Source organism: Parasteatoda tepidariorum, chromosome 1 (assembly GCF_982258835.1).
Source record: "Parasteatoda tepidariorum strain Cologne lab strain chromosome 1, Ptep-v5.0, whole genome shotgun sequence".
Lineage (NCBI taxonomy): Eukaryota > Metazoa > Arthropoda > Arachnida > Araneae > Theridiidae > Parasteatoda > Parasteatoda tepidariorum.
The window spans coordinates 128,959,830-129,104,008 of NC_141755.1; the positions used below are offsets into that span (position 1 = coordinate 128,959,830).

The 144,179-nt window shown below is 29.7% G+C and overlaps 1 protein-coding gene across 27 annotated transcripts; it reads right to left on the reverse strand.

The window, feature by feature from the left end:
* Positions 1-5,985: 5,985 nt before the first annotated feature.
* On the reverse strand, positions 5,986-83,410 carry LOC147816934 (disheveled-associated activator of morphogenesis 2-like). Of its 27 annotated transcripts, none has more exons than XR_015429546.1 (14): positions 82,472-82,618; positions 81,381-81,480; positions 73,443-73,578; positions 70,602-70,680; positions 63,496-63,557; positions 59,256-59,442; positions 54,567-54,684; positions 47,093-47,215; positions 44,718-44,812; positions 43,052-43,185; positions 39,743-39,857; positions 32,011-32,154; positions 17,105-17,204; positions 5,986-16,367 (listed from the first exon to the last, which is right to left on the reverse strand). XR_015429546.1 is itself a non-coding variant. In XM_087152642.1 (11 exons), exons 9-11 carry the CDS (start codon positions 44,747-44,749, stop codon positions 39,844-39,846), a joined length of 180 nt encoding a protein of 59 aa, XP_087008768.1. In that variant the 5' UTR covers positions 44,750-44,812; positions 47,093-47,215; positions 54,567-54,684; positions 59,256-59,442; positions 63,496-63,557; positions 70,602-70,680; positions 73,443-73,578; positions 81,381-81,480; positions 82,472-82,618; the 3' UTR covers positions 38,142-39,843. The 27 variants fall into 27 exon arrangements, 2 of the variants coding, with proteins under 2 accessions (XP_087008768.1, XP_087008745.1); XR_015429548.1 differs by having other exon boundaries at positions 47,086-47,215; XR_015429527.1 differs by having other exon boundaries at positions 43,030-43,185; positions 54,277-54,684.
* Between the last annotated feature and the right edge of the window lie 60,769 nt (positions 83,411-144,179).

The following is a 144,179-nucleotide window of genomic DNA, read 5'->3' on the forward strand; positions in this document are numbered from 1 at the left end:
GGAATAAAAAATAAAGTCCATGGAACAAACGCTTCACCGTTACAAATTTTGAACATTTTATGCCAGTGATATAAACGAAAAAGAGCTAGATCTATAATTAGAACATTTCAAGCATGATTTGGCCTAGAAGAATAAGTTAGATGAATTTGGAATCGATGCATAAAATAGTAAAAAACAACAATCTCGAAGACACTTTTCCATACATTGACGTTTGTCATATTTTTTTCAAGCGTGACATTGGACAATTGTCATTCATGATAGCTAGATGCAGTGGCGCACGCTCATTCTCCATACTAAACTTGATAAAAAATGAACTAAAAAATGACTTAAGAAAGAATTAATCAACATGAGCATTGAACATGATGTGCTGGAAATTGATTTCAGCAATGTGATAGAAGTCTTCACCTCTCAAAACGCGTGAAAGTATTGCTACCTTAAACTTTTGATGAAAATAATGTAATTAAAGCTTTTATAATAATGTATCAATGTTTTACTTTCTTAAAATAAAAATTATTCAAAAGTAAAATTTTTTCTTTGAAATTACTCATAAAGCGCCCCCTAATGAAGGCAGGCCGAGGGCCCCCAAAACGGCTCTGCTTTTTGTATTATTCATTTTCATTTAAAAAAGTTTAATATATTACCTTAACGCTAGTTTCGTGTACAAAATGAATAAATAATGAAAATGTGACCGCGCTTACACTTTATTGTTCTCATTTATCTGCTATATAACTAACGTTTTTCTGGAAAGTATGCATAGCGCTTTCGAAAGACGGAGCTCCAAAACTAGCACAGCAGTGCGTTGTAGTTCTGGGAGGTAATGTCCCAATAGTTTCGTCAAGAGAGCTGTCCAAAGTTTAGAACAATTAATGTTAATTTTACTTTTTGTGTATTTCACCATATCTCGAAAACTTACAAAAAGAATTTGAAACATTTTTGCTCTCAGTTATAAAATTCGTTTATCCAAAAGAAAATTCTATGCAAAATATAGCTTATAGTAAATGCTAATTATTTTATTTAATAATAGTCGAAAAATTGAACTGCAACGTAGAAATTTTTTTCAAAATTTAACTTTTCACTAATTGACCGATTTCACTGAAATTTTGCTATTTAAAATTGCAGTCTTTAAAATGATGTAAAAAAATTATTTACTATACAATTCAAAAATTTTAAGACTTATATTAAATAAAAAACCAATGATCATTTACTAAAAGATATATTTTGAGTGGAATTAAATTTAAATAAACGAATTTTACAACTGTGAACAAAAATCTTTCAATCCGTTTAAAAAGTGCTAAAAAAAAAAAATATTAACATGAAGGAATCCAAAGTTTGGAATTCTCTTCTGTCCAAACTATTGGAACCATACTTCCAGAGTTCCGGCTGCCCCCAATATCTTGGGGGTCAGACATCTACATCACTAAAAAAAAAAGTTGGTTTACTCTGAGAAAGTGCATTTTTGTGTCTGATTTCGTAAAATATTGTTACTGTAAGACTGTCTTTTTTGTGTTAAAGGGGCATTTATATTCTATTCCTTTACTATTTGATTGAAAGCGGCCAAATACTGTCTTTGAAGATTCTTGACCTCATTTCAAATCAACTGAAATAGAGTTAAACCGTTTAATGCTCATTACATGAATTATTTGCGCTTGCTTATCCATTACTGCTACTTTATAACCTGAATTAATAGTGCTTTGTTTCTTTAATAAAGTTGAAAACTGCATTTTTTTTCTTAGAATAAATCAATTATATTTTAAATGGGAATAAAAAGTACATTGAATGCTTAATTTCTGGATCATTTTTATCAGTATTAATGTACTTACGTGTGTACTCAATAAAAGTTAATTTAAAAAAAGGAGCTGTTTTTGTAAATTGTTTTCAAAAATGCTGCAAATCAAGTTTCTTTTCTTTTTTGCCTACTACGGAAGATAACACAACTTTTTTTTTATTATAATTAATTTAAAACAGAAAGTAAGATTTGTATACTATTGAATTTGTAATTTTTGTTGAGAAGAATGCATGTAGATAATTGGCATTTTATGTTTAAATTTCATATTGGGACACAATCAAAGTCACTAATCCTAACCACTTTCAAGAATTGATTTGAAATAAATACTGTACTAAAATTTGGATATATGTCATATTTTATTGTGTTAATAAATAAATACAATTAATTCAAATATGGTGTTTTATGTTTTTTAAAGTGTTGACTACGCTGTAATTGGTCTTGTACCTGGAAGGTTCTGGGTTCGAATCCCGCTTAGTGCATAGATGTAATCTATCTGTCCTTTTAAGGGTGACGTTGATCCACCTTAATGGGACCCACAAAACAGAAATAAACATTAGTGCCTGTCACGTGCCATATGTTGCCAAAAGTGGTGGGCATTGAAATAATATTTCTGAAAAATATTAATCTTTGGAATGTCTTGCACATCATACAAAGTCATCTTAAAGACTAACAGTTAAAATTGAGTCAGCAACTTTTAAAAAATAAATCTTTCTTGTGTTTCAAATTTTATAAATTAGAATGTCTTTAAAGATTAACAGAGTGTTGTATTTTAAGTTTATACGATTGTATAATATTTTTATGCTCAATTGACTGAATTAAATGGTAAATTTTATATTATGCCTTTTGAGCTAACAGTATGTCTTTGTAAATCTGCTCTGGCTCTTTCTTTTAGTATCTTGATTTTTTTTTATGTGTCACGTTGATGCATTCCTTTATATATATATATAACGTCGTTGCCGAGAGGAAGGATAAAAACAGGTCTTAGGCAGGGAAAGAGGGCACAATATTTAATTTTTAGAGAGAGAACAATCATCAAAGTGACACAAAATCCTTGCGTTCTTCGATAAAAGTTAGTTTCCCAAAACTGCGGCTTTTCTTCAAGTCAAGTGCTAGCTTCTATTGTTCAATACTTATCAGTGTTTCAATCAAATGACTTCTACTAACGTACTATTGGACATATTTTCTAAATTTAAGAAGTTTTTAATTAAATACAGTAGCATTAAATTCTAAATTGAAATTTATTTAAACTGAAATAGTTGAAATAGTAGTAAGCTTGTATATAAAGTGAATTAAGTACCTTGGATAGATATTCCATAAAATAGCAGCTTTCCCTTAAATTATGTATCTTCATGTTATGTATCTTCCTAATTATGTATCTTCAAGAAATGATAAATAAATGAGATACATTTTCTTTTGATAATTTTTATTTTTGCCTTTTTATTTATTTTTTAGTGGTAAGTAAGAGTACAGCATATGTAAAAAGTATAAAATAGGTTTTATTGTTGTGTTATTCTAGGTCCTGTTCCTGTTTTATTCTAAGACGTACTTATAGAAACTAATGTTGGCTGGAAACTTGAAATAAATTGTCACAATTATTTTTACTGATAAATGAATTGTAGTGGTATCATCAATGAAGAATTTTCTACCCCAGATAAAAGTTGGATAAAAATAAAAATTATTATTATAATATCTGGTTATTGTAACTAAAATTGTCCGCAATATAAAGAAATGTCTACCTTTTTAAAATGTTTGACTAATGAGCAGGATTGTTGATTTTTCAAATTCTTATGAAAAAAAGTCAGCTTTTATATAACTTATTTTTGTTTTGTTAAGACATATCTCTTAAAAAATGCATCGAAGGAAAATTATTCAACAATCAAAGAATATTTTCTAATTAAGGATTAAGCTTTTACTTGAATATATCAGGATGCAATGAGAATTGTGTATTACAGAATACACTCAATATGTTGAAAACCTTGTTGTGTCAAAAAAATATTTTTCTCCTTGACATTATACATCCACCAAATGCTAATTTGAATTCCTATGTTGAAGAGTTTCTTCTCAGAACATTATGTTTAATTCATTTTTAAATAAAAAATTATTTCTATATAATGCATAATTATTTTTGTCTCACTTTTAAAAATAAAATTATTGTTGTGTTTAAAATTATATGTAAATGTACATTTCTGAAGCATTGATGTTAATTCAATAGAAGGGAATATATACATTCTGTGTAATTTTTGAATCACTTTGTATTTTAGAGTAAATAAAAAAGCATTAAACACCTATCAAAATTGAAAATAATTTATGATTTGTTAGTGTTTCTTAAATACTGTTGAGAAATACATAAAGCTGAAGATTAAAGTAATTTGTTAAAAATGGTTTAGAATTACATACTCGCTCGTGTAAACATGAATAAATATTTCTTAATAATTCATGTTTAAATAAACAATATCCTTAATCAAAACCATTTTCAACACGTGTGTGATTTAAGTTCTCCAGCGAAGTCCGTCTTCCAAAGATAGGAAAGTAATCGCTATATTTTTTAAAATGTAGTAACGTAGTAAAGTGGTTGTAGTTAACTATATTTATAATAAAGTAGTTGTAATTAAGTACAAAAATTTAGTTTTTTGCACATCTGTATATGCATATATACTATACGTATATGCATTATGCATACATATTACTTGCTACAAATTTATAATTAGACTATTGTAATCTGCTTCTGTTTTGTGATTTCAATTGAAAATACAGTTTTCTAAATTTAAACCTGTTATTCTTAAAATCTGTTTTGATAAAACAAAGATTATTTTTTATATAAGCATTTAAATATTTGATGAAAAACACTTGGTATATAAATGTAACGAAATCTATGTTTTTGCATCGCAGTTTTTTTGTGCCAAGATATCACTTTTGAAGTGACAATTAATATACATAAAAAATTGGGGAGTGTGGTAATGAATTGGCCACTAATAATATATGAAAAAGTATTTTTATTTACATGAAATAAATTTAAATGCTACCGATAAGTGGAGTTACTTGCTCTGTCGAACACATCAAATGTGAAAAATTTGTGACTTCTTTTTTTTTCTGCAAACAAAATACTACCTAAAAATATCTGTTATTTAATGACAACAAGAAAACCTTTTGTAGACTAACTTTAAATGTGTCAATGTTTGAATTTAAATGATCTTCACAATTCTGAATACATGTACAAAAAGTATACGTTCGACTGAATGGACCTCCTTTGCCCTGATTATGAAGATTATTTTCCCAATTTTGCTTGCTTTTTTTTTCCTATTAAGAATTGTTTTTTTTTTTTTTTTTTGATGTACGAAACTATTAAAATGGCTGTTAAAGATTTTAGATTAAATGGCAGTACAAAAGGCATAATTTATATTCATTTCTAAAGAAAAATGTTGCCGGATGATAAATTCTTCAGAATATTAGTTTATTAGAAATTGATTACTTGAAATTTAATTAAAATAAGTTTTTGTTTCAGATGGACAGGGTTCTTAAGTCAAAGACAAACCAAGGATATAAATTTTAACAGATGCAAAATTAATTTTGATAAATCATTATCTGTTATATTTAGTCAATAAAAGAAGTTGATACTTACTTTTTAATAGAATTTCATGTGACCCATTCATAATTATCAATGGCACATTCAACCTCATGTGTTGGAATTGAATGGGCTAAATTTCTATTTTTTGTTTATCTATCATTCACAGTAAGCATTTTCTAATCCAATTTTTATAAATTTTTCAGGTAACCAAATACATAAAATAAACATAAAATTTTGAGCTAAAGAAATCAAATCGAAAATATTACAAAACTAACTGAAAATTGACTCATTTATGAACACTGTCTCCTATGAGGGATTTCCTGGTTTATGAAAAACAAAAGCGACTTTGTTTTGTTGAAAGTAAATTATTTAATTTGTTACATGCTTCCATCGTGAAAACCAGCACAAATATATACTAATTAGTCCTCACACTACAGGCTCCAGAAAAAGGTGTAATGCAAATGTTTTAAGATTTATAAATTCATTTTTTCAGAAATTTGGAAATTCTCTCTACATCATTTTCCTTAAAATGTATAAATAAATATTTCACATAAACTAATTTATGTGAACACTCATTAGACTTAATATGCATTGAACAAAATTAAAGACACAGTTTAAAAAAAAGCCCAAATAGTGTTTTGTTATTTATAAGTATTTATTTCATGAAAGATAAGAGATACATTAGGTAACATACTAAGTAAGCTGAACAAAATAAACGAATCATAAATTTTCAGCTTTTTTCAAAATGAGAAAACAAATTGTGCAGCATGGAGTACAGCTTAATTCCAGAAATTATTTAAATACTTCTTTTATATGTGCACTACAGGTCAATACTCTCAATTCAAGTCCTGCATACTCGCTCATCGTGGCGGGGTGGTGCCACTGGGAAGAATGGGAGAAGTACGTCGGGAGTTTAATCTCCTGGTAGGGCCACCCTAGGCGTGAAGGCCATTCCACTATGCCCAGCTAAAGTATGCAGGTGAAGGAGATGAGTCAGCCTTCTGCCTTTTGGTGCTCCGGTCTTCATTGATCACATCTTCCACATCTATGACTTCGGAAAACTTTTCAGAGTCTCTGGAGTCATGGACTTGGTTTAGCTCCGCTAACCGTGTGGGCCAGCAACAACAACAACACTCTCAATTAGACTTCGTGTTCTGTCAATTATCGTCCTTGAATATTTTTTATGGTGCAAAAAAATTTACTACATGTCAAGTTTTGTTTCAGTTTTTCTCATTTTAACATGATTTTTAACATTATATATTTACAATAAAATTTAAATCATAAAATGAAAGTAAATTAATTTTTATATCTTGAATTGAGCTATCAATGCTTTCAAGAATTAATTTTCTGGTGGAATGCCAATCCCAACATAAATTGTGATACAGTTGAATAATGGTGGAAATTTAATGATACGTCATGTCATGGCATGATATTGCAGAATTACACATTTTGAAAGTTGGTTCTTGAGAAAGTTTTGAGTAATTTACATTCGTCAATAAACATATAATACAGGGTTAAAGAATACATAGAATCACTCAAATAAAATAAGGCAAAGTATGCAAAATTCCTAATTAATTAATTTCATTTATGTAGAAGTATGGTGACTGAAGGTAAGAAATGCTAAAATAAAAAAAAAGGAATCAGGGATTATAAATAGGTTACAAATAAAACAAATTTAAAATACATGAAACTTAAAATATGATCTTAGAAAATAAATATTTTACTGCTAGTTAAGTAGGTTTGTAAAATAAAAGTAATATTTGAAAAAAATAATAAAATTCACATTCTCTGACATAAAATTGAATTAATTTTCTTATGGAAAATCAAACTAGAATAAACTTGATTGTGAAAGATTAGCCAAGGGTCCCAATCCTTGTTTCCGAAACACACGTGGCAGTGCCTTTCCATCGGGAAATGTATGGAATTAGGTAGCCGGACGCTCTTTCACTGTGTTCCATATAATTTTTGCTAAAAATAAATGAAGTCTTTTTATAAAAAAACATACTCTCTTAAAAAAAAAGGAACGAAACCACTCAATTTAAGGAAAAATTTAGAATTAAAACCTTTCACTCCATTAAAAGAAGGCATAAAATCAAACAAATATTAAAATATTCGCGAACTTGTTTCGTTGAAGAATTAAAGTTTACTAATAAAAAATCTTCTTAAAAAAAACAACTAAGTCACACAAAAAATTATTAAAAATGTCTCAAATAAATAAATAAAAAGCTAAATTTTTAAAATTTCTTAATATCACTCATGATAACAAATTCTCTCACTATAGAATATTTAAAAAAAAAAATTTAAGAAAAAATAATTCAAGCATCTCTCATAAAAAGAAATGCTTTTTTAAAATATAAATAAATAAAAACAATATTCTCTGGGTAGAAAATTTTTCTTTAAAAAATTAAATTCAAGAGCCTTAAACATAGGACAAGATATACTTTAATTGCTTAAACCTTTCTTGCTTATTTAGTAAATGGTATACTTTAGTTACTAACATGCAAGCCATGAAAAAATACACTATTGAAGAAAAATAAAAGTTTAAATCTGTAAACTAATAATAACCTAGTTCCAGAACTAAGATTTATTTAAAATCAATTTAACAGAATGCACGGATAAAAAACAGAGATTGAAGTTTGAAGAAAATATTTAATAATTAATTGAGATACATAAAAAATTAAATACAATGTGTGACAAGAAAAAAATGCTATTGAAATAAAGTAATGAAAAAATAGTTAAACAAAACCAATAAGCTAAATATAAATTTTATCTTTTGTTCTAATACTTTTATTCAATTTCAAAATTTAAATGAGCATAAATACAGAATGATAAAGCATTACTTAATATGGTAAGACAATTTATACTACTAATTGGCAAATGAAAATTAAATGTATTTGACTGAATTATAAATGACTAAGTAAATTATCACCTTACATGAAAAAAAAAAGACATTTTGTTGTTAATATCTTTACAATTCATAAGCTTGTTATGGTCAATAATGAAGTAATTGAAGTGGTGAATAATAAAATAAATAAAGATATAGTAAACATGACTTTATGGCTAATTTTTCCAAGTCAATAAATAAAATAAAATCAGCATATAAACAGATGTAGAAAAATGATTAGTTTAAAATTAATGATAATTCACAGCATAAATTAGTCACCACCTTTTTCGCCTCATGGCAGCGAAGGAATTTTGTAAGAGTCTCCCACAAATTTAATGGATGAGTAATTTCTATCGCTGCTAAGTTCTTAATGTTTTCTTAATGGAATCAAATAAAAAATGATGATAAATTGGAATAATTCAAAAAACAATGAAAATACCTCATCTGGTTAGCAAAATTTATCTATTTGAATTTGAGCCAGAGCGTCAAATGAAAGCCTAAGTGCACTGCTTTTGGATGGTGAGTTTTTTACAAATGAATAAACCATAAACTAAAGCAATAATTCACCACTCACCTATAGAAACACAAAAGACTATTATTAAAAGACTTTATCTATTTAAATCTATTTATCACTTTATATGTTGCACAAAAATTGGTAATATTAGAGGCTATCCCTTTTTATAGGATACACCAGAATTATCCCTCGGATAACTCAGCAACGTAAAAATCTATCAAAATGTGCAATATTATGTAATAACTGAATCAGATCCTCAACAATCAGGCTTATACTATTTTATGTGCAGATTTCAAAATATAATTTTCTCTCATTATCAAAATTTGTAGCTTGTAAAAATAATTAAAGGCATTCTCTGTGCAAACGGCTAAGAGACAATCTCTGTGCATAAATTTTTTTCAAAAAAAGTACACTAAAAATTTATTAATTGATAAACAACTTGAAAGCTTTTTTCTATAACTTCAACAGAAATTATTAGAAAATAAACATTTAAATGGGCAGGTATTAAAAGGTATTTATTTAAAAAAATAATTTTAAAATAATTTAAAAAATTTATTAATATACCCAGCTCAAAAAAAAAAAAAAAGAAGAGATACCTTTAAAAATTTAGCAAGTTGAAAATAATCTTAACAAAGTAAATATTTGAAATAGAAATCAAAATTAAACCTATAAACAAATAATTTTACCAGTGCGTAATTACTATTTAAACAGTGAAATAATTCTTTTCAAAATGGAATATGAATAAAAAGCCAGTGTTTTAAGGGATGGCGGCTTACTTTTACAAAATGAAGGCATTTATAGGGTACAGAGCGGGCAGGCCGTCTTTTTAAAAATTCTTAGGGAGAACAGTAGATACACATTTTGATATTGTGCCTTTCAAAATGATTAAAATGTTGAACTGGATAACAATTTTGAAATAAAGTTTATTTGGTTTAAAGATTTAGACATTACTGCAGCACCACTTTTGATAGCTTTTGTAGTAAATAACGAAAACCCAATAATTGAATTTTTATAATAGTTTTACTAATAAAAACTAAATAATAAGTGGGATACACAGTTATTACCACCCTGAATATACATTATTAATATCTTTGTCAAAAATGATTTTAAAAAGAATTATGCATATTAGAGTGTCGTCAATTAATATTTAAAAGAAGAAACAAAAAGTTATCAGGATATGATGGATCACTATTTAAGACAATTGGACTAAAAAATATGGGGCAAAAACATTCTGATATTTTTGTTTCACTTTCTCTGATTTTTCTTTGATACTCAAACAGGTTATATATTTTTAATATATATTTACCTGTCAATGATTAGTTAATTTCAATCAAATTTTTTCCTTTTTGTGTAGTTTAAATAATTTAAATTTTTTTTTGTTGTTGCAATTAATAATTTGAATATTAATTTTATTGCCTTAAATTGCAAATTTTTCTTCACTTCTGACAAGGATTCAAAAATTATATATTAAGATCAGCGATCTCTCTGTATTGTCAATATATTATATGCATGGGTAATAATTGATAGAGAAAACAATAGTTAGTATATATTATACTTGGTCATTAGTGAATAAATTTAAGAATATTTAAATTGCCTTAAGCAAATAATTACTTAGCCCACATCGTAAGAGTTTCAGAATGTTTTCTAGTAATCTAAAAAAACAAGTTAATATTAAAAAGTTTGAACCCTAATGAGTAACAACATGATCAATATACAAAATCAATATTCAATACATTTCATACATAATTTTACACAATCAATATACATACATAATCAATATACAACACATTTTAAATACTAAATAAAATTACGAATTTGCGTATAATAAATTTAAAAATAATTCACACTTTAACTTAAAAAATAATAAGTTTAAAACAAATAAAGACTATATACTGTTGAATGATAATCAGCTGAAATTCAAATTTTTGTATCTATTCTATAAGTTTAAAAAAAATAAAGGAAAAAAAAAAACAGCTCTATACAATTGAATGTGAATTAGCTAAAATTCAAATTTTTGCACCTATACTAAAATATTTTACAAGCAGCAAAACTATTGTTGTCCCTATTTTTTTTTTCGTACTTTGTACAGTGAGTAGTGCAATACAAAAGAAATATAATTGTAGTGATTCCTGACAACTACTTTTAATGTAAGTTTAGTAAAGAAATAAGGTTACTTTAATTTTTCTTTAATTCTTAAACAATGTAAGGAATAATACGTTTAAAAAAATTAAAGACTATATACAGTTGAATGTAAATAAGCTAAAATTCAAATTTTTGCACCTATACTAAAATATTTTACAAGTAGCAAAACTACTGTAGTCCCTATTTTTTTCGTAGTTTGTACAGTGAGTACTGCAATACAAAAGAAATTAAATTGTAGTTATTCCTGACAACCACTTTTAACGTTAGTTTAGTAAAGAATTAAGGCTTAAATGCAACTAAGTTATCGTATCAGATTGGTACAAATGTTCGCCGGTCTGTTAATGGATGCAAAGAAAATTCTCCTAAAGTGAAGCGTTAATAAAAATTTCCTTTGATACTGTAGAGCAGCAAATTTCTTTTTATAATCTAGTCATTAGATAAAATGACTAATATTTTAACCAGCCATTAAGAATGGTAGCTAATTTATCACTTCGGCTTGATATACACTCATGGAAAACTAAGAGAATATTTGATGTTATTTCAATGGGAGGAAACATATGTGCTCTGTACTTCTATTTCTTAGAGGAAATAAAAGACCAGTAAATGCTTAATAAAATCGCTAATATTTTATAGATTTTCAAATTGAATATTTGCTGTCAAGAAAGACATAAAAAATTAAAGAATGGTGAAAAGAACAAATGAGTAAAAAATTTTTGGTATGAAACTGGCTCATATAAAAGAATTTCTCATGCTAAAATAAGTCAATTTTTTATTCAAAATAATTTTAAACACAGGTGTTATCTAAGTTCTCCAACAAAGCTTATCTCCTAAAAGTAGTCACTCCATTTCAAAAGTGGTTTGTAGTCACTACTGTAGTCATCTTTCTGATAAACGTTTTTATCAGTAAAAGAATAAAGTTTTAAACTTCAAAATTAATATATTCGTCACAAACTTGAATTTTATACAATGATATTAAAAATATGGAATAAATCCCTGCATAGGTAATCAAGGAACTGAAAACAAATTCGTTAATTTTTTTTGCTTGCAAGATTCTCTCAATTTTATGAATTGAGAGATTTTATAATTTTTATTAGAAACTGATTTAGAGATGTTTTATAAAGGAGTCTCTCATAGATTTCTCCCATTTGCTTGTTTGCTTTCTAAAAATAAAATAAAGATGAAAAATAAACTGCAGATGCTAATAAATTTTTCTCATCAACACATAAAAGATTATATACATTGAAAATACTTACATATTCCTTTTTTAATACACTTTATAAGCCGTTAGAACATAAAAAAATTAAAAAATGTGAGATCGTGGCAATAACTGAAAGAAGATAGATAATATCGTGAATATGGATGCATCAAAAAGGGGCTAATTAAATTTACGTTTTGAGATTCATGCATTGTAATAAATAATATGGTTTTAAAAAATATCATGATTTTAGAAAATATATACGGAAATCAATAATGATATCAGTGGAAAAATTTATTGAGAAAACGATAGATTAATGTATCAAATAGTGAATACTTAAGTTTGAGATTTGAATATCCCGTATTATATATCAGAATTTTCAAAAATCAATCAACAGCAATAACTGCCAAAAAAGCCTTATCTAAACGCCACGTGGATTTTACGTAAATTGAGCGAGTCAAAAAATGATTATTCAATGTTGTGCATCACAATTATATGACTCTAATGTTGTGCATCGTAGTTATATCGAAATTTTAAAAACCATGAGAAAATTAATTAAACTGACTGTAAAAGAAAGGAAAAAAAGATTGTAACACAGCTTTACAATGGAGTCAAGAGTGTTAAAAAGTGACTTCTCCTACAAATCTGCATAAAAAGAGCTTCATGTAACAATATGCTTAGTTTTCCTTATGGATTTTAATTAAATTTTTTTTCTGTTACTTCTTTTCTTAGGGCTTTACTTCATTTCTATAAACATAAGCACTACCAATAGAACTGAATTTCTGGAACTCTGTCGATTTCGAAGGTCAGTGTGGGTCTTCTACGTAAATACCTTAAAACTACCACCCTTGACCAATACTATTCTTTACTTACTCAGATTGCTCCGCTCACTTCATGGGGTACCATTCTAAACAAAAGGAAGAAAATATTAATGAAAGAGTCAATATATTAATGAAGGAAGGACATGATTTCTTCCCCTCGCCCTCTCACACACGTCCCTTCATGTATGCCCAACCCTCGATACACGGTCTCATTCTAGGTGATACAAAAACGATATTTTGTTTCAAATATTTTGACAAGACAGAAAAATTATTCCTTTTAACTTAAGGGATACTAAAAATTAAGGACTTTTAAAAACCTTGAACCAAAACTAAGTATTTTTAAAGACTGTGGGAAACCTATTGAACTATTAAAAATTGTACTTTGGTTTAATGCTTCTTAATCAAAACAAACTGTTCTTAATTAAAGAAATGTTTTAATAATTTTGAATGTAAACTAACACTAATTATTATTTTTTTAACAAAGTTATTTCTGGACGATCCTTCAGTTAACCATTTTCAAATATTGTTACAAACTCCTTGATTCTTCTGCTTTTGAACATTAAAAATAGAAAATATGAAGAAAAAAAATTGAGCTAAATTATTTTTATTTAAATGTAATATTTCATTATGAGGATGCCATACTGCAGAAGAAAATGTTCATTGCAAATTACTTTTCTCCTTCAGTACTTATTCAAAATTTAAGCGAAATAAAAAGTTCAGGCAAACCAAAAGTTTGTATTTCATTATGAGGATGCCATACCGAATGCTCAAAATATTACAATGCAAACAAATTATTAGAAGAAAACTGCTCCGTTGTATAATCCCAAGTTATCATCTCATAACTTATTTTATTTGTATATTTTTAATTTTTCTGCTCAGTAATTGAATATTTAAGGCTTATTCTATGTTTATCTGAACTCACTTTTTCTACACTTTATGTAATGTAGGAGAAAGAGAATTTCTGCACTTCTGATTTCTTGTTTGCATCGCCGTGCCATTGCTAGCTTGAGCAATTAGCTTTAGGACAGATTTCATTGGATTTTTATGAAACAGTTGAGGTTTCAGAGTACTAAATTGTTTGTACCTGTACTCTAGGCCAGGAGGTTGGCCAATAGGCTCAGGAGGTGCGACAAACACAGTTCTATCGCTCACCTGAGATTTGTCAATTTCTAAAAACTTCACGTCACTAGCAAAGGAGTCTATTTTCTCTGTACATTCATCAAAGAATGCTAAGCTTGCAAACTTGTCAGAAACAAACTAATGTTCCTCAATAAATTGAATTAACATTTGAGTCGTTATTACCATGGAAAAAAATCTGCCATAAACTTTGTTCTGACTTCTTAAAAAACCTAAAAGACAGGAACCATCAGACTTAATATAAGTAGTCAAACTTACATATGGTGACCCAGTTTCAAATATAACAATTACGTAAAATGTCCTTTTTTCTCCTCTATCACTGATCCGCAGAATAAAAACAAAAAATGAAGACATTCATTTAGCATAAATTTGCATGGTACCCACTTTCACACTGTGGTTTGCTGTTTTCAGAGAGTAAAGTAAGATAAAAATGGCAAGCTAAAAGTAAGAATTCAGGCCAATTATTAGAAAACTACACTCCTCTTTGTAAAAAATCAACCCTACAAATTTTTAAGACATTTCAAACTCCCTGTTAAATGACACTAAGTGGTTTTATATTAAACCAGATGTTAAATATGTTTTAATTCTGAAACTGATTAGCTGCTATACTACTAAGAAAGGTTTATTTAATTCTAAAAAAGTTTTCCTTGAATATTATCACAGGATTAATTAGCTTCAAAAATTAGAATGATTGTTAAATATATAAGTCAGCAATATATATATTTTTTTTAAAAATTTGCATATTTTTGCTTTAAGAAAAATACTTGTGAAGCATTTTACCAAACCTCAGTATTTTTCACCAAAAAACACATTAAAATAAAATAAAGGAAATTTCAGCAACAGCACTGAAAAAAAAAGTCCTATCTTGATGAAATCAAAGTAGACCTGATACATGCATAAACACATTTTTGCCCTTTTGAAAAGAAAATATACAGTAAAATTTCTAAATTTAAACAGTCAAAACTCACGTTTTATAATAAAATATTTCAATGGAAAGAACTATTCATTACTATTGTGTGTCCTGGTGAAAAGTAAACTTTTCAAATTCCAAAAATTTTACAAAAATCATGGGGTTTGACTTATACATTGGTATAGTTCATTCAACAGGAGTTGACACTGCCTCCATCACGCGGTTTTCCAGCGATACTATTTTGCTATATTTTGGGGAAAAGGATGTTAACAAACCTGAAGAAGGTTGCTATTTGGTAATCGAATGAGAAAAATATTTATTTCGCAATCTTTATGTGTATTTTTTTAACATTAAATAATTCATAAATTTGATGATATTTCTCTCTTTTGAGTGAAAAGATAGTCCCTTTTGAGACATTTTGTTGGGAAAACAGCAGTTTTTAAATTTAAAATATATATTCAATTAGCCAGAGTAATGAAAGGTATAATAGCGGATGATAAAGAGAAGTAAGTGAGTGAAAAAGAATTCACTGTTTGCGTTTGGCACGCATTAAGGGTTGTCTCATTTTTAACAGCGAAACTGTTTCTCCCATCCTGCGCTAAAATTAACTCTGCGCCCGAGTAGGTGGAGCCAAATGCCAACTCTTGGTGAACTAACTATAGTAAAGTTGGGCATTCGTTGAATGTGAAATATTCATGCATTATAAACTATAAGATTTGTATGAATAACTCAGTATCAATTTACTCCTCGCAAAAACTATTTTTACTATGTAATATAAAATTAATTCTGAATTTTCTCTCATATTTTCTTTACATATATTGGTTTTTTTTAAAAAAATTCCTTAAAATACATTCTGAAAAATTAAGATTAAGAAAAGTTAATATATTTCAAAAAATATAACACAATGGAAACTTTTAAGACATACCATAAAGCTACAAATTTAAAGATTTCAGATCATCTGTCAGATTCAGTAACATTAACAGTGTCTTTATTCGGATCTCACATTTATAACTTCATCTGCTGAGTGTCACAGAAAATAATTTTAACCCCCATCCAAAGAATTTGTATTTCCACACTTTTAAAAAGACTTCACAATAACAATTGAATTTATATTTTGGAGATGGTCTCAAAAATCATCTTTACTTAAGGGTAAACGTATCAGATTCAGAGAGATTTAACAATTTTATTTATTTATTTTCTAATTTTAGAAATTTTCATACTTGGTTTACATAAATATTGACTTATACATCTGACATACCAGAAATTTGATATGTAGTAATCAAAAATTGGGTTGACTTTAATCACAAGATATACGATAATTCATCATTAAGATTCATTAAGATTATTCATAATAAACAGTAGAGTAAACTGAATTTAAAAAAAAAAAACAATAGAAGTCACATATCCAGTAACCTGTTTTAAAAGAAGGAATAGAAATTAGACAGTATAATTTTAATTTAAAACACTTAAAAAATTTTTTGTTTATATAGGGTATTTACGACATTTTAGATTTTCAATTCATGGGTTTCCGTAACTAATTCCAAGAATTTTTCATGACTTAAAATAGTTATTATTTTCTCCAAAAAAAAAAAAAAATTAAAAAAGCATTATAATAACATTAATTGAAATGATGACCACCATGAAATATGATTCAATAGAGGATACGACACCAACCAACCAATTGAAATGATAGATAAAACCAAAACTGTTATACTTTGCATCTTCATATTTATAGATTTTAAATTTAAAAAACAGAGTAATGAAAGAGTTAAAGCAATAAAATAGCTGAAAAATACAGAAATGCAAATAATTTTTTCTTTTTTTCTGCAGAATTATATTCCATAGATACTTTTATTGTTTATTCGAAATGAAATAAATACTTCTGATTTTTCTGTTCTCATTTCAAAATAAAAACAATTTGCCAATGACTGACTTGCTTCAGCTGGAATTTCAAAATGATAAAACAAAAAATTCTGAAATCACAGAAGTTTAAAAGATAATTCGCTCTTTAAATGATGTTTTTTCTTTCATTTTTTGAAAGATTATTTAAGATAATTTTACTAAAACTTATGACAACAAATTTGCGAGTGGATTTTAAATAATAAGCTAAATTTAGAGTAAATTATAAAGAAAAAGAGTAATATATTTACCTAAAATGAGAAATTCGGTTTTCAAGAAGTATTCTTAATTGTACCTCAATATTGGCAAAAATATCTCTTTTCAACAGTCACAGTTCCAATACCGTCTGGCCTTAGGTAGAAAATAATTTTAACTTTTTTAGTCTATTATTTTCGTAAAACACATATAATATTACAATAAAATTAATATACTAAATTATTTATAATATACATAAACTTGTTCGTAGCATTAATACAATCTTTATAATAAGCTATGAAGTTTATTTAAAAATGTTTTTAACTTACACTTTACACATTAACTTTACATTTCAATCAAAAAAAATTTTTTTAAAAATATTGTTTCTAATAAATTTTTATCAAGCATCATTCACATAAAGTAAATGATACATAAAAAAAATTGGATTATTAGAAATGATTAAAACAAGAATACAGTTTGAATAAATAAAAGTTTTAGATCTTTAATATGTAATATAGGCATTCATGTCACACTGCTTCATACAATTTAAGCTTTTTAAAATAATTTAGGTATGTTTTGACATTATTTTAGACACTGAACAAACCATCCAAATGTAATGCATAAGTAGAAAAATTGACTTTTATAATATAAAAATGTTTTTCATTTTTATGTAAAGTTTTGAATGATAATGCAAATTTTAAATTAAATTGAAAATTGCACTAATATGAATGTAAATTATTTATCTTTCTTGAGATGATTTTCCATTTTTACCACTGATTTCTAAATCAGTTTTCAATATTTAATAAATAAGAACAATAAAACTTAGTTGCAAAAAAGAAGTTTAATTAGTTGAACCACTTTTCAAAGGAACTTAGTTAAACTTATTACAAAAAATTCGCCTTACTGTAAGTTACAACGCAATTGTTTTCTACCACTAACTTATAACTTATTTAAAACATTTTATTTAAAACTCAGTAACTTTAAAAGCCATAATCCTTGAAAAAATTAATATGAAAGTTGCGGATATTTCAGTTCATTATTTGTTTTTAGCTAAATATAATCCATGAAATAACTTTATTTAGCTTAAAAATAATTTTGTATTTGTGGAAAAAAAATTCACTTTAGACAAAATTAACATTTAATTTTTTTATTATTGAATTTTTAAAAAAAAGTTTTTACAAAAGTGGTTAAAAAAAACATAGCAGGATCTTCAACAACTTATTATATGCAACTATTCTAATAAACCAACATTTTGTCTACATTTTTTAAATACTCTAAGCAGATCCATGCTTTAATATCAAACAAATATAATTTCATTTAAGTTAATTTCATTATGTAAAAATTATCATAAGATTAAGAAAATAAATAATCCCAGTAAGCACACACCTCACGGCAAACGTAAGCTGGCATTTTCGGAACGTCAACGGCAAAAGGCAAACACAATGGGGTCCGTTACCTTTGGTTTAGAGGCATTATCGGAGGCGGCGGTATAACTCGTCACTTATATAGGCCCGGAAAATAAAATTGCTGTTTGGCCGTTTGCATTTAATTGGTTACAGGACCTTCATATGTATACCATAAACTAATTGTAAGGTTGCAATGAATTATTTTATTAATAATGAATAAGTGTAGAGTTGGTAAAAAAATTGGTCATTAACTCGAAAAGATGAAGAAAGAAAATAAATAAATAAAAAAATAAGCGACAAATAAAATACTAAGCATATTTTATCGATTTTGTTTTTCTCCTATCTTTTAGCATAAAGAGGCGGAGATATAATTCGTCACTTATACAGGCCCGAAAACTAAAAGTGTCATTTGGCCTTCTACTATTAATTGGTTACAAGACCTTCATTGTATGCCATTATTAATTTCAAGTAACAATGAATAGATTGATTAATAATGAGAAAGTGTAGAGTTGGTATAAAATTTTTTTATTAACTCGAAAATTTGAAAAAAGATAGAAGAATAAAATCCATAAAATATTTAGCATATTACGATTTAAAAAATGCACTTTCATTATTCTTTAAAATTTGCAGAAATTTTACATAAAACATTAAAAAGTTAGCATTTTATTAATTTGCTATAACCTAAATATGAATTCTGCAATTGCTTATTAAATATTTTTAAAAAGTAATTCGATTAAAAATTCGATTTGAAATTAAATATTTTAAAATTTTTAAATAAATATTTATAAGAATTTTTTATTCTAAAAAGCATTTCTCGAAGTATAATATTTAAATTCGTTTATATTCTTTGTTTTGAAGTAAATATTTTTGATGAAATTTAATACTATTTCTCTTAAAAATAAAATTATTATAACTTATAACTAGAACAATTCTTAAATTTATTGAAAAATGTTTTTATTTTAATTGCTTATTATAAAATGTTTAATTTGTTGCATTAAGCACATATTTTAAAATAAAGACTTTTCTTTTATTAGATAAAAGATATATTTATTTTTAATGTTACATGATTCCTAAAAATATATTATTTTAATAATAGATGGTAAAAACATGTAGTTAAAAAAATTTCATATAATAGCAGGAAAAAGCTAAAGGTCCGTTCTTGTTTGTGTTACGGTATTTTAGGAAGAAGCCTGAAATGAGCTACTATAACTATTTATAACTATATACATATATAATTACCTTTCTTTAAGCCTTCTTTAAAAGTAAAATTAATATGCAATTTAGAAATGATGAAGACATTCAGAAATAATGAATATATTTACAGATAAACAGAAAAAGTACTTTAAATTGCTGAAATCCTCCTTTTAATCATACATTTTTTTCTTTGAAAGTAACGATTTTTTATGAAATATACTTTTTTATTTTATTAATTTGCAAACTTTAATTACAATTTAAGTATTATGTTATAATAAATGTTAAAATAGGACATTTTTAATTTATATAAATTGTTTTCATCTATTTAAATGTTCAATATTTAATGTTTATTTTAACTTAAAATCTCAGTTTAATTACTTACTTTTTAAAAACAGGATTCAAAAAGGGTTTTAAGAGTTTTGCATAAATAGTGTTTAAATTTTTTGAATTTTTAGAACAAACTCTAGTATAATAAACTCAATAATATTTTTTTCAAAAAATTTTGGGGCAATATTTGAAAATAGTAATTGTTAAAGAAATTCTGTTTTTAAAAATTCGTTTTTAAACAATACAAAAATATTTGGAATTTTTATTAATTGAATTTCAAAATATTGGACAATTTACAATAAAATGATTTTATTTTAAATTTTAGTACAGAATATAAATGAAAATCAAAATTATACTTTAAAAATGCTCAACATATTTATTTTTCATTTACATGGCAAAAATATTTTTTGACGTAGCATCATATTTATATTTAAAATAGTTAAAAAAAACTTAAATAAAATCTTTCAAATGTCATATAGAGAGGAAGCTGTTTATTATTTTATTATATTAATCATAATTATACTTTCAAAATGCTCAACATATTTCTTTTTCATTTACATAGCAAGAATATTTTTCCATGTAGCATCATATTTATATTTAAAATAATAATAAAATAAAAAAATCTTTTAAATGCCATATAAAGAGGGTGCTGTTTATTATTTTAGACGTGTTTTCAAAAGCTTCCGATAGATGGCAGGGAAATTATTTTTCTAGCTTTCACATCATATACCTCCTCAGCAAAGGGAGGGAGAAAGAGGGCTTTATTTTCTTCAGAATTCGAAAAGATTAGAACAGTCAGTTTCATATCAAATCGCTAAAAATCAAGATAAGAACAACAGTATCAAAGATTATTTTCTTTTAAAATATTATGGCAAAACAACAGTATAAAAGAAAATGGAAATCCCTTTCCATAAAATAGCATGGCTTAGTGATGGTTAATAAAATTAATTTCGGCTAACTAAAGTTCTTTTCATGTCTCTTTTCAGTCATAGATGACTTAATACTGTCAATAATACTCTAAATAAAACCTATTTTATACTTAATATGTTATTTTTTAAAATGTAATGCTATTTTTATTAAATTAAATTTGAAAAAAAAAATCGTGCCTTCATTTTTTTAAGTATTCTTATTCTTTGCGAGTGGATAGTTTGTTTAATTTTTTCCTATGAAGAGGAAAAATACTAATTGAGCTCTAAAATCAAAAATTCTTTCTTTTTTTAATTGAAACTATAGAATTATGTAAAGGAACATTACGTTTTATGGGGACAGCTAATCCGTGCTATCCACTACGACAAATCTTACATTAACAAATTAAAATATTATAGAACAAATAAATAAAGTTTTATTTTAATTAATTATAAACTCTTTTTTTATTTAAAAAAAATTAATAAAGAAATTTGATTTTTAATATTTTAAACTTTTGTGAATAAACCCTTTTTATAAGTAACCCTTTCTAGTTCAAACGAAAATAACTTTTAAAATGAATGTTGTTTTTCTTATGGTACTTGATATTTATCTGTTAAGAGATTGAGTGTTACATATGAAAGCATCAAAAAATGAGCTGCGAGTTAAGTAAATTTTTCCATGATCTTGGGATAAATAGAGTAATTTCAGTAAATCAACTTTTTTTTTACAATATTCTGTATTGTATTATACCATTCTTTTTAAATAGAATTTCTTTAAAAAAAGAACTCTATAACTCGAAAAGAAATCTATGACTAAAATAAAAAAAGGTAAAATAGTTTGAAAATCAATTACTTAATTTATGGTGAACTTCCTAAACATTCCTGAGGAAATATATAATAATTGTACCAAGTATAATCATATTTTTTTTACTAACCCCAAGTTGTATTGAAAATACTGTTATATAAAACTGTTATGTGTTATATGAAAGTACTGCTTCCCTCATGATGTTCTGATGATTTTTTTGCCTGCTCTTCTCTTTTTTCTTTTTCTAATCTACAGTAAAATTTTCACTAACGTTTCCTTGACTTATCACTATTTTAAGAAATATTCTCTTTTATGAAAAACTTAACTAAAATATATTAATACGCTTTTAAAACTCAATATCCTATAATTTATTACAGGGCTGTAAGCAAGGAATAGAATATGGCGGGGGGCGTAAACAACTCCCGAAAAGAAAATAATTGACAAAAAATAATTTCCCTTGCAAAATAAGAAATTTTCCCTATTCTTGAAATAGTAAATTTTTTCCCTATGAGTTTTTAATAAACATTTCAATCCTTACAATAAAAATAATCTTAAATACTTATGAGAGAACGTTGTCTTACAATATTTTCCTTTTATTGATTAATAAAAAAGGTTTGACAGAAGATGCAAAGCAAATATTTTGCATGTAATGATTTACCTATGGAAAAAAACTTATTTATGAGTATAACGTTATAAATTGAAGATAAATGCAAGATAAGTTAATTACGAATTCGTAATTATTAAGAAATGCGATATTATATATTACAAATTTAAATACCTTCCGAAAGAAAATTCTGTCTACAGCTTGATATATAATATTTTAAAATGTATGAACGAATGATGAAAGTACAAAATTATTGACGAAAGATCCGATACTTCTTATCTTGCTGTTGAAAATTTCTTAAATTATATATTTTTTGCAATAAAACACAAGTTTCAAGTGAGAAAAAATCCAAACAGCATGCTTCTCAAAGACAAGGTGTGGGATTTTGTAGGGTTGCTTTGCTTTTGATTCTCTAGAATCTCGCCGAGAAACATTTACACGGGTGTCTGTAAACTGATCGGCGTGACTTTTGAAAAGAGAATGAGAGGTGGTCTTCGTAGGGAACCCCCCACCCCGGGCTTGACCTTCAAACCTTAAGCTTTCACTATCCATATCAAGCAGAGAAGAAATTTATAACTCATGTGGTGCGATAGCATAAAATGTGTCATTCGGAAAATATTTAATATAAAAATAAGCAACTTCATTTACCAATTAAAGAGCAAAATAGTTTTTTTTAAACTAGAATTATTTCATTTTAAAAAATTTTATTTTAAATTCAATTTTTTTAATAGCAAATTAGACTAAAATAAACATTAAAATTTTCTCCCTTTCAATTTTGCTTTATAGTTAAATTTATCATATAATTTAATTCAAGACTTACATAGCACTCTAATTAAAGCAGAAAATAGTACAAGAGTCATAGCATAGTTTAAAAAAAGATATCAATTTTTTCTGCTACTAAATCAATTTAATATTCAAATCAAAAGACATTTAAAAAAATTACTCATTTCCCAGTAACTATTGAATAATGAAAGAAACATAACTTGCAGTGGCAACTCAAAATAATAAACACACAATTAATCATTTTCAATGCTGATTTGGAAAAAATGTTTCCTATGCATGCATTAAAAAGATTTCTTGCAACTAATATTTTGGGGGAGTTAACAACTATAAGTATGTGTAAAATGTTTTAAATCTCTGGAGTTAGTGGAAGAACCCTGTTTGAAATATAAAAAGAACGTTAAGAGTACCGAAATTTCGACTTTTATCGAGTTGAAATATTAGTAGAGTTACCAATTTATAGTTGAAGATACAGAATCTCAATATTTCAGAAATGGCATAACTGTTTAGATGAAATAAAATTATTTTGTAATTAGGACTTATTAGGGGAGAACTTTAAATCATGAACAGGTGAAAAATAAAGCGGTATTTCTTGCTGCCTGTAAATGACAATTTTCATGCTACAAAAGAAAATCATTTTCATACCTTCCTTTTAATTAGTAGAACTCTTTTAAAATTAGTCAAGTAGAATTCTGATAATAATAATTAATGCTAATAAAAACTTTTTCAAAAACACACCTTAATAGATAAATTACACATTATGCACATATTTCACTAATAAAATGATTTTTAGATTGTGACATGATTTATACCTTAACTGCAGCAAATGATTTGCCTACAGTTCATCAGCCTCCACAGTCCGACTTTCGAAATGGTTCTAAATGTGTATCATACACTCACAAATAATAGTTTTTCGTCATAGACTATTTGTAAGCATCCTTTTGTTTTTCTACTGGGAGGCTCCATTACCTGTTCGTTTCGCTTATCAACCCCAGTAGTTGCTTGTCATTCATGATTGTAGATTAAAAGAGGAGGACGGTTTATGTCCCCCTTTCTTTTATAAAATTACTATTGTATTGCCATTAGTTGTATTTTGAAGATTACTTAGTTTAGTAAATAAAAACAAGGAAAAAATCGGTTCTCACAGAGAGTTATTACACAATAAAGATGCAGTTTCTGCCCGTGCACAATTTTTTTTTCTTCTCAGAACCAGATGCAGTGGACATAAACCGTTTTTTCCCCTTGTTCTTAAAAGTTGATTAAAAATCATTTTGTTTGTAAAATATATAAGTATTATAATTTTCGCGTAAGCATATTTTATTTTAAGAATCCTAACAAAAATTAGATGATAGCTGATTTGAAAATAATAAAATGTACTTGAATAAATAATTAAATTAAAAACAAAATGTGCGAGACAATAGCAATTAAAACAAAAATAATTTTTCTTGTTAATAATATATAATGATGATCTTATATGATATACCGGATCATATTCAAAACTGTTTTTATCTCTCTTTTTTCCCAATATTTTTTAAAACATCTATATAAATGTTAAGATTTATATTTGGCAATATTTATTAATTTTTTTTCTTCTTTTTTTGTAAATTTTTATGTCAAGGGAAGTTTGAAGTTATGAAAATCACGTAAAAGATAAATTTTTCTACATTCCAATGGAAAGATATTTATCATATAGGGAAAAAAACTTTAAGCAAAAAATAAAAAGAACTCTGTATTAAACTTGGTCTTTTCAGCATGCCAAATTTCAACTTAGTTGCATTCCTGCAGCCTGCAGAGTAACTTTGGTCTATTTTCCCATCATGTTTAGAAGTTACAAATTCTCAAATTAACTATCGAATGTTAATTTTTTACTTCCATTGTAATCCCTATATAGTTTTCTACACACCTTAGTAATTTAAAGTTCTAAGTGAACAGAAATGCAAAATGAATAGCAAACGTTAAGTTAAACTCCCAAAACAATCCCTTTCAAGTTTCTGATATAGACAAGATAATAGATGATATAAACAAGATAGACGATATAAATAGATCTGAGATAGACGATATAAACAAGTATCAAGTTCGGTGAGCTCGGCAGCCTTTTTTTTTCTTTCCAAGTTCATATGAAAGGAAATTTTTAGGATTGGTCAGAGAGCAACTTAATTGATTAGATCAACTTTAACACTATAGTCTCAAGTAAAAATCTGTAAGAGTCAAAATAAAAAAATAAATAAAAAATCAGGTTAACATAAGCATTAATAAAAAAGCAACACACAAAGATCAAATCAGGCTATAATTTTTGATCTTCTTATACTTGTAGTTGATTGTTTCCCAAGATGAATTTATATGAATGAGTTATTTTAATATTTTTACATGAAATTATCTTAAAAGTGTTTTTATATTCCTGTATGGTTAATTTATACATAATTACTGTCCTTTGTCTTAGCATCATTTCTTATGTAAATATGAATACCGAAGAAGGAAAAGAATTTAGTAACTTCCTAGGAAACATATTTAGGTTAACTCTTAAACAATTACTGTAAAACAAATAGCATTGCTATTGATGAGAATGTTTGCAAGCTTTAATGATGCATTTTTATTGGAGTTTTCATTGACAAGTCTGGTAAATCATAGATTGTTCAAAAAACTTGAATGAAAATATTATTTCAAATTATTTATATAAAAACAGATACAAATTTTACCCACTGTCTCCTCGTTGCCCAGACTGGTCAACGATAAAATTATAATAATAATTATATAACTCTGAAGAAGCATCATAGTATTTTTTTTCTCATTATAGTAATAATTTTTAAGTAGGATTATTTTAAAATTTCTTGTTAGAATTTTTTTTACTAAGTAAAGAAGTTTTTAATAACTTTTTTTCAGGAAGAAGTTAGACACTGTTAATAAATTATTAAAAAAAGGAAGAAAATTAATGGTAACAAAAATGTTAAGTCTTCTTATTTCGCAACTTCAAAAATTAGTATAATTTAAATATTCCATCTAGACATAAATGTGTAAAATGTTGGATCTTTTATAATTCATGCATTTAAATGTCTATTTTTTAGTAAATTTATTTTGAGGAGGTAACTCAGATACTTCTAAACTGGATTTCATCTTTTTAATTCGAAAAATATTCTGAAAAAAATTATTAATATATTGTATTTTTATTAAATTTTTCATATGAAAAAATTCATAAGCAGGGGGAGGAAAACTACTAAATTGAGTCGAATCCTGAAAGAAATATTTACTATATGTTTATACGTTATAATACGTTTCCCTCTAAATAAAAAAGCCCTAAGCAAAGATCCCCTCCGCTATTTTTGGGTGTTTATTTTAACTTTACATTTTGCTTTGCTGTACAAAAAGTGTAAGATTTAAAAGCTTCAAATTACGAAGGATAAGCGGTGGTGGCTCAGGGGAAAGAACGCTAGCCTACTAATGAGTTTTGAGGATTTGAATTGCTGGTTGATACGAATTTCGTACCCGGCTGACATAAAATATTCCAAGTGATGGACGCATTGTGGATTAGAGTCCCTCGTCTTGCTAACCGTGGGAGGTTTTTGCGGTTTTCCTCACCATGCCATGGAAACGCGGTGCAGTTCCATGAAAAAGTTCTCCATGAAGGCAATTTGCTCCCTATACTTTTGTACAGGAGTTCTCTTATTTTTTGGATTAGATTCAAAATTACAAGGATACAAAGTTGAACATTGATAGTCGTTTAAAACATTGATAGTCGTAAGCTCAAATTCGGTTCGGCTGTTCAACGACAGTTATAAAATAAAATCACAAAGGATTATAGAAAAATGGACAGGGAGTGCGATGAAATAGAAAAATGACTGTTCCATTATAATTTTGGAAATTGTTATCTCCAAAATCTGGTGTAAAAAAATACTGTACTGGCTGCTCTGCAGAACACAGAAATGCAAATACTAATTTGAAATTTTAAGTGCTGTAAAGGCTAATTTTGTTCATGAACTTAATACCGGCATTCAAATTTGTTCAAAAATTAATTGTAATTTTATTATCGCCTTTTACGCACCTTTTTTTTCTTCTTCTTTTTCTTTTCACGTTATACTCATTTTGTTTTACTGTGCAAAAAGGATAAGATTTATTATTTGAAATTATGATGAGTTGTAGAGAAAATTTAGATTTCGATAATTAACTTGAAAATTATTAATCGTTAATAAAAAATACTACGATTGTTTGATATGTTTGCTAGAAAAGAAAATTTAATCAAAACTACCAAAATATTGTAAAACTTACTTTATTTCTGGCTGTAGGGGAACACCAAAAAGCTCAGTACTTTTTAACAAAGTGGTTTAGTAATGTTTTTGGTAAAAATAACAAAAAATTTAGATTTTATAATATGAGTTGCAATGCGATTAACGTGGTAAAATTTCGTACTTTTACCATGATAGTTTAGAGCACTGTATAAAACCATTTGTTCAGAAATATTTACTATTCAGTTTTATATTTTTTACTAATTGTGAGGTTATAAGAGCTATAATTTTGAAAGCTAGAGTATCCGGTAAACTGCTATCATTTTAACAAAAAAATTACCAAATAAATGGTTTAAGTACTTGGTTTTATTAACAGAGTTGTGGTTTTGCTTTGAAAAAATGTTATTATCATAGAATGCGGTAATTTAAGCAAAACTTTTTCTTCTCGTAGTTAGCTGAATTTAATTTGCTGAAATAGTGGATTTATGTGTAAACTTAACAAGAATTTTGTTTTGAAATTCCAATATGTTTGAAAGCAATTGCAAATTTAAATACTCATTCGTTATATCTTTCTTAAAGTTTTTTTTCTTTTTTTAGCTTTAAATATTGACTATTTATCAATTTTTATAAAAAAATTATTTTATAAGCTTGCGCACAATTTGTTGTCAATCAAAAGTAGCGAAAGACAGCGAGAGAGAGATTTGTATGTTACCTAATATCACTCTTAATATTTATATTGACATTTTTAAAAGCAATAAACTTAATAAATCACGTTAAAACCATTCCCTATTTAAACTTTGATAGGTCTTGTTAACGATTAAAATTACTTCTCATTATTTTTTCCAATTGAATTACACAATCTGTATTCCTTAAGTTAGTTTTTTTTTCAAGTCGAGATAATTATTTTTCAAATTTATTAAATCCTCTATTTCATTATGCTTAACAAAATATTCTTACATAAAGATACAATACTTGTATATTTTGAAAATAAAATTTTATGTGTTTTGTGAAAAGTGAAAAATATTGCAGCTTAAGGAAGTATATATAAAGAAAAAAAATCAATGATGAATGAATGATAAGCAATTACGGGAGTTGGTGAGCGGAGTAAGAAAAGGGTAAAGCCTGCTAGTTTTTATTTTTGTATAAATGGAATTATTTTTGAACAAAAAATAGACAGGTAGTTTTTAACTATGCATTTAATAAAATATTTAAAGTTTCAAATGATAAAGAAAAAATAACTTTTGTTACGTAAAATACTCCTTTTTTTAAAACTTTCTGAATCTTTGAAACTTTTTTTTTAATGAATCTTTGCTTAGTCCCTAGTCCCAAAGGGGCCTACTTCCTCTTTGTAAAAAGAGAGAACTAAACACTTTAAAAGAGCAAGTAAGTAAAATGTTTTTTCTCTTCAGCTAATGCATTTATTTTATTAATCACATACTTTTTATAATTAGTTTTATTCGTTTTAATTGTATTTGTTAAGTTTTTAGAAATTATGTTTTATAACAATAATTTTTTAGTTGGCTATTTCATTTTATACTCTCCTGTAAGCTGCTAGTTTAGTTTTAAAATGAATTAGAAGATTTTTTTCATAAATAAAAGTTCAATTAACTCTATCTAATAAAAGAAGAATTTATAATTTCTTAGTCATTCATAACAAATGTTTCTTTCATTTTTCAGAAGCATTGATTAATTTAATAATTTGCTTAATTTCGGTAGCCATTTTTTTTCTTTGAAGGACTGTAAAAAAACATTATTTGAATAATCCAAACCGAGGGTGTCAATTATTGTTTCAAAAAATACTTTTGATTAGATATGATAAGTAATTTTAAATAATTTTTAAACCACCAAAAAATAAATAAATAAAACAAATATTTTTAAACAATTTATTTGTTTTGATACTCAATATAATATATTTTGTTTACTAAATAAATGAATAACAAAATGACATATTAAATAGAAGGACCTTATTTCTAATTTTTATTTTGTTGCTTTAATATTTTTTATTTTTTTTTTGCATTTAATGAATTGCTGTAAAGGTATAAGAACATTTTAAATCTTTATATTAAGTTTAATTTTACAATTAAATTTGTTATAAAATGAATTAATTTGTTATAAAACTACTATTACGTTGTAAAATTAAATTTGTTATAAAATTAATTTACTTTAAAATTAAGGTTCAATTTTTTTGAATTGAAATTAGAATATTATTTCATGGTTATTGTTTTAATTTACTATTTTGAGTTTTTATCTGTTTTTATATAGTTGTTAATTCTAAAATATACCGTTCAGCCTTCACTTTTAAAAATTTTGTTTTTAAGAAACTTATATTTGACATATTTTCAACAATAAAGTAGCTTTAATTAATTGTTTAATTAAAATTTAATTTGTGATGATAACTGTGTAGATGAAATATATAATCCAGAAATTGTTGGAAACTTTCCTCAAAAATTCAGGAAATTTTATTTCTAAAATTGAGTGGGAGGCCTGAATAACAAAAGCTTTACTTAGAATTTATCCATTTATTTTAATTCTAATTGGCTAATGTTTTATTTTTTTCATACATATCTTATTCTTTTTCTAAATAAGAAACAAATTTTGTTTTTAAGAAACTTATATTTGACATATTTTCAACAATAAAGTAGCTTTAATTAATTGTTTAATTAAAATTTAATTTGTGATGATAACTGTGTAGATGAAATATATAATCCAGAAATTGTTGGAAACTTTCCTCAAAAATTCAGGAAATTTTATTTCTAAAATTGAGTGGGAGGCCTGAATAACAAAAGCTTTACTTAGAATTTATCCATTTATTTTAATTCTAATTGGCTAATGTTTTATTTTTTTCATACATATCTTATTCTTTTTCTAAATAAGAATCAAAAAAATTGTAAGAGAAAATTTTTAACAACTTCATTATTTTAGAAAAATATTTAACTTATTATTATTTTGCAATTTTATTATAATATTATTAAATATTTAGTAATTCACATATTTTATCCAACTTCAAAAAACGATGCATAATAAGTTAAAATTTCAAGTCTAATTATTTACTTTAGATTTAGACCTGTCCTCTAAATTTTCCCCTACAATTCATGACTAAATTTTATAGTCTTTTCCAATGATAATTATTTTTAATCAAAATCATCAGTAGTTTATGCTAAAATACAATATGCATTGAGCATAAAAAAGATAGTTGTTAAACATTCAATTTATTGTCAGTTACTAAAAATAAAAATATTTGCCATAATTTTAATACATGATCTTTCTCCTTCATTTAAATCAAAATTAATTTCATTTAAGTAAAAAAATTGTTTTTAACAAAAATTATAAAATATAAGAAACAGTTTTGATTTTGTTGATTTTTAACTGTTGTTATGATGATCATATTCTAATTAATTCCTTTTCTTTTATGGAAAGACAGGATGAAAGATCCAAGAAATGCCAATCCAGAAGTCAACAGAAAAGAAGGTAAGAACATATAGTGAAACATTATTTTAACTCAGTGACATGAATTTTATCCCATACTTTGTGAAACAGGGTGACCCGGGGTAATTCATGATCACTGTGCTTCTGGGGAAAATAATGATCACCTAAGTTTTATTTACAAAAATATAAATATATTTTTTTGATTTGAGACATGAACAAGAATGCTTGTACACTTTCCTAAAGTGTAACTACATTTACATAATAATAGTTTTTTGTTTAATCTAACAAAATAAGTATCTTTTAAACTGCTTTCTGCATTTTCCACTTCAAAGATGGGTTTCAAAATGTGTACATTTCTGCAAAGATCCTCCTCCTTCTCTTAATAATAAATATTTTGAGTTACTTTCTTTTTCTTTGATATAAAAATAGTGTAAGCTTTTGTTTAATTGTTTCACATCTACTGTAAACATTATAATTGATTATAGGAAACTCTATCAAATGTTGCCCCTTATAGATGGGGTAATTATTGATCACTGGGGTAATTCTTTATCATTGTCATTTCTTCTTATAAATAGTATAAAAAATTGCTAATAAATAGCTAATTGACTTTTCTTAAATAACTGTTCATATTTATTAAGTGGGGCAATTATAAAATATATTTTAACTGTAATCACAAAATTTGTTTTTAACTGTATACAAGACAAATGAGTTCTGATTTTCACCATTTCTGGTTTGTCTTAACTTGCTTCTATCTTAATTTTATGTGTGTGCATTGATAGAATAATTTTTAAGTTTATAAATTAGCCTAATATAAATAAGAATATAATATAATTAGCCTAAATATAATGTAAATATAATATATATAATATAATTAGCCTAAAAAGGATACTATACTTCTAGAAAGCAAAATTAGTGAATTTCTTTTAATGATTGAAAATAAAATTTTCAGTCTGTGAGCTGTTGACAAACCTTACTTAACTTTATACTTAAGATACAGAGGTGAACGTTAATAGTAGTAAACCCGAAAATTGGGTCGGCTGTACAATGACGGTTATATAAATATGTATATACTCTTAATTTTAATTATTTAATTAGGGGCGTGAACAACTCGCTCTCTAGCCGCGAGCCAATCACTACACACCTAACATGTCACGATAATTTTTTGAAGAACAAAACAATTAATTTGGTCTAATTTTCAGTAATACCCATTTTAATAGCTAGCGTGAAAAGAGAAAATTTCCTCTGATCCTAACTATGCTTAAAAGGAGTTCTATAAATCTACATAGAAAAACAGTTACCATTACTACAGCTTCGGCTACACTAGTCAAAACATCAGGCCCCCTGAATGGAAAAGTATCTTCTGTTCAGTCAGGGCAAACAGTAGGTTTTTAAAGCATTTGTCAAGTCCGACATTTTTCAGCAACTGAATAAAAGAAGCACCCCTAAAAAGAACAAAATTTAAAATGTGCAGATAAAAAGCTAAATATTTAGTAAGCCTAGAAGATAAAAATAAATAACTAATAAAGTATGCAATTAAAATTATAATTGTTTTTACGATATTAAATTGAAGACATGTCAAATAATATTCTAAGTGAAATTTATTGAGTTAGGGAATTTAAGTACTTGGGTTCAGTTGTCACTGAAAGCAATGATATTATGCCAGAGATTAAGCAAAGACTAAATGCTAGAAATCGCAGTTATTTTGCACTTAAGAGATTGCTAACATCAAAAGTAATAACGAGGCTTCGGGTTTATAAAACTATAATCAGACCAACCTTTATCAACCTTTATCGGGTTTATAAAACTATAATCAGACCAACCTTATGGATCAGAGACATGGACTCCAATCCAGAAACAAGAAAAAATGCTGATTACCTGGGAAAGAAAAATTCTCAGAACTATTGTTGGACCGGTCAAAGAGGGCGATCTGTGGAGAAGGCGATACAATTATGAAATTGCAAGAAAAAGGTATAATAAATTACGTAAAAGCAAAGAGAAGTCAATGGCTAGGACACCTTGAAAGAATGGAGGAAAACAGAGGCATTAAGAAAATATTCAAGGGGCAGTGCCAGAGAAAAGAGGAAGACCCGCCAAGAGATGGTTACGAGGTAGAAAAAGACCTTAAGACTCTAAAAGTCCAAAACTGGAAACAAAGAGCTAAAGACAGGCGACTTTGGAGGAAAATTGTTAGTGAGACCATGGTTCAACATGGACTGTAATGCCAGGGAGTTAGTTAGAAATTTATTGCAAAAGATCTTTTACTTATTAACTTTTTCTCTTTTTATTATTTTAATTGATTTCTTTTGAAAAATCAATAAATGTAGGAATATCAGTGGATAAATATACTAAGATACAGTCCGAGTATTTCTGGAGTGGAAAAAAGCTCTAATTAAATTCAGAAAAAACTATTTTTTTCTCATAAATTTTTTTTTTTTTTTAGTTTTTAAAGGAAAAAACTAGGACACTTACGAAGATGATTGTTTAATCAAATGTGCTTTCTTTACGAATATGTTCTCCAGTGAAAAAAAAAATTAAAGCTTTTGGTATGAAATAAAGGTGATGCACTTTTTTTTCCACTTTAAATTAATACTTCTTTTTTTAAAAAAAAACGTTTCTTTTACACAGATAAGTTGTTTTTTAACATACATTTAAAATAAATATATATTTTGTTAAAATTTAAAATATTAAAAGAGATTACACTTCACAAATTTAATATATTAGGAGGCTTTGCTTTATTTGTGGACGAAATATATAACAACTAAAATTGGGAATAGTACTTATAACTATCTATTAAGTTTTCTTTTTCTTTTTAAAAATATTACGATTAATATTGAGATTTATAACTTATTAAATGATAAGATTATGTTAGTCCAAGTATTTTTGGAGTAAAAAAGTTATAATTGAATTCAGAAAAAAACTGTCTTTTAAATATACATACATACATATATATATATATATATATATATATATATATATATATATATATATATATATATATATATATATATATATATATATATATATATATATATATATATATATATTTTCTCAATTTTTTGAAATAATAATAATAACTGGGACACTTATGAGGTTGATTGTTTAATTAAAGATGACATAAAATGTGCTTTCTTTACAAATATGCTCTCCAGAAAAACAACGAAAGCTTTGGGCTTGAAATAAAGCTTTCTTCGCCTGTTAAATTAATACTTCTTTAAAAAAAACTTTTCCTCTAAAAAAAAAAATTTTTCATTTACTAAAAATAAGTTTATTTTATTTTACATACTTCTAAATAAACTTTTTTTTATATTAAAAATACCTAGAGAGATTACACTTAACAAATTTAATATACTGGGAATCTCCGCTTTCCAACCCTCATAATTGATTTTTATTTCTTAAACATCAATATTTTCCACAAAAACACAGAATATTTCGTTAACATGTAAATAAATGAGAAGTAATTTTACTTGTCCTATAACTAAAATAGGAAACTCTGCATTGAATTTTATTTTTAAAAAATGTCACTATAAATGTTAAGATTTATAATGGGCAACACACAATCTCTTTTTTCTTTTGCTACTTCAGATTGATTTGACTCTAGCAAGAATTTTTAAATAAATTTTTTTTACAATAATTGATAAGTAGTCGATATTTAAAGATAAATAAGCTGAAAAAAAAACAGACTTAAGCTAGCAATAGCTTTTGAACAAATGCGAATTTTTAAAAAGGCTGAGAATAAATCAAAGTATAAAATGGTACAACTAGCTAATTAAATTTTACCTCTGTAGTTACGTTTTACAGATAGTAGATTAACGAACATGTGTTTTTCTTCTTCGTTTTTTTACTACAAGTTTAACAGTTAATAATTCTTAAACTAACAATCGAATCATATATACCTAATTCCCTAGAACATTTTGTGTACTATTCTTCACACCTTCGTAATTTTAAGTTTCTAAGTCTTCTAGATGTTTGGAAACACAGTATAATTTAAGGTAAATCAACAACAAAAACATGGGGAGAAGTAGAGAAAGAATTTGCAAAAAAGGCACTTAAAATTGCAATACCTTTTAATCAAATTGGAATTTTAGAAAAAAAAAACTCTGTGTTAAGTTCATATACAAATGTGGCCCTTTTAGCATGCCAAATTTCAACTCAGTAGTTGAATTCTTAAGGACTGTAGAGGAGCCTGCATGGTATTTTTTACAACAAGTTTAACAGATAATAATTCTTGAACAAATAATAGAATGTTAATTTTTTTATAGCATGCCTTAGTAATTTAAGTTTCTAAGTGTTATAGTTTTTGGGCAGCAAAGCAAAATGCAACATTAAATTAAAAACACAAAATAGCGGTGTTGGAGTAGGTGGTAGCTCTTAGGATAGTTTTTTTGTAGGTAGAGATGATTACCTGAATATTGATCAAACATATTTCAATGAGACACCTAAACTAAATTCCATTTGCACTTACGTAAGTGGCAGCTGTGTATCTCCTGGTTGGGCAAGCGTTGACCCCCAATTTTTTTTTACTCGACATGGACCCCTTGCAGGTTGTCATCGAATCCTGGGGGTCGATATAGACCACTTTGGGAATCACTGGTTCAAATTATTGTTAAGAATGTTAAGACATACAATTAAAAGAAAAATGTTTTCAATACCAATTTATCATTATGGATTTTAAGCTTAGTTACGTTTATATTCAACATATTTTAAAAATCTACAGAAAACTAATAAAGACCGATTAAGGATTGCCACTCAAATCTGAACAAAAAATTCCCTGTTACATATTATAAACAATATATTAAGAGGGAATACACAATCACTATGCTCATGTATGATCTATATTAGGATAACTATACAGATTTTAATTGCAGGAAAAACTCAGAAATAAGGAACAGTTCAACAAACTACTTAAAAAAAATGCTACAGTAAATGAAATAGCGTAGCAGAATAACGGTTGCTAATCGGTCACAGGGTGATAAAATATAACACTAATAAATTGTCAGTCAGCAGACACCAAATTGATCTTTTCTTCTACAATGCACCCCATGTGCGTTTTGTTATAATATTTTAAAATAAACATGGGATTATTTTTTGTATTTTGTAAAATTCCAAAAATTACTTTATTTCATACTTAATTTCTTTTTTTAAATTTTTAAAAATGAATTTTGTAATGTTGTTCATATTTTGAGAATGCTTAAACAGGGTTCCCACTAAATTTCAGAAAAAAAATTCCCTAGTAAATTCAAATGAAAATTGAGCCCTACGTTCATCAGAAAACTTTGATTCTTTTATTTATAATGTGAAATATTAGATTTTCTGTGTAAAAGATTATTATTAAATGAACAAAGGGAACATTTCAGTTTGACTAAAATGTGAAACTTTTACAACAAATAATTGTAATAGATGTTAGAATTATTTAACTTGAATCTCAATAACTGATTACTGCTAGTGACAATTTTAATACTGGTTATTTTCTAGGCATTATATAGGAATATTCCAGGTCTTTGTAAAAAAATTGCCTGATAATTCCAGGTTTTCCCTGGTCTCCTTGACCCATTTGAACACAGTTTAAAAGAAATGCCTAACATTATCAAAAGTTTTTCCAATCATCTAAAATTTTTAATTTTTAAAAATGTATTACTGTTATTGATGTTACAGTTGGCCATTGGCCGGTATCGGAAATTTCTGAATTTTAGTACATCCAACATGAAGAAGAGAGTAAGTAACAGAGGTGATTGTGACATGAAGTAAAAGACCCTGAAAATTTTCTGTGCACAAAAGTGACATCTAGATATTAATTTATATGCCATACATGTTTCATATTTAACATAATAATCTTTTTAACTGACATTAATAATTAAATGAAATACTAATGGAAAATATCACACCTTTATAGTAACTAATTCAAGAAAAAAATTACTTCTCAGTGGAACTGCGATATTGGATTTTAAAACTGTGGAAATACTACTTGAAATATTGAATTTTTATATTGCGCAAATACGAACCATGATGCATGTAATTTTTAGATTTCGTTAACATGAATCGCACTGCGTATTTCTCAAATCACCTTTAAATACAAAAATAGATGTTTGATATGGGTCAATATGAGACATGATATTGGGTTTCAAAAACTCATGAATATGAATCTTGATATTGGACTTCAAAAAACTTGTGAATACGTATCGTGACATTAAATTTTTAACTCATGTTAATACGAATTGCAATATTAGGTTCTGAAATCACGTGAAATTAGATTGCGATGCACGATTTTTAAATTGTGAAAATACGAATCACATAACTTTTAAATTAGATTGAAGGGGAGGAACCCTCTCATATTAAGTTGAAGACAACTATGACAAAAATCAAACAACATTTATTACTAACTGTAACATAACAAGATAAAAACAGAAACGTAAAATTAAGTATGAGTGTGCACAGAGCAAAGTTCGAAGCCTCTTAAATACTGAAGAAGGGGACAAGGTTGCCGATCCTGCGTACGTCATCCAGCTGATTCCCTTGGCGACTACGCACTATGCCTGGCGCCACATTACTCCCCACTGGATTTTCATAGTCGTCAGATTCTGAAACGAACTCTTCTTCCATACCGAGTAACATACGTCTTCGAGCACAGTACCCTTTCTGCCAATGACTGCACAATTGCAGTCATTGGCAGAAAGCCAATGACTAGTTTGCTTTAGCTAGAATTTTAAATTGATAAAATTAAAAAAAAAAAAAAAAAAAAATTCTTAAATCACAGAAGAGTTTAAAAGATTATGTTTTTTCTCTCAATCTGAGGGAAGAATCTCTTTCTGAGGAGTCCCCCTCTAGAAATGATGTTTTTTCTTTCATTTTTTGAAAGAACACCATAATTTTTAAAGAACATGATAAAATAATTTTATATTCTAATAAAATATTCCTGAGTGGTGATTTTGTTAGGAATTCAGATATTTGGAGCAGGATGAAATTGGGTAGAGGGGACTGCATTTTAAAAATTAGATTTTTTGGAAGTGGTGCAAGGGGCAAAACATGATTTTGGAGCAACAAAAAAGCAATTTTGGAGCAGTGAAACAAAGATTTGGAGCATATTTAATAAAAGGAATTAAAACAATAACTTAATAGCAAGAGTTTTTAATTTTGTTCATTAATAACATATCTTAATTTTTATCACTTTTTTGAAGGTCCCTGCATAAACAAATTAAGTTTCTTTTTGGTATCTTCCAATGCTGTTAAATATTCTGCTATCCTCGACTTAGCCTCAGATAAAAGGATCTGTCCACTTTCTATAATCGACATGTCTTTATTATTAACTCATCTTTAATATTTTATTCAGCTGTGGCTAAGAGATCTTGAGAAGCCTTCAATTTTTTTTAGCAAATCAATTTCAGCAGCTTTGAATCTGCTTTCCTCAGTTTCAGTGTTTCCACATTCTTTTCGCTTTCTTTTTTCTCAACCTCTAATCAAGCAGAATAATTTTTCAATGCTGCACTGGTCCCTTTAATCATATCTTTGTCAACTTTAAAGTTATTTAAATTACCTGCTGATACGTGAAAACTTGTTTCAAACTATTAACACTATGCAAATTTAAACTTGCCCTATTGTCAAGTAGCTTTTTATTCACACATATGAACAAAACTAAAACCTCTCTGGTACTAAAACCTCTTTCAACATCGGCATTCCCATGTGGTATGCACAAAAGAGCTTTAAAAAGCTTCGTTATAAGAGGATATTTGATATTTCCCAAATTATCTTTCTTCACAAAATAGTCCAAGTACACACAAAAACACATCAAATCACAAGTCACAAAATAGTTCCAAAACACATCAATTGGTGCATATTCATTTGAGTAAGAAGACGTAACAGTAACAAAGGTTCTCCAAGTAACAGTAACAAAGATGCCTCTTCTGGATTTATAATGAATGGAGTTACTGTTGCCAGATATCTTATTGACTTAATAGAAGTGTCTTCCATTCTCATTACAGGATGCAACACTTTAAGATGGTACAGTAACCTATTTTCAAGAGGCAATGCCTTTAATAACTTTTTTGCACATGCCATAGACTTGGCACCTAAATACAGACTTTTTTCCTGAAGAAGATAAGGATGTCATCGTATTTGTGATATCTAGTCCAACATGTATTAAATTTGAATTTTGGCAAATTTCTGCGTTTTCTACATCCAAAGATTTTAGTCCTTTCCAATCAAACTAAGAAAAGCAAAACTCTTTAAAAAAAACGCCCTAACAATGCTTAAACAAGAGACACCATTTCATCATACAGCAAGTGAATCAATGGTGTCTCAGCTTGGAAAAAACCTAGAAATTTATTTAATATAGCCGAAATATTTCTTAAAAATGAGCTTTTGCCAAAACCAATTTAAATAAATTCAATATTGAGTGGCTCATACTATTTTTTAAATTAATAATTACTTTATTTAATTTTGTAAAAGGTAATTAAAAACTCTCATTAATACGATAATTTAATGTTACTATTTCAAAATTACTTTGAAGACCGTCAACTTAATTATTTTTCTATTTGCCTCCGTGGTTCATTCATTTTAACCGAAGAAGTAATTACAGATACAAAGTTTTATAAGAGTTAGTTATTACAGATATAAAGCATAGAAACTCAAACAAATCTGCTGAAAAAAAGTTCTTTTGGATCTCATTAAGTACTCAAAAAGAAAAAAAAAAGTGCTTGTAAAGGAGGTATAAATTTCATGTTAACGAGATTTTGTGTAAGTAGTGAAATTTAAATTTTTGATTAGCGAAATTCCGAGAAAATTTTGTTGAAATATAAATTATTGATTTACAAAAGTTTGTGTAACAGAAAGTAACAGAAAAGTAACAGAAGAAACACATGCCTGATAAGAACAAAATTCCCAATAATCCCAATTTAAAATGAATTTTAAAAATCAAATTGAATAAGTCAAATATATTTAAAAAAATAGTAGATAAATAAAAAGGATTCTACCTATACATTACTAGCCCTTACTGTTTACATTCAAAACTGCAATGAATTTATCTTAAAAAAAACATACCTTTTGCATCTCCAAGACAAGAAAATATAGTTTTGATTTTACAAAGAATATTTTCTGTAATTTCGCGAGATTTTGCTATCATTGGAAAACTATTCCTCCAATTATACAACAATTCCTAAAAGAAACAATATATAGCTTTAATGAAATATTACAAGTTACAAAATTATAATGTTATGAATAAATGTTAAAATAATTTATAGTGTAATGAATAAAACAGTTTAACACATTTAATCAGCAATATGTATATATGTAATAACAGGGCTACAACCCTGTTATCAGTGTTGTATTTAGCTTGAAATAATTGCAGTCTTAAGCCATCATACGTTCTAAACAGGTTTATTTAGAGGTAGGCTGGTATTGATAGCAGTTCCCGTCCCCACTCCTGCAAAGGAGGGGGCGTGGACAAGTCTCCGGACAATTCCGGAACAGCTTATCTGGATCAAATCATGATGAAAAGGACACACAAAACTATGTATTCTTACGTTTTATACCAACACAGATTTGAGGTAAAAAGGCACACTTCGTACATTCCTTGTAGCCTTACGCATTAAGGAAAATCATTTACTGCTTCCTTATATGGCAGTGAATGAGGGAACGATTCTAAAAATAACTCTTCCTTTGAAATATAAATCTATTTATATTTCAATGGTATGTTTTCAGCCTTGAATTCCCAAAATAGAATCTCTCTACGCTTATTCTTTAACAAAGACATTTTATGAAAACGAAAGAGTTTTAATTCTTTTATTAATACAAAAGTAATATAACAATTGATTAGACTAGATAACTAATTGATTAGATTGATAACTAGAGATTAAAAATGCAATCTGAATATTTAGTAAAAATGGCTGATCTAGACACAGTAGTTACCCGTAAGATTTCTTTCTGTGAGTAATGCAGATTTTTGCTAAACATTTTTAAATAAAAAAAATTACAATGATAAAAACAAATTCTGCACAAAAAAAAATCAAATTTAATTTAACAAAAAATAGCTCAAAAATAATATTGAGCCACCGGGGGAACGATTAGGTAACAAGCAACTGTCCTTAATTAAGACAAATAACCTATTCAAAATACACATAAAGCATTTAAAAAATTTCGTAAAATAATGTTTTTTTTTCTGAAAAAATCCCCCCCCCCAAAGTTTTTTTTTTTACATAAATGAAAATTTCTTTTGGAAATATCAACTTTGCCATTATCTCATAAAAAATAGAAGTATATTAAATTTAGAGATATTTTCATAATACTCTTTGTTATCTTGTTTTTTCATTTAATACTAAAATAATACTAAACATTTACATTCATTATGTAAAACATTTACAAAAAAAATGGATAGTTTTAAATCACATATAGAATAAAAATAGGGTAATTATTTATATTTAATTCACGAATTCATTATAATAAATAATACAGATCTCAGTGAGCAATTTTTTAAAGTTGCAACACCTGATATTATCTTTATGTTTCTCATGGCCAATCATAAAAAATGAATCATATGACTAGAATAAAAATTGCAATTTAAATATTGTTTTAAAATTACTGAGGCTTAAAGTAATTATTTCCTTAATTAAAACTTATCTTTAAAAATTATACTTACATTTAAATTATAATTATATTTTGTTAAAAAATTCATCATCACAAAAATTGTAGTTGGGTATAATATTAGGCAGGTGAAAAACTGAAAACTTTAGCCAAAACGCCATCTTCTTCACGTATGAATAAACACCAAATTTACAAAATACAGAATATGAAACTTCTCATTGAAAAACAAATTATGAAAATAATTTTAGAAACTAACAAGTAGTAGGTAATAAAAAATTTGAAAAAAAAAAACTCATTATAAAGCTTAAGAACACAGATTCTTTTCTTTAAAAAAAATTAAGTGATATAATTCAAAGATGATATGAAAAACTTGTGTTACCTATGATATACTAACAAAACTCATGATGTACTAAAAATTTAGAAATACAATAAATATTACTTTTAATATTTATCCGTGTTTAGATATAAAAACTTGTTATTAAACGAAATTTGAAAATATTTACAACATTTAGATAAATGACTTAGTTTAAAAGAAAGAATGTGTGTAAAATATTCAATTTAAAAATTTTTTTACAACAATGAGCTCATAAGTAAATAATCAATTTATTTTAGAAAAATTACATATAAAATCTTTATTTAAATAATGATAGTAGACAATAAAGAGAGTAGAACTTATAAAAAATTAACTTTTTAAAATTGTTTGATATTTTAAGAATGTAACAAAAAATAATCAAAGTTTAATTAGGCTAAACTTAAAAGCTTAAAAATAATGATTGTAAACAAAAAAATATTGTAACTTAGGCAAATATACTTTCAAAGAAATTCATTATACTACACTTAATTTTAAAATATTTAATTTTCACTTTTTTCTTAAACAATCAATTTCATTTTTAAAAACAAAATAGTTTGCCATTTTTTGAAAGGTACCAAATATTAAAATAAAAAATTAGATTATAACTAAAATAATAATAAATAAGCTTTTACTAAACAAAAAAAGTTTTATTAAAATCTCATTCAATAAAATCTTAACAATTAATAACTAACAAATTTAAATTTTGATATTTTAATTTGATTTTAACCAAAACATTTAATTAATCAAATACGGTATAATTAAAACAAAAGCTAAAAATATACAAAGATAATTGTTACTTTTTTATACAAATTGACAGCACATGAAGAATATATATTAAAAAATACTGAAACTGAATATAAACATACTCATTGAATATTTTTGACTGGTAATTTAAAAGCCAATATAAAGAAATAAAGAGTTTATACCAAAAGAATATGGTTAAAGGATATTTGGAAAAAAGAATTAAAAAAAACTGTGTCAAAGATTATATTCTCTTATTTTCAAAATTTAATATAAAAACTAAACTTTAATTTCTTTCAATAATTTTTTTCTTTCAAAAAATGAAGTAGAAATAGCAAGAGGAATAGTTCACACTACTTTTTGTATATACAAATAACTATTATTAAGAGTGTTCTAAGAGAATGTTTGTATAGTTAGAAAACATTTTTAATTATTTTAACATTTTTAATTACGTTTGTTTAGTTAGAAATATTTTTTAATTTTTTAATTCTTTAAAAAAAAACAAAGATTAAGCAGTTTCAAAGAAATTTGAAAATATTATTCATCTATTAACTAAAGATATCTAAGAAACTACGGAAGATGCAAGAATTCTAAATAGATTACATTTACAGATAAAGACAAGCATTTCTATAATCATTACTAAAATAAATCTTACTCCATCATTTCTGAAATAGTACCTTGTAATTCTGTACTTCCTTCTTCTACCATCATAAAGAAAATTGAAGCATGAACATAAGTATAAACCGCAGGAGACCACTCTAATCTCAATATATCAGAGCATTTTGCTGCTTCTTTCCAATCACATTTAAAGCTAATTAAAATATAACAAAGTTTATCATAAAAACAATGTATGTTCACAATTATAAAGCAAGAAGGTAATTAATTCTGAATGTTACCAGTGGCACCACAGCAATTCCCAATAACAAACATAACGAAAGTTTTTACACTCGTGCTGAACATTAATAGACAGTTGATATGTGTCAATGGCCTAGATACCCAAAATGCAATTTTTAGTGCAAGATGATAAATACTATCGACACTGGTGGACAAAATTAAGAGATGGAAAGCATTTTTGCCCATTTCTATTATGCTATATTCTTCTATGATGCACATTTCTATGACGCTATTTCTGGACGATTATTGATATGGAGGGAACCCGATATCATCCCAGCAACATTATCGAAAGGGATCATTATGCTGGTGGAGGACTCATGGTTTGGGCAGGAATCATGCAAGATACCCGCAAACCGCCCCCATCTTTGTTTGCTTTTTAGGTTAAATGGAGGAATAGTTTTGGAAACATCATCTCTGGAAAGCAAGTAACATTTACGAACTTTCGATATTGTGATAACTATACAATTAGAATTTTGAATTAAAAATCAAATATTTACCAACAAAACAGCAAAATGACATATTAATATATAGTTGGTTCTTGAAAAAAACCTTCTTTTAAAAATTGTAATATGTTATAAAAGGTTAAAATGAAACAGAAAAAATAGCATTAATGCAACAATTGTAACAATTTGTCGACAAACATTGCTGTTAGCGATTGTAAAAAAATGTGTGATTAGTTGGTTTGCTGAGAAAAAATAGTTCACAAATTTCTATGAATGGTAGTACAAAAGCTTCCAAAAAAAGAATGCAACATAAAATATATTATTATTAAATTATAACCAACTAATTTTTGGAGAATTTTATAAAGTTAAAAAAACAAAAACATTTTGAATCATTTCATCAAAATGGAAAACAATTACCACCAAAGCATCAGAACAAACTTGAGCCATAAATGGATTCAGTCCATGGACAGAATTTAAAAACAGAAGCAAATATCCTGTTATTATATAGCTTATATATTTTATCTAATATAATTTTTATATCATGAAGTAACTAAAATATAAATGCTTTTATTACATCACTTTATTTTTCAAATAATGTGACAAGAGGGAATTAATCAAATATTGATTTGAATCTTGTTTATACCTGTTAAGCAAAATTAGGAAAAAAATACACATTCTTCTGTGGAAGCCAGAAGGCGAAGTAAATAAATAATTGATTGGCTAGAATCATTTTATTAACTGAGTACGTAAAATGTACAGATAATTTTCAATTGATGGTATTTTTAAAAATGCATGCATTAGCCAAAGATTTGAAGGTAAATAGGCAGCTATACCGTTAATCTACCCAGGACATAAAGTGTATAGAAAAATAGGAGGCATCATATTATGTATAGCTTAGATTGGTATATAAATTCGATATTTTTTTCTACTGAACCTAGGTAGAGAAACTCTGATGTTTGATAGTTCTAACTTAAAAAAAGTAAGATTTTTTTCAAATTCAACTTACCCCTTATTGAACAGCAGTCTGGACTTTAGCATCTTTCCCTGATGTATTTACAGATGATTTTGAAGTTGATTCAGAAGAATTAGACAATTCTTGAACTGTAACGTAAATAAATAAATAAAATTGAACAGTAAAAGCATTAGCAAATTTCAAAAAACTACAAAAATCCCCTTACTTTGTGGAATAAGGAAAAAAATAACCAGCAACATACTCTATAACATTTGTTTAAGCATATATGTATAGCATTTATTGATTTGCATTCATGAAAATATTTTAGCTTTAAACTATGAATTCATGCTTTTTTTAGAGAAATAATATTTTAACATACATAGTCTAATAAATATAAAGTCTGGTTCTGGAAATTTTTAATATCATTAATGTCGAGAGCATTGTTCACAGATACAGCAGATAAATTTCTTAGTTTTTTTGCATTTTTCTTGAAATATAGGGAAACAAATGTTATAATTCCATCATCACAGACTGAAATATAAGTGGAAGAGCTAAATTTTCGTTCGAGTTCAACAAATGTGCTCAGCAAGGTGAATCCCTATTAGTTATGCTGTTCAATATCACCTTACATTTGAGAATCACATCATTCGACAACTAGGAAATATAATCACAAAGTCAACAAAAGTCTGTGCCCATGTACAGAATATAGGAATTAATGCAAGAAAAAAATAGTAGACTAATAGAACAAATAAAAGAAATTACAGGAAAAGCAAATGAAGTAGGTCAAACTAAAATAAAATTCATGATAAAGACAAAGACAGAAGAGCAAATACAAATACAAGGTCTAAAAATTGATAAAATGTCTTAGGGTACCTTTACTTATCACTGTCACGAAATGAACAATAAATGTGAAATTCCACGGACACAAAATGGAAATATTTGTAAATAATGATTACTAAAACGGAAATTAATTTTGAGAATATGTATAATATGTAAAACAATAATAAGACCAATAGTAACATATGGGTCTGAAACCTAGGAAAACAATATGAAAATATAGTAGGAAATTTTGAACATAGTATAATTAGAAGAATTTTTGAAGCATTAGTTAAAGTAACGCATGGAGAAAGACATGTAACCACAAAATGGAAAAATTAAAAAGGAAAAACATCATATGATTTATCAAAGCTAGAAGATTATAGTGGATAAGACATGCCTTAGAAAATCATTAAAGGAAAGGAGAAAGATCAAAGTTAAGATTGCTGGATCAGGTTGAGGAAGAACCAGAAAAAAATATTAAACTGGAGAAACATGGAACTTTATTGTAGAGAAAGCTCACAGGACTTTTGAGTTGGAAAAGAAGTATAATTCTGATAATCTGACATGACTCTAAGAGTTTCAACCAATCATATAAGAGTAAATCACTTGAGATCTTAATTTTTTTGTTAAAATCTTTTTGTTAAAATCCATATAACATTTCTTAATTAGTAATAGTACTCATCATATGATGTATACATCACATGAATGTAAATTATATTTCCTTCTGAATTCAACAAAAATGCATTATCACATAATTTAATTGTGATTCATAAAGTATGATTAGGATAAGTACAAAAGCAAACCATGATGATCAACTGTAAATATCTATGCAGCGTAACAAAAGTAACAACTTTATTAAATCATTCACATAGATTTGAAATTTTTTTTTTAAAAAAAAGCACTGTCGTTGTTCATTTACGTCACACTAGAGCTGCACAATGGGCTATCGGCGACGGTCTGGGAAGCATCCCTGAGGATGATCCGAAGACATGCCATCACAATTTTGATCCTCTGCAGAGGGGATTGCACCCTCGCTTCGGTAGCCTGACGACCTGCACGCGAAGTTGAGCACTTTACGGTAGCACAGTTTAACGAGGACCAATACCGCACACCCTCGGTCCCTACGCAGACTGATCCAAGTGGTCACCCACCCGCACACTGATTGCAGCCAGTGATGCTTGACTTCGGTGATCTGATGGGAACCGTGTCTTAACGATCAGTCAACTGCGGGACTAAAAAGAACTGTCAGATTTGTTATTTTATATACATCTTTGAATTATCATGCTCTATTTTTTTACATGATATAAACTGTCATACAAACATGATATAAACTGTCATTTTATGATTGCAATAATGTATTCACTTGTAATAACTTAATTCAGAGTATAAATTATAGTCTTTTAGAAAGTTTATTTAAAAGGCAAGTAAGATAATCCATGGATTTTGATTTTCCAATATATCTGCAGTCTTTTGTGGATGTTAAATAATCAGAATTTGAACTATTATTTAGCTATTAGACAAGAAATTCGTAAAAATATTCGTCAATATCAACACAATAAATGAGTAAGAGACATTTAAATTTAAAAGACAGTAATTGAATAACCTCTCACTTTTACGACATCTAATTCTCCTGAGAAATTTTGAGCTGTTGTTCGTAGATTAGATTGTTGATCTTTGAGCTCTTTCACATTGCTTTCTAGAGCTGTCATTTTACTTTCAAACTTAGCAACACTCTAAGAATAAAATTGAATGATTATTTACAGTACTTTTCTAAAAACAGAAATTACTGTATTTTTCACATAAATGATAGTATGTTTTTTTAAAAAATAAACAAATACATCAATTAAAAATTTTATTCAATAAGTTCCAGTATTACCTTTCTTAAAATAGATTGAAAAATACTTTAAACTAGGGGTGCGCTATCTCTTGATCTGCAAACCAAGACAATATCAAAAATATAAATTTTTTTTAGAAAAAAACATCCCAGAATTTTGAATTGCACATTTAATTTTTTTCTCTTTTTTTAATGAAAAGGAAACTAAAAAAATATCAGTTTTGCATTTGTTGAATTTTAATTTATAATTTTATGTCCAATGTTTAAAATAATTTAATTTTATTGAGTTAACTGATAAAAAAAATTTAGTATCTAGTATATTGATGTTTCTGTATGAAAAATACTATAATTGCTAATATCTGTCTAAATACTTGGACAAGCAAATTGGTCAACCTGCTGTCCAAGTGGCCCTTCTCTTAAAAAGATTGTGCATCCCTACTTTAAACACTTTTAGGTTTTTTAGGTATTTTAGGTGTGAAACTATCTTCCGCAGTCTTAGCACCAAACGTTTTTTTACAGTTTCCCGTACGAATGATTTTGCTTTCAAAAAAGATGTCTATAAATTCTAATATAAGGTATAGTGTTTTCTAAACTAATTTTTAGGATCTTCGTTAAACACTTCGGAGGTAAATTAATGAGGTCGGAAAATCATTGATAGAAATAGAAATGTTACTTAGTGATTTAGTTTCATCACACTAGTAATGATCTTTGTGCTTCAATTATAACAATTCTAATTTCAAGTTGCAGAATTAGAATTTTTAGATCATTCTAAATGAATAAAAATATCATTTCATCAGATACTGTACATTAAATGGTTATTTTCAAAGAGAGATGACCCATCTTGAGTACTCATGGTACAATAAAACTACGAAGAAACAACACCAACAGAAATCACACTTTTTAAAGCTGGAAGCTAATAGTTTTTAAAAACTGAGTCATCATAAGCAGCAGAAATGAGTTGTATTTTTGAGAATAGATAAGCTTATTTAATTTTGTATAATTCTTATTATTTCAAATGATAATATTCCTCTGCATACTGTTTGTTTTTGTAAGTTTATTCCAAAGTAAAATACTTAGAGGGAAAATTCAGGAATATTACAATATATTTTAACAGTAGAATGAAATGAAATTTTTTTAGTACATTAATACATTAACAGGCACAATTTTTTTCATATTAACTCAAAAAGTACATGACATATACATTCAAACTATACCAATTAGTAAAATAATTTTTCATAGAATTAATATAATTTTTTTTTTTGTTGGTACGAAAAGAAAGACCTAAATGGACATAAAATAGAAATACTTGACTAAAAACTCAGAGACTTAGTTATTGGTCACAGAAGTATATTTTTATCAATAGAACTATTTAATAAGGCATTAAAACTGAATTCTCAATGTATTTATTTCAAATATCAATAGGCATTTAACTCATCAAACATTGTGAGAAGATTTTAAATTAATTTAAGAAGAGAGTATTGAAAACAGTATAAAATGGTTTTGAACTGTTTTCTGTAAATGAGGTTCGCTTCATTGTGTATAAGTAATACTTATTTAAATCAAGCCTGTACAAAAATTCTATTTCATAGGAAACTGAATCAATTTTAGTGAATTTCTAAAAAATACAAAAACTGGGAGAATTGAACCAGGAGAAGCTGGCAATAAGCACTTACATTCATCGAAGTAAAAAGTATGCATATAAATCTTAATCTAAAAGTCATTTCTTTAAACCATTATGCATAATTACTTAAACTATTAACACTCAACATACTGCAGCACAGGCCATATTATCACACTGGTAACCTGTTCAGAGATAAAAGAATTATTTTCGCCATCAGTGGATATTTGATAGCCCAAAAGTTTTTTTTTTAAAAATTTCTTCGACAAATACGGAGAAATTTGGGAATATAGGAGTAAACAGGAGATAGTCGTAAAATACAGGAGTCTTCTTTACAGGTACACATATAAATAATGACCTTAAAACATATTCCTCCAAAATATAAAGGGCTCCCACTTAAAACCAGAAAAAAAATTTCCCTGACTTGTCCAGACATTTCAAGTAAATTTCAATGAAATCCAGACCATGTTTTATCTATAATAGGGGGTGCACAACCAGAGGAATCTGAACGAAATAAAAAATATTAATTCCAATTTTTTTTTCCTTTAAAAAAATTAGGAAATTTTACATTTATATATTCAAGTTGAAACATCTTTCGATGTTTTAACGCATTATTACGAATTGTGAGTAAAGATTCGCTAATTTAGATCACGATTTTTGACGTGGTTTATTTGCGCCAGTATTATAGCATGTCAAGTTATTTTTCAATTGCTGTTTTGGCAATTATTGGTACAATTGCTACAAGGTTTTTAAAGTCCCGATATATTTCATATGCTATAGCTACGTCTTAATTTCGAATCCCACATTTAAGTACATCACTTTTTGACACGCTTTATTTACGTTGATTTTATTTTAAATATGAAAGGATTTTGATAGATTTGTTTGGTAGTTTTTACTCTGTGATTTAAGAAAATTCTTATATTTTTAATACTAGTCAGAGAGCAGGCAAGTTTTGAATCGTGCATTAAAATAATTACTTTTTACGTGCGCTATTTGCTTCGATTTGAACATTAATATAAGAGGTTTTTCGAAAGTGTTTTTTTCTTCTTTTGTGATTTAGAATATCCTGATATTTAAACACAATATTTGCAAATCGCGCAATTCGTTTGCGTTTATTTATTTATTATTTTTTTTGTAATTTGAAAAGTATTTATGTATCTTATCAAAATCGACACCTTCCTGAATAGAATTTTAAAAAAAACGAGATGAGTAAATTTACATAAAACACGGTCCCATTTGCAAAAAAATAATTCAAAACATGTGCATATTTTTTTTAGCCCCATGAACACGTGGAAGTTTAACAGCACACACTTAAACTATTCTTTTTGCTGTCATGTGATTTAAAAATCACATATTGCGATTCGAATTTAGGCGTTTTAAAAATAATACGTTATGATTCTTCTTGCAATTTAAAAGTCGCACATCATAATTCGCATTTACGCAATCTTAAAATTGCACATCGCATTTCGTTTTAACAATAACGAGATTTGAAAAATCATCCATCGCGATTAGTATTCACGAGATTTAAAATCACATATCGCGATTCATGTTCAGTCGTTTAAAAAATCATACATTGCGAGTCTTCTCGCAATTTAAAAACCACATATCACTATTCGCGCTATTTGAAAACCATGCATAGCGATTTTTATTTGAGCAATTTAAAAATAAATAACACATCGCTATTTGTATTCACGAGATATAAAAATCAGGAAAGGAAGAACACCGTTTGTGATAGATTCCAAAACTGATGAAGTTATTTACCCTAAGTTTAATACTGCCTACACCAGCTTCTGTCAAAAGGCAGTTTTCCAGAATGAATTTGGCCTGTTAAAAATTACAGAGCAGTTTTCAAACAAAATCATTAAAATTTTTTATTTAATAACTCGAAAAAGCTATCATATGATCAAGTAGATAAAATTATCACAATATTTAAAAACTTTGCAAATTATAGAATAAACATTAAAAAATTTTTAAAACCATTTTCTTCCTACTTAGACCATTTCAGATCATATGCTGGGAAATGATCTCTATATCATTAAATTTTAACTTTAAAAATTTTTATAAAAATAAGTTTCGAAAAGTATTGTAAATTTTAATTGATTTTAAATATATATGTGTAACTGTAAATAGTAAGTGTCATTTTAAAAAAGCATTGGTCATAAGGAATTGAAAACAGGTATCTTAATAGTTTTTTTTAATAAGTAAAATAATTCCTTCAAAATTAATGGGTTTTTTTTTCTTCTTTTTCTTCCCTCTCTCAGCCTCTGCTGCTTATAATTAATTTAAAATAAATGTTTTAAAGTATATTCCCGACCAAATGCTAATTCTTTTTAGCTGAAGGGGTTTTGTTTTAATTTTAATCATTTTTAATCTTTATCTTTCTTTAAATCAAAGTATTTAAATTGCATTTTTTTTAATGACAAAATATTTATTTTTTTAAATTTAATTCAGTGCACAAATTTTTTAATGTTAAAATTTATGTTTAAATGGACTTTTGTATTATGTAATATGATAAAAATAAAAATGATTTTTCCAAAATTTTTAATTATTTTAATTTATCTAAAAAACAATTTCTGATAAATTGATTCTGATTCTGTTCCCCCCCCCCCTAAGTAATCAGTTTTGCAGTTTCTCATTTTAAACATTTAAAATTATTCAATTTTATGCAAAGATATTACAAGGTTAACTGACAAAAAGAATTTAGTCTTGAGAACAATGATGTTTATATAACAATTACTACCAACAATTGCTGCCAACATGACTGTCTAAATATTTTGGCCTGCGGCCTTTTATTGGTAAATCTGCTGAGCATGTGGCCCTTCACTCAAAAAAGGTTGTGCACCCCTAATCTATACCATGTAATTTGTCATTAGAAAACAGAGTTTTTAATTTGTAAGGCTTATTGCGTAATAAGACTTTTAGAAGGTCAAAAAAATCTTTAAATGTGCCAGTTTCCCGAAAATAAGAAATTTTTACAACAAATAATTGTAATAGACATTGGAATTATTGAACTTGAATCTCAATCACTGATTACTGTAACTGATAATTCTAAAATTGGTTATTTTTCTGGAATGATACAAGAATTCTCCAGCTTTTTGCCAGAAATTGCAATCTTTCCTGACTATTCCCTGCTTTTTAAAGTTAAAATAAAATTCCCTGAGAATTCCGGGTTTTCCCAGATCCGAGGGAATCTTGATATCATAAATCTGTTTTTAGTAGCGAAGCAGAATACGGATAATGATATGCAGAATTATTCAATATTAATACAAATATTGAAACATTTATTATTTACCATTTAGGAGACCAGTGAAGCATTTGAACAAGGCTTCACTCAATTCTCTCTCTATTAAAAAATCGGAAAGGCTACTGTTTTGAGCGTACAATTTAACATTACATTTTGTTTTGTTGTGCAAAAACTAAACAATTTAGAAACTTGAAATTATACAGGTAAACTTGTAGGAAAAAATACTATGTGGGCCGCTCTACAGACAGCAGGAATACAACTTCAGAGTTGAAACTAGGAATGTTGAAAAGGCCTCGATTGTTTATGCACAGCTTTTTTTTTTCTTCATTTTTTTTTTTTTTTTTTGAAATTCCAATTTGTTGAAAGTTATTGCACTTTTAAGGGCTTTTTTATCTTCTTTTTTTTGCTTTAGGTTACATTTTGCTCTGCTGCACAAAACTCTATAATCTACTGTGACAATGTCACTGCCACGGGGGTATTATTTATAAATTTTATCTTAGTTTTTGTTGGTAAGTGTATAAAATTTTTTAAAAGAAAAGATCGACTAATTAAAATAAAATATAATTTTCTTGATTTAAAAAAAAAAAAATTCAGGAAACTCATCCTCATATCTGATATCCTGAGTAGAGACTGGTGTCTAGAAGGGATATACAGAACAAAGTTCACATTAGGTTGGAGAGACAAAATTATAAACTATAGGGGAGAGTGGAGTCAATTGTAACAGGGTACGATTGTAACAGAGCAAAAATTTCGAGTGTCCGGTTCTAGATTTGGTTCCTAGGTGACGCACAAGGTGTATTTAATAAATCTACATGCACACTCCTGCTGGCAACCATTTTTATGTACTTTTGAAAGAGTTACATCACAAAAGATATTTTCACGCGATGTAAGTGCTTTTTTTGGCATTAGAATATTATATTGTAACAAAGTAATTTTGTTTAAACAAAGAAAAATTATTATCCGAATATGTAAGTGGACACCTTAATTAATATTTAAAAAAAAGATTAGTTTTGTTAATAAACTAGCATTGCTTTTAACAAATGAAGCTGAAATGGCGTCTTGGGGACAATTGTAACAATAAGTAAAGGGACAATTGTAACAGCTGGAAATAAATAAACTTACGTTTACAAATCATTACTTAACTCTTTAAGAACCACCAATAGTTTCCTACGTCATTTATATTATGTTGCATGTGCATTATTTTATTTGTCACCTTTCACAGCATAAATTAAAATTTTTAACCCCTTAAAGTTAAAAGTTTAACCCTTTAGGTCTCTGCTCATTATTATTTTTACTCCTAATATATCACTACTATTTTGATCAATAAAAATACGTATATATCACAACTATGATAATATGTATAATTAACTATTTTAGTTGAATTTATGAACTGTTACAATTGACCCCGTAAGAGGGGATAATTGTAACAAGTGCACGACTGTCAAAAATTGTTAATAACTAATATAATAACATTTAAAATAATGTATTTACTTTTTTTTTCTAGTAGAGGATAGTCTACTTTACTCGTCTGTCAATTAATACTAATAATATATTGGAAGTAAAAAATGTTACAATTGATCCCACTCTCCCCTATCATGATCGGAAATTAAAACGCTGTATCTATATTAGTAATATAAGTTTATAACAATATTGCTAATATATAGATTCTTTGCACAGATTTGGATAAGTGAGTATTAAAAAAATAAAAATCTGTGACTTCGGGAAAACAATGCAAAAAATTTTAAAATTATTTTCTTATTGTCTGTATGAATATTGAATTTATGTGACAAGTTATGCTTTGAATTATGAGGAAACCAGAGACGAAACTTATTCATTTTGCTCGGCAATGCTTTGAAATTGAATGAATACAAGTATCACGATATTTGATTTCTCGAACGTGTGAATACTAATAGGAACATTCACTTTTTAAATCGCACAAAAAACTAGATCATTTTTTTCACAAATTAATAAAAGGGAAAAGTGCCAAAAAATCATTCTCTTATTATATTTATATGCCACAATATATGAAGAAATAGTTTCCTAAATATTCAAAAAGTCACTATTTTTGAAGAAAAAAAAAGTCTTAGGACCTAGTCACCTAGGAACAAAATAGGTGGCAAGTATAGTTTGTCTATGGTAATAACTCCCCCATACAAAGTCTGAGGCCATCTGCTGCTATGGAAACAAGAATAGCACATCTGGAACAAGATAGCTTCTCTTCTCTCTAGGGCTAACACAATAGACTGGAGAAAAAAATTCCCCTTTTCCCGCCTACCAGAGCCAAAAACTTGTCTAAACAGTGACCCCCCACCCCTACTTGGGATAGTAATACCACTGTCACCGACACTGGACTAGACGAATTTTCAAGATCAGATAAAAAGATAATACCAAGTTTATCGTCAATGTGGTTGATCAGAGGTGGTTACTGTTAAGACTGAAGAACAAATTCTTTTTCAGCATTCATGGAAAGGTGAGTTAAAATAGGGAGGGAAGTCATGAACAAAACCTAAAAAAAAAAAAAAAATCATTTTAATAGGGATTTCAACAACTCAATTTAAGATCCGAAAAACAGTTTCTTGAATTTTCAATGTGTTTTCAAAATTATTAATAAAAAATTCTTATATACCACTCCCAGGCAAGGTGTAGAACAGAATGGATTAATCCAGAGTTTAAACCGTCATGCCCAAAATCCTTTTATTAAAATTATGTCACAATTAAAAAAAAAAATATTCTGATAAATAAAAAGTTAATTTTTGAATATGAAACGAAATGAAGACAAGTTTTTGTTTTATTTAAAAAGTTTATTATTATTTTTAACATTGCATAATTTATCCTTATACAAAAACATAATTTATCTGTATTAAAAGCATATTTATTCATATTCAAAGGATAAGGTATTCAATTTTGCTGTTCAATGAATTGTGGAGCCTCAAAACTTAAATATTTTTCAGATTATATTATTTTTCTTTTATAAGTTAAAGCATACTGTATAAAAAACATTAAATATTTATTAATATGTGTAACTATTATGTGTACAATGGTTACACCTATAGAATTTTTACCAAAGTTTTGGGACACTTTAAGAGTTTAAGACAGTAAAACCAATGTATTCTGTCCAAAATCTTAATCCTGTTGTTCTCAGGGTGTGAAAATATGAGGCAAAATTGTGGCAGAGACTTAGATTAAATATGCAAACATGAAGCTACAGACGGATACATCCGAGCGATACAAAAATCTAGATAGGTCTCAAAAAAATTGAAACTTTAAATACGTAGTAGATCAAAGAATCCTACTCAATTAAAGATCTTTTTACTTTTTTTAAGTCATAGTTAAATATTTATGTCATTCACTACTACATCATATGAAGAAATGTAACGACAATTTAGCTGCTTTAATGAAAGACAGTTAAATTTTTAAGTTTTTCAAATGTGACATGGTCAGGGATGAGATTAGCCAAAACGCAGAAAAGCTAAATTTCCACGATAGTAAATTTTACGCAAGCGCAACCCTTTAATAATAAATTCCAGACAGTTTAAGGTAATAAATAATGTCTTGACATTCAATTGTGTACTAATCTATTATTATAAAAACGATTACATTGATACTTAACATTTAGTGAAAATAAAATTACCAATTGAAAAAATAAAGCTGGAAATTATATTTTTTCTCAGTTCACGTAAGAGACAATATCTACTTGAAAAACTACCTGGTTTTGCAAATTAAAAATACTGAGGATATAAATTAATATTTCATTTCTTTTAATAAATACTGTTATGTGATTTATAGCAAATATATCAGTAATATTACTTTTTAAATTATATTGGAAAAAAAAAACTTTAACAATGGACTGAATCATTATGTTCATATTATAGTGTGATCTAACTACAGCCCTCTGAAACATATCAATAACAGTGAAGTAGAAATATATAGTAACTCCTTAACATACAAAAATTGCTATTTTAGTTTGAAAAATTACATGACAATCAGCAACTGTTTAGATAATTGTGTTTTATTTGATAAGAATTTTGCATTTTATAGCATAAATAACAGCAATTATAAATAAAATTTTGATTAATTAACTCTTTTTCCCCCAATTTTTTTTTTTAATTAAATCCCTTTTTAAGTGATTGCTTTTGTTTGCTTTATCTCTTATGTTTGCTATATTTAGTCGTTAGTCCATCTTCAAACATCTTGTGACAAATCATATTTTTTCTTCTTTGCAAGCACAGAATAAGTTTTGAATATATTCCCTTCCAGTTTCTCTGATGTTGTAACACTTACATATACTAATAATCGTCGTTAGAAAAACAGTCACCTTTATAGTAAGTAATTTTAAAAAAATTTACTTCTTACAAGAATCACGATAGTTGATCTTAAAATTGCGTGAATATGAATAACAATTATGGATTTTGAAATCACATGAATATGAAACTAGATATACGATTTTGAAAATGAGAAAATACAAACTGGGATATAGAAATTTTAAAATGCGTAAATACAAATCACGATTCATAATTTTTAGATAGCGTAAATACGAATCATGATGCGTAATTTTTAGATTGCATAAATAAGAATTATGAATTTTTAGAGTGTGTGAATGCGAATCCCAATGCCTTATTTTAAAATAACGTATAAATACGAAAATCAATGTTTGATATTATAAACCGCATGAACAAATCAACACATTGAATTTTAAACTTGCGTGAATACGAATCGCTACATAAGTTTTTAAAAAAACGTAAATACGAATCACAATATCGGATTTTTAAATCTCGTAAATAAGAATCGCAACGTACAATATTCAAATCGCTTGAATAAGAATCGCAACACGCAAATATGAAAAGCTATGCTTGATATTAAAATCGTGTGAATAAGAATCAAAATATTAGCAGATTCCTGGCTTGGGACCTTTAAAAGGCTTGTCAGAAGCAGCGTCATTTGAACTATGAAAATCGGATCTATCTGTAGGGCGGGTAAAAAATTCGGAAAATCTTATCAGCTGTGTGTAAAAGGGGTGAAAATAGGTAAAAATGAGAAAGGATTGGTAGCTACGTAGTTTGAATTTTCTGCTTCTCTTTGAAAATCGGTGAATTTTCTAAAAAAGCGGAATACTTATAAAAAAAATGAAATTTTTAGAAAATCTGAATTTTTGATAAAAAAAAAAAGCTGAAATTTATGAGATAAAAATGAAAAAAGTGGAAAAATCTCATCCCTGCATGGTTACAAAAATGACGCTCTGAGTGTTTTTTTGTTTTTTTAAACGAAAATAACACTATGTCGAAATAAATATTACTCAATCTTGGAAATTAAACTAAAGGAAAATGCTATTTGAAAAAGTAATCGCTTTTTGAAGTAGCAAAATAATAAAAATTAAGAAGCGTATAATTATACAGATTATTACAATTGCTAATAAAGTATAACAATTTTGGTTAATTTGCGAGTCATTAAATGAAACATTAGTGATTATAAAATAGCATTAATTGCTCTATAAGTTACGAAATCAGACATAAAAGTATCCTTTTTTTTGTTGAATTTCTAAAACTCACATTTTGGATTAGCAATAATCTGGGAAATATAAATTCAATAGTTTAAGCAGGAAAGCTAAAAAAAAGTGTGAACCCCTTAATTCATTAACGCCCAAATTTTCTCTACTTAATATATTTTAATGAATCTTTCAAATCTTATTTATTTTGTCTGAATAAGAGTTTAAAACTTAAAATTTAAGCATAATTTGAAATAATTTTAAAATTATTGCATTGAGCTCTCGAAGAAAATTACAAAAATTTAAAAAAACACCTAAAAGGAGAAAAAAGTTCCTAAAATAACGGATATATTGTTTAAAATATGTCTGATATTTCCTAGCAAATGAAATAAAATTCATAGCAAATCAAATAATTCAAAGCAAATCAGATAATTCAGATGTATTTAGTTTATTCCAAAAATAATTGACTTTAAATTAAAAATATTAACTTCCTGGCTTTTTCATTTTCCAGTTTATTTTTCATCTGAGTATACTAGGACAGTCACCAAAATTAAAAAAAGCAAGCCTCTCACAGAGACATAAGTAAGCTTTTCTTCTGTTATCTGTTCAATATTAGATGGCTAAATATATGGCTCATCATTAATTTGGAAGTATTTGAGATGCAACAACATCCTCAAGAATATTCATAGAAAAGATCGGTATAATTAATGTTATTGTGATGTCATAATTAATGTCATGAAATTACTAAAATATTTCTTGTGAACTTCGCTAAAAAATTTTTCTCCTTTTAACTCTGAAATGTAAACTAATTATAATAAAAGGCTAAGAAATAGAAGTTCTATCACTTTTTTCTTTTTTATTTGTAGTGACAAGTAGTTCTGGTATGATAACAACAAATGAAAAGGAACAATTCCGGCACTGCTGAAATAGAACACACGAAGAGAAAGATATTTTGTTGCCGTTGAACATAAAAAATTTGAAAATGGTTTCTCCTATCTTCCAAAAATATATAAACTTATAAATACAGATTTTATATAAATGATAAATAGGTTTAAGAAGCATTAAATTTTACTCAAAAATGATAACTAGCATATTAGATAAGAAAATTTTTTTATTTAAATCAGTGACATTTAAAAAAAAAAATTCAAGTGGTTTAAATTATGATTTTTCCTCTTTCAATACCTATTCATGTTAAATAATTCCTTGTTAACAATGCTTGATATTTCCGATCTATACTGAAATAAATACAATAATGTTATCTTTTTAACATATTAATAACTGGCACAATCATATATTTTAAATAGGCGCTAAGAAAAGATGTTGGTGCATGCAAAAGTCTAATTCAGACATGTATTCTTTAATCCAACATGCTAAGCAGGACATGTATTATGAAAAAATGTTGAAATTTTTTAAGCACTGGGAGATTCTGAATAACACACAAAAATAATGGGTTAGCGTTATTTTTTAAAAAATATCTATATATGTATGCATATAGACAAATTTATTAAAGAAAATTATTTAGAGTCAGATAATAATAAGAAGAACAAACAGGTATGAAAGTTACAACAATAAATTTAACATGTTAAGCAACATACCGAGCTGGTTCCAAGAGTTCTTTAGCAGTTACACCATCTCTGTGCTCTAACTTGATCAATGCCAATTCAGTCATAATGAAAGGTATCAAATACACATCATCTTTAACTCACTTTTCAAACTTACAAAAACAAGTGCTGCCTAATTCTACAGACTGTGAAACATCTTTACTCTATTGCCATTAAATATCTGCAAAATAAAGTTTCAGGGATTGTTAAGCTACTTAATTTTATTTTAATAATTACAAAGATGATAAATATGTACATTGCACAAAAAAATAAATGGACTACCTTGAATAACTTTTTATCTAATGATTAGTTCAAGAACATAGACTTAAGGGTTTGGGGGGTGACATCAGACACAAAAACGAACTGTCTCTGAATAAACTTTTTGAAAGATTTGAATTTCGGATACTTAAAATATAGGAGTGGCAGCAGCCTAGGAAATATGGTCTCAATAGTTTAGATCCCTTAAGTGTTAATTTTACTTTAGCGTATTTCGCCATATATTGAAAAAATTTTAAGCATATTGAGGAATTTTACTTATAATTAATTATTAACTTAATTTTGCCAAAAATAATTCCATGCAAAAATTAGTTTTAGTGACTACTTACTATTTTTTATTATTTTATTTAGTAGTAAAAAAATTTGAATTGCATGGTATACAATTTTAACATTATTTTGAAGACTGTATTTTTGCCTGGAAAAATAAAAAGTTTGAGCAAAATCGGTCAAATAATTTCTAGAGAAATTAAATTTAAAAAATACATCTTTTACAAAATTTGATTTTTCAGAAACTATTTAAACGATTTCGCTAAAATTTTGCATTTAGAAATTTACAACTGCATTCTTTAAAAATGATCTAAAAACTTAAATACCTTACAATCCAATACTTTTTGGATTATTACTATTAAACAAAAGTAATATATGTATACTAAAAGTTTTATTTTGCATGGAACCTTCATGAAAAAAAAATTTATAATTATAAGTAAAAACTTTTTAATTTGCTTAAAAAGTTCTCAGACTGATGGTGAAATAGGCAAAAGGTAAAATTAACATTAAGGAGTTCAAACTGAGGAAGGGTCTCTTGACCAGCCTATAGAGACTATATTTTCCAGAATACCGTTAGATCCTATATTCTGGGGATCTGAAATTCGAAACCATCAACAAAAAAAGTATGTTTATACAGAGAAAATACATTTATGTGTGTGACTTAAAATATTGTCTGCATTAATTAATCAGCATATTTTAGGCCACCCCCTTGAACCATTAGGATTGAGTCCCAAAAGGTGAAGATCCGATCATTAAATCAAAATCTATTTAGTGGTCCTTTTTACTTTGTGCACTATACATAAGGTATAAAAGATCAAAAGTCATTTGACAATTAGTGTTAAACTCACAAAGCAAAAGCACAAAAAAAAAAGATTTTTATTAAGCCCAACCAAAATCTTTTTTCAATAAACAAACTAGAGGCTGAGACTATCTCATCTCTATTTCCAATATATGAATTTTAACCAATAGAATATAATTATGAGATTGATATGAAGTTTTGTTTTGCACTGACAAACGCTTTTGATTCCAAGTGTTTCAATTGAACTATATACAGGGCCTACTTTTGATTTCATACAGAAGGTAAGTAAATACAATATGAAATTTAATGACCAATATTATAATATGGGATTTATATATAGTATTATTATTTGATTTATTTTTCTGGTTTCTAATGTACAGTACACATAAGATTTAGACATTTCTTCTTTTACAAAATTAAAACAACGGTTTGCTTATCTCCATATAATATTTCTATTTTGTGTGTATTAGTACACCTGAATTTCTATCTTAAATCTCTATCTTTGAAATGCAAAAATTAATAAATAAAGTAAAATTAAATAATTTTTAAATATCATTTTTTCGTACAATTCTAAAAGAAAATTTAAAAAAAAAAAACACTATTTCAAGAGACACTATTTCCTCAGCTGGAACTGCTATTAAATCCTTCCTTACTCATACCCCACAAAGGCTTCTTCCTTTTGCTGACTGATGGAAAAATTCTTAGTTTCCAATGTCAAAATAGAGCAAGGCATGGGAAGAAGAGGAGATGGAACAAGGTTTCTCATGAAGGCTCACTTTTGAAGGTTGGAATCAGCTCAAGAAAACCGAAGCCAGATATAAATATGATTACTTGGAGCCTGGGATATATGTCAGATGAAGGTTTAAAAAGAAATTAGTATCAAATTTCTTCATCTATTCTTTTTGCATTGTAAATATTTTAATTTTTAAAGTTCAAATAAATATCAATGTGCAAATAAGTTTATATAATTATTTCTATGTCATTGTTCTAAGAACAATTTATGGAGTTATTCTAAAAACATTCTCAACAATTGTTATTCTAAAAACAATTTATGGAGTTATTAATGTACCCTTCCTATAAATGGAGAACCCTTGTAAGCAGACAATTTTTTCCCTTTGGGCAATTTTGTCCCAAGAGTGTCCACTTAACCAAGGTTTCCTTATATATCATAAATTAACTATACCTTGAAAAATTGAACAATTGCCAGAAGACAAGTTAACTCCTGGACCAAACATAGGTACAAATATGCCTTCATAGAAGACATTTTAAATGAAATTTGTGTTATATAGAAAGGAATCCACAAAAAACTCTTAAGCTTAGCTCGAGGGCAACTCTAATTCATAATTTGTCTATTACTGAAAATATTTTAAACCAGTAATGTGAACAGCTTTGAACCAGTCATTACCGGGACTAGGATTTGCCAATGGTTTTCCTCTCATTGTCATTTTCTTATTTTTTGTCACTTTACAATATTTAATATTTTTGAATTTACTAAAAAATTACTGCATGCCAAAAACTTTTTACAATATAAAGTAAAAGTGGTTATTTTTAATAAAAAAAAGAATTTCGAGGAATATAATTTTATATAAATTAATTTATATAAAATTAAGATTGAGACAAGGTACTTAGTTTTTTTAGCTGGATTACTAAGGAATGATTTGCTTTTGTTTTGAGAAGTAATAATTTTTACCATTCAACAGAGATTATTTTCTGCAAGTGTCTGAAATTAAGAAATAATAAATTTCTTTAAATGTTTCATACAATTTTTATAAATTAAAAGCAACTTTATCAAAGAAAAAGTGTTAATATTAAAAAAATTCCAAAATTTCAAATATTGCCTGGTATACAGTTTTTTTTTTATATAGGATAAAATCAAAAATTAAAATGAAATTAATTTTTAATAATAATGGAAAATGTAGAATAAAATAATTTTTGAAAAAAAGGATACTTATTATTTTTATTTTACAAAAAGTAAACATTTTCAAAGCGTGTAGTTAAAAAAAAAAAATTTAGAAAATAAAATTTGTAACAATTAGATAGAATAGGTATTATTTTCATTTTAAAACAACATACTAGTTTTGGCTCATAAAATTAATTAATAACTAAATTAATTAGTTTTGAAACTCACTAATTTCCATTTCACACATTTATTAAGTTTATCTTTAATCTCATATTATCCAAGATGGTAAAAATTAATACTGTGGTAGATTTATAGCTTAGTTTATTTTCAATTAGTATGTCTTCTGTTTTAAATCACTAGAGAAATGGAAAAAATTAGAAATTTTCTCCCCTGCACAAAACTCCTCAGTGATCCAGTAGTTGAAAACAAGAATTTCATTTTTTTCCCATCAAATATTTAAAGATGAATTTTAAATTTTTATATCCTTGTCAGCCTACTGTTTCTGAATTTCTTATTCGCCTCTGTGGATAAATTTATCCTTAATAAACAAAATCAACATATTTTAATAGAGCACACCTTGAAGTTACAGTTTCCAGTACAAGGACAGAAATATGGTATGTCTGCTTTTCAAGAGAATAGTTAGTCAATTAGTAGATTAATTTTCTTGTTATGACAGGAATTCTGCAGAGTGATTATCTTGAAATATCTAATTTTATTTATCAAAAAAACCATTAGAAATGTTAGAATTATTATATCAAATAATTATGTTCTTACTCTCCCTTTAAAGTCATTAATTTTGAATGAAATAAGCAATAGGAAAATACATTTTGACATACAAATTAAATTACATATAATTTGGAAACTCATATTAACTTAACTCTTAAAGAAAACACAAAGGTTTTAAAGAATTTAAAATTAAAAGAAAGCATCTTCAATTAATAAAATTAAGAAATTTTGCACAGATTAAAATAAAATATATGAGTAGTACGCACTTGACTTTTACTGCCAGTCGAACATGATGAATATCTCCTTCAATTTTTAAAACGTCTTTAAACTGTAAAAGAAAAAATTATTTTAATTATTTAAAGGTTTCACAAATTTTGGGGGAATATTTCTTCCTTAATACTATTTCTTTTGCTAATTACATGAAAAAAACTTTCGAACGCAAAGAAGACTACAGATTAAATCTTAAATAATTAATAAATGAATTAATTAAATAAAAAGTTTACTTTAATTTGAATATGATTTTAAACCAATCAGTTGGAAACAAAAGTTTCGAAAGAGTTCTATTTGTTATTATCGAAAAGTGTACTTTACATTCTGGCACTGAAAAAATTTGCTATTTTTAACTCTGTCTTCTGCGTGAAAATTCAATCATTAGATCAAAAGTTATTAATGCATTAGCTTTGTGCATTCGTTAGAGACCTGATGAAATACATTAACAAAAAATTGCTTATTTAAAAGAAATGCCAGATTCAGCTGCAATCATGACAAAGTCAAAATCTACGCTGTTAAAAATTTGGAGAACTTTACAGATTTGGTTATTAATCTCTGGAACTTAATGAACTGGTAAATTGTAATGAAATTCGTTTTGGATAAGATGATATAATACAGTCAAACCCCGCTATAGTGAACACGGTTTATAGTGAACTCCCGGATATAGTGAACAAAATATTCGGCTCCGTGCCCTGCTATACCCGTTTTTTGTGGATATAGTGAACCAAAAAAGTGATTAAGTTGGATAAAATAAACTTTTTCTGTCTTCGACTGATTTTTTTCTTCATTTTTTGTAATAATTTTAAAATTTCTACTTCAAAATAAATACATATACCGATTTTTAAAGCCATCTGTAGAGGGGAAGGTAGCAGTAAGCATTTTTTTCTTGTTTGCTTCTTTTATCTTACTTTCCCATCCCTAAACAAATCAAGTAGATGTTTCCTACCCAGGCAGATGATGCACCTGTAAGGTGTCAGTGGGATCAATATGCATTTTCTGTCAGAGGGAAAGAGTAATTATTCATTATTGGTCAAAGGGTTGGACACTAATATGTGTTGATAAGACCCTCATTTCAACTCCATTTTGCTCTCAGTTCAGTTAAAAAAAGCCTGCAAACAAGTGTCTCAAATTTAACTATGGTGAACAGTAAACGTAAAATGTTCTTCATTGATTATAAAATGGGCATAATCAGGAAAATTGAAAATGGATGTAATCAAGCTGATATTTGCAGGGAATATAAACTATCCAAATCTACACTTTGTAACATATGGAAAAATAGGCAATTAACAATTTCTGCTCATGAAAAGGAATTAAATGGCAGAAAAAAGTTGAGAAAAGCAGATCCCAAGGATGCTGAAGAAGCATTACTAAAGTGGTTCAGCATTCAAAGAAGCCGCAATCTTCCAGTATCTGGACAAATGTCGAGGAATTTGCTGAGCGATTTTATTAGACTGCTTTAATGTGCTCGAATGGCCAATTCCAAGATCTGAGTGGCCAATTCATCTGGCGAATATCTTCAATTTCGAGAAAATTGTGAGAGCAAACAGCTCTAAGTGAGTGTCTATTGTTGATCAAAGCAATCATAGAGCTTTTAGATTTTACTCATATGCTGCACACTAGCTAATTTGCCGCTCTAAAGAACATAGAAAGATTTATAATTACTTAGTATAATGCCTGCCAAGATTATCAAACTTCCTCTGCTATAGCAGTTGAATTTTTTTAGTTGGTAGGTAGATAGTGAGTGCCTGGTTTGTATAATTCATAATTATATAAGAAAAGAACCAGGAATTTGATGCCTTAAAGTTCAATGTTAACCTTTACAGAATGTAATCGGGTGGCGATTTCATTTTAATGGGACTTGGGCAGCCATCAAGCTTACCTAGTTTAAACTTTAAAAAGAGGGGATATTTGTTGAATCAAATTTCCAGCCAGATATCAACTTAATAGTGTATTAAAATCTGGTCTGTCATAATGGAGATAGGCTACCAAATATGAAAATTCTCTTATTTTTGAAAACACAAGTGTATTTATCTTAAAATTTAAAGAAATGATTAAAGCAATTAACTCTTTAAAATTGGCTAAAATGTAAACAAATATCATTTATCTAGCTTGAAAAATTTAGTTAAAAAGAAATTATTCAATGCCTCAAATCATAGTAAATCTATATTTTCAAGCAAAACTGTGATCCTTTTTGCAACTTTAGTGTTCTTTCCTTTGCTTTAAAAACTAATGAAATGGTACAAAAAAATTACAAAAACAAATTATAATGTGAACACTACATGAATTTAAAATGAATGTTTCAAAGACATCATGCAAAGAGAAAAACTTACCCCACAAGTAATTTCAGATTTCAAAATAAGAATATCTAAGGTTTCTAAATTAAATTTAATCTTCCTAATTGTTTAAGATTTTAGAATCTAACAAATAGAAAGCTAAAAATATAAACAAAGAATTCCAATTGAAAGAATAAACTCTAAATGGTGGTAAATTTATGGAAAGATATATTAAAGAGACAAGAATTTTTTTAATTAAAAGAAAAAATTTTTCTTAACAACAAAAGTAATAAAAAAATTTTAAGCATTTAAAAACATATTTAATAACAAATATTTTTTTTAATTGTGTTTTACCAAAAGATTATAGAGATGTTTATGTTAAAAGATAATGGTAAGATCATATTGCATTTATAATTAGATGAGGTTTATTTCTTAGTATGATTAGTTTTCAAATTAAATAGTTGTTTAGCAAAATAGCTGTAATGTTAATCAGGACTTTTTTTTATTCTTATTTATTATTAACTCAAATAAGAATTTAAAAATTCAGAAAGAAATAAGGTCAAGTATTTATTCTGCAACTTTGCAATAAATCTTTAGAATAATAGAAAAAGTGGGTTGGTAGATATATGAGCATTGATGAAACATATGTTGAAAAAATTTCATAGTACTTAGGTTCCTCCTTACGAAACTGTTGAATGTATTTAAAATTTGGTTACTTTTAATTTATCAAGAATTTATGGATTTTTATCTTTAGTGTGATACAAAACAAGAATTTTCTTTTATATTTAATAAATGACATGACTTTTGTACTAATAATAATGTGCTCTAAGATTCATTTTTCTCAAAATTTCGTTTTGATATTTTCCTCCTTTATTAATTTGTTCCTTGAATTTTTTTCTTCTCTTACATACGATGATAAAGGTCACTATTTATTGCAATAATAGATTTGTTACAAAATGTTTTGTATTCGTTTAATTGCATCAAAATGAAAGGATATGATATTAGAAGCAATTTCGTTTTAGCACTGACAATAAACAATATTTTAACAATATTTATATTATCAGAATTGTGTTTATTACTTTAAATTTAAATTATTTGGCTGAAATTTAAGACAAGTACCAAAATTTTTATTCGCATTATGTTTAAAATAATATAACAGTAAAATAATGATCATAGCAAAAAAATTATTTGATTGACTTAATGTTTAAATTTTAACTGAAAAACATCTACATTATGGTAAACGAAAAAAAATTACATCACTGTAGAAAAGAATCTTGTATAAAGTTTCATCTGAAAGGTCCTGTATAGTCTTTGTAAAAACAAGATTTGTAAATGCTTAATATAGCTTTTTCTATTGCTTATTCATCAATATCCGAAATTTAACTTTAGCATCTCTTCAATTTTTGTATTTTCTTCTTTTAAAATGTCCCATTAAAATGTTTACATATTACACCTTTTATTGTAAACCTCTTTACAATGTAACAATGTAATGTGTGTCTTTTTTATTGTAAACCTTTTTTTCCATTCTAATTTCGGAATTAAAAAAAATTCGCTAATGACTGGCTAGATTCAACTAGAATTTTAAATTGACAAAATAAAAAAAATAAATAATAATAAAAATTCTGAAATCACAGAAGTTTAAAAGATAATTTACTCCAGAAATGATGTTTTTTCCTTAATTTTTTGAAAGAACACCATAATTTTTAAAGAACATGATTAAAACATTTTATATTTTAATAAAACATGACTGTGAGTGGAAATTCTTTTACAAATTCAGATATTCAGAACACCATGAAATGTGGGGGAGGGGAACGGACTACACATCAACAGTTAGAGGCCATAGGTTGTGCAACCCTAAGTCAGAACATCATATTCTAAATAAGTTACTGTCAGCACCTTCATTTTTTAAAAGAAAGAAATGCCAACAAATAATAGACTTGATTTGAAAAAACAGATTCTAAAGCAAAAATGTATAAAGGTTTGAAGATATACTAATATCCTACTAAAAGTAGAATGCTTTCTTCTACTCTTAAAATATTTTGTGAACTGAGAATCAATAACACGGATTTGCAAATTTAACAACTAAGACCAACACCTTGACATAAATTTAAATTTATAATAAAACAGAAACTTTTTTGTGATGCATATTTTTTTAATAAAATAAGGAATGTTTTATTATTATTAAAGGTTTTGAGTTAGAGGTTCTAGAATGATGCCAGAGAACATTACCTAAACAAATCAAACCATAACCATAAACAGAAAATATGAAAGAATATTTAGAAGAAACAAAAAAAAAAAAACTTTGATTGATGAACTTTTGACTTTTCGGAACTTATGACTTAAATATCTCTTAAAAAAATTAAAAGTTAAATCGAAAGAAAAACTTTCTGAAAATAAAACCCTGAAATGAAATATAAATATTCACTTATTGTTCTGAACAAATAATTCTTTTATTAATATAGTGATAATCAAATATTGTTCTCATTAAGTTTTAAGAACTACAAAAATACCGTTTGAAAAATAATTTTATCCATTAAGAAAAAAAGTTGAACAAATTCATAATAGCAACCATGTTATGTCATATCTACTTACAAAATATATGACTGTAGAAGAAGCAAAATATTTGCATACCAGTAAAACAGTATCCTTCTTTTTAATTAGTAATTTATGAACATGGGTGCAATGTAATATATTTATTATATTGGTAGTTTTAGATTGTAAAAATAAATCAATGCTTTAAGCCTTTGGTGTGCTTTTAAATGTTTTATTCTAATTTAGCTAGTATCAATATGTTTTTCAAACATTCAATATCATTCTTTTAACAGAAATAGTCAAAAGAGTTTGTAATTACTTAAGACAAAAAAACTCTTTCATCTACTTTCCAATGCTCATGAACCACAAATAAGATTATATTTCAAAATCCTAAAACAATAATTCAACACTAATGGTTAAGAAAAGATAGTGAATCAAATGCAACTAACAATTTAAATTGTGGCAAAACCATGTTACTCACAATTCTGTTTATAAATTATGATATAAATTAATAGTTATTTTTTTAAAAAAAAAGAAAGAAACAAAGTGTTTTTACCCCACTCTTTATTTAAAAAAAAACTAGAGCTTTTGCTTGGTATATTTTTATGTTTATCTTATAAGAATTGGTAAAAATAAATGTAAATTTAGTACTAAGGAAATGATACCAACTTCATTTTAAGTAAAAGAAATGGATATAAAATAACAGCAACAGAACTGAAACTCATAACTTAAACGACTGTATATAATACCTGTGGTAAATACTAAAAGCTGAATATGTTAGTCAAGCAAAATGGCAATACTGCTTTTTGTTAGCAAACATTTTCCTTAAGAAACTTGTTTTACTTTATTAATAAGTTTAAAGATGCAAACACTTCATTCTCATAAACATATCTATCATCATAAACTATTTATTTTATAGTTTCAAAACAACTATCTTCATTCAGAAACAATAAAAGACTTACAAAATATAAAGAAATTATGAACAACCTTCCTAAAATACAGAAGTTTGAATTATGTTTGTAAATAACATTTTTGGTAGGAAAAAAAAATTTATAACTTTTTTTTACATAATTCCATCAACAATTAGAGAGAAGTCAATTTAACTAGTTACTTTCATAGATAAATTGTTTTACAAAACCTTAAATTAAGTGATTTTAAAATTGATTCGAGGATTTAAAAATTATTACCCATTTAAAATAGAAATTCTGTTATTTGCAAATAACTCAAGAGCATCAATTTACATATTTTATTTTTCATTCCATAGCAATATGAGAAAAATTTAACGGCTTTTTGCCTTCCTGCGGAATAATTTAAGTGTAATACTGAAACCTTATATTTTAAATACATTGTATCAGATTAAACTTTTCCTAAAAACTCTCGATTGGTGTATTCTCCCTACAAGCCTGTTGATACAATTTCTTTAATCATTCTGCGGTATATCTCACCCTCTTAACCTTGAACAAAAGGCATTAAATATTTATTTTAAAAAATTAAACACACAACCACAAAAACAGCAATATTACAAAATGATTATTTACTTTTAAAAGAAATAAAAGAAACCAAAAACAAGAAAGAAACAAAAACCTCAAACACCAATCTAGGATTTTATTTGAAAGCCAGGCCTAAGATAAATGCACATTTCTTTAAGGAACAATTTCAAATAAATTTAAAAACTTTCCAATAATCCTATTAGAAATGTAAGAATTAAAAATTCAATCACATAATCAATGCAATTCCACAACAATTAAGTTTTTTTCTATGTTCAATTTCCAAACAGGAAAAAAGAAAGTTGCAAGTAAAAATGGCACAAGGGAATAAATTTCAGAACAAAACAAGTTTACTGAAAAATACCACCATTTCACTTCATTGTATTGGTGGCTTTTTCGAGCAAAGACTGAAAAAAATAGAAAGTGAAATAAAAGGGTTTATTTTAATTGCTAGCACCTGATCAGGCCTTAGATTATTCTGACATCAACAGTTTCTTCAAGTAAAAGTGGGACTGGCTCAACTCTTCCTTAATTATTCAGCTATAACATGCTTATTAATAAATAAAGAAGAACCCAAAATATTTACAGCAATTGTAACAATTAGAAAAGGAAAAATCTTAGTTTCAAAATAATAAGTATCCATCTAATTCAAGACTGAAAATTTTGACTGAAAAAATTAACATAGCAATGAAACCACAAACAAAAAGGATCAATTCATGAATAAAAATATGATTCACAAATTTTCTCATTTAAATGAATAATGATAAAATACGGTCATTATGCAAGCAATGCAATTTTAATCAATATTACTTTTTTGAATATAGAGCATTCAGATATTTTCACAAACTCATTCTTAGGAGTTTCATATCTTTTTCTTCTGTTGCATCAGCTAAAACAAAATAAAAGAATGTTTCAATTTCAGCAAAACTAAGGCCTAATTAAACTTTGACTGTATTATTAAGCAACTTATTTAAAACAAAAGGTCCTTAAAATTAGATTACTAGGATAATAAAAGAACTAATAAAAATTTAATTCACAGTAATTAAAGATAATAGCATTAACAATAACTACACTAGTCAGTGAAAGTAATTTGAAGAGCACATTTATGAAGGACATAAGAGGAAAACAGTAAATTTCAAACTAATTTACTTTCAATAAATATTTTAGTTAAGATATATAAGATATATTTATTTCCCGTTGTGATATAAAGCATTATCATAATTAATGGGTAATGGGTAATGAATAAAAATGTAAAGGTAACATAAGATGTAAAAGTAACTTTCTAATCTGGGAAATATTAACAAATGAAACAGGGTCTGATTTTTGAGGTCAAAAACATGTTAAAGAGCATTATAAACTGTCAAAAACCTGTGGCAAGTTCTTTTTTGTCATTGGGTAAATTTTATTAGATATTAAATCATGCACAATACTTTTATTATATACATGATGATTTACAATATATATCAGTTATAAAAAAATAGTCAAAATTATTAAAATAATTGTTTTTTCTAAAAACATGGTACTCTTAATACTTTAAAATCAACATTAATCAATAAGTGTACAGTGAAAATATTTGACATAGTTACATAGCTATTAGTAGCTGTTTCTTTTAAAAACAAAATCACAAAGACATTTTTTCAAAAATTTAAAATTATAGTACAAAAATAAAACTGTTACACTCAGGATCTTAATATTTATAGAATTTGAAATTAAAAAAAATAGTAAAGAAAGAGTTGAAGCAATATAATAACTGCAAAAAAATCCAAAAGCAAATTTTTTTTTTCTTTTTTTCTGCAGATACTTTTCTTGTTCATTGGAAAGGAAAGAAATACTCCAAATTTTTCTGCTCTCGTTTCGGAATAAAAAATAATAACAAAAGTTCTGCAATCAGAAGTTTAAAAGATCCCTCTAGAAAAGTTTTTTTCTTTCATTTTCTGAAAGAACACCATAATTTTTAAAGAACACGGATAAAAACATTTTATATTTTAATCAAATATGTGAGCGGGGATGTTGTTAGAAATTCAGACATTCGGAACACCATGAAATTCGGGGAGATGATAAATTCCATCTTAAAAATTAGATTTTTTGGTAACTTAAATCACACACAATAGCAACTTAATAGAAAGATAAGAAATTAAAAAACATTTTCCACTGACATTGGTCGTGAAGAAGGCGATGATGATTGTTAAGAATCGAAAATTTTGTGATCGATAGCATGATGAGGCAATTTGGACAGCATTGCGCATGCATTCACCTCCTAGACAATCTGGAACTCTTCAATTTTAAGCTGGGTAGGCTTCAAGGTGCCAACAGAGATATGCATCAAAATTATTAAATAGAAACTGTAATACTTAGTATTTTCCTTCCTAAATGATTAAAACAGGGTTGCCACAGAAAAAAATGAACAAAATAGTTGCTTTTAGTAGCCTAAAACATGAAAATAGTTGCCTAAATAAGAACAAAAATTCAGCAAAAATAAGACTAAAATTTTATTAAATGGCTTAATTGTCATATACCATGATACATTTAGTCAAGTTGGTGGCAAATACGATAATTTTTATGTCAACGTTAGTGTTCTAGCACTAAATTTTTATATAAAAAAATTTGCATATTTGCAGAAAATTAAATACTTTTAATTACTAGAATTCATTCAAAAAAAACTTTTTCATTAAAAAAAACACACACACTTTTTCTAAGAAATTTCATATATATATATATATATTGTGAAAAGTGATTACTCAAATTCAAAATTCATGCACTGTATTAAAAATTGGGATCTTTCAAATCATGCAGAATTTCTCAGCAATAACCGTTCAAAAGGCAATCGAGAAATGAAATAGACTTAGAATCTATGCAAATTGAACGCATTAAAAAGTGATGACTCAAATTTGCAATGGAAAACTTTTTATTTTTTAATTATTTATTTAATTTTTTTTAATTTTATTATTTTTATTTTACATTTCCTAAGAAAAGAAACTCAGTGTCTTCAGAAGAATTTGGGGGCTGCAGGTTTTCAACCCAATTATGCTAAAAACATTGCTAGGAGTACAGAAAAGTCTTCTCATAGTCTCCTTTTTCTGAAAATAGTTGCTTTTTTTAGTCTTTTCAGACAAAAAAAAATTTTTTTATTCAATTTCTGAATTTTTCTATAAATTACATATAGATTGTTTAAATCAATTATTATATGGTGAAAACTTTTTTAATTTTTAACATGTTTTAATTACTAAGAGCTTGTTAAAATTATCAAATAATACAATCACTTGCAAACATAAATTTTTTTTTTTTTTTTTTGCTTTCATTGCAATAGAAGAAAATTTATTTATCTGTACTAATCCAATACTTTCAAAATTATATATTTTTTGTGGAAAAAAAGTATTTCTGCCTTAATATTTATGTACCTTTATTAACAATGACTATTTCCAAAATAATTAACACTTTAGAGGACTAAACTCTAGTCAATAAGTTATAAGATTTTTCCACATGCCTACTCAAAAAGCTCCGTGAAACATTTCATGAAAAGATGATTTGTTTGTAAAATATTATAGATTTATTTATACTTTTGATTGGTATTAAAAAATATGCTCCAGTCTCTTCAGCAGTTGAACTTTTTATTCAACTTTCTTGAAATGTTAAAATACACAATATACTTACGGAATTATTCATGAGTGCTTTCACTCGCCCTATTAGTGAGGTGTGAATAAGACTTTCTGCTGTATTGTAATCCATACTGAGTAAGAAGTTCAATAATCCAGACAATCCATTTTGTTCTAAAAACCTCATCACAAAGCTGCAAATAAAATTATCTTTAAAACTAAATGATAATTTAGAAAAAAATTAGTTTTTCTAAGCAATTTAATAAACATAAATCATTATCAGATTATATTAGCATTATTATCAGATTGTATTACCATTATTATGAGATTATAAAAGAATATTACAATAGTGAATATTGAAAGAAAAAAATTAAATTAATGAAAGTTTGAACAATTAAAAGGTAGTTGAAAACAGTATTATCTAATGATCCTTCATAATTCATATTTTTGGAATTCTTGATAAATGCTATAAAAAAATCTGATGAATAACAGTTGATGAAGGCAGGATAAAAATTAAAAAAAAATACAAGTAGTTTCATTGTTTGATGAAATTTGAAAAATTCTTTTTCAAATTCCATTCTTCTTATAAATTCTCTGTTAACTCAACAAGTTATGTCTTTAATCTTGCATTCTTTGTTAATAATCAATAATCCAGACAATCCATTTTGTTCTAAAAACCTCATCACAAAGCTGCAAATAAAATTATCTTTAAAACTAAATGATAATTTAGAAAAAAATTAGTTTTTCTAAGCAATTTAATAAACATAAATCATTATCAGATTATATTAGCATTATTATCAGATTGTATTACCATTATTATGAGATTATAAAAGAATATTACAATAGTGAATATTGAAAGAAAAAAATTAAATTAATGAAAGTTTGAACAATTAAAAGGTAGTTGAAAACAGTATTATCTAATGATCCTTCATAATTCATATTTTTGGAATTCTTGATAAATGCTATAAAAAAATCTGATGAATAACAGTTGATGAAGGCAGGATAAAAATAAAAAAAATACAAGTAGTTTCATTGTTTGATGAAATTTGAAAAATTATTTTTCAAATTCCATTCTTCTTATAAATTCTCTGTTAACTCAACAAGTTACGTCTTTAATCTTGCATTCTTTGTTAATAATTTGTCAGGTTTTGATTACAATCTTCCTTTCTCCGAACTAAATACTATTACTTTCCAACCACAAAAGCCTAACCCATCTCAACCTCTATTTTTCAATTAATTTCTTATAAGAATTCTATATGTACAAATTTATTAAGGATGGTGATTGCAAAACAACTTGCTTCATATTAATTACATGGACTTTGCCTTACTTACCTTAATTTATCTCAAGTAATCATAATTTTCAGAATTCACACACATTCTGGCTAATCAAGCTTTTACTATGTATTTATTGTATTCACAAAAAACAATTTCATTTGGGAACAAATTATAAATCATAAGAATAAAAAATGTAATGAAATGAATTTAAATCCACGTTGGAGCAATTTAAGAATGTGCTACAACCCATAAATTTTCAAAATTAGAACAAAATTACTAAAGAGGTCTAACACCCTTTTGGGATTTATTGAAGATGCTCTAGTTAATCATTAAAATACTTATTATATTTTACTAATGGTATTATATTGGTCTTTTAGAAACAATTCTGTCAATTGTGGATCCCCACGATTCGCAAATTGTTTCTGAAATGGGAATAGAAAATATAAAAATTCATAATCTTTATGAAATTTGAAATCTTTGAATTTAATTCTTCTACGGCTTGCTTTAGAAGCTCTCTTGATAAAAATGGTCACAGAAGTATTCAAGATACAAATTGTTCTGCAGGACTTCATTTGTTCTGTGCTGTACGTCACAGTTTTAGGCACTTTCTGCTTCTGGGCCATTACATATCACTACAATACTTGTGCAAAAAGGATTTTATTTTTTACCAACAGTTGCATCCTTAATGCAGTTTTTAAGTTGTCTAAAAGTTTTGCACGGGATATTATTTCATCCTCTTCACGTGGAAACAATTACTGAAACATACCATAGTAAAATTTTTATTCTGTTAACTGAAGCATAGAAATAAATACTTAAAAAATTAACTATAATGTAAATTTTGTGAATAAAATAAAAACATTTGTTTCAAAACTTACTTCAAAAAGTGTAGGGTGATTCCAATAGAGATGTGTCAAGCATTTTTAAAAATGCTTTCTTAAACATGAATTTCAAGTGTAACTAAATCGATGATATGGTTGGTAATGTTTCTGATACAAGTACCAGAAGTTATCTAATTTAAAATTTTGCATTAAAAAAAAACATGCTTTTTTTTAAATTCTTTTTTTTAATAAAACCTGCAATAGGAGAAATACCAAATGAAATAGAGGTAAATGGAATGTACTTAATTCATGTAAACTAAGAAATATGAAAAAACAGTTAATGGAAGATAAACAAGATCAATTTCATTGCCTTGTTTATCTTCTGTTATTGTATAGTAAGGTATTTGTAAATAAACTTTTAAATGTTCAATTTTTGCATTGAAATTTCACTTTTCGAATTTAACATAACTAGGAATAGTTCATGTTTAATAAGCTTTGTATTTCCTAAATAGGGTTGATGTTTGTTGTAAGTACATAACAGATTTTATTATAAACTGTTCAGCATGAAGACAGACTTTATACTTATAGTTTTCAATCAAATCACTAAAATCCAGACAAGTATTTTAACATTTACATATCCTGGTGGAATGAGTAGTTCATGTTATGAAGAATAAAAATCATAAACTAAATTTAATATTCACTTTTACATAAACTAATAGCATATAAGGTTTGAGTGATGGCCATCATTCTCAAAAATTTTAGTCATGATTAAATTTATTTGGAGTGATTATTCTATAGCAATTAAAAAAAAATTCAATGTACTAGCAGTAAACTCCTTATTCTTTCTTACAAATAGATCTGTAAGCTACAAATCAAAGAAATTATCTTTCATATGCCAGTGTTCTCCCTAAGCATTTTTCAAAGGGCGGCCCGCCCTGCCTGCCCCTTTCCCGAACTGATGCGCCCCTCATTGCCCTTTTTATCATAAACAATCCGCCCTTTTAGAAAAATTGCCGCCATTCTCGCTTTCTTCCCTTATTCCCCACCCCTCCAAAAAAGAAGTCATTTTTCTTTCTTGGAAAAGGGGTATTGCTGGCTTTCTGTGACAGATAACGGCCGATAAGATAATCTCCGTGAAGGGGGCGGAGATTAACATGATAAACGTGTTTTGAACTCTTTACTTAGCCAGTTTGCAAAAGCTTATTATAAATTACTCTATCTTCTTATCTTTCTTGAGTTAGCCACTATTTTGTCTTACTAATATAATCAAGAAGAAATATTTGGAATCCTATGAAGAAGAAATAATCGTTTCTTCTTTGGAGCGAGATCATAGTTCTCGTTTTTTCTTTTAGATAACATTTTGTTTTAACAAAAGACGCTTACCTCGCAAAAAAAAAAAAAAGCTAACAAGGAACTACAAAAAAAGAAAAAAAATGTAACAATTAATGCTAAGAAACTAACAATGAATAACAACAAAAAACAAGCGAAAAACTAATAACGTTAAAAAAAAAGAAACAAGCAAACAACTATTAGCAAGAAAAAAAACAAGCTCACTATTTACCAAAAAAAAAATAAAACAAATTAGCAGTTAATAACTAATAAAAAGCGGCAAAATAAAAAATTAATAAATCGAATAAAAAACCGCAAAAGGAATAGAATTCATTTTGTTGTCTACATGGTAGTTTCAATGTCAACTGGGTGTGGCCAATTTATGGTCAAACAGCAGAGGGAGATTTGGGGGCGAAAAAAGCACAAGCAGTAAAGCACAAGCCAAGCTGTCAAGATTGATTGATCTGTTTTTTCCAACTTGCATTTCTTTATTTTGTTCATTGGAAATGCAGATGTTTTTACTTCTCAATTTATTTTAAACTGCTTAAGAAACAGATGTTTCCCTTGACACAGATTTTTTTTTTCAAGCTTCTTTTTTATTTTTAAAAGATAAAATAAAGTAAGTTACTTCAACAGAATAAAATTCCAAATAAAAAGAATATAGCTAAATTTTTTTATCTTATCAATATAAATTTCTTAAAAAAAAAAAGAAAAAAAAATTAGATCAGATTAAGTGCTGAATTTTGGAATGCTGGATTAGGGGTCCCATACCCTTTTCTTTTCCCCAACCCCTTTAAAATATAACTGATTGATTTCTCCTAATCAGCTCCAGTAGAAATGACACGTGGAGGAGGTGGGGTACACCCCTCTTTTAAACATTTTCTTCTCTTTCTGGTTGAGTCACATTGGGTTATTTCCATTGAAGGAGAGGGCATTCTACCCACTAAAATTCCACCCCCTAAGATTGTGAAAGTGAAACTTATTTCCTCTTCTCTCATTCCTTCAGAATTTTTTTGGGGCTTGTTTAGTTATTTATTATTCTTGTTATTGTTAGTTATTTCGTTATTATTAGCTGTTTCGTTATTATGTATTAGTTTTTCCTCAAATTGTTAACGGTAATAAATTTTAAAATCTTTTTATTTTAAAATTTTTCATATAATAAATTTTTATTTTACTTTTCTTATTACATTGTTTTACTGATTTCTGTAATCAGTTCAGCGTAGCTACTGCACATATAAATAATTTTTTTGCTGTTCTTCTGTTCTTTGGCGCGGTGCCAACTGGTAAGAACAACTTCATTTTATATCGTTTTGTTGTTTTCTTTTCTTTTTTTTTTGCCGAAAAAGAAATTTTTTATTATAATTAAGAAATTAAAACTTTACTTTATGAAATGCATACAAAAATTTAATTTTTTATTATACAGATATTCTAAATGATAATTTAAAGGTCTCTTCTAAAAGGATGCTGATATGCTCGGTTCAGCGCCATTGCGGCGCTTACAATAACTTTTTTTTTTAAAAATTTCAATTTTATCGATGTGCGGCGCTTGCGACGAAGCGGCGCTTTCGCCGAAAAATACGGTACTTTTTCTCAATAAAATTGATATTTTTCTTTGAAAGCTCTGTGTCAGTCTGTTTTTTTGAAAGAATACTTTTAACACCCAAACCTTGAATCACACATGCATATCTATATTTTGTTTATAATGCTGTTCCTAATTTTTTTCTATTGATTGAATCCAGAAATGCCTCCCATTATTTATCTTAATAAGCTTGTGAAAAAATGAAACTTGCTATAGACAGAAAATTATCCATGATTAGCGAAAGTCTTGATTAACATTTTTTTTTCTTTCTTTTTAAATATGAGCTAAGCTCATATTAGTCACAAAATATACTAAAATTAAAATTTTTAAGTACTACATTTTTTCAAATAAATTAGTTTAATCAAAGAAATTAACAATTGATTAAATTAATGAAGAAATTAATTAATTTCATAGATATGCAAATGCCAGCTCTTTTGTGTCATATTGGGATTAAAATTTTAAATATTTCAGACTATTGAAAATGAAATTCATAAAATAGCTGAGTAGGCGCATTTCGAAACCGAAGGTGCCCCTTTGGAACTGAAAGTGCCCCATTTAAGACTGAAATGCCCTTTCCAGTCTAAGAGCACCCTGCCCTTTTTTATTTCTAGGGAGAACTCTGCATATGCCTTAAGTACAAATATTCCAACAGGTGTCATATTTAAAAAAGTTGAAAAGTCAAACTGTCAAAAGTTAAATTCAAAATAATGGGTAATGCTTAACTAGTCAGAAAATTCTATTTCGTTGCTTGCCTATCCTGCTTGAACAATTCATCACAAAATGCTATAACACTGACAATGATCGTCTCAGTGCTTTGAATTATTATGCCAAATTTCATCGTATTTGGCACACAGACTTAGCCCAAAGATATTCATTTATGTAAATATAATAACAAATTTAAAATAACTTTTATGTATGGAAAAATTAGTACTTACATCTTATTTACTCCTTTAATCACAAAACTAAGGAACTAGTAAAACTATGAGCCTTTATTACTTAGAATTTGAAGAAAAAAATTATAGAAAGAGTCTATCAAAATAAGTGAGCAGGAAAATATTTAGAGGAAAGCTGTTAATTGTTTCAGAAGATATAGTTTAAAGCAAAATGTCAATATTTTAATTTCAAAGTGAGCTTTTGCAGCTATCTTAAATTTACAGAGTGGTGCAAAACTTAAAACTTTGCTCTCTAGATGGGGAGGTGTTGTTCTAATTTGTACAGGTCAATAGAACTAAAAGTTTAAAACTTATTGCGATTTAATGGGAAAAAAATACAAATTTAGACTAATAAATATTTAAGCATCTGACACTGCTGTCTGGGCAAGCGAGGTAATGTTTCATAAGTTTCCTTTTCATTTAATTTTCAGTTTTATATAAAATATTGATTATTAACATTGTTATGAGTTTTTAATTAAATTTACAGCATTAAGTTTTAATTAAATATTTCTTTAAATTAAACTCTTTGATGAGTTGTAATAAAAATACAGTGCAATGGACAATATTAAAAATTTAATTAGTTTTTTAAGATAAGTTTTTCTTCAATGTTTGTTTATAGAATTATGGAAGTCTAACGCCTTTTTTAGGGATGCACTTTTTAGGCCGTGTCATGTGATCCGTATATATTTATATCTCATGTTAGTATGTATTTATATCAGTATGTAGGATTTATGCAGTGTTTTCCTTAAAGGACTTTAGAAGCCCTGTCTACCCTTTGATCTCTATAAATGCACCCTCTTTACCTGTTCTGTAAAAATAGCCACCATCCCTTAAAAGCACTGCCTATTTATTCATATTCCATTTTAAAGAAAAATAAATGACAATTACACAATGGTAAAATTTGTATAAGTATCTCTTTTTCCGAATAGGGAATATTAATGATTTTTTTACGCGATTTTAAAGTTATTTTTTAATTAAATACTTTATTTTTAAAAAATGCACCATTAAATGCTTATTTTCTAATAATTTTCTGTTCGAGTTATAGAAAACAGCTTTCAAGCTGTTTTTTAAGAAACAGTTTGTTTGTTTTTTTTTACAACTAAATATAGATCGGAGTTAGATTGCATAGTATTCATATGCAGAGAAATTTTTGTATGATAAATTTTCTAAAATAAATTACTTAAAATCTGAAAAATATTTTACATTTTAAAAATATATTTCTAAGATGAGAAACCAAAAATATTGGGAATTATGAATCAAACTGTGAACTACAGGATGACTAAACCATAGCCACTTTCAAATAAAAACTAAAATACAATGATTTCAATAATTTATGAAGGAATTTTTCTTCTTAGTTAAGAACTAATGAACTTCTGACCATCTAAGTAAAACTTAATTGTACCTTAAATATAAATAATTTTTTAACACCCAAAAGAACATGATCATAGAATTTTCATTAAAATTCAGAAATACCCAGGTTTTTATGAATTTTAAGTATTTACCTGGGTAAATATCCAGAGTATTATATAATATATTTTAACTCTTTTTGCCTTGTTTTTCTTGTTATTTTATCCGTTTTGTTCTTTAAATTGGCCTGCCATTGGAAATAAAAAATATAATATAATATCTAAATGTAGGAAAATACAACTTATACGTAACTAATTTTGAATAGAAATTTTACAGTACACAGATCAAGCCTGAAATTACTTAATTATTTAAGCTAGTTGATAAATATTCATTTTATGCATATTAAATATTTATGTTACAATACAAATTTGATAGCATTAGTTTACAATACAAATGGTGAAATACAAATTTTACAGCATCGTATCTGCTGTAGCATATTTAACAGATATGGGATAATAATATTCTATTAAATTAAGCTAGTTGATAAATATGCATTTTACAGTGCTGACAGCACATGTTAAAAATTCATATTGCAGGCACATGATCAATTGACATGATTTATCAATTGATAAACTTAAAGTTTGGTTTCAGTAGTAATTATAAATTTTGAAACACACAAGAAAGAGAATTATTGGCTTAGGTTAATTTTTAATTACCATTAGATCAGCTGATAGCTTCTTAGATTTTTAACTACCAATGTCCATCAATTCTTTTATGTTTGCAATCTTCAGCTTCTAAATAAATTTCGAGGATGTTCTAGATAAGAAAGAAATTTTTTTTTTAATTAAGTGCAAGAATAAGCATAGTTATTAACATGAAAAGAAAAACAATATGATGATTTTACAAAAATGTAAATTTCACACCAACTTTCAAATCACATAGATATTTTTTCATGAGCTTCAAACTTTGATAATTAAGTTCACTTTAAAACCAATTTATTGAATGTACCAATTTAACTAGGGAATAATTTTTTTTTAATTTAAACTAATTATCTCAAAGAAAAAAATTTTTAGTGATAAAATTAAAAACTTTGTATAATTTGGGTGTCTTAAAAGTCAAGCAAATATTTGTAAATAAGGCTCTTTTTATGATGGGTGCCCTTTTTTTAGGGGCTCTATACAGTTTCTAATGCCCTGCCCTTTTGAAGGTCTAGAATGAGCATCACAGATTTTATATCTTAATACAAACGTTACAAAACAATGAAATAAAGATAATATTCCAATTAAAAACAGCAATTGGAATTCTGAGAAGTAATGTTTAAACATTAGAATATTTCAGATAAACAAAGCTAAGTATTACACAATACACACAAATTTATCAAGAAAATAAATAAACTGGTTTCTTGAATGTTAAGCACTGTTTTAAACTAGCAAATGAATTATTTCAGTTTTGTTAACTCTTACTAATGAGTAAATTTCTTCATTACTTCGTTACAGAACTATATAAGATATATTTACTACACCAAATAGGTTTACGCCATTTACAATATCCTACACAATTCAATAATTTTTCTCCAAAAAAAACTTCAAAATAAAAGAGAGCTTTTATAATAAATTTTAAACTAAAACTAGCTCAATAATAACAAGTGAACTATCGACCTAAATAAAGCAAAAATTGAAATACTATTTTTGCAGATAATATCGGTTCTGGACGTAATATTTATATAAAAATTACTATAACAAAATACTATAACATGCAACCTATCACTAGTCAAAATGCAGAGCAAGTATTAAAAAAGGTTGTGCACCCCAAAATTTGTAGTTTCAAATAACTTTTTTTATTTTAGTCGAATTTTTTTAATTTAAAAATTCTCTTTTCGTAATAATATCAACAATTCAAATGCATGGAGTTTAGAGTTCCATGTTCAAATGCTAATAAATAAAAAAAATTGTTTACATTAAGCCAGTTTCGAAGGATTGTGTGAAAATATTTTCACGCTTATAGCTTACTAGGAAAGCATCTTTAAGAAAAGAGCAGAAATTAAAATAAATAATATAATTCTAGGAGCAGAAATTAGATTGCTGTTGTTGTTAATTTACGTCGCACTAGAGCTGCACATCCCGGAGGCATATACTGGAACTGATTTATGATTGATTTACATTTTGGGAACAAACTACGGAGAAATGTTATTCAGGAGGAGCTACAAAAAAACTCAACAGAAGCCCGAGAAAGCCAATCAGCGCTCTCAAAATCTCTTGGGGATACTATGTGTGTAAAGAGAGTTTACATGCATCCCCAAGGATGATCCGAAGACATGCCATCACAATTTTGATCCTCTGCGGAGGAGACAGCACCCCCGCTTCGGTAGCCCGACGACCTGCGCGCGAAGTCGAGCACTTTACGGTAGCACAGTTTAACGAGGAAAAATACCGCACACCCTCGGTCCCTACGCAGACTGATCCAAGTGGTCACCCACCCGCACGCTGACCGTAGCCAGTGATGTTGACTTCGGTGATCTGCTGGGAACCGTGTCTTAACGATCAGTCCACAGCGGGACCATCTTTCTTTGTTAAAGAACGCATAATGGAATAATAATAAAAAAATAAAAAATAAAATAAAATGGCAGGGTGGGGTGGTATTCGAATTTCGAAGTCGTCTAACTCCCTTTAATATCAAGCAATAATTTCCGCACGCGGCCCCTAAGTAGGGGCTTATGGTCCAAACATGTTTGCCGAAGAAAATTTTTATAGGTGAATTAGAAGGTGCAGGGGGGCCCTCAAAGGTCTACTGCAAAGCTGACCGTGAAGGGACATTTAAAGCAAAATTGTGGCAGCCGTTTCGGGTTCGAGTGGCATGGTGGTCAAGATACCGGACTAGTAGCTGACGGCTGGGGTGAGGGGTAACAGGTTCGAATCCCAGCGTCAGCAACTTTTCAAAAAAATTTCTTTTTTTTTTCTTCCGCTTATTTTGCTTTATATTATTTTTTAAATGAGCTTTTCAATAATTTAGAGGGTCTTAAATATAGAAAATAATTTTTTTTAAATTGGGAAAATATCGAATAATGGGTAAAAACTGGAAAAATCCCGGAAAATTAATTTATTTCCATTGTTTTAAATTATTTTTGCAATGCATTCGACAGTTTATCATGCATAAGATCTCCTGCAAGAAGAATCGCGCATCTTTCTTTGTTGAAGAACGCATAAAGGAATAATAATGAAAAAAAAAAATAAATAAATAAAATGCCGGGGTGGGGTTCGAATTTCGATGTCGTCTAACTCCCATTAATATCAAGTTATAATTTTCAAACTCGGACTCTACGTAGGGGTCAATAGTCCTAACATGTTAGCTGAAGGAAATTTTTATCCGTGAATTAGGATGTGCAGAGGGGCCCTCAAAGATCTATTGCATAGCTGACCGTGAGAGGACTTTTGAAGCGAAATTGTGGCTGGCTTCTCGTGTTCGAGTGGCATGGTAGTCAAGATACCGGCCTAATAGCTGACGGTTGGGGCGAGGGGGCCCAGTTTCGAATCCCAGCTTCAGCAACTTTTCAAAAAAAAATTTTTTTTTTCTTCTTCCACCTATTTTGCTTTATATTATTTTTTAAATGAGCTTTTCTATATTTTAGAGGGTCTTAAAAATAGAATTTTTTTTTTTAAATTGGGAAAATATCGAATAATGGATAAAAACTGGAAAAATCCCGGAAAATTTATTTATTTCCATTGTTTTAAATTATTTTTACAATATATTCGACAGTTTATCATGCAAAAGATTTCCTACAAGTAGAATCGTGCATCTTTCTTTGTTAAAGAATGCATAATGGAATAATAATGAAAAAATAAATAAAAAATAAAATAAAAAGGCGGGGTGGAGTTCGAATTTCGAAGTCATCTAACTCCCTTTATTATCAAGTTATAATTTTCAAACTCGGACCCTAAGTAGGGGTCAATGGTCCTAACATGTTAGCTGAAGGAAATTTTTATAGGTGAATTAGGGGGTGCAGGGGGGCCCTCAAAGTTCTATTGCATAGCTGACCGAGAGAGGACTTTTGAAGCGAAAATGTGGCAGGCTTCTCGGGTTCGAGTGGCATGATGGTCAAGATACCGGACAAGTAGCTGACAGCTGGGGCGAGGGGACCCAGGTTCGAATCCCAGCTACAGCAACTTTTCAAAAAAAATTTTTTTTCTTCTTCCACCTATTTTGCTTTATATTATTTTTTAAATGAGCTTTACTATATTTTTCAGGGTCTTAAATATAGAAAATAATTTTTTTAAATTGGGAAAATATCGAATAATGGGTAAAAACTGGAAAAATCCAGGAAAATTGATTTATTTCAATTGTTTTAAATAATTTTTACAATATATTCGACAGTTTATCATGCATAAGATCTCCTACAAGTAAAATCGTGCATCTTTTTTTGTTAAAGAACGCATAATGGAATAATAATGAAAAAAAAAATAAAAAATAAAATGAAATCTCGGGGAGGGGTTCGAATTTCGAAGTCGTCTAACTCCCTTGAATATCAAGTTATAATTTTCAAACTCGAACCCTAAGTAGGGGTCAATGGTCGTAACATGTTAGCGGAAGGAAATTTTTATAGGTGAACTAGGGGGTGCATTGGGGCCCTCAAAGGTCTATTGCGAAGCTGTCCGTGAGAGGACTTTTGAAGCGAAATTGCGGCAGGCTTTTCGTGTTCGAGTGGCATGGTGGTCAAGATACCGGACGTGTAGCTGACGGCTGGGGCGAGGGTCCCAGGCTCAAATCCCAGCTTCAGAAACTTTTCAAAAAAATTTCTTTTTTTTTCTTCCGCTTATTTTGCTTCATATTATTTTTCAAATGAGCTTTACTATATTTTTCAAGGTCTTAAATATAGAAAATAATTTTTTTATAATGGGAAAATATCGAATAATTGGTAAAAACTGAAAAAATCCCGGAAAATTGAATTATTTCCATTGTTTCAAATTATTTTTACAATATATTGGAAAGTTTATCATGCATAAGATCTCCTACAAGTAGAATCGTGCATCTTTCTTTGTTAAAGAACGCATAATGGAATAATAATAAATAAAAAAAATAAAATGGCGGGGTGGAGATCGAATTTCGAAGCAGTCTAACTCACTTTAATATCAAGTTATGATTTTCAAACTCGGACCCTAAGTAGGGGTCAATGGTCCTAACATGTTAGCAGAAGGAAATTTTTATAGGTGAATTAGGCGGTGCAGGGGGGCCCTCAAAGGTCTATTGCATAGCTGAACGTGAGAGAACTTTTGAAGCGAAATTGTGGCAGGCTTCTCAAGTTCGAGTGGCATGGTGGTCAAGAAACTGGACTAGTAGCTGACGGCTGGGGCGAGGGGGCCCAGGTTCGAATCCCGGCTACAGCAACTTTTCAAGAAAATGTCTTTTTTTTTTCTTCCGCTTATTTTGCTTTATATTATTTTTTAAATGAGCTTTTCTATATTTTAGAGGGTCTAAAATGTAGAAAATAATTTTTTTGAATTGGGAAAATATCGAATAATGGGTAAAAACAGGAAAAATCCCGGAAAATTGATTTATTTCAATTGTTTTAAATAATTTTTACAATATATTCGACAGTTTATCATGCATAAGATCTCCTACAAGTAAAATCGTGCATCTTTTTTTGTTTAAGAACGCATAATGGAATAATAATGAAAAAAAATAAAATAAAAAATAAAATGAAATGTCGGGGAGGGGTTCGAATTTCGAAGTCGTCTAACTCCCTTGAATATCAAGTTATAATTTTCAAACTCGAACCCTAAGTAGGGGTCAATGGTCCTAACATGTTAGCGGAAGGAAATTTTTATAGGTGAACTAGGGGGTGCATTGGGGCCCTCAAAGGTCTATTGCGAAGCTGTCCGTGAGAGGACTTTTGAAGCGAAATTGCGGCAGGCTTTTCGTGTTCGAGTGGCATGGTGGTCAAGATACCGGACGTGTAGCTGACGGCTGGGGCGAGGGTCCCAGGTTCAAATCCCAGCTTCAGCAACTTTTCAAAAAAATTTCTTTTTTTTTCTTCCGCTTATTTTGCTTCATATTATTTTTCAAATGAGCTTTACTATATTTTTCAAGGTCTTAAATATAGAAAATAATTTTTTTATAATGGGAAAATATGGAATAATTGGTAAAAACTGAAAAAATCCCGGAAAATTGATTTATTTCCATTGTTTCAAATTATTTTTACAATATATTCGAAAGTTTATCATGCATAAGATCTCCTACAAGTAGAATCGTGCATCTTTTTTTGTTAAAGAACGCATAATGGAATAATAATGAGAAAAAAAATAATATAAAATGGCGGGGTGGGGTTCGAAATTCGAAGTCGTCTAACTCCCTTGAATATCAAGTTATAATTTTCAAACTTGGACCCTAAGTAGGGGTCAATGGTCCTAACATGTTAGCGGAAGGAAATTTTTATAGGTGAATTAGGGGGTGCAGGGGGGCCCTCAAAGTTCTATTGCATAGCTGTCCGTGGGAGTACTTTTGAAACGAAATTGTGGCAGGCTTCTCGTGTTCGAGTGGCATGGTGGTCAAGAAACTGGACTAGTAGCTGACGGCTGGGACGAGGGAGCCCTAGTTCGAATCCCAGCTACAGCAACTTTTCAAGAAAATTTCTTTTTTTTTCTTCCGCTTATTTTGCTTTATATTATTTTTTAAATGAGCTTTTCTATATTTTAGAGGGTCTAAAATGTAGAAAATAATTTTTTAAATTGGGAAAATATCGAATAATGGGTAAAAACTGGAAAAATCCCGGAAAATTGATTTATTTCAATTGTTTTAAATAATTTTTACAATATATTCGACAGTTTATCATGCATAATATCTCCTACAAGTAAAATCGTGCATCTTTTTTTTTAAAGAACGCATAATGGAATAATAATGAAGAAAAAAATAAAAAATAAAATAAAATGGCGGGGAGGGGTTCGAATTTCGAAGCAGTCTAACTCACTTTAATATCAAGTTATAATTTTCAAACTCGGACCCTAAGTAGGGGTCAATGGTCCTAACATGTTAGCAGAAGGAAATTTTTATAGGTGAATTAGGCGGTGCAGGGGGGCCCTCAAAGGTCTATTGCATAGCTGAACGTGAGAGAACTTTTGAAGCGAAATTGTGGCAGGCTTCTCTTGTTCGAGTGGCATGGTGGTCAAGAAACTGGACTAGTAGCTGTCGGCTGGGGCGAGGGGGCCCAGGTTCGAATCCCAGCTACAGCAACTTTTCAAAAAAATTTCTTTTTTTTTCTTCCGCTTATTTTGCTTTATATTATTTTTTAAATGAGCTTTACTATATTTTTCAGGGTCTTTAATATAGAAAATAATTTTTTTGAATTGGGAAAATATCGAATAATGGGTAAAAACTGGAAAAATCCCGGAAAATTGATTTATTTCAATTGTTTTAAATAATTTTTACAATATATTCGACAGTTTATCATGCATAAGATCTCCTACAAGTAAAATCGTGCATCTTTTTTTGTTAAAGAACGCATAATGGAATAATAATGAAAAAAAAATAAAAAATAAAATAAAATGGCGGGGAGGGGTTCGAATTTCGAAGTCGTCTAACTCCCTTGAATATCAAGTTATAATTTTCAAACTTGGACCCTAAGTAGGGGTCAATGGTCCTAACATGTTAGCGGAAGGAAATTTTTATAGGTGAATTAGGGGGTGCAGGGGGGCCCTCAAAGTTCTATTGCATAGCTGTCCGTGGGAGTACTTTTGAAACGAAATTGTGGCAGGCTTCTCGTGTTCGAGTGGCATGGTGGTCAAGATACCGGACAAGTAGCTGACAGCTGGGGCGAGGGGGCCCAGGTTCGAATCCCAGCTTCAGCAACTTTTAAAATTTTTTTTTTATTTTTTCTTTCGCTTATTTTGCTTTAGATTATTTTTTAAATGAGCTTTTCTATATTTTAGAGGGTCTTAAATATAGAAAATAATTTTTTCAAATTGGGAAAATATCGAATAATTGGAAAAAACTGGAAAAATCCCTGAAAATTGATTTATTTCCATTGTTTTAAATTATTTTTACAATATATTCGACAGTTTATCATGCATAAGATCTCCTACAAGTAGAATCGTGCATCTTTATTTGTTAAAGAACGCTTAATGGAATAATAATAAATAAAAAAAATAAAATGGCGGGGTGGAGTTCGAATTTCGAAGTCGTCTAACTCACTTTAATATCAAGTTATAATTTTCAAACTCGGACCCTAAGTAGGGGTCAATGGTCCTAACATGTTAGCAGAAGGAAATTTTTATAGGTGAACTAGGCGGTGCAGGGGGGCCCACAAAGGTCTATTGCATAGCTGAACGTGAGAGGACTTTTGAAGCGAAATTGTGGCAGGCTTCTCGGGTTCGAGTGGCATGGTGGTCAAGAAACTGGACTAGTAGCTGACGGCTGGGGGGAGGGGGCCCAGGTTCGAATCCCAGCTACAGCAACTTTTCAAAATTTTTTTTTTTTTCTTCTTCCACCTATTTTGCTTTATATTATTTTTTAAATGAGCTTTACTATATTTTTCAGGGTCTTAAATATAGAAAATAATTTTTTTAAATTAGGAAAATATCGAATAATGGGTAAAAACTGGAAAAATCCCGGAAAATTGATTTATTTCAATTGTTTTAAATAATTTTTACAATATATTCGACAGTTTATCATGCATAAGATCTCCTACAAGTAAAATCGTGCATCTTTTTTTGTTAAAGAACGCATAATGGAATAATAATGAAAAAAAATAAAAAATAAAAAATAAAATGAAATGTCGGGGAGGGGTTCGAATTTCGAAGTCGTCTAACTCCCTTGAATATCAAGTTATAATTTTCAAACTCGAACCCTAAGTAGGGGTCAATGGTCGTAACATGTTAGCTGAAGGAAATTTTTATAGGTGAATTAGGGGGTGCATTGGGGCCCTCAAAGGTCTATTGCGAAGCTGTCCGTGAGATGACTTTTGAAGCGAAATTGCGGCAGGCTTTTCGTGTTCGAGTGGCATGGTGGTCAAGATACCGGACGTGTAGCTGACGGCTGGGGCGAGGGTCCCAGGCTCAAATCCCAGCTTCAGAAACATTTCAAAAAAATTTCTTTTTTTTTCTTCCGCTTATTTTGCTTCATATTATTTTTCAAATGAGCTTTACTATATTTTTCAAGGTCTTAAATATAGAAAATAATTTTTTTATAATGGGAAAATATCGAATAATTGGTAAAAACTGAAAAAATCCCGGAAAATTGAATTATTTCCATTGTTTCAAATTATTTTTACAATATATTGGAAAGTTTATCATGCATAAGATCTCCTACAAGTAGAATCGTGCATCTTTCTTTGTTAAAGAACGCATAATGGAATAATAATAAATAAAAAAAATAAAATGGCGGGGTGGAGATCGAATTTCGAAGCAGTCTAACTCACTTTAATATCAAGTTATGATTTTCAAACTCGGACCCTAAGTAGGGGTCAATGGTCCTAACATGTTAGCAGAAGGAAATTTTTATAGGTGAATTAGGCGGTGCAGGGGGGCCCTCAAAGGTCTATTGCATAGCTGAACGTGAGAGAACTTTTGAAGCGAAATTGTGGCAGGCTTCTCAAGTTCGAGTGGCATGGTGGTCAAGAAACTGGACTAGTAGCTGGCGGCTGGGGCGAGGGGGCCCAGGTTCGAATCCCGGCTACAGCAACTTTTCAAGAAAATGTCTTTTTTTTTTCTTCCGCTTATTTTGCTTTATATTATTTTTTAAATGAGCTTTTCTATATTTTAGAGGGTCTAAAATGTAGAAAATAATTTTTTTGAATTGGGAAAATATCGAATAATGGGTAAAAACAGGAAAAATCCCGGAAAATTGATTTATTTCAATTGTTTTAAATAATTTTTACAATATATTCGACAGTTTATCATGCATAAGATCTCCTACAAGTAAAATCGTGCATCTTTTTTTGTTTAAGAACGCATAATGGAATAATAATGAAAAAAAATAAAATAAAAAATAAAATGAAATGTCGGGGAGGGGTTCGAATTTCGAAGTCGTCTAACTCCCTTGAATATCAAGTTATAATTTTCAAACTCGAACCCTAAGTAGGGGTCAATGGTCCTAACATGTTAGCGGAAGGAAATTTTTATAGGTGAACTAGGGGGTGCATTGGGGCCCTCAAAGGTCTATTGCGAAGCTGTCCGTGAGAGGACTTTTGAAGCGAAATTGCGGCAGGCTTTTCGTGTTCGAGTGGCATGGTGGTCAAGATACCGGACGTGTAGCTGACGGCTGGGGCGAGGGTCCCAGGTTCAAATCCCAGCTTCAGCAACTTTTCAAAAAAATTTCTTTTTTTTTCTTCCGCTTATTTTGCTTCATATTATTTTTCAAATGAGCTTTACTATATTTTTCAAGGTCTTAAATATAGAAAATAATTTTTTTATAATGGGAAAATATCGAATAATTGGTAAAAACTGAAAAAATCCCGGAAAATTGATTTATTTCCATTGTTTCAAATTATTTTTACAATATATACGACAGTTTATCATGCATAAGATCTCCTTCAAGTAGAATCGTGCATCTTTATTTGTTAAAGAACGCTTAATGGAATAATAATAAATAAAAAAAATAAAATGGCGGGGTGGAGTTCGAATTTCGAAGTCGTCTAACTCACTTTAATATCAAGTTATAATTTTCAAACTCGGACCCTAAGTAGGGGTCAATGGTCCTAACATGTTAGCAGAAGGAAATTTTTATAGGTGAACTAGGCGGTGCAGGGGGGCCCTCAAAGGTCTATTGCATAGCTGAACGTGAGAGAACTTTTGAAGCGAAATTGTGGCAGGCTTCTCTTGTTCGAGTGGCATGGTGGTCAAGAAACTGGACTAGTAGCTGACGGCTGGGGCGAGGGGGCCCAGGTTCGAATCCCAGCTACAGCAACTTTTCAAAAAAAAATTTTTTTTTCTTCTTCCACTTATTTTGCTTTATATTATTTTTTAAATGAGCTTTTCTATATTTTAGAGGGTCTAAAATGCAGAAAATAATTTTTTTAAATTGGGAAAATATCGAATAATGGGGAAAAACTGGAAAAATCCCGGAAAATTGATTTATTTCAATTGTTTTAAATAATTTTTACAATATATTCGACAGTTTATCATGCATAAGATCTCCTACAAGTAAAATCGTGCATCTTTTTTTTCTAAAGAACGCATAATGGAATAATAATGAAAAAATAAATAAAAAATAAAATAAAATGGCGGGGTGGAGTTCGAATTTCGAAGTCATCTAACTCCCTTTATTATCAAGTTATAATTTTCAAACTCGGACCCTTAGTAGGGGTCAATGGTCCTAACATGTTAGCTGAAGGAAATTTTTATAGGTGAATTAGGGGGCGCAAGGGGGCCCTCAAAGTTCTATTGCATAGCTGACCGTGAGAGGACTTTTGAAGCGAAATTGTGGCAGGCTTCTCGCGTTCGAGTGGCATGATGGTCAAGATACCGGACAAGTAGCTGACAACAGGGGCGGGGGGACCCAGGTTCGAATCCCAGCTTCAGCAACTTTTAAAAATTTTTTTTTATTTTTTCTTTCGCTTATTTTGCTTTAGATTATTTTTTAAATGAGCTTTTCTATATTTTAGAGGGTCTTAAATATAGAAAATAATTTTTTTAAATTGGGAAAATATCGAATAATTGGAAAAAACTGGAAAAATCCCTGAAAATTGATTTATTTCCATTGTTTTAAATTATTTTTACAATATATTCGACAGTTTATCATGCATAAGATCTCCTACAAGTAGAATCGTGCATCTTTCTTTGTTAAAGAACGCATAATGGAATAATAATAAATAAAAAAAATAAAATGGCGGGGTGGAGATCGAATTTCGAAGCAGTCTAACTCACTTTAATATCAAGTTATAATTTTCAAACTCGGACCCTAAGTAGGGGTCAATGATCCTAACATGTTAGCTGAAGGAAATTTTTATAGGTGAACTAGGGGGTGCATTGGGGCCCTCAAAGGTCTATTGCGAAGCTGTCCGTGAGAGGACTTTTGAAGCGAAATTGTGGCAGGCTTTTCGTGTTCGAGTGGCATGGTGGTCAAGATACCGGACGTGTAGCTGACGGCTGGGGCGAGGGTCCCAGGTTCAAATCCCAGCTTCAGCAACTTTTCAAAAAAATTTCTTTTTTTTTCTTCCGCTTATTTTGCTTCATATTATTTTTCAAATGAGCTTTACTATATTTTTCAAGGTCTTAAATATAGAAAATAATTTTTTTATAATGGGAAAATATCGAATAATTGGTAAAAACTGAAAAAATCCCGGAAAATTGATTTATTTCCATTGTTTCAAATTATTTTTACAATATATTCGAAAGTTTATCATGCATAAGATCTCCTACAAGTAGAATCGTGCATCTTTTTTTGTTAAAGAACGCATAATGGAATAATAATGAGAAAAAAAATAATATAAAATGGCGGGGTGGGGTTCGAATTTCGAAGTCGTCTAACTCCCTTGAATATCAAGTTATAATTTTCAAACTTGGACCCTAAGTAGGGGTCAATGGTCCTAACATGTTAGCGGAAGGAAATTTTTATAGGTGAATTAGGGGGTGCAGGGGGGCCCTCAAAGTTCTATTGCATAGCTGTCCGTGGGAGTACTTTTGAAACGAAATTGTGGCAGGCTTCTCGTGTTCGAGTGGCATGGTGGTCAAGATACCGGACAAGTAGCTGACAGCTGGGGCGAGGGGGCCCAGGTTCGAATCCCAGCTTCAGCAACTTTTAAAAATTTTTTTTTATTTTTTCTTTCGCTTATTTTGCTTTAGATTATTTTTTAAATGAGCTTTTCTATATTTTAGAGGGTCTTAAATATAGAAAATAATTTTTTCAAATTGGGAAAATATCGAATAATTGGAAAAAACTGGAAAAATCCCGGAAAATTGATTTATTTCCATTGTTTTAAATTATTTTTACAATATATTCGACAGTTTATCATGCATAAGATCTCCTACAAGTAGAATCGTGCATCTTTATTTGTTAAAGAACGCTTAATGGAATAATAATAAATAAAAAAAGTAAAATGGCGGGGTGGAGTTCGAATTTCGAAGTCGTCTAACTCACTTTAATATCAAGTTATAATTTTCAAACTCGGACCCTAAGTAGGGGTCAATGGTCCTAACATATTAGCTGAAGGAAATTTTTATAGGTGAATTAGGCGGTGCAGGGGGGCCCTCAAAGGTCTATTGCATAGCTGAACGTGAGAGAACTTTTGAAGCGAAATTGTGGCAGGCTTCTCGTGTTCGAGTGGCATGGTGGTCAAGAAACTGGACTAGTAGCTGACGGCTGGGACGAGGGAGCCCTAGTTCGAATCCCAGCTACAGCAACTTTTCAAGAAAATTTCTTTTTTTTTCTTCCGCTTATTTTGCTTTATATTATTTTTTAAATGAGCTTTTCTATATTTTAGAGGGTCTAAAATGTAGAAAATAATTTTTTAAATTGGGAAAATATCGAATAATGGGTAAAAACTGGAAAAATCCCGGAAAATTGATTTATTTCAATTGTTTTAAATAATTTTTACAATATATTCGACAGTTTATCATGCATAATATCTCCTACAAGTAAAATCGTGCATCTTTTTTTTTAAAGAACGCATAATGGAATAATAATGAAGAAAAAAATAAAAAATAAAATAAAATGGCGGGGAGGGGTTCGAATTTCGAAGTCATCTAACTCCCTTGAATATCAAGTTATAATTTTCAAACTCGGACCCTAAGTAGGGGTCAATGGTCCTAACATGTTAGCGGAAGGAAATTTTTATAGGTGAACTAGGGGGTGCATTGGGGCCCTCAAAGGTCTATTGCGAGGCTGTCCGTGAGAGGACTTTTGAAGCGAAATTGTGGCAGGCTATTCGTGTTCGAGTGGCATGGTGGCCAAGATACCGGACGTGTAGCTGACGGCTGGGGCGAGGGTCCCAGGTTCGAATCCCAGCTTCAGCAACTTTTCAAAAAAATTTCTTTTTTTTTCTTCCGCTTATTTTGCTTTATATTATTTTTTAAATGAGCTTTTCTATATTTTTCAGGGTCTTAAATTTAGAAAAATTTTTTTTTATAATGGGAAAATATCGAATAATTGGTAAAAACTGAAAAAATCCCGGAAAATTGATTTATTTCCATTGTTTCAAATTATTTTTACAATATATTCGAAAGTTTATCATGCATAAGATCTCCTACAAGTAGAATCGTGCATCTTTCTTTGTTAAAGAACGCATAATGGAATAATAATAAATAAAAAAAATAAAATGGCGGGGTGGAGATCGAATTTCGAAGCAGTCTAACTCACTTTAATATCAAGTTATAATTTTCAAACTCGGACCCTAAGTAGGGGTCAATGGTCCTAACATGTTAGCAGAAGGAAATTTTTATAGGTGAATTAGGCGGTGCAGGGGGGCCCTCAAAGGTCTATTGCATAGCTGAACGTGAGAGAACTTTTGAAGCGAAATTGTGGCAGGCTTCTCTTGTTCGAGTGGCATGGTGGTCAAGAAACTGGACTAGTAGCTGTCGGCTGGGGCAAGGGGGCCCAGGTTCGAATCCCAGCTACAGCAACTTTTCAAAAAAATTTCTTTTTTTTTCTTCCGCTTATTTTGCTTTATATTATTTTTTAAATGAGCTTTACTATATTTTTCAGGGTCTTTAATATAGAAAATAATTTTTTTATAATGGGAAAATATCGAATAATGGATAAAAACTGGAAAAATCCCGGAAAATTTATTTATTTCCATTGTTTTAAATTATTTTTACAATATATTCGACAGTTTATCATGCATAAGATTTCCTACAAGTTGAATCGTGCATCTTTCTTTGTTGAAGAACGCATAATGGAATAATAATGAAAAAATAAATAAAAAATAAAATAAAATGGCGGGGTGGAGTTCGAATTTCGAAGTCATCTAACTCCCTTTATTATCAAGTTATAATTTTCAAACTCGGACCCTAAGTAGGGGTCAATAGTCCTAACATGTTCGCTGAAGGAAATTTTTATAGGTGAATTAGGGGGTGCAGGGGGGCCCTCAAAGTTCTATTGCATAGCTGACTGTGAGAGGACTTTTGAAGCGAAAATGTGGCAGGCTTCTCGGGTTCGAGTGGCATGATGGTCAAGATACCGGACAAGTAGCTGACAGCTGGGGCGAGGGGGCCCAGGTTCGAATCCCAGCTTCAGCAACTTTTAAATTTTTTTTTTTTATTTTTTTTTTCGCTTATTTTGCTTTAGATTATATTTAAAATGAGCTTTTCTATATTTTAGAGGGTCTTAAATATAGAAAATAATTTTTTTAAATTGGGAAAATATCGAATAATTGGAAAAAACTGGAAAACTCCCTGAAAATTGATTTATTTCCATTGTTTTAAATTATTTTTACAATATATTCGACAGTTTATCATGCATAAGATCTCCTACAAGTAGAATCGTGCATCTTTATTTGTTAAAGAACGCTTAATGGAATAATAATAAATAAAAAAAATAAAATGGCGGGGTGGAGATCGAATTTCGAAGTCGTCTAACTCACTTTAATATCAAGTTATAATTTTCAAACTCGGACCCTAAGTAGGGGTCAATGGTCTTAACATGTTAGCTGAAGGAAATTTTTATAGGTGAATTAGGGGGTGCAGGGGGGCCCTCAAAGTTCTATTGCATAGCTGACCGTGAGAGGACTTTTGAAGCGAAATTGTGGCAGGCTTCTCGGGTTCGAGTGGCATGGTGGTCAAGAAACTGGACTAGTAGCTGACGGCTGGGGGGAGGGGGCCCAGGTTCGAATCCCAGCTACAGCAACTTTTCAAATTTTTTTTTTTTTCTTCTTCCACCTATTTTGCTTTATATTATTTTTTAAATGAGCTTTACTATATTTTTCAGGGTCTTAAATATAGAAAATAATTTTTTTAAATTAGGAAAATATCGAATAATGGGTAAAAACTGGAAAAATCCCGGAAAATTGATTTATTTCAATTGTTTTAAATAATTTTTACAATATATTCGACAGTTTATCATGCATAAGATCTCCTACAAGTAAAATCGTGCATCTTTTTTTGTTAAAGAACGCATAATGGAATAATAATGAAAAAAAATAAAAAATAAAAAATAAAATGAAATGTCGGGGAGGGGTTCGAATTTCGAAGTCGTCTAACTCCCTTGAATATCAAGTTATAATTTTCAAACTCGAACACTAAGTAGGGGTCAATGGTCCTAACATGTTAGCGGAAGGAAATTTTTATAGGTGAACTAGGGGGTGCATTGGGGCCCTCAAAGGTCTATTGCGAAGCTGTCCGTGAGAGGACTTTTGAAGCGAAATTGCGGCAGGCTTTTCGTGTTCGAGTGGCATGGTGGTCAAGATACCGGACGTGTAGCTGACGGCTGGGGCGAGGGTCCCAGGTTCAAATCCCAGCTTCAGCAACTTTTCAAAAAAATTTCTTTTTTTTTCTTCCGCTTATTTTGCTTCATATTATTTTTCAAATGAGCTTTACTATATTTTTCAAGGTCTTAAATATAGAAAATAATTTTTTTATAATGGGAAAATATCGAATAATTGGTAAAAACTGAAAAAATCCCGGAAAATTGATTTATTTCCATTGTTTCAAATTATTTTTACAATATATTCGAAAGTTTATCATGCATAAGATCTCCTACAAGTAGAATCGTGCATCTTTCTTTGTTAAAGAACGCATAATGGAATAATAATAAATAAAAAAAATAAAATGGCGGGGTGGAGATCGAATTTCGAAGCAGTCTATCTCACTTTAATATCAAGTTATAATTTTCAAACTCGGTCCCTAAGTAGGGGTCAATGGTCCTAACATGTTAGCAGAAGGAAATTTTTATAGGTGAATTAGGCGGTGCAGGGGGGCCCTCAAAGGTCTATTGCATAGCTGAACGTGAGAGAACTTTTGAAGCGAAATTGTGGCAGGCTTCTCTTGTTCGAGTGGCATGGTGGTCAAGAAACTGGACTAGTAGCTGACGGCTGGGGCGAGGGGGCCCAGGTTCGAATCCCAGCTACAGCAACTTTTCAAAAAAATTTTTTTTTTCTTCTTCCTCCTATTTTGCTTTATATTATTTTTTAAATTAGCTTTACTATATTTTTCAGGGTCTTAAATATAGAAAATAATTTTTTTAAATTGGGAAAATATCGAATAATGGGTAAAAACTGGAAAAATCCCGGAAAATTGATTTATTTCAATTGTTTTAAATAATTTTTACAATATATTCGACAGTTTATCATGCATAAGATCTCCTACAAGTAAAATCGTGCATCTTTTTTTGCAAAAGAACGCATAATGGAATAATAATGAAAAAAAAAATAAAAAATAAAATAAAATGGCGGGGAGGGGTTCGAATTTCGAAGTCGTCTAACTCCCTTGAATATCAAGTTATAATTTTCAAACCCGAACCCTAAGTAGGGGTCAATGGTCCTAACATGTTAGCGGAAGGAAATTTTTATAGGTGAACTAGGGGGTGCATTGGGGCCCTCAAAGGTCTATTGCGAAGCTGTCCGTGAGAGGACTTTTGAAGCGAAATTGTGGCAGGCTTTTCGTGTTCGAGTGGCATGGTGGTCAAGATACCGGACGTGTAGCTGACGGCTGGGGCGAGGGTCCCAGGTTCAAATCCCAGCTTCAGCAACTTTTCAAAAAAATTTCTTTTTTTTTCTTCCGCTTATTTTGCTTCATATTATTTTTCAAATGAGCTATACTATATTTTTCAAGGTCTTAAATATAGAAAATAATTTTTTTATAATGGGAAAATATCGAATAATTGGTAAAAACTGAAAAAATCCCGGAAAATTGATTTATTTCCATTGTTTCAAATTATTTTTACAATATATTCGAAAGTTTATCATGCATAAGATCTCCTACAAGTAGAATCGTGCATCTTTTTTTGTTAAAGAACTTATAATGGAATAATAATGAGAAAAAAAATAATATAAAATGGCGGGGTGGGGTTCGAATTTCGAAGTCGTCTAACTCCCTTTAATATCAAGTTATAATTCTCAAGCTCGGACGCTAAGTAGGGGCCAATGGTCCTAACATGTTAGCGGAAGGAAATTTTTATAGGTGAATTAGGGGGTGCAGGGGGGCCCTCAAAGTTCTATTGCATAGCTGTCCGTGGGAGTACTTTTGAAGCGAAATTGGGGCAGATTTCTCGTGTTCGAGTGGCATGGTGGTCAAGATACCGGACGTGTAGCTGACGGCTGGGGCGAGGGACCCAGGTTCAAATCCCAGCTTCAGCAACTTTTCAAAAAAATTTCTTTTTTTTTCTTCCGCTTATTTTGCTTCATATTATTTTTCAAATGAGCTATACTATATTTTTCAAGGTCTTAAATATAGAAAATAATTTTTTTATAATGGGAAAATATCGAATAATTGGTAAAAACTGAAAAAATCCCGGAAAATTGATTTATTTCCATTGTTTCAAATTATTTTTACAATATATTCGAAAGTTTATCATGCATAAGATCTCCTACAAGTAGAATCGTGCATCTTTTTTTGTTAAAGAACTTATAATGGAATAATAATGAGAAAAAAAATAATATAAAATGGCGGGGTGGGGTTCGAATTTCGAAGTCGCCTAACTCCCTTTAATATCAAGTTATAATTCTCAAGCTCGGACGCTAAGTAGGGGCCAATGGTCCTAACATGTTAGCGGAAGGAAATTTTTATAGGTGAATTAGGGGGTGCAGGGGGGCCCTCAAAGTTCTATTGCATAGCTGTCCGTGGGAGTACTTTTGAAGCGAAATTGGGGCAGATTTCTCGTGTTCGAGTGGCATGGTGGTCAAGATACCGGACTAGTAGCTGACGGCGGAGGCGAGGGGGCCCAGGATCGAATCCCAGCTTCAGCAACTTTTCAAAAAAATTTCTTTTTTTTTCTTCCGCTTATTTTGCTTCATATTATTTTTCAAATGAGCTATACTATATTTTTCAAGGTCTTAAATATAGAAAATAATTTTTTTATAATGGGAAAATATCGAATAATTGGTAAAAACTGAAAAAATCCCGGAAAATTGATTTATTTCCATTGTTTCAAATTATTTTTACAATATATTCGAAAGTTTATCATGCATAAGATCTCCTACAAGTAGAATCGTGCATCTTTCTTTGTTAAAGAACGCATAATGGAATAATAATAAATAAAAAAAATAAAATAGCGGGGTGGAGATCGAATTTCGAAGCAGTCTAACTCACTTTAATATCAAGCTATAATTTTCAAACTCGGACCCTAAGTAGGGGTCAATGGTCCTAACATGTTAGCAGAAGGAAATTTTTATAGGTGAATTAGGCGGTGCAGGGGGGCCCTCAAAGGTCTATTGCATAGATAAACGTGAGAGAACTTTTGAAGCGAAATTGTGGCAGGCTTCTCTTGTTCGAGTGGCATGGTGGTCAAGAAACTGGACTAGTAGCTGACGGCTGGGGCGAGGGGGCCCAGGTTCGAATCCCAGCTACAGCAACTTTTCAAGAAAATGTCTTTTTTTTTTCTTCCGCTTATTTTGCTTTATATTATTTTTTAAAACAGCTTTTCTATATTTTTGAGGGTCTTAATTATAGAAAATAATTCTTTTATATTGGGAAAATATCGAATAATTGGTAAAAACTGAAAAAATCCCGGAAAATTGATTTTTTTCCATTGTTTCAAATTATTTTTACAATATATTCGAAAGTTTATCATGCATAAGATCTCCTACAAGTAGAATCGTGCATCTTTTTTTGTTAAAGAACTTATAATGGAATAATAATGAGAAAAAAAATAATATAAAATGGCGGGGTGGGGTTCGAATTTCGAAGTCGTCTAACTCCCTTTAATATAAAGTTATAATTTTCAAACTCGGACCCTAAGTAGGGATCAATGGTTTTAACATGTTAGTTGAAGGAAATTTTTATAGGTGAATTAGGGGGTGCAGGGGGCCCCTCAAAGTTCTATTGCATAGCTATACGTGGGAGTACTTTTGAAGCGAAATTGTGGCAGATTTCTCGTGTTCGAGTGGCATGGAGGTCAAGATACCGGAATAGTAGCTGACGGCTGAGGCGAGGGGGCCCAGGATCGAATCCCAGCTTCAGCAACTTTTCAAAAAAATTTCTTTTTTTTCTTCCGCTTATTTTGCTTTATATTATTTTTTAAATATACTTTTCTATATTTTAGATGGTCTTAAATATAGAAAATAATTTTTTTTAAATTGGGAAAATATCGAATAATGGGTAAAAACTGGAAAAATCCCTGAAAATTGATTTATTTCTATTGTTTTAAATTATTTTTACAATATAATCGACAGTTTATCATGCATAAGGTCTCCTACAAGTAGAATCGTGCATTTTTTTTTGTTAAAGAACGCATAATGGAATAATATTGAAAAAATAAAAATAAAAAATAGTATAAAATGGCGGGGTGGGATTCGAATTTCGAAGCCGTCTAACTCCCTTTAATATCAAGTTATAATTTTCAAACTCGGCCCCTAAGTAGGGATCAATGGTTTTAACATGTTAGCCGAAGGAAATTTTTATAGTTGAATTAGGGGGAGCAGGGGGGCCCTCAGAGGTCTATTACATAGCAGTCCGTGGGAGGACTTTTGAAACTAAATTGTGGCAGGCTTCTCGTGTTCGATTGGCTTGGAGGTCAATATACCGGACTAGTAACTGACGGCAGAGGCGAGGGGGCCCAGGTTCGAATCCCAGCTTCAGCAACTTTTCAAAAATATTTCTTTTTTTTTCTTCCGCTTATTTTGCTTTATATTATTTTTTAAATATACTTTTCTATATTTTAGATGGTCTTAAATATAGAAAATAATTTTTTTTAAATTGGGAAAATATCGAATAATGGGTAAAAACTGGAAAAATCCCTGAAAATTGATTTATTTCTATTGTTTTAAATTATTTTTACAATATATTCGACAGTTTATCATGCATAAGGTCTCCTACAAGTTGAATCGTGCATCTTTTTTTGTTAAAGAACGCATAGTGGAATAATAATGAAAAAAAAAAAAAAATAAATAAAACGGCGGGGAGGGTTTCGAATTTCGAAGTCGTCTAACTCCCTTTAATATCAAGTTATAATTATCAAACTCGGACCCTAAGTAGGGGTCAATGGTCTTAACATGTTAGTTGAAGGAAATTTTTATAGGTGAATTAGGGGGTGCAGGGGGGCCCTCAAAGTTCTATTGCATAGCTGTCCGTGGGAGTACTTTTGAAGCGAAATTGTGGCAGGCTTCTCGTGTTCGAGTGGCATGGTGGTCAAGATACCGGACTAGTAGCTGACAACTGGGGCAAGAGACCCAGGTTCGAATCCCAGCTTCAGAAACTTTTCAAAAAAATTTCTTTTTTTTTCTTCCGCTTATTTTGCTTTATATTATTTTTTAAATGAGCTTTTCTATATTTTAGAGGGACTTAAATATAGAAAATAAATTTTTTTGAATTGGAAAAATATCGAATAATGGGTAAAAACTGGAAAAATCCATGTAAATTGATTTATTTCTATTGTTTTAAATTATTTTTACAATATATTCGACAGTTTATCATGCATAATGTCTCCTACAAGTTGAATAGTGCATATTTTTTTGTTAAAGAACGCATAATGGAACAATAATGAAAAAAAAAATAAATAAATAAAATGGCGGGGAGGGGTTCGAATTTCGAAGTCGTCTAAATCCCTTTAATCTCAAGTTATAATTTTCAAACTCGGACCCTAAGTAGAGGTCAATGGTCCTAACATGTTAGCTGAAGGAATTTTTTATAGGTGAATTAGGGGATGCAGGGGGTCCTCAAAGTTCTATTGCATAGCTGTCCGTGAGAGGACTTTTGAAGCGAAATTGTGGCAGGCTTCTCGTGTTCGAGTGGCACGGAGGTCAAGATACCGGACTAGTAGCTGACGGCTGTGGAGAGGGGACCCAGGTTCAAATCCCAGCTTCAGCAACTGTTCAAAAAAATTTCTTTTTTTTTCTCCCGCTTATTTTGCTTTATATTATTTTTTAAATGAGCTTTTCTATATTTTAGAGGGTCTTAAATATAGAAAATAATTTTTTTTGAATTGGGAAAATATCGAATAATGGGTAAAAACTGGAAAAATCCCTGAAAATTGATTTATTTCTATTGTTTTAAATTATTTTTACAATATATTCGACAGTTTATCATGCATAAGGTCTCCTACAAGTTGAATCGTGCATCTTTTTTTGTTAAAGAACGCATAATGGAACAATAATGAAAAAAAAAAATGAATAAAATGGCGGGGAGGGGTTCGAATTTCGAAGTCGTCTAACTCCCTTTAATCTCAAGTTATAATTTTCAAACTCGGACCCTAAGTAGGGGTCAATGGTTTTAACATGTTAGCTGAAGGTAATTTTTATTGGTGCAGGGGGGCCCTCAAAGGTCTATTGCATAGCTGTGCGTGGGAGTACTTTTGAAGCGAAATTGTGGCAGATTTCACGTGTTCGAGTGGCATGGTGGTCAAGATACCGGAATAGTAGCTGACGGCTGAGGCGAGGCGGCCCAGGATCGAATCCCCGCTTCAGCAGCTTTTCAAAAAAAATTCTTTTTTTTTCCCTCATATTTTGCTTTATATTATTTCTTAAATGAGCTTTTCTATATATTTGAGGGTCTTAAATATAGAAAATAATTTTTTTAAATCGGGAAAATATCGAATAATTTGTAAAAACAGGAAAAATCCCGGAAAATTGTTTTATTTCCATTGCTTTAAATTATTTTTACAATATATTCGACAGTTTATCATGCATAAGATCTCCTACATGTAGAATCGTGCATTTTTTTTCTTAAAGAACGCATAATGGAATAATATTGAAAAAATAAAAATAAAAAATAGTATAAAATGGCGGGGAGGGATTCGAATTTCGAAGCCGTCTAACTCCCTTTAATATCAAGTTATAATTTTCAAACTCGGCCCCTAAGTAGGGATCAATGGTTTTAACATGTTAGCTGAAGGAAATTTTTATAGGCGAATTAGGGGATGCTGGGGGGCCCTCAGAGGTCTATTACATAGCTGTCCGTGGGAGGACTTTTGAAACTAAATTGCGGCAGGCTTCTCGTGTTCGAGTGGCATGGTGGTCAAGATACCGGACTAGTAACTGACGGCTGGGGCGAGGGGGCCCAGGTTCGAATCCCAGCTTCAGCAACTTTTCAAAAAAATTTCTTTTTTTCTTCTTCCGCTTATTTTGCTTTATATTATTTTTTAAATGAGCTTTTCTATATTTTTGAGGGTCTTAAATATAGAAAAAAAATTTTTTAAATCGGGAAAATATCGAATAATGGGTAAAAACTGGAAAAATCCCGGAAAATTGTTTTATTTCCATTGCTTTAAATTATTTTTACAATATATTCGACAGTTTATCATGCATAAGGTCTCCTACAAGTTGAATCGTGCATCTTTTTTTGTTAAAGAACGCATAATGGTATAATAATGAAAAAAAAAATAAAAATAAAAAAAAATAAAATGGCGGGGAGGGGTTCGAATTTCGAAGTCGTCTAACTCCCTTTAATCTCAAGTTATAATTTTCATACTCGGACCCTAAGTAGGGATCAATGGTTTTAACATGTTAGCTGAAGGAAATTTTTATAGGTGAATTAGGGGGTGCAGGGGGGCCTTCAGAGGTCTATTACATAGCTGTCCGTGGGAGGACATTTGAAGCTAAATTGTGGCAGGCTTCTCGTGTTCGAGTGGCATGGTGGTCAAGATACCGGACTAGTAACTGACGGCTGGGGCGAGGGGGCCCAGGTTCGAATCCCAGCTTCAGCAACTTTTCAAAAATATTTCTTTTTTTTTCTTCCGCTTATTTTGCTTTTTAATTTTTTTTAAATGAGCTTTTCTATATTTTAGAGGGTCTTAAATATAGAAAATAATTTTTTTTTAAATTGGGAAAATATCGAATAATGGGTAAAAACTGGAAAAATCCCTGAAAATTGATTTATTTCTATTGTTTTAAATTATTTTTACAATATATTCGACAGTTTATCATGTATAAGATCTCCTTCAAGTAGAATCGTTAATTTTTTTTTGTTAAAGAACGCATAATGGAATAATAATGAAAAAAAAATAAATAAAATGGCGGGGAGGGGTTCGAATTTCGAAGTCGTCTAACTCCCTTTAATCTCAAGTTATAATTTTCAAACTCGGACCCTAAGTAGGGATCAATGGTTTTAACATGTTAGCTGAAGGTAATTTTTATTGGTGCAGGGGGGCCCTCAAAGGTCTATTGCATAGCTGTACGTGGGAGTACTTTTGAAGCGAAATTGTGGCAGATTTCACGTGTTCGAGTGGCATGGTGGTCAAGATACCGGAATAGTAGCTGACGGCTGAGGCGAGGCGGCCCAGGATCGAATCCCCGCTTCAGCAACTTTTCAAAAAAAATTCTTTTTTTTTCCTCATATTTTGCTTTATATTATTTCTTAAATGAGCTTTTCTATATTTTTGAGGGTCTTAAATATAGAAAATAATTTTTTTAAATCGGGAAAATATCGAATAATTTGTAAAAACAGGAAAAATCCCGGAAAATTGATTTATTTCCATTGCTTTAAATTATTTTTACAATATATTCGACAGTTTATCATGCATAAGGTCTCCTACAAGTTGAATCGTGCATCTTTTTTTGTTAAAGAACGCATAATGGAATAATAATGAAAAAAATAAATAAATAAATAAAACAGCGGGGTGGGTTTCGAATTTCGAAGTCGTCTAACTCCCTTTAATATCAAGTTATAATTATCAAACTCGGACCCTAAGTAGGGGTCAATGGTCTTAACATGTTAGTTGAAGGAAATTTTTATAGGTGAATTAGGGGGTGCAGGGGGGCCCTCAAAGTTCTATTGCATAGCTGTCCGTGGGAGTACTTTTGAAGCGAAATTGTGGCAGGCTTCTCGTGTTCGAGTGGCATGGTGGTCAAGATACCGGACTAGTAACTGACGGCTGGGGCGAGGGGGCCCAGGTTCGAATCCCAGCTTCAGCAACTTTTCAAAAATATTTCTTTTTTTTTCTTCCGCTTATTTTGCTTTATATTGTTTTTTAAATGAGGTTTTCTATATTTTAGAGGGTCTTAAATATAGAAAATAATTTTTTTAAATCGGAAAAATATCGAATAATGGGTAAAAACTGGAAAAATCCCGGAAAATTGTTTTATTTCCATTGCTTTAAATTATTTTTAAAATATATTCGACAGTTTATCATGCATAAGATCTCCTACATGTAGAATCGTGCATTTTTTTTTCTTAAAGAACGCTTAATGGAATAATATTGAAAAAATAAAAATAAAAAATAGTATAAAATGGCGGGGTGGGATTCGAATTTCGAAGCCGTCTAACTCCCTTTAATATCAAGTTATAATTTTCAAACTCGCCCCTAAGTAGGGATAAATGGTTTTAACATGTTAGCTGAAGGAAATTTTTATAGGCGAATTAGGGGGTGCAGGGGGGCCCTCAGAGGTCTATTACATAGCTGTCCGTGGGAGGACTTTTGAAACTAAATTGTGGTAGGCTTTTCGTGTTCGAGTGGCATGGTGGTCAAGATACCGGACTAGTAGCTGACGGCGGAGGCGAGGGGGCCCAGGATCGAATCCCAGCTTCAGCAACTTTTCAAAAAAATTTCTTTTTTTTTTCCTCTTATTTTGCTTTATATTATTTCTTAAATGAGCTTTTCTATATTTTTGAGGGTCTTAAATATAGAAAAAAAATTTTTTAAATCGGGAAATTATCGAATAATTTGTAAAAACTGGAAAAATCCCGGAAAATTGATTTATTTCCATTGCTTTAAATTATTTTTACAATATATTCGACAGTTTATCATGCATAAGGTCTCCTACAAGTAGAATCGTGCATCTTTTTTTGTTAAAGAACGCATAATGGAATAATAATGAAAAAAAAAGAAAGCGGCGGGGAGGGTTTTGAATTTCGAAGTCGTCTAACTCCCTTTAATATCAAGTTATAATTATCAAACTCGGACCCTAAGTAGGGGTCAATGGTCTTAACATTTTAGTTGAAGGAAATTTTTATTGGTGAATTAGGGGGTGCAGGGGGGCCCTCAAAGTTCTATTGCATAGCTGTCCGTGGGAGTACTTTTGAAGCGAAATTGTGGCAGGCTTCTCGTGTTCGAGTGGCATATTGGTCAAGATACCGGACTAGTAGCAGACTGCTGAGGCGAGGTGCCCCAGGTTCGAATCCCAACTTCAGCATCTTTTCAAAAAAATTTCATTTTTTTTCTTCGCTTATTTTGCTTTATATTATTTTTTAAATGAGCTTTTCTATATTTTAGAGGGTCTTAAATGTAGAAAATAATTTTTTTTTCATTGGGAAATTATCGAATAATGGGTAAAAACTGGAAAAATCCCTGAAAATTGATTTATTTCTATTGTTTTAAATTATTTTAACAATATATTCGACAGCTTATCATGCATAAGGTCTGCTACAAGTAGAATCATGCATCTTTTTTTGTTAAAGAACGCATAATGGAATAATAATGAAAAAAAAAATAAATAAAATGGCGGGGAGGGGATCGAATTTCGAAGTCATCTAACTCCCTTTAATATCAAGTTATAATTATCAAACTCGGACCCTAAGTAGGGGTCAATGGTCTTAACATTTTAGTTGAAGGAAATTTTTATAGGTGAATTAGGGGGTGCAGGGGGGCCCTCAAAGTTCTATTGCATAGCTGTCCGTGGGAGTACTTTTGAAACGAAATTGTGGCAGGCTTCTCGTGGTTGAGTGGCATGGTGGTCAAGATACCGGACTAGTAGCTGACAACTGGGGCAAGGAACCCAGGATCAAATCCCAGCTACAGCAACTTTTCAAAAAAATTTCTTTTTTTTTTCTTCCGCTTATTTTGCTTTATATTATTTTTTAAATTATCTTTTCTATATTTTTGAGGGTCTTAAATGTAGAAAATAATATTTTTTTCATTGGGAAATTATCGAATAATGGGTAAAAACTGGAAAAATCCCTGAAAATTGATTTATTTGTATTGTTTCAAATTATTTTTACAATATATTCGACAGTTTATCATGCATAAGGTCTGCTACAAGTAGAATCGTGCATCTTTTTTTGTTAAAGAACGCATAATGGAATAATAATGAAAAAAAAAAAAATGGCGGGGAGGGGTTCGAATTTCGAAGTCGTCTAACTCCCTTTAATCTCAAGTTATAATTTTCAAACTCGGACCCTAAGTAAGGATCAATGGTTTTAACATGTTAGCTGAAGGAAATTTTTATAGGTGAATTAGGGGGTGCAGGGGGACCCTGAAAGGTCTATTGCATAGCTGTCCGTGAGAGAACTTTAGAAGCGAAATTATGGCAGGCTTCTCGTGCTCGAGTGGAATGGTGGTCAAGATACCGGACTAGTAGCTGACGGCTGAGGCGAGGTGGCCCAGGTTCGAATCCCAGCTTCAGCAACTTTTCAAAAAAAATTCTTTTTTTTTCTTCCGCTTATTTTGCTTTATATTATTTTTTAAATGAGCTTTTCTATATTTTAGAGGGTCTTAAATATAGAAAATAATTTTTTTAAATCGGAAAAATATCGACTAATGGTTAAAAACTGGAAAAATCCCGGAAAATTGATTTATTTCCATTGCTTTAAATTATTTTTACAATATATTCGACAGTTTATCATGCATAAGATCTCCTGCAAGTAGAATCGTGCATTTTTTTTTGTTAAAGAACGCATAATGGAATAATATTGAAAAAATAAAAATAAAAAATAGTATAAAATGGCGGGGTGGGATTCGAATTTCGAAGCCGTCTAACTCTCTTTAATATCAAGTTATAATTTTCAAACTCGGACCCTAAGTAAGGGTCAATAGTCTTAACATTTTAGTTGAAGGAAATTTTTATAGGTGAATTAGGGGGTGCAGGGGGGCCCTCAAAGTTCTATTGCATAGCTGTCCGTGGGAGTACTTTTGAAGCGAAATTGTGGCAGGCTTCTCGTGGTTGAGTGGCATGGTGGTCAAGATACCGGACTAGTAGCTGACAACTGAGGCAAGGGACCCAGGTTCGAATCCCAGCTACAGGAACTTTTCAAAAAAAATTCTTTTTTTTTTCTTTCGCTTATTTTTCTTTATATTATTTTTTAAATGAGCTTTTCTATATTTTTGAGAGTCTTAAATATAGAAAATAATTTTTTTAAATCGGGAAAATATCGAATAATGGGTAAAAACTGGAAAAATCCCGGAAAATTTATTTATTTCCATTGTTTTAAATTATTTTTACAATATATTCGACAGCTTATCATGCATAAGATCTCCTACAAGTAGAATCGTTCGTTTTTTTTTGTTAAAGAACGCATAATGGAATAATAATGAAAAAAAAATATATAAAATGGCGGGGAGGGGTTCGAATTTCGAAGTCGTCTAACTCCCTTTAATATCAAGTTATAATTTTCAATCTCGGACCCTAAGTAGAGGTCAATAGTCCTAACATGTTAGCTGAAGGAATTTTTTATAGGTGAATTAGGGGGTGCAGGGGGGCCCTCAAAGTTCTATTGCATAGCTGTCCGTGGGAGTACTTTTGAAGCGAAATTGTGGCAGGCTTCTCGTGGTTGAGTGGCGTGGTGGTCAAGATACCGGACTAGTAGCTGACAACTGAGGCAAGGGACCCAGGTTCGAATCCCAGCTACAGCAACTTTTCAAAAAAAATTCTTCTTTTTTTCTTTCGCTTATTTTTCTTTATATTATTTTTTAAATGAGCTTTTCTATATTTTTGAGGGTCTTAAATATAGAAAATAATTTTTTTAAATCGGGAAAATATCGAATAATGGGTAAAAACTGGAAAAATCCCGCAAAATTCATTTATTTCCATTGTTTTAAATTATTTTTACAATATATTCGACAGTTTATCATTCATAAGATCTCCTACAAGTAGAATCGTTAATTTTTTTTTGTTAAAGAACGCATAATGGAATAATAATGAAAAAAAAAGCGGCGGGGAGGGTTTTGAATTTCGAAGTCGTCTAACTCCCTTTAATATCAAGTTATAATTATCAAACTCGGACCCTAAGTAGGGGTCAATGGTCTTAACATTTTAGTTGAAGGAAATTTTTATAGGTGAATTAGGGGGTGCAGGGGGGCCCTCAAAGTTCTATTGCATAGCTGTCCGTGGGAGTACTTTTGAAACGAAATTGTGGCAGGCTTCTCGTGGTTGAGTGGCATGGTGGTCAAGATACCGGAGTAGTAGCTGACAACTGGGGCAAGGGACCCAGGATCGAATCCCAGCTACAGCAACTTTTCCAAAAAATTTCTTTTTTTTTTCTTCCGCTTATTTTGCTTTATATTATTTTTTAAATTAGCTTTTCTATATTTTTGAGGGTCTTAAATATAGAAAATAATTTTTTTTAAACCGGGAAAATATCGAATAATGGGTAAAAACTGGAAAAATCTCGGAAAATTTATTTATTTCCATTGTTTTAAATTATTTTTACAATATATTCGACAGTTTATCATGCATAAGATCTCCTACAAGTAGAATCGTTCGTCTTTTTTTGTTAAAGAACGCATAATGGAATAATAATGAAAAAAAAAATATATAAAATGGCGGGGAGGGTTTCGAATTTCGAAGTCGTCTAACTCCCTTTAATATCAAGTTATAATTTTCAAACTCGGACCCTATGTAGAGGTCAATGGTCCTAACATGTTAGCTGAAGGAATTTTTTATAGGTGAATTAGGGGGTGCAGGGGGGCCCTCAAAGTTCTATTGCATAGCTGTCCGTGGGAGGACTTTTGAAGCGAAATTGTGGCAGGCTTCTCGTGTTCGAGTGGCATGGTGGTCAAGATACCGGACTAGTAGCAGACGGCTGAGGCGAGGTGGCCCAGGTTCGAATCCCAGCTTCAGCAACTTTTCAAAAAAATTTCTTTTTTTTTCTTCCGCTTATTTCGCTTTATATTATTTTTTAAAAGAGCTTTTCTATATTTTAGAGGGTCTTAATTTAGAAAATAATTTTTTTTTCATTGGGAAATTATCGAATAATGGGTAAAAACTGGAAAAATCCCTGAAAATTGATTTATTTGTATTGTTTCAAATTATTTTTACAATATATTCGACAGTTTATCATGCATAAGGTCAGCTACAAGTAGAATCGTGCATCTTTTTTTGTTAAAGAACGCATAATGGAATAAAAATGAAAAAAAAAATAAAATGGCGGGGAGGGGTTCGAATTTCGAAGTCGTCTAACTCCCTTTAATCTCAAGTTATAATTTTCAAACTCGGACCCTAAGTAAGGATCAATGGTTTTAACATGTTAGCTGAAGGAAATTTTTATAGGTGAATTAGGGGGTGCAGGGGGGCCCTCAAAGTTCTATTGCATAGCTGTCCGTGGGAGGACTTTTGAAGCGAAATTGTGGCAGGCTTCTCGTGTTCGAGTGGCATGGTGGTCAAGATAACGGACTAGTAGCTGACGGCTGAGGCGAGGTGGCCCAGGTTCGAATCCCAGCTTCAGCAACTTTTCAAAGAAATTTCTTTTTTTTTTCTTCCGCTTATTTTGCTTTATATTATTTTTTAAATGAGCTTTTCTATATTTTAGAGGGTCTTAAATATAGAAAATAATTTTTTTAAATCGGAAAAATATCGAATAATGGTTAGAAACTGGAAAAATCCCGGAAAATTGATTTATTTCCATTGCTTTAAATTATTTTTACAATATATTCGACAGTTTATCATGCATAAGATCTCCTACAAGTAGAATCGTGCATTTATTTTTGTTAAGGAACGCATAATGGAATAATATTGAAAAAATAAAAATAAAAAATAGTATAAAATGGCGGGGTGGGATTCGAATTTCGAAGCCGTCTAACTCCCTTTAATATCAAGTTATAATTTTCAAACTCGGCCCCTAAGTAGGGATCAATGGTTTTAACATGTTAGCTGAAGGAAATTTTTATAGGTGAATTAGAGGGTGCAGGGGGGCCCTCAGAGGTCTATTACATAGCTGTCCGTGGGAGGACTTTTGAAGCGAAATTGTGGCAGGCTTCTCGTGTTCGAGTGGCATGGTGGTCAAGATACCGGAGTAGTAGCTGACAACTGGGGCAAGGGACCCAGGATCGAATCCCAGCTACAGCAACTTTTCAAAAAAAGTTCTTTTTTTTTTCTTCCGCTTATTTTGCTTTATATTATTTTTTAAATTAGCTTTTCTATATTTTTGAGGGTCTTAAATATAGAAAATAATTTTTTTTAAATCGGGAAAATATCGAATAATGGGTAAAAACTGGAAAAATCACGGAAAATTTATTTATTTCCATTGTTTTAAATTATTTTTACAATATATTCGACAGTTTATCATGCATAAGATCTCCTACAAGTAGAATCGTGCATCTTTTTTTGTTAAAGAACGCATAATGGAATAATAATAAAAAAAAAATAAATAAAATGGCGGGGAGGGGTTCGAATTTCGAAGTCCTCTAACTCCCTTTAATATCAAGTTATAATTATCAAACTCGGACCCTAAGTAGGGGTCAATGGTCCTAACATTTTAGTTGAAGGAAATTTTTATAGGTGAATTAGGGGGTGCAGGGGGGCCCTCAAAGTTCTATTGCATAGCTGTCCGTGGGAGTACTTTTGAAGCGAAATTGTGGCAGGCTTCTCGTGTTCGAGTGGCATGGTGGTCAAGATACCGGAGTAGTTGCTGACAACTGGGGCAAGGGACCCAGGATCGAATACCAGCTACAGCAACTTTCAAAAAAATTTCTTTTTTTTTTCTTCCGCTTATTTTGTTTATATTATTTTTTAAATTAGCTTTTCTATAATTTTGAGGGTCTTAAATATAGAAAATAATTTTTTTTAAATCGGGAAAATATCGAATAATGGTTAAAAACTGAAAAAATCCCGGAAAATTGACTTATTTCCATTGCTTTAAATTATTTTTACAATATATTCGACAGTTTATCATGCATAAGATCTCCTACAAGTAGAATCGTGCATTTATTTCTGTTAAAGAACGCATAATGGAATAATATTGAAAAAATAAAAATAAAAAATAGTATAAAATGGCGGGCTGGGATTCGAATTTCGAAGCCGTCTAACTCCCTTTAATATCAAGTTATAATTTTCAAACTCGGCCCCTAAGTAGGGATCAATGGTTTTAACATGTTAGCTGAAGGAAATTTTTATAGGTGAATTAGAGGGTGAAGGGGGCCCTCAGAGGTCTATTACATAGCTGTCCGTGGGAGGACTTTTGAAGCGAAATTGTGGCAGGCTTCTCGTGTTCGAGTGGCATGGTGGTCAAGATACCGGAGTAATAGCTGACAACTGGGGCAAGGGACCCAGGATCGAATCCCAGCTACAGCAACTTTTCAAAAAAATTTCTTTTTTTTTCTTCCGCTTATTTTGCTTTATATTATTTTTTAAATGAGCTTTTCTATATTTTAGAGGGTCTTAAATATAGAAAATAATTTTTTTAAATCGGAAAAATATCGAATAATGGTTAAAAACTGGAAAAATCCCGGAAAATTGATTTATTTCCATTGCTTTAAATTATTTTTACAATATATTCGACAGTTTATCATGCATAAGATCTCCTACAAGTAGAATCGTGCATTTTTTTTTGTTAAAGAACGCATAATGGAATAATATTGAAAAAATAAAAATAAAAAATAGTATAAAATGGCGGGGTGGGATTCGAATTTCGAAGCCGTCTAACTCCCTTTAATATCAAGTTATAATTTTCAAACTCGGCCCCTAAATAGGGATCAATGGTTTTAACATGTTAGCTGAAGGAAATTTTTATAGGAGAATTAGGGGGTGCAGGGGGGCCCTCAAAGTTCTACTGCATAGCTGTCCGTGGGAGGACTTTTGAAACGAAATTGTGGCAGGCTTCTCGTGTTCGAGTGGCATGGTGGTCAAGATACCGGACAAGTAGCAGACGGCTGAGGCGAGGTGGCCCAGGTTCGAATCCCAGCTTCAGCAACTTTTCAAAAAAATTTCTTTTTTTTTCTTCCGCTTATTTTGCTTTATATTATTTTTTAAATGAGCTTTTCTATAATTTAGAGGGTCTTAAATGTAGAAAATAATTTTTTTTCATTGGGAAATTATCGAATAATGGGTAAAAACTGGAAAAATCCCTGAAAATTGATTTAATTCTATTGTTTTAAATTATTTTTACAATATATTCGACAGTTTTTCATGCATAAGGTCTGCTACAAGTAGAATCGTGCATCTTTTTTTGTTAAAGAACGCATAATGGAATAATAATGAAAAAAAAATAATAAAATGGCGGGGAGGGGTTCGAATTTCGAAGTCCTCTAACTCCTTTTAATATCTAGTTATAATTATCAAACTCGGACCCTAAGTAGGGGTCAATGGTCTTAACATTTTATTTGAAGGAAATTTTTATAGGTGAATTAGGGGGTGCAGGGGGGCCCTCAAAGTTCTATTAAACAGCTGTCCGTGGGAGTACTTTTGAAGCGAAATTGTGGCAGGCTTCTCGTGTTCGAGTGGCATGGTGGTCAAGATACCGGAGTAGTAGCTGACAACTGGGGCAAGGGACCCAGGATCGAATCCCAGCTACAGCAACTTTTCAAAAAATTTTCTTTTTTTTTTCTTCCGCTTATTTTGCTTTATATTATTTTTTAAATGAGCTTTTCTATATTTTTGAGGGTCTTAAATATAGAAAATAAATTTTTTTAAATCGGGAAAATATCGAATAATGGGTAAAAACTGGAAAAATCCCAGAAAATTTATTTATTTCCATTGTTTTAAATTATTTTTACAATATATTCGACAGCTTATCATGCATAAGATCTCCTACAAGTAGAATCGTTCGTCTTTTTTTGTTAAAGAACGCATAATGGAATAATATTGAAAAAAAAAATATAAAATGGCGGGGAGGGGTTCGAATTTCGAAGTCGTCTAACTCCCTTTAATATCAAGTTATAATTTTCAAACTCGGACCCTAAGTAGAGGTCAATGGTCCTAACATGTTAGCTGAAGGAATTTTTTATAGGTGAATTAGGGGGTGCAGGGTGGCCCTCAAAGTTCTATTGCATAGCTGTCCGTGGGAGGACTTTTGAAGCGAAATTGTGGCAGGCTTCTCGTGTTCGAGTGGCATGGTGGTCAAGATACCGGACAAGTAGCAGACGGCGGAGGCGAGGTGGCCCAGGTTCGAATCCCAGCTTCAGCAACTTTTCAAAAAAATTTCTTTTTTTTTCTTCCGCTTATTTTGCTTTATATTATTTTTTAAATGAGCTTTTCTATATTTTAGAGGGTCTTAAATGTAGAAAATAATTTTTTTTCATTGGGAAATTATCGAATAATGGGTAAAAACTGGAAAAATCCCTGAAAATTGATTTAATTCTATTGTTTTAAATTATTTTTACAATATATTCGACAGTTTTTCATGCATAAGGTCTGCTACAAGTAGAATCGTGCATCTTTTTTTGTTAAAGAACGCATAATGGAATAATAATGAAAAAAAAAAAAAAAATAAAATGGCGGGGAGGGGTTCGAATTTCGAAGTCCTCTAACTCCCTTTAATATCAAGTTATAATTATCAAACTCGGACCCTAAGTAGGGGTCAATGGTCTTAACATTTTATTTGAAGGAAATTTTTATAGGTGAATTAGGGAGTGCAGGGGGGCCCTCAAAGTTCTATTGCATAGCTGTCCGTGGGAGTACTTTTGAAGCGAAATTGTGGCAGGCTTCTCGTGTTCGGGTGGCATGGTGGTCAAGATACCGGAGTAATAGCTGACTACTGGGGCAAGGGACCCAGGATCGAATCCCAGCTACAGCAACTTTCAAAAAAATTTCTTTTTTTTTTCTTCCGCTTATTTTGTTTATATTATTTTTTAAATTAGCTTTTCTATATTTTTGAGGGTCTTAAATAGAGAAAATAATTTTTTTTAAATCGGGAAAATATCGAATAATGGGTAAAAACTGGAAAAATCCCGGAAAATTTATTTATTTCCATTGTTTTAAATTATTTTTACAATATATTTGACAGTTTATCATGCATAAGATCTCCTACAAGTAGAATCGTTCGTCTTTTTTTGTTAAAGAACGCATAATGGAATAATAATGAAAAAAAATATATAAAATGGCGGGGAGGGGATCGAATTTCGAAGTCGTCTAACTCCCTTTAATATCAAGTTATAATTTTCAAACTCGGACCCTAAGTAGAGGTCAATGGTCCTAACATGTTAGCTGAAGGAATTTTTTATAGGTGAATTAGGGGGTGCAGGGGGGCCCTCAAAGTTCTATTGCACAGCTGTCCGTGGGAGGACTTTTGAAGCGAAATTGTGGCAGGCTTCTCGTGTTCGAGTGGCATGGTGGTCAAGATACCGGACTAGCAGCAGACGGCTGAGGCGAGGTGGCCCAGGTTCGAATCCCAGCTTCAGCAACTTTTCAAAAAAATTTCTTTTTTTTTCTTCCGCTTATTTTGCTTTATATTATTTTTTAAATGAGCTTTTCTATATTTTAGAGGGTCTTAAATGTAGAAAATAATTTTTTTTCCATTGGGAAATTATCGAATAATGGGTAAAAACTGGAAAAATCCCTGAAAATTGATTTATTTCTATAGTTTTAAATTATTTTTACAATATATTCGACAGTTTATCATGCATAACATCTCCTACATGTAGAATCGTTCATCTTTTTTTGTTAAAGAACGCATAATGGAATAATAATGAAAAAAATAATAAATAAAATGGCGGGGAGGGGTTCGAATTTCGAAGTCGTCTAACTCCCTTTAATCTCAAGTTATAATTTTCAAACTCGGACCCTAAGTAGGGATCAATGGTTTTAACATGTTAGCTGAAGGAAATTTTTATAGGTGAATTAGAGGGTGCAGGGGGGCCCTCAGAGGTCTATTACATAGCTGTCCGTGGGAGGACTTTTGAAGCGAAATTGTGGCAGGCTTCTCGGGTTCGAGTGGCATGGTGGTCAAGATACCGGACTAGTAGCTGACGGCTGAGGCGAGATGGCCCAGGTTCGAATCCCAGCTTCAGCAACTTTTCAAAAAAAAATTTTTTTTTTCTTCCGCTTATTTTGCTTTATATTATTTTTTAAATGAGCTTTTCTATATTTTAGAGGGTCTTAAATATAGAAAATAATTTTTTCAAATCGGAAAAATATCGAATAATGGTTAAAAACTGGAAAAATCCCGGAAAATTGATTTATTTCCATTGCTTTAAATTTTTTTTACAATATATTCGACAGTTTATCATGCATAAGATCTCCTACAAGTAGAATCGTGCATTTTTTTTTTAAAGAACGCATAATGGAATAATATTGAAAAAATAAAAATAAAAAATAGTATAAAATGGCGGGGTGGGATTCGAATTTCGAAGCCGTCTAACTTCCTTTAATATCAAGTTGTAATTTTCAAACTCGGCCCCTAAGTAGGGATCAATGGTTTTAACATGTTAGCTGAAGGAAATTTTTATAGGTGAATTAGAGGGTGCAGGGGGGCCCTCAGAGGTCTATTACATAGCTGTCCGTGGGAGGACTTTTGAAGCGAAATTGTGGCAGGCTTCTCGTGTTCGAGTGGCATGGTGGTCAAGATACCGGACTAGTAGCTGACAACTGAGGCAAGGGACCCAGGTTCGAATCCCAGCTGCAGCAACTTTTCAAAAAAATTTCTCTTTTTCTTCTTCCGCTTATTTTGCTTTATATTATTTTTTAAATGAGCTTTTCTATATTTTTGAGGGTCTTAAATATAGATAATAATTTTTTTTAATCGGGAAAATATCGAATAATGGGTAAAAACTTTAAAAATCCCGCAAAATTCCTTTATTTCCATTGTTTTAAATTATTTTTACAATATATTCGACAGTTTATCATGCATAAGATCTCCTACAAGTAGAATCGTTAATTTTTTTTTGTTAAAGAACGCATAATGGAATAATAATGAAAAAAAAATAAAACGGCGGGGAGGGTTTCGAATTTCAAAGTCGTCTAACTCCCTTCAATATCAAGTTATAATTATCAAACTCGGACCCTAAGTAGGGGTCAATGGTTTTAATATGTTAGCTGAAGGAAATTTTTATAGGTGAATTAGGGGGTGCAGGGGGGCCCTCAGAGGTTTATTACATAGCTGTCCGTGGGAGGACTTTTGAAGCGAAATTGCGGCAGGCTTCTCGTGTTCGAGTGGCATGGTTATCAAGATACCGGACTAGTAGCTGACAACTGAGGCAAGGGACCCAAGTTCGAATCCCAGCTACAGCAACTTTTCAAAAAAATTTCTTTTTTCTTCTTCCGCTTATTTTGCTTTATATTATTTTTAAATGAGCTTTTCTATATTTTTGAGGGTCTTAAATATAGAAAAAAAAATTTTTAAATCGGGAAAATATCGAATAATGGGTAAAAACTGGAAAATATCCCGCAAAATTCATTTATTTCCATTGTTTTAAATTATTTTTACAATATATTCGACAGTTTATCATGCATAAGATCTCCTACAAGTAGAATCGTTCGTCTTTTTTTGTTAAAGAACGCATAATGGAATAATAATGAAAAAAAAATATAAAATGGCGGGGAGGGGTTCGAATTTCGAAGTCGTCTAACTCCCTTTAATATCAAGTTATAATTTTCAAACTCGGACCCTAAGTAGAGGTCAATGGTCCTAACATGTTAGCTGAAGGAATTTTTTATAGGTGAATTAGGGGGTGCAGAGGGGCCCTCAAAGTTCTATTGCATAACTGTCCGTGGGAGGACTTTTGAAGCGAAATTGTGGCAGGCTTCTCGTGTTCGAGTGGCATGGTGGTCAAGATACCGGACTAGTAGCAGACGGCTGAGGCGAGGTGGCCCAGGTTCGAATCCCAGCTTCAGCAACTTTTCAAAAAAATTTCTTTTTTTTTCTTCCGCTTATTTTGCTTTATATTATTTTTTAAATGAGCTTTTCTATATTTTAGAGGGTCGTAAATGTAGAAAATAATTTTTTTTCATTGGGAAATTATCGAATAATGGGTAAAAACTGGAAAAATCCCTGAAAATTGATTTATTTCTATTGATTTAAATTATTTTTACAATATATTCGACAGTTTATCATGCATAAGGTCTGCTACAAGTAGAATCGTGCATCTTTTTTTGTTAAAGAACGCATAATGGAATAATAATGAAAAAAAAAATTAAATAAAATGGCGGGGAGGGGTTCGAATTTCGATGTCGTCTAACTCCCTTTAATCTCAAGTTATAATTTTTAAACTCGGACCCTAAGTAGGGATCAATGGTTTTAACATGTTAGCTGAAGGAAATTTTTATAGGTGAATGAAGGGGTGCAGGGGGGCCCTGAAAGGTCTATTGCATAGCTGTCCGTGAGAGAACTTTTGAAGCGAAATTGTGGCAAGCTTCTCGTGCTCGAGTGGCATGGAGGTCAAGATACCGGACTAGTAGCTGACGGCTGTGGAGAGGGGACCCAGGTTCAAATCCCGGTTTCAGCAACTATTCAAAAAAAAAATTTTTTTTTCTTCCGCTTATTTTGCTTTATATTATTTTTTAAATGAGCTTTTCTATATTTTAGAGGGTCTTAAATATAGAAAATAATTTTTTTAAATCGGAAAAATATCGAATAATGGTTGAAAACTGGAAAAATCCCGGAAAATTGATTTATTTCCATTGCTTTAAATTATTTTTACAATATATTCGACAATTTATCATGCATAAGATCTCCTACAAGTAGAATCGTGCATTTTTTTTTTGTTAAAGAACGCATAATGGAATAATATTGAAACAATAAAAATAAAAAATAGTATAAAACGGCGGGGTGGGATTCGAATTTTGAAGCCGTCTAACTCCCTTTAATATCAAGTTATAATTTTCAAACTCGGCCCCTAAGTAGGGATCAATGGTTTCAACATGTTAGCTGAAGGAAATTTTTATAGGGGAATTAGGGGGTGCAAGGGGGCCCTCAGAGGTCTATTACATTTGAAGCGAAATTGTGGCAGGCTTCTCGTGTTTGAGTGGCATGGTGGTCAAGATACCGGACTAGTAGCTGACAACTGAGGCAAGGGACCCAGGTTCGAATCCCTGCTACAGCAACTTTTCAAAAATATTTCTTTTTTTTTCTTCCGCTTATTTTGCCTTATATTATTTTTCAAATGAGCTTTTCTATATTTTAGAGGGTCTTAAATGTAGAAAATAATATTTTTTAAATTGGGAAATTATCGAATAATGGGTAAAAACTGGAAAAATCCCGGAAAATTGATTTATTTCTATTGTTTTAAATTATTTTTACAGTATATTCGACAGTTTATCATGCATAAGGTCTGCTACAAGTAGAATCGTGCATCTTTCTTTGTTAAAGAACGCATAATGGAATAATAATGAAAAAAATAAAATAAAATGGCGGGGAGGGGTTCGAAGTTCGAAGTCGTCTAACTCCCTTTAATCTCAAGTTATAATTTTCAAACTCGGACCCTAAGTAGGGATCAATGGTTTTAACATGTTAGCTGAAGGAAATTTTTATAGGTGAATTAGGGGGTGCAGGGTCCCTGAAAGGTCTATTGCATAGCTGTCCGTGAGAGAAATTTTGAAGCGAAATTGTTGCAGGCTTCTCGTGCTCGAGTGGCATGGAGGTCAAGATACCGGACTAGTAGCTGACAGCTGGGGAGAGGGGACCCAGGTTCAAATCCCAGTTTCAGCAACTTTTAAAAAAATTTCTTTTTTTTTCTTCCTCTTATTTTGCTTTATATTATTTTTTAAATGAGCTTTTCTATATTTTAGAGGGTCTTAAATATAGAAAACAATTTTTTTAAATCGGAAAAATATCGAATAATGGTAAAAAACTGGAAAAATCCCGGAATATTGATTTATTTCCATTGCTTTAAATTATTTTTACAATATATTCGACAGTTTATCATGCATAAGATCTCCTACAAGTAGAATCGTGCATTTTTTTTTTGTTAAAGAACGCATAATGGAATAATATTGAAAAAATAAAAATAAAAAATAGTATAAAATGGCGGGGTGGGATTCGAATTTCGAAGCCGTCTAACTCCCTTTAATATCAAGTTATAATTTTCAAATTCGGACCCTAAGTAGAGGTGAATGGTCCTAACATGTTAGCAGAAGGAATTTTTTATAGGTGAATTAGGGGGTGCAGGGGGGCCCACAAAGGTCTAATGCATAGCTGTCCGTGGGAGGACTTTTGAAGCGAAATTGTGGCAGGCTTCTCGTGTTCGAGTGGCATGGTGGTCAAGATACCGGACTAGTAGCTGACAACTGGGGCAAGGACCCAGGTTCAAATCCCAGCTACAGCAACTTTTCAAAAAAATTTCTTTTCTGTTTCCTCCGCTTATTTTGCTTTATATTATTTTTTAAATGAGCTTTTCTATATTTTTGAGGGTCTTAAATATAGAAAATAATTTTTTTAAATCGGGAAAATATCGAATAATGGGTAAAAACTGAAAATATCCCGGAAAATTTATTTATTTCCATTGTTTTAAATTATTTTTACAATATATTCGACAGTTTATCATGCATAAGATCTCCTACATGTAGAATCGTTCATCTTTTTTTGTTAAAGAACACATAATGGAATAATAATGAAAAAAAAAATAATATAAAATTGCAGGGAGGGGTTCGAATTTCGAAGTCGTCTAACTGCCTTTAATATCAAGTTATAATTTTCAAACTCGGACCCTAAGTAGGGGTCAATGGTCCTAACATGTTAGCTGAAGGAAATTTTTATAGGTGAATTAGGGGGTGCAGGGAGGCCCTCAAAGGTCTAATGCATAGCTGTCCGTGAGAGGACTTTTGAAGCGAAATTGTGGCAGGCTTCTCGTGTTCGAGTGGCATGGTGGTCAAGATACCGGACTAGTAGCTGACGGCTGAGGCGAGGTGGCCCAGGTTCGAATCCCAGCTTCAGCAACTTTTCAAAAACATTTATTTTTTTTCTTCCCCTTATTTTGTTTTATATTATTTTTTAAATGAGCTTTTCTATATTTTAGAGGGTCTTAAAGATAGAAAACAATTTATTTTAAATAGGGAAAATATCGAATAATGGGTGAAAACTGGAAAAATCCCTGAAAATTGATTTATTTCCATTGTTTCAAATTATTTTTACAATATATTCGACAGTTTATCATGCATAAGGTCTCCTACAAGTTGAATCGTGCATCTTTTTTTGTTAAAGAACGCATAATGGAATAATAATGAAAAAAAAATTTAATAAAACGGCGGGGAGGGTTTCGAATTTCGAAGTCGTCTAACTCCCTTTAATATCTAGTTATAATTTTCAAACTCGGACCATAAGTAGGGATCAATGGTTTTAACATGTTAGTAGAAGGAAATTTTTATAGGTGAACTGGGGGGTGCAGGGGGGCCCGCAAAGGTCTATTGCATAGCTGTCCGTGGGAGAACTTTTGAAGTGAAATTGTGGCAGGCTTCTCGTGTTCGAGTGGCGTGGTGATCAAGACACCGGACTAGTAGCTGACAACTGGGGCAAGGGACCCAGGTTCGAATCCCAACTACAGCAGCTTTTCAAAAAAATTTCTTTTTTTTCTTCCGCTTATTTTGCTTTATATTATTTTATAAATGAACTTTTCTATATTTTTGAGGGTCTTAAATATAGAAAATAATTTTTTTAAATCGGGAAAATATCGAATAATGGGTAAAAACTGGAAAAATCCCGGAAAATTGATTTATTTCCATTGCTTTAAATTGTTTTTACAATATATTCGACAGTTTATCATGCATAAGATCTCCTACAAGTAGAATCGTGCATTTTTTTTGGGTTAAAGAACGCATAATGGAATAATAATGAAAAAATAAAAATAAAAAATAGTATAAAATGCCGGGTTGGGATTCGAATTTCGAAGCCGTCTAACTCCCTTTAATATCAAGTTATAATTTTCAAACTCGGACCCTAAGTAGGGATCAATGGTTTTAACATGTTAGCTGAAGGAAATTTTTATAGGTGAATTAGGGGGTGCAGGGGGGTCCTCAAAGGTCTATTGCATAGCTGTCCGTGGGAGTTCTTTTGAAGCGAAATTGTGGCAGGCTTCTCGTGTTCGAGTGGCATGGTGGTCAAGATACCGGACTAGTAGCTGACGGCTGAGGCGAGGGGGCCCAGATTCGAATCCCAGCTTCAGCAACTTTTCAAAAAGATTTCATTTTTTTTCTTCCGCTTATTTTGCTTTATATTATTTTTTTATTGAGCTTTTCTATATTTTAGAGTGTCTTAAATATAGAAATTTTTTTTTTCGAATATATCGAAAATATCGAATAATGGGTAAAAACTGGAAAAATCCCTGAAAATTGATTTATTTCTATTGTTTTAAATTATTTTTACAATGTATTCGACAGTTTATCATGCATAAGATCTCCTACAAGCAGAATCGTGCATCTTTTTTTGTTAAAGAACGCATAATGGAATAATAATGAAAAAAAAAAATGACGGGGAGGGGTTCTAATTTCGAAGTCTTCTAACTCCCTTTAATATCAAGTTATAATTTTTAAACTCGGACCCTAAGTAGGGGTCAATAATCCTAACATGTTAGCTTAAGGAAATTTTTATAGGTGAATTAGGGGGTGCAGGGGGGCACTGAAAGGTCTATTGCATAGCTGTCCGTGAGAGGACTTTTGAAGCGAAATTGTGGCAGGCTTCTCGCGTTCGAGTGGCATGGTGGTCAAGATACCGGACTAGTAGCTGACGGCTGAGGCGAGGGGGCCCAGGTTCGAATCCCAGCTTCAGCAACTTTTCAAAAGATTCCTTTTTTTTCTTTCGCTTATTTTGATTTATATTATTTTTTTATTGAGGTTTTCTATATTTTCGAGGGTCTTAAATAGAGAAAATAATTTTTTTAAATCGGGAAAATATGGAAAAATGGGTAAAAACTGGAAAAATCCCGGAAAATTGATTTATATCCATTGCTTTACATTATTTTCACTGTATATTCGACAGTTTATCGTGCATAAGATCTCCTACAAGTAGAATCGCGCATTTTTTTTGTTAAAGACCGCATAATGGAATAATAAAGAAAAAATAAAAAATGGTATAAAATGGCGGGGTGGGATTCGAATTTCGAAGCCGTCTAACTCCCTTTCATATCAAGTTATAATTTTCAAACACGGACCCTAAGTAGGGATCAATGGTTTTAACATGGTAGCTGAAGGAAATTTTTATAGGTGAATTAGGGGGTGCAGGGGGGCCCTCAAAGTTCTATTGCATATCTGCCCGTGGGAGGACTTTTGAAGCTAAATTGTGGCGGGCTTCTCGTGTTCTAGTGGCATGGTGGTCAAGATACCGGACTAGAAACTGACGGCTGGGGCGAGGGTCCCCAGGTTCGAATCCCAGCTTCAGCAACTTTTCATAAATATTCCTTTTTTTTCCGCTTATTTTGCTTTATATTATTTTTTTATTGAGGTTTTCTATATTTTCGAGGGTCTTAAATATAGAAAATAATTTTTTTAAATCGGGAAAATATGGTATAATGGGTAAAAACTGGAAAAATCCCGGAAATTTGATTTATTTCCATTGCTTTACATTATTTTCACTATATATTCGACAGTTTATCATGCATAAGATCTCCTACAAGTAGAATCGTGCATTTTTTTTGTTAAAGAACGCATAATGGAATAATAATGAAAAAATAAAAAATGGTTTAAAATGGCGGGGTGGGATTCGAATTTCGAAGCCGTCTAACTCCCTTTCATATCAAGTTATAATTTTCAAACACGGACCCTAAGTAGGGTTCAATGGTTTTAACATGTTAGTTGAAGGAAATTTTTATAGGTGAATTAGGGGGTGCAGGGGGGCCCTCAAAGTTCTATTGCATATCTGCCCGTGGGAGGACTTTTGAAGCTAAATTGTGGCGGGCTTCTCGTGTTCTAGTGGCATGGTGGTCAAGATACCGGAGTAATAGCTGACTACTGGGGCAAGGGACCCAGGATCGAATCCCAGCTTCAGCAACTTTTCAAAAATATTTCTCTTTTTTTCTTCCGCTTATTTTGCTTTATATTATTTTTTAAATGAGCTTTTCTATATTTTAGTTGTCTTAAATATAGAAAATATTTTTTTTTAAATTGGGAAAATATCGAATAATGGGTAAAAACTGGAAAAATCCCTGAAAATTGATTTATTTCTATTGTTTTAAATTATTTTTACAATAAATTCGACAGTTTATCATGCATAAGATCTCCTACAAGCAGAATCGTGCATCTTTTTTTGTTAAAGGACGCATAATGGAATAATAATGAAAAAAAAAAATAAGGAATAGTATGAAATGGCGGGGTGGGATTCGAATTTCGAAGTCGTCTAACTCCCTTTAATATCAAGTTATAATTTTCAAACTCGGACCCCAAGTGGGGGTCAATGGTCCTAACATCTTAGCTGAAGGAAATTTTTATAGGTGAATTAGGGGGTGCAGGGGGGCCCTCAAAGGTCTATTGCATGGTGGACAATGAGAGGACTTTTTGAAGCGAAATTGTGGCAGGCTTCTCGTGTTCGAGTAGCATGGTGGTCAAGACACCGGACTAGTAGCTCACGGCTGTTCTGAGGGGGCCCAGGTTCGAATTCCTGCTTCAGCAACTTTTCAAAAATATTTCTTTTTTTTCTTCCATTTATTTTGCTTTATATTATTTTTTCCAAGTGTTTTTCTGTATTTTAGAGGATCCTACGTATAGAAAATAATTTTTTTAAATGGAAAAATGGCGAATAATGGGTAGAAACTCGAGAAATCCAGGAAAATTGGTTTATTTACATTGTTTTAAATTATTTTTAAAATATTACAGTAGGGGTCTATGGTCCAATTATGGCTGAAGGGGGAAATATTTATAGGCCAATTAGTGGGGCCTCAGTGGGCTCTTAACGGTATATTGCGAAGCTGAGCTTTTGAAGCGAAACTGTGGCAGGCTTCACGTATAACCGTGGACGGGATGGTAGGACACCGGACAAGCAAGCTCACTGCTGGAGGAAGGGGTGCTGAATTTAAATCCCAGGGACGGACACTTTTTAAAAAAAATTTTTTTTTTTACTTTACATTATTTTATTTTTTTAATGTGTTTTTCGATATTCTGGAGGATCCTGCATGTAGGAAATAAGTTTTTTTTATTGAGAAAATAGGAAAAAAACTGGAGAAATCCAGGAAAATCAGTTCATTAAATCTTTTTTGACTCCTTTTACAACATTTTGGCTATTTTAGCATGCATGGGGTGTTCTATGTGTAAAATCCAGCAAAGAAAGCGTAATGGAATAATAATAAAAAAGAATAAAAAAATGAAAAGGGGGAAAAAACGGGATAATTTGTTTTGTTTTTACTTCTTTTTCAATACCTTTCTTCTTTTAACCAACTTCTTTTCAAAAATGTTCGATATTTTTGCGTGAAAAAGGTGTTTTGTTAATAAAAACAAATATCTTTCTATGTTAAAAAGTGAATAATGACAGGGACGGTCGGCACGCTCACGTCAAAGCCACGTAACTTCCTTTGATATTAAGCTATAATTTTCAATCTCGGCCTGAAAATAGGGTTCAATGTGCCGAACAATCGTACCATAGAATTATGCAATACATAAAGAATTATATTCTATTATTTTATTGATAATATGATATATAGGAATGGAAAACAGTAGTGATAACTCAGGAAAATATTATTCTGGTTTATCTGATTTTGTTGCAAAAATCATTAATTGAGGTATTGAGTCCAAAAACCAATTATCTCTATTTTTTTTTCTTTTCAAAATTGACATTCTCATTCACGCATTAAGTTTAGCTAACTTAAATACATAGCTAGGATATAAAACAAATTCAATTTTACCTTCTTGGTTTAGTAAATTTTATGAAGTGTGAAAACTCAATATATCAGGATTATATTGAAGTTTTTTGTCTTTCCTTTAAAGTTAGTTATGACGGGGTTTCGTACTCAATGATTCAATTGTTGCATGAAAATGAAATATAATTTTTATCCGTTGTATGAAAAATGAAGGATGAATGCAAATGAATGAGATCAAACACTGTATCACTTTTTTTTGTGGGCATCTTTATTTTGTTGAGAGTGATAAGTAAACACTAGGGGACAACATTTTTCTGGTGAAGAAATATTTTCAGGCTTCGCACTGTCCTATAATATTTTGAATAGAAGTAACGAAAGTAATTAAATAAGATGCATTTACACCACAATAAAGATTAAAATAGAAACATACATAACTGTGAAATCTGCACTTTTTAAATTTCAATTTTAGAATGACAGATAATAAAATTAAAATTTCTAAGTTTTTTATTATTTCATTAACACTACTTTTTAAATTTTCTAAGGACAATACATGTATATTTACAAATTAAAATCAAGCTGTTAGTGATAGCATTTATGATGTAATAAATTTATTGGATTTAGAATGTGCAATTTAAGTGCACTGAAAGTTTTATTTTAAAATTGAAAGAAATAATCGTAAATAAATAAAATAACGAAAAGCATCGAGAAACTTATTACGTAATGATTCTCCAGTGGAAAAAGCCTGCAGCTGGTCTCGGACCCACGACCACAATCACAGCAGGCGCCAATCTTTGCCAAGCCACTCAGACATCACATCGGATGCTTTCTTTGATATTTTATGTCGCATGCAGTAATATATATATATTTTATGCCAATAGCGCCAACACATGGCGACCTTTTGTCATATTTAGTGTGGTAACCCTTTAGTATAAATACTTGACTTTGCTTTGAAAACAATGCCACCTTTTTCCTTAGGAACATGATGTTGCCCTAGCACACGAAATACACTCTCGATATTTGGTTCTAAGCACCCCCTCTTCCCCCCATCTCCATTCCACCTCACTACTCCTCATCATCGATTAAGAAGAAAATCAATTGATTTTATACATAGGACACCTTTGGTATGCTAAACTATCCTGAAATTATTGTAAAAAAAGGTTTAAAAAATAATATAATTCAAATAAATCAATTTTCCGGGATTTTACCAGTTTTTTAGCGTTATTTGAAATTTCTCGAATAAAATAATTTTTTTAATACATAGGATCCTTTAATTTTTCGAAGAACACATTAAATAAATAATATAATGTAAAATAAACAAAAGAGAATAAAAAGAAAAATTTTTAAAAATTGATCACAGCCGGGGTTCGAACCCTTCCCCTCTCGCTCCAGGCATAAGTTACTAGCACATGGTCTTACCTGTTGGACCACGCTTATACGGCGATTGTGCTAATACATAGCTTCAAGTACCGTCTCCCGGCTAGCTAAACAAAAGATTTAAGGAGCTATAGCGATCCCCCCTATCTGGTCTATAAAAATATACTTTGAAGGGGTGTTTCGGCTTGTAGAGACCCACCTTCGGTCCGAGATTTAAATTTATAACTTAATATTAAAGGAAGTTACTCGGTCTTGAAATTTCTAACTGAATCCCGCTATTTTATATTATTTTATTTTTTATTCCACCATCCGTTCTTTCACAAAAAAAAAGACAATTGATATCATACATACAACCCCTTTCGTATGCTAAACTATCGTGAAAATATTGCAAAACAAGTTTAAAAAAATAATATATTATAAATAAACTAATTTTCCGGGATTTTTCAAATTTTTAAGGATTATTTGAAATTTTCCGAACAAAAAAAAATTATTTTTTATACATATGATCCTTTAATTTATCGAAAAACACATTAAATAAATAATATAATGTAAACTAAGTAAAAGAAAAGAAAACTTTTGAAAGTTGCCCACAGCCGGGGATCGAGCCCGCTTCCTTCTCTGCTAGCGTTAGTCACTAGCACATGGTCTTCGTTGGACCACGCTTATACGGCGATCGTGCTACAACATAGCTTCAAGTACCTTCTCCCGGCTAGCTAAACAAAATATTTAAGGAGCCATAGCGACCCCCAATCTGGTCTATAAAAATATACTTGGGAGGGGTGTTTCGGCTTGTAGAAACCCACCTTCTGTCCGAGTTTTAAAATTATAACTTAATATTAAATCTCAACCTTCTTCCCGCAATTTTATTTTATTTTATTTTTTATTCCATTATATGTTCTTTCACGTAGAAAATCAATTAATTTTATACATGGGACACCTTTGGTATGCTAAACTATCCTTAAAATATTGGGAAAAAAGGTTTAAGGAATCTCCCGGGAATCAATTCTCCGGGATTTTTCCAGTTTTTAAGGATTATTTGAAATTTTCCGAACAAAAAAAAATTATTTTTTATATATAGGATTCTTTAATTTATCGAAAAACACATTAAATAAATAATATAATGTAAAATAAGCAAACGAAAAAAAAACTTTTAAAAATTGCCCACAGCCGGGGGCTCCTTCTCTGCTGGCGTTAGTCACTAGCACATAGTCTTAGCCGTTGGACCATGCTTATACGGGGATCTTGCTTCTACATAGATTCAAGTACCCTCTCCCGGCTTGCTAAACAAAAGATTTAAGGGGTATCCCCCCAATAGATCTATAAAAATATAGTACTCATATCTTTAGGGAGGAAGGATGCTTGTTTTTATTTGTATAACGCATTTTATTCACGCTCCAATATCGAAAGTATTGAAAAAGAAGTTAAAATAAAAGAACATAAATAAATTATCCCGTTTTTCCTTCTTTTTAACGTATTACTCGCTATTTCCAGAAGGAAATTTATTTTTTATGTATGGAATCTTTTGAAATATCGAAAAACACATTAAAAATATTATAAAATAAAGTTAAAATGTTCGTGGGAACTCCGTGTATGGCGTGGCCAAGTGTTAGGGCTGTGCGCGAGTAAGATTCATTGAGGTGGATGACGTGGGTTTGAATCCCGGAGGTGGACAGTTTTTTAAATTTGTTTTTTGTTTATTTTGCTTTACATTATTTTTTAAAGTATTTTTTGATATTTTAAAGGGTTCTATGCATAAAAAATATTTTTTTTCTTTCGGGAAATAGCGAGTAATGGGTTAAAAAGGCAAAAATTCCGGATCATTTATTTATTTATTTTATTTTATATTATTTTTTCACTTCTTTTTCAACATTTTCGATATTTTAGCGTAAATAAGGTGTTCTATATATAAAAATAAGCATCGTTCTTTGTTAGAGAGCGAATAATGGCCGAAAGAGGGTCAGAAATGGGGCGGGTCGGCACGCACACGTTAAAACCACGCCACTGTAAAAAATTTCGAGCTATGTTGCACCAAACTTTGGTATTCATTTGCTGGCTACATAAAATTGTGCTAAGATTTACTAGATATTGGTGCTTTTTCTAGTTCCAAATAACGAGAGAAGGTTGCAACAAAAATAGGTGTTCTGAAAAGACCTAAAAGCAGGGAAAGGTTACACCAAGAATAAGTGTTTTGAAGGAAACTACAGGGCGACTAAGGTTGAACCATTATCAGGTACTTTTCAAGTGCTAGAAAGCAGGATAAAGTTGCACCATTATTAAGCATTTTTAAAGCGTTAAAAAGCAGAGAATGTTAGCATCATTATTAAATATTTATAAAAAAAGAGAGGATAATAAATCAAATTTATATAAATCAAATTATAATTAAATTATTTAAATTTATAAAAACTTTAAAAAATATTTTCTTTCATATCAATAATTTTTCTTTCTTTAATTTGATATATGTAAAATTAAAACTCCTTTTTACATTTTATTCGTTAAAGCATTAACAGATGCTATAGAGTTAGCGCCACTAATGTTTTAAAGAGAAAATAAAAAAGAATTTTCATTTTAACCCGAAACAAATTCTTATTACTATGTATTTTAAAATTATTTTATTATTTAAAAATGAAAATATTACTTTCATAAATAAAAATGTATATAAAAGAGTAGATACAGTAGTAGTAGTAGATGCAAATATTGGATTGGTCCACCCCGAATCTCTAATTAAGGAAACAGTCTAATATTAATTACATTAGCGTATGAAAATAATAAATTGTGAGTAAATTAAGAAGTGTAAAAATACTAACGCAACTTGGAAATATTAACAAAAAATATACAAATTCAGATCAATATTCAAACAAAATTTATCCATTCACAATCACTTTAATGTTCGTATACATAGACAGAATGTAATAATTTTTATGCAAAATTTTAAAATTTAAATATATTATATTTTTATACATATCACAGCATTCATTAAAAAAATTCAAAATATTCACTCAAAAATATGAAAGATAGTATGTTTTTGTTACTAATAGAGTGCATTGAACTCAAACTTATTTTTTATTTACAGTAATTTAGGACAAAAATTATGTTATGCCTCAATGCTTACAGTTTTGAAATTTTGGTTATCTGAATATAATTTTCAATATTTTAACAAGATACTAGATACTAAACTTCTTGATATTCTACCTCATCTGAATTAAAATTTACAATTTAACTAAATTGCTTTTTTACAAACATAATTTACCACTTGATTAAAAGATTAAAATTTTATACAGTTAAGGAAAAAATACTGTAATTTTTTTTTACAAATTAGTAAATGATAGTGAGTAGAGAAAAACCAATATTTTTATTACATATTCATTATTATACATTTTCTGGTGCTATTACTTTAACTATATCACATTTTTCAGTTGATTGTAAAAAACACAACAAGATTTTAAAAAATTACACACAAATAAAACTTTGGAGCCTATTCACAAAATAATAATTGTTTTTCCGAACACAGGTTCTTCATTCTCAAAACTTGAAACTATACACATTCCTTGTTTGTAAGCTGTTCTTGGAACTAGTACTTTTCAAGGGTGAAAAGACTGTTAATAACCTTCTGGAATTCTGGTAATTTCGGCAGAATAAATATTTTTATCAATAGGTTCGACACTGGTTATAGAAATATTTTTCCTAAGTCTCCTTCTTAATTAAAAGCATTGAAGTTGTTGGTGCCTTTGTGCTAATGAAAGAAGATTAAAAATATTATAATTTATGCAAATAAAATGTACAGAAGAAACAAAATTTGAATCCATATTTTTTTAAACATAAAAGGATCAATCAAAGCAAGTGATATTTTAATTACTGTCATGTCATGTCAAAACCATGTAACTCCCTTTAAATTTCCTTTTTTTTTGGTTTTTATTTTATTTTATATTATATTTTTAATGTGTTTTTCGATATTTGAAAGGGTCCTATAGATAAAAAATGCTTTTTTCCTTCGGGAAATCGCGTATAAAGGGTAAAAAAAGGAAATATTCTGGATAATTTATTTATTTTATTTTATATTATTTTTTAAAATTCTTTTTCAATATTTTCGTTAATTTAGCGTGAATAAGGTGTTCTACATATAAAAACAGTACTTTCATTCACAAAAAAGGTTTTTGTATAGTATAAAATGCTCAACAACTTTTCATACTAGGAAAAACTTTCTTCATACAGCATAAATGTATATAAAATGGAAATGTGCATAAAAAAAATATGTAGAAATGAGTGTTATGTGTATAAAAAAAGAAATTTTCTCACTGACAAATTTGTTTTTGTGGGAAGGGAAGTTACAGACCATATCGATCTTCCTCTATGAAAAGGTATCCCATCATAGAATCGAGTTAACATGTCTTATATACTAGAGAATTGGAATTGTATTTTTGTAGTGGTAGATACACTACAGTTTTAATAAACCCTCTCTTGTTTAGACTAAGGAAAACCTTGTTAATGTATAATATGTATAATGAATAATATATAATGTATAATATATAATGTATAATGAATAATATATAATGTATAAGAGCTGTGATGGCTCAGGGGATAGAGAGTTCGCCTTTCAATGAGGCGGACTGGGTTCGAATCCCTACGATGACTGGTCGATACGAATTCAGCATACGGCTTGCCCCAAATACAGTGCTGACGTTAAATATTCTCAGTGGTAGACGGGGCATGTCTTAGAGTTCCTTGTCGCGAGGCTTATCGTGGGAGGTTTTCGCATTTTTCCTCTTCATGTAACACGAACGCGTGTTAGTTCCATCTAAAAGTCTTCCACGAAGGCAATTTCTTCCAAAACTTGATCCAAGAGTTCCCTTGTTTTCTGGATTGAGTTCAAAATTACAAGACTTGAACATTGTAGTTGTAAACTCAAAAAATTGGATCGGTTGTTTCTCGACGGTTAAAAAATAAAATAAAATGTATATTTGAATATTATAAACGGTGATGAACAGCTGACCCAATTCTAAGTTAGCAGCAATCAATGTTCGATTCCGTAGCCTTGTAGTTTTGATCCCAACCCAGAAGACGAAAAAACTCCTGGATCATGCATAGGGAGAAACTAACCTTCGTGGAGGATTTTTTGATGGAACTAACCCACATTTGAGTTACCTGAACAGGAAAACCTGATATGGTTAGCACTTCGGCGAGGGGATTATAACCCATGTTCCGTCAAAAACTGAAGGTTATATTACGTCAGAACTGTGATCGTTCCTAGAAGAATTCGTATCAACCAGCCGCCGCTGAGATTTGAACTTGGGTCACAGCATTGGGAAGTGAACTCTCTATCCGCTGAATCACTGCGGATCCTTATTGATGTATTTTATAATGAGAAAGAACTCTTTTATTTCAGGAACTCAATTACGCCTCACTTTATTGATGCATTTTTTATTACATAACTGTCGTTGAACAGCCGGCACAATTTTTTTGAGTTTAAGACTACCAATGTTCAACTTCATAGCTTTGTAAATTTGAACCCTAGTCAGAAGACATAGGAACTCCTGGACCAATTACCGAAAGAAGTTTACCTTGAAATTTAACTTTTTGATGGAACTAAATCCAATTTGCGCTACATGGAGAGGAAAAGCATGAAAATCCCTCATGAATAGCCTGATGGCGAAAAGATTCTATCCCACTATCCGTCTACCACTGGGGATATTTCACGTTAGCACTGTGCGGCGACTGCAGAACTTGTATCTACCAAGCATCGCTGAGATTCGAACCCGGGTCAACTCATTAGGAGGCAAGCGCTCTATTCCCTGGGTCACCAATTACTGGTGTATTGTATGTAATAAATCCTTTAAATGGAAATCTGATTTAAATGGTTTTTCTCTTGCTTACTCAAGTTTAGCCATCTTTAGATAACACCCTCTAACATTGAAATATCAAAATTTTTAAGAAAAAACTCCATTAATGAGAAAGAGTTTTTTGTGATTCTGATGAGAAAAGTGGTAAATTAAAAAGCTAGAACTAAAAGAAATATTTCGAAAGAAATTTGAACACGTTATATTTAATTCAATAACAAGGTTATTCAATAACAAATAATTGGGAAAAACATTTCAAACGTGATTTCGTGAATCGAAGTTTTCAACTACACGATTTAAATGCATAGTAAAGTATTTCGTTCTCGTACAGTGCCCCCCCCCCAAGTTCTTGGGCGCATTCTTTCGCAAATTCTAAATTCCCCCTAAACTATTCGTTTTATTTAGTGTAAAAATCCCCCCCCCCCAAGCTTTAAGTGGGCGCATCGTGCGCCCACCTTCCCCCCTGATGGGGGCCCCTGTTCTCGTATCTAGTTCTGATTAATGTTAGTATCTTTTAAAATGATAAAGTATTTCGCAAGGGCCGGGATAGCCTGGACGGTAAGGACGGTGGGCCCATATCCAAGAGGTCGTGGGTTCGATCCTCGCCGGCCGAAGACTCCCCGTGTAGTAAATGGTGACTGATGCACGTTACATCTGTCGAGTCTCAAAGTCCTCCATGTTCCCACAACAAATCAATACCTCTGGGGGTACTGAACCAGAAGTTTCCTTGTCTTCTGGATTGGTTCAAAATTACAAGGCTACGGAGTTGAACGTTAGTAGTCGTAAACCCATGAACTTGGGTCGGCTGTTCAACGACGGTTATAAAATAAAAAAAAGTATTTCGCAACTTACTTTAATACACTCCCAGAAATTCAAGATGTTAAAAAATTCTATGTAGCATTTTAGTTCACACTTTTTTAATTGGCGAATTTCGAATTGGCGACTTTTGAATTGGCGAGTTTAGTTCGGCAAATTTCAAACTAGTAGACAGAAACAATATTAGATTACAACAACCCTAGAAAACTTTTTCAGTCTTCGCTATCGTCTAGTAGAGTGAAAGTAAATTTTAAAAAAATCGTAATTACAAGAGTTAGTATTTCATTTTAGATAGGACTTGCAATCTATAATGTAAGTTTCCGTTTTTGTTGATACATTTATTAAAGATGTTTATGTATATATTTCTATTCATTTTTTTTTCATTTATTTTAGTATGATTGTTTTTTATTAATAGTTTTTTTTTCAGTTCTTATAACAATAACAAAGTTCTTAATTCAATAACAATGAATTTCGTTTTTTTTTAAAATTCATATTAAATCATTAGAAATTAAATTGCAATAGAAATGTACTATACAAGAATATGTGTTGAATGGTTTACAAATAGTGAACGTTTTAAAGTTATTTTTGGAAGGTTAGTTGTTTAAATATGTTTAAATTTGTTTAATTATCTTATTATCTACTGAAAGAATTTGAATGATTCACGGTTTCATGATTTTTCTGTATCACTCCTGTTTAAAATTTAATAAATTGCTAATTGAAATTAAATAGTTATGCAAGTAATATTTATCGGATTTTTAATTACTTAAGAAATTTATCCAGCAATTTGTTTCGTATTCGAGCGATATTAAAATCAAATATCGCGATTTGTATTGACAATATTTAAAATCCACAAATCTTGATTTGCAGTCACGTGATTTAAAAATAAGTTCTAAACCAATTTTTCTTGCTGAAATTGAATTATCATCATAAACTTAAGCAAATATTTAGCATTTTCACGTGTAAAACATTTTTGTGACAATTTAAGGTAGAGATGTATGTACCTAGCAATAAAATTTTGCCTGGTTTACGTGCACGGTGAAAATTGAATTTTTTTCGCGCTGGTTCTGGGTTAACTGGTAAAGTTTGGATTTATAACTCGGCTGATTCCGGGTACCCAGAAGGGTATTAAAACATTTATGCAAAACGTTTAAAAACGTTTCTACAGAAGAAATATTTTAGAAAATATAGTTCTAAAGATTACGCGATTACATAAATAAAAACATGCTTTTATTTTTAGATTTTTTTAAACTAAATTTCAAAGAAAATTTCGAAAAGAAATCTGAGATTCGCGGATGATCTATTCGCGGATGTTAAGTAATTAATATATAACTTTGCTATGAAGGGGGAACAAATGCTATTTGGGGGACTTTATTACCAATTAATATTTCATTTGACTTACTTAAATTTTCAATAGTATTTACTAACTTAGCTTCGGTTTAACGTAGTATTTTAAAAATACCTCAATTTGGTGAATAAATTGAAACTACCTGACAACTATAAACGTAGTTTGCGTGCAATGTGATCTACCTTAGAACAATCTGTCAAAGTTTTCGCAACTTGATGAAATTTTTTTATTTAATAACAGGGGTCTGTTTAGAAGAAATTTGGGTTCGTTAACAGACCTTTCAGAAAATATCTTTTCATGAAAACGGACCCTTCACAAAATAATGTATCTTTTAATCGGTACCTGCATAAATTTTTTTATCTTCATTATTGTTTTGCTAATCGCTTTCGAAACGAACTAAGTTTTCCAAGTTTCCCTAAGTTTAAATTCCAAATGTAGTATCCTAAGAAAATAATTCTATATTTACAAACATTGTGTGCACATTCTTATTCATATTAAATGATATTTTTTTTTTAAATAAATAATTGATCAATTTATATTTATTCACAAAATTAATTAATAGAATATTATGCAAATGAAAATTAATTTCTGGCAATTTTTTAAATTAAAATATTATAAACTTAAGAATTGTTTAAGTTTACTTAATGCGTAACGCATTAAAAGTGATACATAACTAAGTTGTAATATTTAAAATATGCAAATTGAAATTATTAAAAATGTGAGTTATTCTGTTTCCATTATTCGTCCGAAATCAATATTCTGCTTTGAAGCAGTATAGGCTAAATACCAAATATTTGTATGTTGCATCTCTAATTTAGTAGCAGCAATTGTTGAGCCGAATCTTGTATCTATTTACAATTCAGAAATTTCTTGTATTCTTTTATTTACTAGGAAATCTTCAATGATGTTTGAATTAGCAATAGCACTAGAATAATTAATGTGTCATTTGTAAGATGATATTTGTTTTGTTTGTGACTTTGACTTTTGTACTTCTATAAAATGCTAAGAAAACAAACCTAAATAATTGAAATATATAATCGAATTAACCATTTTCTTACCGTCGGGGGCAATATTTTGCCAAAATACAAATTTTTTAACAGTTGATTGCTTAATTAAAAAAACATTTTTTTTAATAGGTGAACAAAAATTAATATTATTACATCCAGTATTGTATTTTTTCTTATTTGTCTTTTCCCGCTTTATTAAAGATTTTAAATTAGACTTCATAAATAATCGTCTGCATTCAGAAGCTATTTAGGTTTTTTGTTCTATGTACTGTATATTGGGTTGTAGTAAAAGCAGGTGTTGGAAAGAGCAGGTGAGGTCAATATCGGTCTATTTTTTTAAAAGGGTAAAAGGGGTTGTTGATTACTAATTAAGACTTCGGTGACTCTACCATTTTCTGGAATGTACTCGTCCGTAAGTTTGATCTTTCAAAACAAGATCGGTTGTTTCATTTAAAATTTTAACACTTCTCTTTTTCGCCCTCCATTTTTTTTTAAAAATGTTGAATTTTTTTAATGTAAATGGAATATTTTTATTTTAAGATTACAGAAAAATTATTTATTTAAATTTTATAATAGCAATAATGTCTTGTAATAAAACATATATATATATATATATATATATATATATATATATATATATATATATATATATATATATATATATATATATATATATATATATATATTTTTTTTTTCTTTTTTTTTCTTGCAAAATTCTTGTTACCTTTTTTAACTAATCAGTTTTACAGCTTATACTTACTAATTTTATCTGGATAAAACATTAGTTAAATGTTTCGAGTTCAGATGTAAATTCAAAACCAAACAGAGCACTAATAATAATAATAATTGCAGAAGGAATAACCCGGCAGGTGGTAGGGATGAAATAAAATCCTGTCTTTTCAATATAGCAAATATCGCCTTAAAAAATAGTTTATTTCAATTAAACCCTGTAAAAGTTAAAGCATCTAAGAGAGAAACTCATTACCATACAGTAATTTTTACTTAAGGGAGAAATAAAAGGGTATAATTTACTAAGAATATTCATGATTATATCTGAGCAATGTCTAAGCGTTCCTCGTAATTTCAATCTTTTTCATTGATTAGGGTTTTTTTTCCTTTGGTTTTTATTTCAGTCTTTTAACGCGTCTATATTTATTTATGGAGTGCACACACCTTATATACGAAAGCGTAAATTTAAAATTGTTCGGGAAATAGTTTTTTTGAGCGGGGTTTGAAAATTAAATTACCCGACGTACCAGTGATTTGCATTTTTTACTCTTAAATGCCCCGACCGGATAATTTTTGCGAAATTGTAAAATACTGATTAATCTCTTTTAAAATTTTGAAGAAATTCTTGGAATGGGCGAATCAAGGGCACGGAAGGGAAAGATAAAAAATTAAATCTATTATATTTTATATTACTGAATTTAATTATCTAAATAAGAATTTATGAAACAAAGTTTTATAATTTTTTACTTCTCTAGTAATGTTTATTTATAATTTTTTTAAAAAAAGTTACATAATTGAAACTAACATACTTTATAACTTGTGCTTCAGTATTTGGGGCATATTTTAGATTAATTTGATTTGTATGAGCCTAAATATCAGTTGTCGTAATTGTCTAAAAATCAAAGTAAATCCTTTTTTTTATTTATTTTCAAATACTTTCGTTTAAAAATGCCTTTCTTCTTAATTTAGAATATATTATTTTTGAATTGTAGGACTTACCATCACTGATATCTTGTATATATGTTACCGGCAAAGTATGAAATCCGGCATTATATAGAATGCCTATGCATTGTACATAATGCCTATAACTGGCCAGTAAAGTATGAAATGATTTATATTTCACACATTGCCTAGGCATTCTATAGAATGCCAAATGCTATTTAGGCAAAGTATGAAATAAACGTCCTGATGAGGTTATTATGTAAATGATCTGCATATTACTTTGAATGACCGAAATCGGTCGTTGTTGACTTTCACCAGTGAATGTTGATAATCACATAGTCGCTTTGGTGAATGTCCGAAATATTTATTGCATCCGATTTGATATTAATTTATTGGTGGATGTAATTACATTTATTCGATATTTTAATACTTACTGACGATATATTAGAAGAAACATCAATGTAGGGTATATCGAGCAAATGTATACCAGGCAGTGGCACTGAACCTTAAAAAACATCAGTGTAGGATATACCGGGCAAGTGTATACAGGGCAGTGGCACTTAACTAGACCTAGTATATATTTCGGACATTTACCAAAGGTCTAGTCTTACTAGGTCTAGTTAAGTGCCACTGCCCGGTATACATTTGCCCGGTATGCCCTACACTGATGTTTTTTTAAGGTCAAGCGCCACCCCCCTCTATACATTTGCCCGGTATACCCTACACTGATATTTTTTCAAGATAAAGTGCCATTGCCCGGTATATATTTGCCCGATACTCCAAACACTGATGTTTCTTCTAATCTATCGTCAGTAAGTATTGAAATATCGAATAAATGTAATTATATCCACGAATAAATTAATATCAAATCGGATGTAATAAATATTTCGGACATTCACCAAAGCGACTATGTAATTGTCAATATTCACCAGTGAAAGTCAACAACCTGCTTATATATGCTTATATATTTGCTTTTATATATATATATATATATATATATATATATATATATATATATATATATATATATATATATATATATATATATATATTGTGTGTATATTTTGTGAATTTGAAACAGCATTTTTATTGTTTAGTTAAGTTCGAGTGTAAGTAATTTTTTAATTTTTCTTATTAGTATTAGTTTCCATTTATTCATTTTCTTCCTATCTCGTGTTATGAATTTTGTTTAAATCTTAAAACCTATTGTTTATACAATGGCGACAATTTTCAGAGGAATCTTTTCTCGAATCTTTTAGGTTTTGCTTATTCCAAACGATTTTATTCATGTTTTCAGATAATTGTAAAGAATTAATGTATTCTGTGTCGAAAATAAATGCCGAAAATTTAAGGCATTTCCAAAACTAAGTATATTTAAATAGAGTTTGTAAGTAAATTCCCATTTTTATCGAATTTAGCTTTGTTTAGCGGTTTATTATTTTTCCTTCGTCGTAATTTTTAATGTTATTGAAACTTATTGAACTAAGAATATTGGATTCTGCCTTTTTGAGTTTTTTTCCTCCTTATTATGGGAACTTCAAAATTAATGTGCGTAACTCATTAGATCTCCAATTTTGTTCCGTATACATTTTTCTTATCTTAACATGCCTACTATAAGAAGGTAATAAGCTTCTAAAATTTATATCGTTTGTATTAGGCTGGAATCTTGAAAACTTCGACATTTCTCTGATGAGCACTCAGAATTTAACAGGTACTTCTTGCTAAATGGACAGTTTTGATCATTTTTCTGGTCACTAAAAGCAGCATTTATCGTCAATTGAAATATCGTCATCTTTCCGATTAGCTAGAATCAAAACTGAAGCTTTGTCACAAAATTGACAATATATGTGTTACAAAATCCCTCAAATCCTCAAGCAAATATCGCCTTAATTTTATTGCTAAATAGAATTTTTTTTACCAAAAGAAATTGGCCACTTTTCGCCTAGCTAGAGTTCTTAAATTTTAAATGGTGCTCTGACCTTGGCTACAACAAGTAACTTTGTTTTTTTTTTTTTTTTTTTTTTTAAATTTGTAAGCTAAAGCTCCATTGTTATCCAAAATAGAAATTTTAACCACTTTCTGACGTAAACTCAAACAATAATAAAAAGAAATGTTATAAAATGTAAAGTTTTTAATATTTTTAAAGAAGAAAGTAATTCCATTGTAGTAAATGCTAATACCCAAAATTACCCCTACCCCGTCTTTCGGAACATTTAGTCCTACATTTATGGTTTTAATTAAGGCAAAGATGAATTGTTTTCTTCTTTCGCTCAACTTCGACTTAAAAAACGTAATTTTTAAAATTTTAATTTTATTTATTATGAAATCTCTTTTTATGTGTCCAAGTATAGTAGTATATTTGATGAAAATTGTTGTTTTTATTTTAGAATACAGCTTCTATTATAGTTCCCAAATTTGAAGCAACTAATTTAAAGTGTAAATTTTTTTTCCCTATCTGCTTAATCGATGTTTCTGATCTGAAGCATAGAAAATGGCATTTTGGCAATGCATTCTCTTATAAAATTTAAAAAGTACAAATAAATCAAGAAACCTTTTAATATAATGATACAAAGGTTTCACGGTAAAATGAATTTGGTGATTTAAAAACGAAATTTATAATCCTTAGTACGTGAAGTTGAATTTGGCGATTAAGTAATTAATACGACGGTGTTTTTTTTATTGAGTGGTAACCGGTTCAAATGCAAGTTTTAAATCAGGGGTTTCCAACTTACATGTGGCCGGGGGCCGCAATTAAAAACACCAGTCAAGCATCGGGCCACAACTTTATCAAAATTTTATATAGGATTCTTTTATGTTTGAAGTAATATTAAATATTACAGTCAGATTTTTATCAAAGTTTTTTTTATATTAAAAAGCGAAACAGGGGTCTGTTTAGAAGAAATTTGGGTCCGTTAACGGACCCTTCACAAAATATCTTTTCATAAAAACGGACCCTTCACAAAATGATTTTTTTTTTAATCGGACCCTTCACAAATTTGTTTATCTTCATTATTATTTTGTTAATCGAATAAACCCTTTCCAGGGCAGAAAACAAGAAAGATGGATGTAAACGAATTAAGTCTTGTCTTCGGCAGACGATTCTTCCATTATTCGTATGAAATTAATATTCTGCGTTCAGCAGTATAGGCTAAATACCAAATATTTGTATGTTGCATCTCTAATTTAGAAGCAGCAATTGTTGTTTATTTTTTAAAATTTAATTTTTTTAATTATAATTTTACAGTGTTGAGCATAATCTTGTATGTCTTTACAATTTAAAAAACTCCTTGAAAAAAATTTTTTTTTGCAATAACGGACCCTATTTGCACAAATTCATAAAAGCGGACCCTGGTTGAAAGAATGTGAGTAATTTTTTCGCAATTTCACGAAAAACGGACCTTTCACAAAATGTCTGGACAGACCCCTGCAAAATAACAAGCATTACAAATATTTGTTACGTATACTAGCATTACGAATACTTGTTACGTATCAATTTGAATCTTCTCTTAATCAGAAACTTAGTGACAAGATTTTTTCTTTTCTTTTAAATTTAATTCTGTGATAAATTAAAATTTATTCGACTTATTAGGAATTATGGCAACAAAAAAAAGTCTCCTTCATTTGAAATTAAAATTCGTGGGTTCGAATCCCGCCGACCGAAGACTCCCCGTGTAGTAAAGTGACTGATGTACGTTAGATCTATCCAGTCGCAAAAATCCTCCATGTTCCCATAACAAATCAATACCTCTGGGGGTACTGGATTGGAGATCGATCGTTCTCTGATTCAGGTCAAAATTACGATCTGTGGATGAATGAATGAGTCCGCCCTATAAACGGGTGTGACGAATGGTGTGACAGAAATAAAATTCTTGGCCATAGATGGCGCCACTGAAAAACAATAACAATCGCAGCCCCTCCGCCTAAAACAGACATACGTCAACAACAACATGCGTTTTAAAATTTACAAATGTAAGTAATTTCGTCCAAAATAAATGGTTTCAAAAAGCTAAATGAAAGAATTTCTTCGAAAAATTTCTGGTACGCACAGGCTAAATTATGTTCACAAAATACAAAAAAAAAAAGAAAAAACTATATAAAAAAGAGCAACGTACAAGATTATTTTTGTGTTTATATAAATATTTTCTTGGAATTAAAACCTGAAAAATAATTTTTTTTTTGCACCGATGGTACGTTAAATTTCACAGAAACGAAGAAATTAGGGTTTTTTTAAACGGAAAAGTATTTTTACGAAAATTGTCCGCAAAAAACGACAACTAATATATTTTAGTTCGCGGGTCACAAAAATTGGTTTCGAGGGCCGGATGAGGCCCTCGGGCCGCCAGTTGGAAACCACTGTTTTAAATAAAATATTGTTCGCCTATTTTTGTAGACTCCTGATCGAATTTTATTCTTGGTAACCTAACCCAGGAGTCTGTTTAGAAGAAATGTGGGTCCGTTGACGGACCCTTCACAAAACATCTTTTCATACAAACGGACCCTTCACAAAATATATTAACTTAAAAACGGACCCTTCACGAAATGATTTTTCTTTTAATCGGACCCTTCACAAATTTGTTTATCTTTATTATTGTTTTGTTAATCGAATAAACCCTTCCTAGGGCAGAAAACAAGAAAGATGGATGCAAACGAATTAAATTTGGTCTTCGGCAGACGATTCTTCCTTTATTCGTCCGAAATGAATATTCTGCGTTCAACAGTATAGGCTAAATACCAAATATTTGTATGTTGCATCTCTAATTTAAAAGCAGCAATTGCTGTTTATTTTTGAAAATGAAAATTTTTTTATTATAATTTTACAGTGCTGAGCATAATCTTGTATCTATTTACAATTTAAAAACTCCTTGAAAATTTTTTTTGCAATAACCGGATCCTATTTGCACAAATTCATAAAATTCATACCAGGGTGAAAGAATGTGAGTAATTTTTTCATAATTTCATGAAAACCAGACCTTTCACAAAATGTCTGGACAGACCCCTGCCAAACCTTAATATTTTATTCTAACCTTAATATTTTATGTTTAATTAGGAGACTCAATTTTCCAAAATGTTTTTATGTATAATTAATTCTATTAAAGAAGTTTAAAATTGATTATGAGAAAAACCATTCCAAAATCAAACTTATTATACCGTAAACCGGGGCGAGTCTACCCATCCAGGAGCGAGTCTACCCATTTTAGTTTTATTTAATTTTCACTATTTTAAATTGCAAATTAAAAAAAATTTTACCGGCGGAGGACTTAGTTCAGACTCTAAGGAAGATGGCGCTGTAGTAGTTTGATCCGTTTTTATTTATTTGGTGTCTTTTTAACCGACCTGTTCAAACGTCTTTTGAGAGATTTGTATTGAAAATCAGCAAACTTTCAGTTGGTGCTCCGTAAGTATATTATTATTATTACTATTTTCACTTTGGTTAAGTGATAAACTTATCTAAGACTAAGATTACATTAATTTTATATGAAAAAAAAACAAAAAGAATGTAAGTTTTGCTGTTGTAAACAAAAAGCCAGAATGCGCGGGGCGAGTCAACCCATTCGTATTTAGTTTTAATAAAGCATAATAATATAATTTAGAACTTTGTTTATATTAAAATTAAGTCATTTTAAATGAATTTGAGTATATTATTTTAATTCTGCATTGATAAATTTATCATTAAAAAGGAAATTTATAGGTTAAATATAAATGTAAATATAAAATATGTTTATTTTACCTACTTTTTTCAATTTTTATATTACAAAATTAACTTTTTTTATTTAATGCAAGTTAAATAAATTATTATTTATTATTACAGATGGTTCGAAATTATATTCGCAAAACAAATGGATTTAAATGTTACAAAAAAATGCCATGATTTTGTTAATAATCTTTAAT

What these genes read in the sequence shown, in the direction of transcription:
- LOC147816934 (XM_087152619.1), bottom strand. An exon ending in AAGCACTCATGAATAATTCC is followed by an intron (nt 71,726 to 73,442) that starts GTAAGTATATTG and finishes GTGTTCTTTCAG; the next exon opens with AAAATGAAAGAAAAAAACTT.